Below are 144,179 nucleotides of genomic sequence, written 5' to 3'. Positions count from 1 at the left end.
ACATCAGGATGTTTTGATGTTCCTGAAGAAGGGCTCATGCCCGAAACGTCAATTCTCCTGTTCCTTGGATGCTGCCTGACCTGCTGCGCTTTTCCAGCAACACATTTTCAGCTCTGATCTCCAGCATCTGCAGTCCTCACTTTCTCCTCAAGGATCCATATCTGTCATGCATGATGCCACAAGGACCGAGGATAAAAGATATTTTTTGACACAATGTAAATAAAGTGTCTTGTGTCTTGTGGAAGGGGTGGCACGGTGGCTCAGTGGTTAGCACTGTTGCCTCACAGCGCCAAAGACCTGGGTTCGATTCCAGACTTGGGTGACTGTCTGTGTGGAGTTTGCACATTCTCCCCATGTCTGCGTGGGTTTCCGCCGGGTGCTCTGTTTTCCTGCCACAATCCACAAAGATGTGCAGGCCAGGTAGATTTGTCGTGCTAAATTGCCCATAGTGTTCGGGTGCATTAGTCAGGGGTAAATATCATGTAGGGTAATGGGTGTGGGTGGGTTGCTCTCCAGAGGATTGGTGTGGACTTGTTGGGCCAAATGGGCTGTTTCCATACTGTAGAGAATCTAATGTGTGGTGTCCTTCACTCTGAGGGAGGAGCTTTGGATTCAAGTCCTACTCCAGGAGCTGATGGCCATAGGAAGGTGTCTTCATTGCTATTGTGAGACACTCAAGAGTATGGGCCAAGTGCTGCAAAATGGGATGAGAATAGCTCAGAGCTTGTCTTTTTGACCAGTGCAGACATGATGGGCTGAAGGGCAACTTATTATTTTGGTGCTCTAAACCTCAATAACCAGAGAGTATGGAGTCATAGCATCATACAGTATGGAACAGACCCTTCAGTTCAACCTGTCTGCGCTGACCAGTCATCCCAATCTGACCTAGTCCCATTTGCTAGCCTTTGGCACATATCTCTCTCACCTATTCCTATTAATGTTCACATCTAGACGCCCTTTAAATATTGTCATTGTACCAGCCGCCTCCACCATCTCTTGGTAGCTCATTCCAGGCACACATCACCCACTGCGTGAAAACGTAACCCCTCAGGTCTTTCCCCTCTCACCTTAAACCTATGCTTCTAGTTTTGGACTCCCCCATCCTTGGGAAAAGACCTTTGGCTATACAGCCGACGTGGAAGGAATCAAAATGGGGCAAGAACAGAAAAGGAGGTCAGCTAAACAATTCTGAGCAGCAACAGAAAAGTGCAGCCAAGCATATATGCAAGCTAGCTAGCTTACTGAAACTGGCTCCAGTTAAGTGAGAAGGCAGGAAGACCGAAACAACACTCAACAGGTGTTGTAGAAGTCTAAGATCAATGATCTAATGCTAAACGTCACGTACCTAGATCAGGATCTGATTGATCAGTTGTGTCGCTAAGGCTTGAAATCAAAATGTAATTCATGAAAAGGGAACACTGATTTGTGTGTAAAAGTGTGATTGCAACTGCCTGTTTCAGACTCTCCAGGCAAGGGAGGGCTTTGACCCAGCTAGTTGAGTCTTCTTGCATGTATGTGAAAAAGGAAGCTGTGTGAAGTGTACTATCATCCGGCTGATCATTTCAACATCTATCCATGCTCCTCCTGATTTTATGAACTTCTGTAAGGGTACCCCTCAGCATCCGACACTCCAGGGAAAATAGCCCCAGCCTATTCAACCTTACTGTAGCTCAAACCCTCCAATCTCAGCAACATCCTGGTAAATCTTTTCTGCACCCTCTCAAGTTTAACAACATCCTTTCTTTCGAAGGGCGACCAGAAGTGTATGCAGTATTTTAAAAGTGGCCTCACCAATGTCCTCTACAGACAATAGATCACACTTGGTAATGGCAAAGGCATATCAGAGATAGTCAAAGATACTCCTACTTATAGACAATACGTGCAGGAGTAGGCCATTCGGCCCTTCGAGCCAGCACCACCATTCATTATGATCATGGCTAATCATCCACAATCAGTATCCTGTTCCTGCCTTATCCCCATAACCCTTGATTCCACTATCTTTCAGAGCTCTATCCATCTCTGTTACAGCTGCAACATTACATCCCAACTCCTATATTCAATGCACTGACCAATGAAGGTAAAGGTATCAAATACCTACTTCACCACCCTGTCTATCTGCAATGCAACTTTCAAAAAACTATATCCCTGCACACCATGTCCTTCTCTCTAAGGCAAAAGCTCTGTGTTCAAGTCCCACTCCAGGAGTTGATGACCACAGGAAAGTGTCTCCATTGCACTGGTGAGGCATGAAAGGTGATGTTTCCCAGTGCTGGAAAAATGAGACTGGAGTTCAAGGAGCCTGTTTTGCCAGCGCAGACACGATGGGATGAAGGATTTATTTTTCTAGTGCTCTCAACCTTTATGACCAGAGGGCACAGCTTGAAGAATATTTTTGGAGCCAGATGCACTGGGAGTGTTTGAGGATGAGTTTTATGTTTGCTCAGCGAATGAGCATTGGGAGATGGTTTAGGAGGCTGGGATATGGGGAAATAGGCAGGTGACTGGCAAAGGCATTAGGAGTGAGAAAGGCCTGAGGGGCTGAATGGCCTTGTTCTCCACTGTAAGGTGAGTAACTGAGAGAAGGAGTGTGCATGGATCTTGCTGTAGCTGGGGGCGAGGAGAGTGCAGAGGAGTTGGGAGGGAAAAAGCCATAGGCGAAGTTGAAAAGCTATCATTTCTACTTTCTCGTCTCTCTCACTCTCTTGTGCTTGCCTTTTAGAAACGTTGGCAATACCACCACGATACCCTCGACCAAGTCGTCTTTACGGCGCAACGGAAAGACCAGCCGAACATCAGCACCTCCATCTTCGTGGGCAGTGCCTACTTCTTGGCCTCCAGAGAGTTTGTCGGCCATGTGTTTGACAGTGCCAAGATCCAGGCCTTTCTCAAGTGGTCGGAGGATACCTACAGCCCGGACGAGCATGTGTGGGCTACCCTGCACAGAATGCCCAATGTACCTGACTCCATCCCATACACCCAAGGAGCCACCAGGACACTTGGCCGGGCAGTAAAGTGGTCCTTTGAGGCTGGTGACGTTGCGAGGGGTGCCCTATACCCTCCCTGCACGGGAAGGTATCGCCACTTGGTTTGTGTGTATGGGGCAGGAGATGTACAGTGGGTGGTCTGTCAGAGATTTTTTTTGCAAATAAGTTTGACCCCAACATGGACAACAATGCAGTACAGTGCATGCAGGAATATCTCCGAAACAGGAGACTTGGTAAAACTGGGCCTGGGTTGGAGGTTGGGACAGATTAAACCTCAGTGATAGTTGTAGGGGTGGTGGGTGAGACATCGGAAACACTGAGAGACTGGGCACTGTGAAACTGGGCACTGTGAGACTGTATACTATAACACTGGCTGCTGTGGAGGCCAGGTACAGTGAGACTGCATGCTGTAACATGGCCACTGTAACACTAGACAGTGTGAGGCTGGGCACTATAGTGTTGGGCACAGTGGAGATTGGATACCTTAATATTATCCACTGTAACACTGGGCACTGTGAGACTTAGCACTGTAACATTAGTTACTGTGAGAGTCAAAATGTGTGGTGCTGGAAAATCACGGCAGGTCAGGCAGCATCCGAGGAGCAGGAGAACCGATGTTTCAGGTATAAGCCCTTCATCAGGAATGTGGAGGACTAAGGGGGTTGAGAGATAAATAGAGTGAGGGTGGGGCTTTTGGGGAAGGTAGCTGAAAAGGTGCTCGGTAAATCCAGCTGGGGGGGTGATTGTGATTGGTCGGTGGGGAAGGTCGAACATATAGTTAGGAAGGAAGATGGTCAGGTCAAGAGGGGAGAGCCGAATTGGAGGGTTGGATCTGGGATGAGGTGGGGGGAGAGGAGAGATTTGGAAACTAGTAATGTCAATGTTGATGCCATGTGGTTGAGGGTCCCAAGGCAGAAGATGAGGTGTTCTTCCTCCAGTCATCAGATAGCTTGGATTTGGTGGTGCAGGAAGTGTCATTGTGGAGTGGGAGGGGGAGTTGAAGTGGTTGGCCACAGGTCGATGGGGTTATTTGTGCCCAGTCTCACAGGGACACATCCACCAATAATACTCAACACTGCATGAGTGGGCACTGCATTACTGGAACACTGCACGAGTGGACACTGCATTACTGGAACACTGCACGAGTGGGCACTGCATTACTGGAACACTGCATTACTGGAACACTGCACTAGTGGGCACTGCATTTCTGGAACACTGCACGAGTGAGCACTGCATTACTGGAACACTGCACGAGTGAGCACTGCATTACTGGAACACTGCACGAGTGGACACTGCATTACTGGAACACTGCACGAGTGGGCAATGTACAGCTGGACACTGCAAGATCAGTGTTGTGACCATCACTATTTTTTTATTTTTCTCATTTTGGTTTGGAACTGTGAGTCCAAATTGAGAATTGAAGTTTGAACAGTGCCTAGTTCTTCTTTAAAAAAAAACTAGAGAGACAAAAGACTGATGTTTGCTGTTAGGATCTGGCCAGGAAAGATAATGCAGGTGAATTACTGCTCTCTGAACACAGCAGACTTTTCAGCACCGAGATGTAGTTCTGCTCAGGTACTGACAGCTGGATGGATATTGAATGGGTCAGTCAGTAAGAGGAATGCTGCCAGGCAGGTAACCACAGAGAATGGTGAGAAAGAAAGCAAAAACCATGAGTGACCTTGCTCTGACTGGATTTTGGGCTTGGAGGAAGTGCTTCTTTGGAAGTTGCTGGACTGGTCTGGTCTTCTTTTTGGTTTGACTTTGTCTAGTTATTTCCCCAGTTGTTAACTTGTTAAAAGGTCTGAAATAAGAATGTGAGTCTTCGGGAATGAGTATTAGTCTCCACAGGTCTGCAGAATTTGTTCGCATTGACTGGTGACTTTAAGTTCAAACATGGTGTATAGTTCTTGTGCCTGTAATACAACCCAGCATCAAAGGATTTCATGATGGCCTACTATTTATCATTGAAACTATTATCAACTGGCAAATTAAAATTTTAAACAAGTTTATCTCTTAATTGACTGCTGGTGTGCGAATTGGAGGGGTGCGTGGGTTCATGATCATCTGTGTTCTGCTAAAGTGACATAATCAGAAATTAACAATTTATTAAGTTATAAACTTCATATCCAAGATCTGTTATTTGTAAATTCTGGTAAGGAACAATTGAACGATTTTGAGGGTCATTGAATGGTTGAATGTCACTGTGTTGCAAATCCAGTGATCGGGAGGTTGGTTTTGGTTCAGCTTCATTTTCCTGTGTCACTCCGGACACTGTACCTCCAGGCACAGTAACTCTGGACATTGTCATACAGGGAGTGGCAGTCAGTCCGGACACTCCAACGCTTGACACGGTCACCCTGGTTACAACACTGTCACTCTGGACACTGTCACTAGATACTGTGAGATCAGACTGTGACACTGGACAGTGTAATGCTGGACATTGTGATGTCAGATGTTTTAACTATAGACACGAACACCGGAAATAGTGACATTGGATATCATTTGGATGCAGATAGAAATGAAAACAGTCAAAAAGGAAACAATCAGAACACTGCAATAATGTCCACATCGAAGTGATGGTCTCGGGGTGGTTTGTATAAAGAATACCAGAAATGCAGGAGTGAGTTTCAGACCGGAATCTAATCAAGGGGTTCAGGGTGGTTTCTGTACAAATGACGGAAGCTGACCTATGTGTGTGAATGAGCTGGAAATGTGTTGCTGGAAAAGCGCAGCAGGTCAGGCAACATCCAGGGAACAGGAGAATCGACGTTTCAGGCATAAGCCCTTCTTCATGAAATGTCCTATGTGTGTGAATGTCCCGTGTTAGTTTAACATCCAGGGATTGTTTAATGGAGGTTGCTTCATACTTCAAGGATTCAGACATCTCCATTTTATCCATCTCCCACCAAAATTGACAGGGCAATGACAGCAGAAGCTATACAAAGAGAACTGTTGCCTCTGTAATGCCACATGTAATGCCAACTGTATACATCCAGGGCAGGAACAATCCTGGGATTGATAAGAGTAGATCTCCCTCCACTCCATCCTATTCAAACACTCCCAGGACAGGGACAGAATGGTGTTAGGCACAGAGGAAGTACTCACCTTGACATTGTTCCCATCATTGTTCCTTTGGCCATGGGTTTGAATTGCCATCTCCACACTGTCATTGACTATAGATCTGTCTCTGAATTTTGTTTCATCATTTAGGGATGTATTCAGCCCAGTGAGCCCTCACAGCTCTCTCTCTCCCTCATAGGCATAGACAGTGTGTTTGTCTCTCCTCTTCTGTCTCCCTATTTCTCTCCCTGTGTGTGTCTCTCTCTCACTCTCTCTTTGCCCCTCACTTCCCTGCCTCCCTCCCTCATCTCTGCTTTCTGTGGGTTTTCTGTGGGTTTGTGACACCATTGCGATGTTAAGAGAGACTGTACCATGAATGTCACGGTGTTTGCTGTGTCCTGGAGGGTGGAGGACTAGCTGGTGGGCAGTAAACAAGGTCATTTCCCAGCTTGATGAGCTAGTACCACCCCAGCCTCAAATTTACCTGCACCGTCTCAGACTCCTCCCTCCCCTTCCCAGACCTCTCCATTTCTATCTCGGGCGACCGAATCAACACAGACATTTACTACAAACCGACCGACTCCCACAGCTACCTAGAATACACCTCCTCCCACCATGCCCCCTGTAAAAACGCCTCCCATATTCCCAATTCCTTCGCCTCCGCCGCATCTGCTCCCAGGAGGACCAATTCCACTACCGAACAGCCCAAATGGCCTCCTTCTTCAAAGACCGCAATTTCCCCTCCGATGTGGTCGACGATGCTCTCCACCACATCTCCTCCACTTCCTGCACCTCCGCCCTTGAACCCTGCCCCTCTAATCGCCATCAGGACAGAACCCCACTGGTCCTCACCTTCCACCCCACCAACCTCCAGATACATGTACCATCCTCCGTCATTTCCGCTACCTCCAAACAGACCCCACCACCCCTATCAGCGTTCTGGAGAGACCACTCCCTCCGCAACTCCCTCGTCAGGTCCACACCCTCCATGAGCCCAATCTCCACTCCACTTCCCCTGCAAAGACAAAAAGTGCAAAACTTGCGCCCACACCTCCCCCCTCACCTCCCTCCAAGGCCCCAATGGATCCTTCCATATCCATTGCAAATTCACCTGCACCTCCACACACATCATTTACTGTATCCGCTGCATCCGATGTGGTCTCCTCTACATTGGGGAAACAGGCCGCCTACTGGCGGAACGTTTCAGGGAACACCTCTGGGACACCCGCACCGACCAACCCAACCACCCCGTGAGTGAATACTTTAACTCCCCCTCCTACTCCGCGAAGGACATGCAGGTCCTTGGCCTCCTCCATCGCCAGACCTTGGCCACACGACGCCTGGAGGAAGAGCGCCTCATCTTCTGCCTAGGAACCCTCCAACCACACGGGATGAATGTGATGAATGTAGATTTCTCCAGCTTCCTCATTTCCCTCCCTGCACCTTATCTCAGTCCCAACCCCGGATTCAGCACCGTCCTCTTGACCTGCAATCTTCCCGACCTCTCCGCCCCCACCCCTTCTCCGGCCTATCACCCTCGCCCTCACCTCCTTCCACCTATCGTATTCCCAGCGCCCCTCCCCCAAATTCCCCCCCAACCTTTTATCTCAGCCGACTTGGCAAATTAGCCTCATTCCTGAGGAAGGGCTTATGCCTGAAATGTCGATTCTTCTGCTCCACAGATGCTGCCTGGCGTGCTGCACTTTATCAGCAACACTTTTCAATTCTGGTCTCCAGCATCTGCAGTCCTCACTTTCTTCGAGTTAGTACCCAGTGGGGCTGCCTGAAGGGTCACTGCTAAAGACACAGGCAATTACAATTGATAGCAATGAGTAGCTGAAGGGAACAAATGTAATGTTTCAAGGTTCAATGAAAAGATCTACAGTGAGTGGGAGAGATATGGACCAAAGATATGGGCAACTTTATTGAGTGAGGAAGGAATTAGCAGATGGAATATAATGTGCAGTAGATATTTCCAAGCTAACTTAGTGACTGATTAAAATTCCCATTCCTTGCCCAGTCCAACCTTCTACACCCAAAGGTGATTTGTCGCTGTGGGACAGCTGTGTAGGTCAAACTGCAGGATATGAAGATGGGAACTGTGAAGTGCTCCCAGTCTGAGCCACAACATGAGGAGCACAAGGATTGAGATGATTATTCTGTCGTGAAAGTTGAATGAGTTTTGGAAACAGGGTCCCTGTGATTGACAACACTATAAACCTGGCAGCATCCAGAACCAAAGTAAGGCATCAGAGGAATCACAGATGGAAGTGGGAAGGGACTGGGCAAGGGCAGAAAAAATCGAGTCAATGTTCTGGGGACATGAGTTTGAATCCTACCGTGGCAGATGATGGGAATTGAATTCAATTTCAGTGGAAAAGGAAGGAGTCTTCCCCATTAAAACATTGTTGTGAAAACCTGTCTGATACACTCATGTGCTTTAGGTAAGGAAATTTGCCATTTGACCTGGTCTGGCTTACATGTGACTCCAGACCCACAGCAATGTGCTTGGCCTTTAACTACCCTCTAGGCAATTGGGGAAGGAAAACAATGCCGGCCCAACCAATGATGTTCCCATTTGTGAACAAATTTACATAAAGTTCTCCAGCTCTGGTACCATCCTGGTAATCTTCATGTGCCATCTCTCCAAGATTGATGATTCTTTGGCAATGCAGTTCAGTTCAGTTCCCAGTTCAACGTTTAGCTCAATTAACAGGGTTTATGGAGCTCTAACTTTTAATGTTTGCTTTAATGATTAATTGCATTAGGTACTTATCTGTGATCATCACTCAACTTATCAAGGATCATAGAATCCCTACACTGTAGAAAGAGACCATTTGGCCCATTAAGTTTGTATCGACCCTCCACAACCCAGGTCCTGGTCATGACACGGGCTGCTTCAGGCACAGCCAACTCCATTTTCACCTGTAGCTCCATGGTCAGCTTGTCTTTCTCCCTGCCTCACAATTATTCATCCCTTTGTCTGCCAGACTGCTCTTCTCTCTCTCTCTTTCTAGACTCCATCTATTGGAGGAGTGGGACACAAGTAAGTTGTTCTCTCTTACTGGTTCCCTTCAGGCGAGTTTCAGGTCTAGTCTGGTTGACCATCTCCTCACGAATTGACGAATTTGGTCCCTAGTGTTGCTACTGCGAATCTGATGCTCCCCAGTCAGAATCTGTTCTCCGTCTTTGCCATTTGAAGCACGTCTTTGAGGTGGTGTTTAAAGGGCAATCAACATTTAGGAGTGAAGTGATGTAATAATCAACAAAAACAACCGAGACCATGTCTGTCTTGCTACCAGTTGTTAGGAAGAAGTACTTTACGGTGTTCATTGTGTGTGTTGCCAATTTCAATGTCGAAGCTGAAACCGAATAGCATTCCTGTTTTCATTGCTCACTTGTGTCTGAAACATACAGCTTTAACCATGCATTATATATCAGTCAGAACTATTTAATGTCTTCTGAAAACACTTCTGGGCCAGACCAGGTAAGATTCCCAGATTCCCTTTGGTGAAGAACATGAGTGAAGCAGATGTGTATTTACAGAATTGGTGTTAGGTTCTGCAATGGGACGATGAAACTAACTTTCAATTCCAGATGGATTAATTATTTGAGATTAAATTCTGCCAATTGCGGTATTTGTATCCTGGGTCACTGCATTACAAGTCCAGTGAAGTTCTCCCAGTCCAACTACATCACAATTTAATTATTCCCCAAATATCAACACCTTAGTTTCCTACAGCTCTGTCTGTGTGTGCAGCAGCTCATTTGATTCTGTCTCCCCCACCACTTACACCCATTTGTTACAGTGAAGCTGCTATAGTTTGATTTCAAAATGTGTGCATTTCAGTTGGAAAAAAAGAAATGATTCTGAAATTTTAACTTTATTAATTGGTTGGTTATTAATCATTTATTTCATTCTTAGATTATGGATAATCAGTTCATTTCAGATGGAAAGAAGTAGCTCTGATCACTGAGATAATGCAGGGCTGGTGTCTGAGTATTTGTGTGATCAAAGGATCAAAAAGTTGCCAACTATTTGGACTCGATATTACAGTGTGGTGTATTTCTCTCACCTCTATAAAGGATAAAGCAAAACACATGAGACATTACATTGACTCAAGAAAAGCAATTCCTGGAATTCTGAAATAAAATGGGAGTGATGTGGAGTCTTCCTTGTTTCAACAAGATTCAGTGGAAAACTTCAGTAGCAGCTGGTGAGCATTGGGGTGTGGGTGATAGTCACTGTCAAGCAGAGGGAGATGGAGCTGTGATTGTAAAGGATTTATAGAGTGCTAGAGGTCGACAGCATGGAAACAGGCTTTTTGGCCCAATTTGATAATGCCTCTCAGTTTTCACTGTTAAATAGTCCCATTTGCATGTGTTTGGCCCATATACCCCCCCCCCCAGTTGTCCCTCACTCTCAGAGAATATGGACAAAGGGGACTCAGTAACAGCAGTGCCATTGAATTTCATGATAAAATGGTGAAACTTAACAATAAGTCTCTAAACAGAAAGTAATCCTTCATGTCGAGGAAACAGCAGTAATGAGGTGAGGCGATGTAATGCACATGAGCAGGACAAACAAGACAAGGAAATACACGATGAACAATAGGACCCTGGGAAGCATTGACAATTAGAGAGATTTGGGGTGAATGTACACTAGTCTCTGAAGGTAGATAAAGAATGGAGATAATATACTTGCTTTTATTAGCCTGACATCTTGTTTCTGTCCTTGGGATTTTCACTTGCGATCTCTTCCTCCCTTGAACTCTCTTTCTCTCATTCCCCCTCTCTGACTGTCATTATCTCATTCTCTCTCCCTCTCTCTATCTGTTGGTTCTTCTCTTTTTCTCTCAATGCATTTTCTCTCCCTCTTTCTCCCTGGCCCCTCTGCTCTGTCCCAGTGGCAGGGAAGGGGGATTGGGAAGATTTGGACTTCCCAAATGCAGTTAATGCAGTAGGATACACATTTCCCCTGTCTCTCCCAGGTTTTACCCTCACTGTTGTCCAAACCAGGCCAGGGGGTGGAGGGATGAGTGGAAGGGACATAAAGTACCTTTCTCATTGAATGTGAGATCGATTGGCTGCAGACTAGAATCTTGCTGTGCATTACAGCAGTCAGTCAAAAGACCAGTTAGTCTCTGAACAAACTACCATGTCCTTCAGCCCAGGGGTTGAGAGTCTGTGAGGGGAGGCGGAGTAGCCAGGCCCCTTAGTTCTTGAGCGGAGGAATGGGAAGCAAGGAGGTGGTGAGAGAGAGCCAGGGAGAGGGGGAGAGGGGGAGTGTTTGATGGGGCTTGAGGGGGGGCAGGGGCTTTTGTATGAGAGAGAGAGGTGGAGGGATTAAAGGACAAAGAGGCAGAGTATGAGACAGGGCGGAAGAGCAGTCTCCCCAGGTAGGGGAGTAACAATGCCATTCGGGGCAAGGCCTGAGTAACTGGACAGCACCAGGATTATTTAATGGGGGGTGTAGTGGGAGGATGGGGGGGTGGGGGGGGGGAGGGGTTGTTGGTGGTTGTGGTGGTAGGGAGGCATGATGGGCTGAAAGGATTATCTGTGTGATGTGAAGCTTCCATAATTCTGGGACTGCGATCTTGCTGTGCACGAAAGCAGTCAGCTACAGGCCAGTTAGTCCAAACAAACTCATTAATCTCTACACCAGGGAGTGGGGCTCAGCATGATATGGGGGAACAGCAAAATATTTGTGAGGGTACACATTTGATGAGGAATATATTTGGGAGGGCAAAATAATTGGGGAAGGGCAAACATTTGGGAGGGGAGTAAAATGGGAACAGAATAGGGGGATGCAATATTGTGTGGGCACTTTCAGATCGAAGAGAAAAAGACAGGGTGAAAGAGAGAATGATAGAAAAAGAGACAGAGGGAGTAAGTGATAGAGAGAAGAGAGGAAGAGTGGGGATGAAGAAACAGGAACAGAGAGAGAACAGAGAGATCGAGGAGGAGGAGAGCAAGCGAAGAACAGAGATAGAGAGAGCTAGAGAATCTCAGAGAGGGAGAGGGAGAGAGAGAAGGGCAGAGGGAGAGATAGGGAAGAAAGAGAGAAATAGAAAGATGGAGACAGAGAGAAAGAGAAGGACAGTGAGAGGGAGATAGAAAGAGGTAGGCAGACAAAAGGACACAGAGAGAGAGGAAAAGTCAGACAGGGACAAACAGAAGTTAAAACATGGACAGACTGAAGTGGTGATACTCATATTCCAGTTAGTCCCAGCTCCCTTGATGGTTCCTCACATTCCCTCTCTCCCTGAGGTTTGCTTCAGCCTGGGAATGTATCAGTGTGTTGTATATTTGTGAGTTATCTCTGTGTCTGTGTCTCTGTCCAATGGAGTGTCTTTTGTTTTGGGGGTTAATTCCCTCTTTCTCTTTCTCTCTTGTGTTTAAAATGATACCCTCTGCTGAACACCCCATGCCATTGCACAAGCATCAACAGCATTTTCTTCGAGTGAACATTTTTGGAATTGAAGTAACAGGTCGTTATTCCATCAAAAAGTCTGATCCACTGCATTACTCCCTTGATGTAAAACATGCTGTGCCAGCACCTGCCCTGACATATACAATGTACTGGGGGAATGTTCAGCTCAGTGTTGTTGTTACTGCAAACATTTATAAACTTTCAATTGTTAGCTGGCAATAACAAGTCCTTTCAGTACTACCTTACTCCCACCCTGATATACTTTCCAACCATCAATAACCACAAAGCAATCTGGGGTTATTCAGCACCTAAATGTGATCTTCAATAAATCACACAGTGATTCAAACAACATGAAAAATGACAAATAAAAACTGAAAGAACTGAGGATGTTGTAAATCAAAAACAAAAACAAAAGTTGCTGGAAAAACTCAGCAGGTCTGGCAGCATTGGTGGAGAGAAATCAGAGGTAATGTTTCAATTTAAGTGGCCCTACCTCAGAACTGTCATCCAAACAGGAGCTGAACATACTAAACTGCCCTATGTGAGGTCAGTTCCCTGAATAGCCATCCCCAACCAGCAAAGGGTCTAGTCATGAACAACTACCCATAAAGTGAACACAGGCGAGCAGTCATTCCCACTCACCTCCTTTCCAATCACCCAGAATGCAAGGAAGATGCAATAAAAATTCTAAGAAGCAGATTGGCTAAAATTGCCCAGCAAGATCTTGAACTGACTTGTACTACAGCAATTTTAATGGTTGGAATTTATATATCTATATAAATCTGCCTCTGTGGTGTGAATCACCATCACTGCTTGGACAGACATCCCATGTGACAATCGGTGCAATGATGTCCCACACCATGATGCAAAGAGCATCTTGTAAATCACGGTTGACAGATGATTCATATTCTTTTAGCAGTGTGCTGCTGATGGACTATGAATCAACTGTGATCCATTTACAGTTTCCAACTCACGAGTCTCTCAATGTTGAATTTCAGTTCAACTGGAGGGCACAACAGAGAGAAAGCACTGCAGATGCTGGAGATTAAAATTAAAGAGTGTGGTGCTGGAAAAGCACAGCAGGTCAGGAAGCATCTGAGGAACAGGAGAATCAACATTTTGAGCATAAGCTCTTCATCAGGAATACTCAATAGCAGCACTCACTTTCACTCTGTCGGGCCAAATGTTCTTGATCCTAATTGGAGCCTTGGAGCAGCACAAAAATATCAAATATCCTAAATCACATGTCAGTCACCATAAACTAACTTGGCTTTCACCTGTGAAAAATCCTTTTGGACCAAACAATTTCGACAGTGGTGAGGCCTCTGGATCAGGTCCAATAACAGAGATTTCACAAAGTTGATGGAGTACTGCATCAAGGTGTAAGACTATAGCCTCACAGTGAATTGGTCTAAAAATATATCCGGGCATTTATCTGTAAAATATCAGTACCAACAAAATAATAATAACAATAATAAATAGTTATGCAAATTAATAGCCTAAAATGAAATAACAATCCCAAGGAAATGTACATGGGAGTATCTTCACATAGACCATTATCGTTTGGGGAACATCAAAGGATAATAGCAACAAAGGGCAAGATGGGAAACATCCTGTTTAACAAAGTTGTTTGATCCTCTGTGGGACAGCTGCTACCACAACACTCCAGATCTCAGTGTTTGTCCTGTTAAACTGTGCACCACAGCACTATGCCTCTTTCTACAAATAGCATAACTCACATGTCTTTTTGACAAACAAATAATTCAACAATACACATCATAAATGGAACCCTGTGCTTAACACCGCTCCCAGTGAGCTGTCCTCACAAATACTGTGTCCCCACACATCCACTGATTGTTGAAAACACGTAGATGGTGAGCACAGATGGCATTGACTATCAGTTATCACTCCATAATGACCTGCTCAACTCACCTTTTGCTAATATTGTAGCTGGGCTCCCATTTGGAGCAAGCTGCCTGAGCACGATCCACTAACAATATCTCTTTCCATCAAGTAATGGGAAACACCATGTGTCATTGAGAAGTGGGTCATGACAAAACCCATCTGAGAAATAGCAGGCTTTAAACTACTACAGGGAAAGACTGTCTTGCTGAACACTTTCTTGACCAGATAGGGTCAGTGCTCAGCCAAATTCCATCAATGTGGCCTCTGTGTATACACATTCTGTACAGCATAGAGAAACCCACAATACTGCATATTACTGAGGAGCCTCCTATCTGAAACTATTCACTTTAAACTCAGTTAGTGAGCATACTGTCATCTGGCATATCAGGCGTACAGTGGAAATGTAGAGATTTATATAACTTAAGTTGTTACAAGATTTACTAGGCATACTAACAATGTGAAGGATGATGTAGCATACTTTCAAGATAACTAGCCTTTGAAAGTACATGTTGTTGTTTGTGAAATAACCTCTCCCTTCCTGCTGCTGGCAATGTCTTAGAATTGGAGAATTATTTCAAAATTGAAGGAGAGACAGTTTCAGAGACTATTTTATCTTGTGTGGTATCTCATTATTTTTAAAATCATTGAATGACAGCAGGTTTATTTTAATGATGTGACATCCAAAGACTGGATTAATCTGATCCTATTAGGTCTCACATGCTAATTCCAACTTGTATTCAAACAATAAGACTTACAGATTTCATCCACTATCAGTCCCATCAATATTAAAATATCTTTCAATATTCTTTTCAGCGATGACCTTCATTTTGCTGAGGCTAGTCAGCCAATCAATACGTCATGTTGTAGAACACCCTGAAAGCTGTTTTACTAAGTACTGTTATCCCACTGCTTTTCTTGTTAATTCAGTTTTGCACTAGGAGAAAGTGAGGACTGCAGATGCTGGAGATCAGAGCTTAAAAATGTGTTGCTGGAAAAGCGCAGCAGGTCAGGCAGCATCAAAGGAGAAGGAAAATCGACGTTTCGGGCATAAGCCTTTCTTCAGAAATGAAGAGGGTGTGCCAGGCAGGCTAAGATAAAAGGCAGGGAGGAGGGACTTGGGGAGGGGTGTTGGGAATGCGATAGGTGGAAGGAGGTTAAGGTGAGGGTGATAGGCCGGAGAGGGGGTGGGACTGAGAAAAGGGGGAGGGGAAATGAGGAAGCTGGAGAAACCCTCCAACCACAAGGGATGAATGCAGATTTCTCCAGCTTCCTCATTTCCCCTCCCCCCACCTTTTCTCAGTCCCAACCCTCAGACTCAGCACCACCTTCTTGACCTGCAATCATCTTCCCGATCTCTCCGCCCCCAACCCCTCTCCAACCTATCACCCTCACCTTAGCCTCCTTTCACCTATCGCATTCCCAATGCCTCTCCCCTAAGGCCCTCCTCCCTACCTTTTATCTTAGCCTGCTTGGGCACATCCTCCTCATTCCAGAAGAAGGGCTTATGTCCAAAACGTCAAATCTCCTTCTCCTTTGATGCTGCCTGACCTGCTGCGCTTTTCCAGCAACACATTTTTAAATTCAGTTTTGTAACCCATTTAGGAAATTCTATCTGTGAATAAGCACTCTGGTACAGAACCAAAAGCTGATGCTGACTACAACAACTGCTCGAACTCACACTAGGTAATACTTTCTTAAAACAAATACAAAGAAAAACAGGAACAAATTCAGATCCTTATCCTCAGAATTCTCAAATAACAGAATCACATCGAATAGGAGAGGTCCTTTGGACCATCATTTTTGTCCCACCAAAATGACACTAAATCTACATCAGTCCCATTTTCTACCACTTGGCCCATAGCCTTGAATGTTATGACATTTCAAGTGCTCTTCCAAGTACTTTTCTGAGGTTTCCAATTTCAATTTCAGGTTCCTTACCAACCTCTAGGTGGGAAGAATTTTCCTCATGTCCCCTCTGAACCTCCTGCCTTTCAGCTTAAAATTACACCACCCCGTTACAGGCCCTTTGACGAAGGGGAACAACTGCTTTCTATTCACCCTGTCTATGGTCTTCATAGATACTCCAATCTCTGTTCTTAGTGAAGCAACCCGAGCTTATCCAGCCTCCCTCTTCACAGCTAAATTGCTACAGCCTAAGCAACATTCTGCTGAACCTCCTTTGCACTCCCTCCAATGCAAACACATCCTTCCCATGCTGCGGTGACCAGAACTAAACACAATAGTCCAACTATGGCCTAAACAAAGTCCAACAGCACTTCCCTGCTCTTATAACCTACGTCTTGACTATATCCTCTACGCCTTCTTAACCACCCTATTAGCCAGTCCTGTCACCTTCAGAGATCTGTTAACAAGCACCTTTAGATCTTTTAGTTGCTTTATGCAGCCTGGTGTCCTCCCATTCACTGAGTATTGCCTTGTCTTGCAATTTCTGGCAAAATGTATCACGTCAGGTTTATCAGGATTAAATTTTATCTGCCGTTGATCTGCCTGTTTGACCAATCTACCTATTTTTGTTTGTAGCCTTAGAATATTTTCCTCACTGCCAACCACCCAGTCAATATTTGTGTCATCACAAACTTACTTAATATCCCCAACCACCCCCACCAACACACACATTCACCCACATACATGAACACACACATATGCAGACATAGCTGAAAATGTGTTGCTGGAAAAGCGCAGCAGGTCAGGCAGCATCCAAGGAGCAGGAAAATCGACATTTCGAGCAGAAGCCCTTCTTCAAGAATCCTGAAGAAGGGCTTATGCCCGAAACGTCGATTCTTCTGTTCCTTGGATGCTGCCTGACTTGCTGTGCTTTTCCAGCAACACATTTTCAGCTCTGATCTCCAGCATCTGCAGCCCTCACTTTCTCCTCCCATATGCAGACATACACACACACTTTATTATCATTTATGAATATCACAAACAATAAAAGATCCAAAATTGATCCCAATGGATACCAGTCTCCAATTACACTAACAGCCTTCTTTCAGCTTTGCCTCTGCTTCCTCTGACTGAGTCAATTTGCTAATTTATTCTGAATTCCATGTGTTTTTACTTTAGTTGTTAATCTCCTGTGTGTGGCTTTGGGACAGTTCAGTGACTCAGTGCTTAGCACTGCTGCCTCACAGCACCAGGGCCCTGGGTTCGATTCCAGACTTGGGTGACTGTCTGTGTGGAGTTTACACATTCTCCCTGTATCTGTGCGGGTTTCCTCTGGGTGCTTGATTTCCTCCCACAGTCCAAAGGTGTGCAGGTTAGGTGAATTGGCCATGCTAAATTGCCCATAGAGATAGGTGCATTAGGCAGGGGTAAAGGTCGGGGAATGGGTCTGGGGGGTTAACCTTTGGAGGGTGAGTGTGGACTTGTTGGCCTCCATGGCCTGTTTCTATACATTAGGGAATTGAATATAATCTTGTCAAAGGCTTTGCTAAAATCCATATAAACTACATCAATTGCCCTACTCTCCTCCAAAGACCTGGTCACTTCCTCGAAAAATTTCACCACACTTGTGATGCATTTTGTCCCTCTGACAAAACCACGCTAACAAAAAAGAACAAAGAAAATTACAGCACATAAACAGGTCTTTCAGCCTTCCAAGCTTCTGCTGATCCAGATCCTCAATTAAAATCCGTCACCTATTTTCCAATGATCTGTATCCCTCTGTCCCCTGGCCTTCATGTAGCTGTCTAGATACATCTTAAGCAACGCTATCATTTCCATCTCTACCTCCTCCCTGCATAAAGAACTTTCCACACATATTTCCCTTAACCCTTTCCGATCTCACCTTGAACTTGTGACCCCTAGTAATTAAGTCCCCCACCCTGGTAAAAAAAAGCTTCTTGCTATCCACTCTGTCTATACCTCTCATGGTTTTGTCGACTTCAGTCAGGATCCCCCCTCCAAACTCCATCTTTTTAATGAAAATAATCTTATTCTACTCAACCTCTCTTAATAGCTAGCACCCGCCATACCAGGCAACATCCTGGTGAATCTCCTCTGCACCCTCTCCAAAGCATCCACATCCTTCTGGTAATGTAGCAACCAAAACTGTATGCTGTATTCCAAATGTGCCCAAACCAAAGTCCTATACAACTGTAACATGACCTGACAAACCTTGTACTCAATACCCCATCCGATGTAGGAAAGCATGCCGTATGCCTTCTTGACCACTCTATTGATCTGCATTGCCACCTTCAGGGAAATATGGGCCTGACCACGCAGATCTCTCTGTATGTCAATTTCCTCAGGGCTTAAGTCCAAAGATGTGCAGGTTAGGTGAATTGACCTTGCTAAATTACACATCATGTTTGGGGATATGTAAGTAAGGTGCATTAGATAGGGGAAGTCTAGACTAATTGGTGTAGGGGACTGGGTTGGTGTGGACTTGTTGGGCCAAATGGCCTGTTTCTACACTGTAGGGATTCTAATTTACTGTATAGTTTGCTTGAGAACTGGGTCTTCCACAATGCATCACCTCGCATTTGCCTAGACTGAACTCCATCTGCCATTTCTCTGCCCAACTCTCCAATCTATCCATAATCTGCTGCATTCTCTGACAGTCCCCTTCACTAACTGCTACTCCACCACTAGTCATAGTTCTTCATTTTGAGAAACTCCATTCCACTATTACTCACAGTCTCCTGTTGTCCAGCCAATTCTCTATCCACCTAGCTAGTACACCCTGGATCCCATGCAACTTCACTTTCTCCATCAGCCTGCCTTGGGGAACCTTATCAAACGCCTTATTGAAGTCCACGTATATGACATCTACAGCCCTTCTCTCATCAATCAACTTTGTCACTTCCTCAAATAATTCTGTTAAGTTGGTATTATCTCAGAGAATAGATAAGGGAGATGAAGTGGACGTGGGTATTCAGATTTTCAGAAATCTTTTGACAAAGTCCCACATGAAAAGTTAGTTTGCAATAGCCTTTGTGAGTTTTTTTTCATTCATGCGATGTATATACTGGGTTCTCTAGACTACGCTCATATTTTGTTTATTTATTAATTGGATAATTAATATGACAGGATACTTCATTTCTTTGACTTGCAGTCTGAACTTGAACTGAGTGTTTATGCAGCAATTTAAATTCATCAGTGAAACGCCAACCATTGCAAATATAAATTCCGAACTGTTGTAATGTCTCAGGTATGTTCCCTGAATGTTATAATAAAAGAATTCTATCATTCTTGCACCGACCACAGAATGATGAAAATGTCAGATAACAACAAAACTAAAATCACAGAATTTCTTCTGCTTTCCACCTCTGGGTCACCGGGATTCTCTCCTTTGCTATGGCCCTTCAGTCTCTGATGGGCCCGACTTGTCACAAAAATATGTCTCACTGTCAGTACTGAGCGACAGAATTAAAGTGTATGGAACCAAGGGCATTAAAACCCAATCAAAACAGTCAAATCTCACCCAACCGGCACAGAAAAATAATTCTGCTTTGGATAGCAGAAACAATTGGCAATTACCTCTGTCAGTTCGTATCTATAGTAGAAGGGGATGTTTTTAAAAATAGACCAGAATGCATGTTATTCAGAGGATGACAGCTGCATTTTTCTTGGCGCATTACTGTGTATCCACGTTCTGGAAACAGATGACAATTACATCGATCAAAGGAGGAGGTAACTGTCAACCAGACAGAACAGTTTTTGGCTGAATGCATCAGAGCATTGTGAACACTACACATAGTGGTGAGATCCAGGAAAGACAGGGGAAATTAATACATTGAATCTGCCACAGAATAACCTCTGTGATTATAATAAATAGATCTGCTGTCACCACAGCCATGAGGTAACGGCTAGTGCAGGTTGAGAGGCTGCACTTTCCTTCAGGCAGTATCATAATTCCGAGTAAACAGGTTCTTCTCCTGTTTAAGATAGCCCTTAAAATTCATGTCTTTGAATAAGTTATTGTCATCTTACATAATATAGACAATAGGTGCAGGAGTAAGCCATTCTGCCCATCGAGCCAGCACCACCATTCATTATGATCATGGCTGATTATCCTCAATCACTATCCTGTTCCTGCTTATGCCCAAAACCCTTGATTCCACTATCCTTAAGAGCTCTATCCAACTCTTTCTTGAAAGTATCCAGAGACTTGGCCTCCACAGCCTTCTGGGGCAGAGCATTCCACACACCCACCACTCTCTGGATGAAGACGATTCTCCTCAACTCTTTTCTAAATGGCCTACCCATTATTTTTAAACTGTGTCCTCTGGTTCGGGACTCACCCATCAGCGGAAACATGCTTCCTGCCTCCAGAGTGTTCAATCCTTTAATAATCTTATACGGCTCAATCAGATCCGCTCTCAGCCTTCTAAACTCAAGGGTATACAAGCCCAGTCGCTCCAACCTTTGAAGTAAGATAGTCCCACCATTGTGGAAATTGACCTTGTGAATCCAAGCTGCACTCCCTCAATAGCCAGAATGTCCTTCCTCAAATTTGGAGACCAAAACTGCACACAATATTCCATGTGCGGTCTCACCAGGGCCCTGCACAGCTGCAGAAGAACCTCTTTGCTTCTATACTCAATTCCTCTTGTTATAAAGGCCAGCAAGCTATTAGCTTTCTTCACTGCCTGCTGTATCTGCATGCTTGATGGGTCAAAATTAACTTCATTTAATCTGTCATGATAAAAGTGGGTGACATCAGCATCAGGCCAGGATAAACTGAATGGAAACAGACCAAGTAAAGTATTGCTGAAAATACATTTGCAATCAAAAAACACAAATTTTAAAAAAGTATGTGATTTAATCTTTATAATGGAGCATGTTGTCCTCTAAATTCTTGAATTTACATTCTCACCTGTTTACCTGTATTCAAAATCTTCCATGTTCATCATTAATTTATTTGCTTTCTTGGACAGGTGTGAATCACGTTTTGTAAAATCTCTATGAAAGTGTTAGCTGTTCTGTTGTGATGTAAATGTAACCAGCTGCTGTGATCATGAAAGAAATGACCGATTTCATAAAATTAAGTGAAATGAAATGCCAGAAACAACAGTAAGTTTGACAATTGGGAACAATCCTGTGTCACTGCGCTGTCTAAACTTCTCGATTCCTTCTCTAAGTCCTTCTGATTATCCAACTCCGTCTCCTAAACCTATACCCTCTAGTTTTGCACTCCTCTCCCCTGGGAAAAAGACCTTGGTGATTCAGCCTATCCATGCCCCTCATGATTTTAATAACTTCTATAGAGGTCACCCCTCAGCCTCCAATACTCCAGGAAAAATAGCCTCATCCTATTCAACTTCCCCCTACAGTTCAAACCTTCCAACCCTGGCAACATCCTCGTAAATCTTTCCTGAAACTTTGAGTTTAACAACATCTTTCCTACTACATGGAGACCAGAATTGCACACAGCATTCCAAAAGGTCTAACCAATGTCCTGTATAGCTGCAACATGACTTTCTAACTCTCATACTCAACACGCTGAACAATAAAGGCAAGCACACCAAAAGCCTACTTCACTACCCTGTCTACCTGCGACTTCACTTTCAAGGAACAATGAACCTGCACCCCAAGGTCTCTTTATTTGACAACACTTCCCATTAAGTGTATTGGTCCTTTCTTGATTTGCCATACCAAAATGCAAAACCACATACTTATCTGAATTAAACTCCATCTGCCACTCCTTGGCACATTGGCCCATATGATGACTATTCCATTGTACTCTGACATAACCATCTGTACTGTCCACTACACCACCAATTTTGGTGTGATTTGATTTTGATTATTATTTTATTGGCATGTGCATTTTACATTAAAAAATACAACAAAAAAGTGAAAACATTTCATTTGTCACAATGACACAGCACTATTTTGAATAATTTAAGAATAAAAAAAAAATGGAAAGATATGGCTGAAGATGAGCCGGCTAAACACGGTAATCAATGCCTATGCCATCATCCTCCAGTTCTTCCTCTTATGTAATGTAAACTGTTTTTAAAATATCAATATTTATTTCCCGGAGTTCTCAAGCCCCCATTTCTTTTCAACAGTAAAAATTGATGTGAAATATTCAGTTACCATCTCTCCCACCTCCTGAGGTTCAACACAAAGACAACATTGTTGATCTTTAAAGGATCCTACTCTCGCTCTCTCTCTCTCATTGCTCTCCTGCTGTTGAAGTGTTTATAGAATCTTTTTTGGGTTATCTTAAATCTTACTTGCCAAAGCTATCTAATTTTCCATTTTTGCCTTTCTGATTTCCTTTTTAAGCATGTTCCTACCCTCTTTATACCCTTCCAGCAACAGGACCATATGCTTCTGAATTCTCATTATCACACTTTTAAAGACTCCCACTTGTCAGTCATACTTTTACCTGTAAACGGTCTGCTGTAATCAACTTTTGAAAGTTATTGCATCATTCCCTTAAAATTTGCCTTATTCCAATTAAGAGCTTTAACTTTTTGGGAAGATTTATCCTTTTCCACAGCTATTTTAAAACCAACAGCATTACAATCACTAGTTCCAGTCACTTGCTCTGCCTTATTTTGCAAAAGATATTCAAGTTTTACTCATTCTGTACAGGAACATTTATATATTGATAAAGAAAATTTTCTTGAACACATTTATCAAATTCTTCACGAACAAACACTTTCACACTATGACAGTCCCTCAGAAATATCTATTCTAATTGCAGTAGTAATGTATTCCTTAATTAAATATGCCATTCCCTCTCCTCTCTTACTATCCCTCCTATAACACCTAAAGCCTGGAATGTTGAGCTGCCTCTCTTGTCAATTCCTCAACCAAGCTTCTGTAGTAGCTTTGACATCCCAAACCCACATTCCCATAAATGCGCTGAGCTTATTAGCCTTACCTGAAAGTTAAATCATTCTCTGACCGCTCATGTTTGTCTTTTCGAATTAACTTGCTCTTTTCTGATTCAGAACCATCCTCATATTTCTGTCTATGCACTTTACTTAGAAGCTCCCACCTCACCACTCTAAAAATGTTGGCAGGATCCGAAACTAGAACTAGCAAATCTCCCCAGTCGGATATTGGTCCCTTTCCAGTTCAGGTGAAACCCATCCTTTTTGAACAGATCTTTTATGTCCCAGAAAAGATCCCAACGATCCAAGAAACTGAATCCCTGCACATTGCACCACCTTTTCAGCCATTGATTTATCAATCCTCTCCTTCCCTCAAGCGAAACCCCAAAAACGCAGAAATGCTGTGCCGTCCACATTTCAGAAATAAGCCCTTCATCAGGAATGTGACTTGTTTTCAATAGATTCCAGTATCTGCAGTAATCTGCTCCTACATTTTCCCCTGTATCAGCTTTTATTTCTCCCTGCCTCACAATTATCCATCCCCTTTATCTGCGTCTCTTTCTCTTTCTGAGCTCCATCTTCACCTATTGCAGGAGTGAGAGCCACTAACTGCACTTTTTTCCGAGCTACTTTCAGGACTGATGAAGGGCCACTGAATCTGAAACGTTACCTTTGTTTTAACTCCACAGAAGCTGCCAAACCTGCCGAGTTTCTCCAGCGATTTCTCTTTTCATCCACATTCACTTCCAGATGACGTTCCCAACGCGGGACCGCACTTCTATTGGCTATAAGCACGAGATTGACAGATGTTCTGATCAATCAGAGCTGGATGAGAGTAAAGGTCCGCCCTGAGGGCTCACGCGGGGTCTCGAGGCGCGGCCGTTTAACCGACTCTGCGCGAGCCCGCGGACTGGGGCCTCGCGCTGGAGAGAAATAAGAGTTTATTTTTAAGTCTTTCCAGTGAAGGTGAGAAAACAGCTATGATACTAATCAGTAAACTGTTAATGTGCGGATACACTGAGGAGGAAAGTTTTTCTATCCAATTACCTGTCCAAATGATGTTGGCGCTCGGGGTTAACAGGACACCAGATCAGGATGAGATACATCCAAGGATTCTGATTGAAGTGAGAGGGGCACTGGCCACAACATTACAGTCTCCTCTGGACTGAGAGGAGGTGTCAGGAGACTGGAGGGTTATCAACATTATGACCTTGTTCTGTGAAGATTTGTAAATTAATCCTGGAATTGACAGCCTTGTCAGTTCAACACTGGTGTTGGGAGAGCTTCTGGAAACAACTGTTGTGATAAAACTGGCAATCACGTGTGTGGGATATTGGTAAAGTAGTGTTCCTTCTGCAAGCTTAATTGCTTATGCAAGGTGAATGAACTAACCTACACCAGTGTATAATGGTTTCAGCAAAGAGCTGAGTAAGCTAAAATGTGCATACAAGAATGGAACGTGCCTGCAAACATTGGAAGAGGTTACAGACAAATAGATAAGTTGAAAAAGAACATCAAGATATTCTAAGCTCAGAAAACTTCCCTCATGTCAGCATTGAGGCAAGCCAAGTCACTGATAGGGGGGAGGGTCACCCGGCTTGGAGTAGGGGAGAAGTAAACACAGAGCACAGCTGGGCAGGGCAGGAACACAATAAGGAATATTGATAGGTTTGAAGGCCAATGAGGTAAATGGGGAAGGACTGAGAATTAAACTGTATAAATTGTGGAGTAATTTTTGGATCGGGGTGGCTACTTGCTAGTCACCCCTTCTTGCAAGAATGTTTCAATAAAATTCGCTGCTTCAGAATTTGACTCAGACTGAAATTTATTATATTGTAAGCTCTGTTTCTCACACATCAAAAAAGGTGGGTTGGTTAAAAAATGTCAAGGGGAAATTGTGTAAAACTATCTTGCTGAAGTTTTCTGATGACTTAACAGAAAGGGTCAATGAGGGCAATGTTACTGATGTGATTAACATGGATTTCCAGAAGATAGCATACAACAAATTGTGTGGAAGATTATAAGTCATGGTCCAAGAGGCACGGGCAACATGGATACAACATTAACTGAGTGATAGGAAAGAGATAGTCAATGCTCAGTGGATATTTTTCTGGCTGGAGGAAGATTTGGAGTGGAGTTCCCAACGGGTCAATATTGGGACCGGCATGTTCCAGTAAGGAGAAAGGATAAGGATAGCAAGGTAAGGGAACCTTGGATAAAGAAGGAGGTTGTGAATTAACTCAAAAAGAAAAAAAAACAAATGGAAGGTTTAGGAAGCTAAAATTGGACAAGGACTGTAAAGAATATAAAGAAAGCAGGAAAGAATTCAAGTAGGGAATTAGTAGAGCAAGAAAGGACCATGAAATTGACAAATAGGTTTAAAGAGAATTCCAAGGTATTCTAGGCATACATTAAAAATAAAAACAAGAGGATAATGAGGGAGAAGGTAGGACCATTTGAGAATAAAGGAGGAACTTGTGCTTGGAGGCTTGCAAAATCCTAAATGAGTACTTTGTGTCAGTATTGACCCAGAAGAAGGATTTAGAGGATAGTGAGATTAGTGTGGATCAAGCTAAGATGCAAGGGCATTTTGAGATCAAGAAAGTAGTGGTATTGGGTTTTTTGAAGAGCATTAAGGTTGATAAGTCGCAAGGGCTTGATGCTACCTAAGCCAGGTTTTTGAGTGAGGCAAGAGAGGAGATTACTGGGACTTTGACCAAGACATTTGTATCTTCACTAGCCACTGGAGAGGTATCGGAGGACTGGCAAGTAGCTAATGTTGTTCCTCTGTTCAAGACTGCAATTAGGGATAATCCAGGAAATTATAAACTGGTGAGTCTTTTGTCAGTCGTTGGGAAGCTATTGACAGAATTCTCCAGGATCGGATTTAAGCACATTTGGAAAAGCACTGCCTAATTAGGGCCAGTGAGCATGGCTTTGTGTAGGGCAGGTTGTGTCGTACTAACTTGGTTGAATTTTTTGAGGAGGTGATCGATGAGGGTGGAGCCGGTGGATATTGTCTCCATGGATTTTAGTAAGGCTTTTGACAAGGTCCCTCCTGGTAGGCTCATCCAGAAGAGTATAATGCATGGGATCCACAGTAACTTGGCCGCACGGATTCAGAATTGGTTTGCCTATAGAAGGCAGAGAGTAGTTGTGGAAGGGTGTTTTTCTGGCTGGAGAATGGTGACTAGTGGTGTTCCGCAGGGAATCATACTGGGACCTCTGCTTTTTAACAGATATAAATGACTTGGATGGAGTTGTCGATGGGTGGGTTAGTAAGTTTGTAGATGATGCAAAGATCAGTAGAGTTGTGGATATTGTAGAAGATTGTGAGAGGACGCAGCGGCATATAGATCAGTTGCAGATATGGGTGGAGAAATGGTAGATGGCGTTTAATCTGTCTAAGTATGAGGTGCTACTCTTTAAGAGATCAAATGTTAAGGAAAAGTATACAGTTAAGGGCAGAACCCTGAACATATCGATGTATAGTGGGATATTAGGGTTCAAGTTTGTAGCTCCCTGAAAGTGGCCACGCATGTAGATAGGGTGTTAAGAAGGTGTGTGTCGTACTTCCAGTATTGGTCAGGACATTGAGTCCAAGAGTCAGGATGTCATGTTGCAGCTTTATATTATGTTGGTTAAGCATACTTAGAGTATTGCATTCGGTTCAAAGTTAAAAATCACACAACACCAGGTTATAGTCCAACAGGTTTATTTAGAAGCACTAGCCTTCGCAGCGCTTTCGATGGTCATGGAATATAAGATCGTAAGACACAGAATTTATAGCAAAAGTTTACAGTGCGATGTAACTGAAATGATATATTGAAAAAGATCTGTATCTTATAATCTGATACTCCACAACCACCTGATGAAGGCGCAGCACTCCAAAAGCTAGTGCTTCCAAATAAACCTGTTCGACTATAACCTGGTGTTGTCTGATTTTTAACTTTATCTTCCATCTAGAAATAGACTTGCCTCACCTATGAGATAGTATGCTTTCTCGCATGACTCATGAACTGCCTTATCTGGAGACTGTATTCAAATGCTGATTAGCGACAGAGTATTGACCCAAGTCCTGAGAACAATGCACCATTAATACCCACTCTTGGCAAGGTCACAACTCTGCTGCATGCAAGTGTAAGTCGGCCATCTAGTGGCTAATTGTGGTACTGAGTCTAGTTAAGCAAATTGTCGTTGGGCCATTTATAAATCACTACTGAACTGGAGCTTTTCGATGCAGTCGCGATCCATTTGTTTTATGGACTGGCTGCAACCCATGACATATTATGAGATGTAATAAGCTTGGTCAATTCAAGGTCTGCATCTGAGATTTTCTTCAACACCGTCCGATGAAGGAAAGCATGCCGTACGCCTTCTTGATCACTCGGTGGACCTGCATTGCCACCTTCAGGGCCTGAACACTCTGTATGTCAATTTTCCCAAGGGCATTTCCATTTACCGTGTAGTTCGCTCTCGAATTGGATCTTCCAAAATGCATCATCTCACATTTGCCCGGATTGAACTACATCTGCCATTTCTCTGCCCAACTCTCCAATCTATTTATATTCTGCTGCATTCTCTGACAGTCCCCTTCATCATTTGCTAACCCACCAATGTCAGTGTCATCTGCAAATCAGACCACCTGTACATCACTCCAGATCATTGATGTATATGATAAACAACAGTGGTCTCAACACGGATCCCTGTGGAACACCACTGGTCACAATTCTCCATTTTGAGGAACTCCCTTCATTGCTACTCTCTGTGTCCTGTTGCCCAGCCAGCTCCATCCATCTAGCTAATACACCCTGGAGCCCCCCAGCAACTTCACTTTCTCCATCAGCCTACCATGGGGAACCTTATCAAATGGGAAAAAGTGAGGACTGCAGATGCTGGAGATCAGAGCTGAAAATGTGTTGCTGGAAAAGCGCAGCCAGTCAGGCAGCATCCAAAGAGTGGGAGAATCAACGTTTCGGGCATGAGCCCGAAGATTCCTGAAGAAGGGCTTATGCCCGAAACGTCGATTCTCCTGCTCCTTGGATGCTGCCTGACCTGCGCTTTTCCAGCAACATATTTTCAGCTCGAAACTTATCAAATGCCTTACTGAAGTCCATGAGTATGACATCTACAGCCCTTCCCTCATCAATCAGCTTTGTCACTTTATTTTTAGATAAGATTAGATTTCTCAAAGAATTGTCTTTAGTTTTTTAAAAAAAAGCCAAGCTTTAAAATCCCTGTTACTCTTTCTTTCGTCAAAGTTTCCAATGGAAATATTTCAAAATACGAACTATATTGCACCACTGTTACTTTAACTTGAAGTAGTTAAAACTCTCTTTGCTCAAATTTTTTGAAAAGAAACAAGCATTTGGAAAGGCCTTGGACATAAAGATGCAGGTTAGATGGAGATCTAAATGAAGACGGAATATACTCAAAATGAATTTTCCTTCTGGTGAGAATCCAGAAGTCATTCAGGAAGGGCACTGCAAAACATCATCTTTTTTTTCCCAATCACTGCATAGTCAATTGCTCAAAACAGAAGAGACCTTTGAGATGATATTGTAAAATCAGGCAGTCAGTGGAATGAAGAAGGGCTCATGCCTGAAACGTCGATTCTCCTGCTCCTTGGATGCTGCGCTTTTCCAGCAACACATTTTCAGCATTTTTACATCATCCTCCGCTGCAAAATGCAGTCCAATTACTGAGCATGGGGAGAAGGCAGAAAGGTTTCATATTTAGTATGATTTTTATTGCTTTTGTAGGATGTTTCAGACAAGCTGACCAACCAATTTAGTTTTAAAACCTGTTGCGTCTTATGAAACGTTTTCGGAGTTGTAAGATGTTTACCTGTTTTAAGGACATTCCCAGAACAGCTCCAATTATCATGCTCTGCTCCCAAAGCAAAATGTTTATTTCCCTCTACAGGAACTAAATAGTGCATCTACAGACCGGGTTATAACATAGATTAGACAATCAATCCAAAATTTTTCCTCATAAATCCATAATTTGAAGGTCTCTTATGGTAAAATCCGTGTGTCTTGTCAAGGAGGCCTGGGATCAAATCCCACCTGCTCCAGAGCTGTGCAATAACTTTGAACATAGAACATATCTACAAACAATGCACCTGAAATGGAGCTCCATTTGTGTTGAGAGGTTATGGATACATTATTTTCCAGCAATCTTATTTTTAACTTAACAACAATCTTGTTGTTTAGCAACAGGGCCAACACTAGCAAGGCTTGTCATTCACTTCCATTGAGACAGTGCTGGTGAGTTGCCAACTTGAATAACTGGACTATCTGGTGAAGATGCATCTGTATTGCAGGGATATTAGGCAGGGACTTCCATGACTTTGATTCAGTGACAATGCAGGAATACCAATCTAGTTCCAAATTAAGGTAGGACACGAATGTGAATGCACCTGTCAACTTTGTCTTTTTCAATGATGGAGATTCCAGAATTGGAAGCAACAGCTTGACAAGTGGCTGCAGGATACAGTAAGGACAGGAGCTGCACATGGTGCTTAACATTGTACGGTCATCAGTAAATATTCTCGCCTCTGACATTATGAAGGAGCAAATAGATGCAAAGATTGCAATAAAGCAAAAGATTTTCTCCCGATTTTGAAAAATCATTAGTTAAGTCCCAGTCAGAGAACTCTGCTCAACACTGGGCAACATAATATAGGACGAATGGCAACACACAAAAAGGGGATTCACTGAAATGGTATTTAGGATAAAGGATGATAGCAAGAATAGTTGGAACCAAGAGAAGCTAGGAATATTCTTCTTACAGCAGAGTAGGTGAAGGGAAGATTTGATAGAAGCTATTTATAGAAAAAGTAACAGGCTCCACTGACAGCAGGATGAATGGCCAGTGGATGTATTTGATGGAGGAATGATAGTTGATCAAAGGTGGTTTGGTTCCACATGGGACTTCCCTCCAAGTGTCCCTCTTCTCCACCTCCATTTACCTTTTCCCCAGGCAGAATTCAGCCCCGTTCCCTATTCTCCCCCCATTCACCAATCCTTCCATTTCCCCTGCTTCCTGTAGTTCCTTGACCTCCACATCTCCTCCCAGTCTCCCTCAAGCCCTCCAACTTCCCTTTTGCTCCACCCTCAGTGAATGGAAGTTGGTTTCTCTTGCTCTGTGACTGCATGGATAGAGCGTGTAAAAGCAGATAAGTTAGGAATACCATGCAAGCAACAAGAGGAATTGCTTACCTCTGCAGGGGCTATCACCAATCCGGCCAACCAAGGTGTTGGTTAGGCCTCCAGTGGAGGTGGCACAGGCCACATTCCCAAAACTGTCTAATGCAATAGCACATGGTCACTATGTTAGCTAAAAACGAAGCTTAAGAAATTGGAAATCAAAATTAAAGTATCAGTGCACAGCCCTTCAGTATTAAACTACTTTAACCAATTAAGCACAGCAACTAGGTTAAAATGACCTCTACTTGTCCACTTGAACTGAAGCAAGTGTTAATGCTCCAATAATGACATAATATTGTTCGCAGATAGTCAAACATCAGGACATGAAGTTAGTGCATGGTGTACTGAAGTTATGCTCACGTTTCTGCACAGCCTTAGTCACAAAGATAAAATCTTTTATGAGTGACGGCAGAAATTGAACTCCCCCTCCTACTTTGACAAGGTCATGCAGGTCCTGGGCCTCCCCCACTGCCACTCCCTCACCCCCCAAGCCTGGAGGAAGAATGCCTCATCTTCCGTCTCGGAACACTTCAATCCCCGGGTGTCAATGTGGGCTTCACCATTTCCTTATTTCCCCTCCCCCCAACTTACCCCAGTTCCAACCTTCCAGCTCAGCACCTTCCTCATGATCTGTCCCACCTGCCAATCTTCCTTCCCGCCTATCCACTCCACCCTCCTCTCTGACCTATTGTACACTTAGCTGCCTTCTCCCCATCCCCACACCCCTCCCATTTATCTCTCCACCTTGGAGGCTCCCAGCCTCATTCCTGATGAAGGGCTCCTACCCGAAACATCGATTTTTCCTGCTCTTCGGATGCTGCCTGACCTGCTGTGCTTTTCCAGCACCACTCTAAGCTTGACTCTGATCTCCAGCATCTGCAGTCCTCACTTTCATCTAAAACTTTAACATAGCAGAAGGAAACTGCTGGTTACTGCAAGTATAAGTGATTAACTCTGATATCACATGCCCGGTGCTCTCGTCCAATGTGATAAACACTATTGCGAATGTGACTATTTTAGGCAAATGGAGGGTGAATGAATAACATCCAAGTGTAAAAGTAGCTCTGGCCATAACCCAGGCTCGTGCTTCTTTCTACATTTTGGCTCAGATTCTGCAGATATGGGAATTCAGAAAATCATGCTCAACTGCAGCTCCACATCTAACACTATAGTAAAACAGGGAAGGTAACAGGCAACTTGATTCACACTAGTACCATATTGTAAGAAATGCTAATTATATTAAATAAGCCCACACTAAAACCCCATAACCATAATGATACCGAGGTCAATAAAAATCATTGTACAGGATTCTGTACAAGGTATAGTTTAATGAACAAGATAAGATAGAATTAAATACACTTCCATTTGCGAATCCACTGGGGTGGAAGCTGCTTGGAGGTTTCACTGCCATCAATCCCCTAAACGTTCTGTAATCAAAGCCTCCATTGGGACTTTGGGAAACCCCAGTGTTTCAGCAAATCGCGATGCCCCTCGGTCACTCAGCATCACATGATTGGTCTGGAACAGCAGCAGCTTCCGATCAGCATTTAATTAAACAAATCACAGCATATCACCAACAAAAATAGAATTTGCTGGAAGACTTTAGCAAGTCTGGGTGGCACAGTGGTTAGTACTGTTGCCTCACAGCGCCAGAGACCCAGGTTCAATTCCTGCCTCAGGTGACTCTCTGTGTGGAGTTTGCACATTCTCCCCGTGTCTGCGTGAGTTTCATCCGGGTGCCTCGGTTTCCTCCCACAGTCCAAAATGTGCAGGTTAGGTGAATTGGCCATGTTAAATTGCCCGTAGTGTTAGGTGAAATGGGGGGGGGAATGGGTCCGGGTGGGTTGCGCTTTGGTGTGTCGGTGTGGACTTGTTGGGCCGAAGGGTCCGTTTCCACACTGTAAGTAATCTAATCTAATATCACCAACAAAAACAGAATTTGCTGGAAGACTTTAACAAGTCTGGCAGTGGCTGTGGAGAGAAGTCAAGATTTAACGTTTTGGGTCCAATGACTCTTCCACAGAGCTGCTAGTCACTAGGAAAGCGTTGTTTTTTTATGCAGAAGATAGTGGGTTGGGGGTGGGGGAGGGAAGGAGTAAAGTGGAGATAGAGCCCAGAGAGAGAGATAAACAGAGAAGTGGAGTAGCCTGGGAAATCAAATAGCTATTAGGGGGATAAATTAATGGCTAATAATGGGTTGTATGTAATAGCAGGCCATGCAAGTGCAAGGCTTGGGGTTGGGGCAAGGAATGGGAGGTGTTTTAAGTTCTAAAATTGTTGAACTCAGAGTCTAGAAGGCTCTAGAGCTCTCAAATAGAAAATGAGGCACTGTTCTGGAACAATGCAGCAAGCCTGACACAGTGATGTAGGCCAGAGAGCAAGATGGGATGCTGAAGTTTCAAGCAACTGGAAGCTCAGGGACATTTTTTTACACACAGAACATGGATGTTCTGCAAAGCAGTCACCCAGTCTATGCTGTTTCCCCAGTGTAGTAGAGACCACATTTTGAGCAGGGATTGCAGTAAACTAAATCGAGTGAAGTACAGATTAAGCATGACTTCATCTAGAAGGTGTGTTTAGCCACTGAGATATTGATGATGGAGGAAGTAAATAGGCAGATATTCCACCTTCTGGGGTTGCAGAATGAAGGAGGAGTGCATCAGAGTCTCCCAGAGAGAATGGTCCTTGCAGAAGGCTGACACGGGAGGAGAGGAGATGGGAGGACATATTTGTTGATGACATTTGGAGGTGGCAGAAATGGGGCTTATGGAGTGTAGAGAGACCTAACTCAGTTCTGCTTTTCTTCCTTTGTCCACATACCCCACAAAGAGACAACATAACTGGGCTCTATGTGGGTATCCATGGCCACCTCTCTGACCTGAAGAAGGTGAGTGCCATTAAGAGAAGCTGTTCAGGTGAGGATAAGCTCAGCCAGGTGGAGGAGGGTGGTGGTGGGTAGGGCCCATCAGGCTATTTTTCCAGGAAGAAGCAGAGAGCCCCGAGACCACCCTGATGGGGATGGATGGGGAAAGGATTGCTTGTCCACAATAAAGGGGAGGTGGCTAGAGCCTGCAAACTGAAAATTCTGAAACTGACGTAAAGTATCAGAGAAATTATAGATGTAAGTGGAAAGGGACTGGTCAATGGTAGAAAACCAGAATTGAGTTAGGTATCTCTACACTGCATAAGCCCCATTTCTGCCACCTCCAAACACCATCAACAAACTGGTAACTGTTTGTGTGGAGTTTGCACGTTCTCCTTGTGTCTGTGTGGGTTTCTTCAGGATGCTCCAGTTTCCTCCCACATCCAAAGATGTGCAGGTTCGGTGAACTGGCCAAGCCTCCCATGAGAGGAAACATCCTCCCTGCATTTTCCCTGTCAAAGCCTATGTTTCAATGAGATCACGGCTCATTCTTCTGAATCCCAGTGAGTACAGTCCCAAACTGTTTAATGTTTGTTCATAAGACAATCCATCCATTCTTGGGACCATCCGAGCGAATCTTCACTGAACTGCCTGCAATGGAATGATGCCTTTCCTTAAATAAAGGGACTGAAACTGTTCACAGTGCTCCAGATGTAGTCTCACCAGCACCTTGTACAGTTACAGGAAGACTTCCCTACTTTTATACTCCAACCTCCTTGAAATAAGGGCCAACAATCACAAATGCCTTTTTTTTCCAGAATCCCTACAATGTGGAAACAGACCCTTCGGCCCAACAAGTCCATACTGAGCCTCTGAAGAGTAACCCATTCCCCTACCTTACTACTCTACATTTACCCCAGCCTAATGCACCTAACTTGCATAGCCCTGAACACTATGAGCCATTGGTTTAGGTCAGTTGGCAGGGCAGCTGACTTGTAATACTAACAGCAGAAGTTCAAATGGCACCTTGGCTGAGGTTACCAAGAAGGACTCTCCTACTCAACCTTTCCCTTTGTCTGAGATGTCGTGATCTTCAGGTTAAACCACCATCAGTGACCTCTGTCTAATGAGAGATCAGGACTATGGTCACTTTGCCTTTTCTGTTCTGTATGATTTGAAATGGATTTTAATGGAGTGTATTGCACATATTATTTCATAAAATGCTGCATACTTTTGCAACAAAAAAAATCATTGATTCACATAAATTATCCAATTGTATTATTTAACAATTCAGTATCATCATATTCTACCTCATCAGTGTTCTGACGTGGATAGCTGCCAGAATTTGTTTACCCAAACTGTACACAAAATCTTTGAAAATGCTGCAATCTGAATGTCCCTGTGGAGATTCCCAGAGAATATAGATAATTGGCTTCATTGACTCCAAGTTTAATTCAGTCGGGTTGTTCGAGGCAGAGTAATGCAATCAGAAAATACACGGAATTATTCGCAATGTCAACAAAATATATGACATGATCTTGGCCATCATTGGTATTCCGGGTAAGTGGGTTTGTACAGAAACTGTGTAAATATGCTGGTTTTACTGTGGGACTGATACTGCTGACCGTCTTTCTGCAGATACCAGGTCACTTTTTATCATATATTTTCAAACTGGTCGGTTGGTCTCAATTAACTCTGGAGTTTTGATTTACTGCCTCGGATACAAGTGAGGTTCTGATTGTAGTTGGCATGACTGTTTAGTACAGTGATATCTAAACCAGCGATGCCTGCAAAAGAAAAATTGATATTATCAAATCAGAAACAGAAATTGCTGGAGAAACTCTGCAGGTCTGGCAGCATCTGTGGAGAGAAAGCAAAGTCAACGTTTGAGCCTGGTGACCCTTCTACAGAATTGAATCTGTTCCAAAAGCTTTGGCTTTGTTTCTATTTGCTTCATCGTCCCAGCTCATCTTGCTCTCCTGCTCCCACCCCTACCCAAACGGGGAATCCAGAGCAAACTGAGGTCCAGCTGCATTTGGTCCACTTTGGTGACTGAGGTCACTGCTCATGATATGGTTCTTTGGCAACGTGTTTAAACTTTGGTCAGAAGACAACTCTTCCATACAGGGCTTCATCCTCGTATTTGGACCATCTGTTACTCATCTGCAAGAGGCCACTCAACTCATCATCCAGAGGTGTGATGGGAAATGGGGTAACATGATGGAATCTGGAGTGGAATTCTGGTCCAGGTAATGTCTAAAATTAGGAATGTCTAAAATTCCAGTACGATCTGACGATACAACCGGAATGGGATCCGATCTTCAACATTGTGCAGCTTTAGCTTCTCGTGACTCTAAAATAGGTGAGCTAAGTCAAAGAAAACCATTTCCATTTGTCCAGCCTGATAAGAAGTGTGCCTACATTTTCACTGATTCTGGGTTTACCTCCTTTTAGCTTCCTGAATTCCCACACCAGGCTGGGAAATGCTCAAACTGCAAAGTCAGTTAAATCAAGGTTCAAAAATCTTATTGAAACTTACAAAGATGTCAATCAACTTTCAGGAAGTGGACTAAAGTTTATCCCATAAACTCTCTGTGTATTAAACCTTGGAATAGGCATGTCTGAGATTAAATGAGATCACAGTTGTGATGTTTAACCATTTGCTTAATTCAAAGTCCATGTCTTTTTGTATCAAAATACAGATATGATAACCTGGACTTGGACAGTATGTTTGCTTCAAACTATTTTAGTCTATTTTCTTTTCTCTTCCTAGCAAGTTAATTTAGTGGCACTTAATATTTTGTCTCTGAAAAGTGTAGCCTGTCTTCCTGCACCTCTTGCTACCTGATGGCCATGGCAGCATCTGATCTGATGGTTGTTATCACTGAGGTCATACCTTTATCTTTCTTGGATAAAACTCCTGTGTGAAGCATAAACTATGTCCTGTCAATAACAGCCACTTCTTGCTCTGTTTGGTTCATTGTCACTTTCAGCTTTGATCGTTTTGTCACTATTTGCTTTCAGAAAATGAAAAACTAAATATTGCACAAAAGAAATGCTGTTGTAGTTCTAACAACAACCTACCGTGGTTTTGTATTTCAAAGCCAATCTATTATAGTGAATCCCAGCTGGGTGGGATTTAAATGGTTCCTTACAGTTCTTAATCCATTGTTGCCATTTGATCTAATTCTGCTGCTCAACGCTCTGACAGTCAGACACATTATAGTAGCCAGTCGAGTCCGTAAGGGACTGAGGGGTCAGAACAAAGAAGAGAATCACAGTGATCCAGAGATGGAGAGCAGAAGGAGGTCTATAATTTTACTCTCTACCATTTCTGGCAGCTTTGTTATTTTGTGATCCACATATGTGATAAATTTCATTTGCAATACTATTCCTCGAACTGATCCCATCGAATGAAATCATTCTTTACACGTATTTGAACAAGTCGGAGTTATTTTGATGAATTGAAGTGGTTGCACAAATGCATTTATTTGTGGGGCAACATAGTCCAAATTCAGGCACCAGATCAAGAAAGCAGTGAAGTGTTCTTTTACATAAATCAGCATTGTAATGAACAAATAGAACAGCATAGAGTGACCAAATACAGATCCTAGTGTTTCCAAAGCATGGAAGATTTATTAATATCTTAACTTGACATTTGCATATTTCTAGTGGCTGATTTTGTGGGTGGATGAATGAGGTGTGTAGGGGGATGCAGGTAGTGTTGTAGATGGTACAATAATTGTGATTCTGCACAGAGCTGGTATCCCATTATCAGGTCACCTTTTATCTACATGTGCACAGTACACTGGCTGTGGGTAGCCAGCTCAGAATCAGTCCCTGAAATGAGGAGACTGAATTTCCTATTTTTTTTTCTTTTCTCTTAAACTATTTCAGATGGTGGTAATTCTGTGTGAAATTGTGCTCTGTTATTATCCTTATGCAGCCTGTTTCAGAAGTCAATTGCTCATTCATTCTCTTTGCCCAATCTGTCTAAATCATAGAATCCCTACAATGCAGAAGATGGACCATTGGGTCTGTCCTAACCCTTCAAACAGCATCCCACCTAAACTCAGTGCATCACCTTAACACTGTAACCCCAATTTACCATGGTCAATTCACCTAGCATTGTACACCCCTGGACACAGTGAATCCACCTAACCTCTAAACCTTTGGACTGGAGGAGGAAACCCATATGGACACAGGGAGAACATGCAAACTCTACACAGACAGGGGGTGGAATTGAACCCAGGTCCCTGACACTGTGAAGCAGTGATGCTAATCACTGAGCCACCATGCCAAATTTCCCACAGATGGAAGAAACTGGAACCAAATCAATGAAAACAGAGGAGTAGTTGTGGCTATATCTTCACCCCAATATTGTATAATGTTGCAATACCATTGGCATTACCTCAGTGTCCCTTAGCTTGTTGTCAAGGAAGAGCTGAATCTCATGGTCATTTGTACAATTAACAGACTTGTATAACAGATCTGTGTAATCACTGGATGGCCGTCTGTGAAAAGGATTGATGTTTACCCTCAGAACCTCAATCAAAAAGTAAAACTTGCTGACTTTACAGGTTCATGTCAGTCTCATTCATACCTTGTGTTGATCCCATGGGAATTGTGTGAAATAATTGCTGGAAGAGGGAAGGGTCCAGCAATTCCTTTCCCTCCAGCTCCAGCTCAGTCTGAACAACATCAAGAAGCTGTGACTCTGGGACTGGAACAGATCTGCAGCAATCTCGGCTGGTTCTAACAAGTCAATCTGACAGAGAGAGAGGTTTGTATGTGGATGTGGGGATGGCACGGATTGGGTCCTGGTCACTGGATATCCCACACTTAGTCTTGGTTCAACCCTCCCTGTTCCACTAAGCTGCCATCACCTGACTGGTCGCACTGTATACTGCAAAGGTTGTGCATCCTGACAACCTCAGTCTCTAAAAATTGTCACATGCCTAATAAAGGTGTGCCAGTACAGCTACAGTGCTGGCGTGGAATACAATGTCTACAGTATGAGATAACTGATGTATGGACAGTCCACAGTGTGCAACATATGTACTGTCTACAGTAATACAATATCTACAGTAATGCAACATCTATAATATTTGATAACTAATATACGGACACTCTGTAGTGTGCAAAGTGTGAACTTTCAACAGTGATTGCTGTCTACAGTGTGTGACAATGACATGTGGACAGTTAGCAGAGTGCACGTTTGTATTGTCTACAGTAATACATAGTCAACAGTGTGGGAGACTGATATTTGAATATTTAGCTGAGTGCAGCCTGAATTGAACACATGGGTGCACAATGAGGTGCTGGGTCCTTTCCAGTCTTTACCATTGGACGATGCACCATTTGTTGAACTCTAAGACTGAATGGAGCCTTGTGGAGATCTGTGTTAGAGGCAAACATTTAACAGACAAATCGACAAAATTGCCGTTGGACACTGACAAGTTGACCCGACCCTGCAACCCGACATGAGATAGGGACCAGAGATGGTCAAAGTGCAATTACAGTGAATGTAGTGGGAGCATCAAAAAATGGCCTTTTAGGGACTGGGAGGGAGATTACTTAATTAATCTTCCCTTACAAATGTGATTTCTTTCAGAGTTTTGTTAGCGGGATCTCTGCCAGTGTCGGGGTCTCCAGTGTATTTGATGAGAGTGGGACAGGCACACATTGTGCAGATGGTCACTGGTTCCAAACTACGACCTTATCCTGACTGATTTTACACACACTGTTGATGCGGACCCTGTCATTCCCATAGGGGAACAACTACAGCACTGACCAATCTCTGACCCAGTATCAAACACAGACTGTCGCTAAAGTCTAACGCTGGGAATAATTACACACTTGAACATATGTTTATTATACAAACAACCTTATGTTTATTACAAATTGAATATAGCTTTATGTACAACTGAAGACAGATAATAATAAGAAATAATTAATAACTAACAGGTTTATTGTACAATCGAACAAATTGCAGAGCATGGAGTACAGGAGTTGGAATGCCTTGTTGCAGGTGTACAAGAGTTCTTTGAAGAAGTAACAAAGGGGATTGATGAGGACAGAGCAGTAGATGTGATCTATATGGACTTCAGTAAGGCTTTGACAAGGTTCCCCATGGGAGACTGATTAGCAAGGTTAGATCTCATGGAATACAGGAAGAACTAGCCATTCGGATACAGAACTGGCTCAAAGGTAGAAGACAGAGAGTGGTGGAGGAGAGTTGTTTTTCAGACTGGAGGCCTGTGACCAATGGAGTGCCACAAGGATTCTCTACTTTTTGTCATTTACATTAATGATTTGGATGTGAGCATAAGAGGTACAGTTAGTAAACTTGCAAATGACACCAAAATTGAAGATGCAGTGGACAGCGAAGAGGGTTACCTCAGATTACAACAGGATCTGGACCAGATGGGCTAATGGGCTGAGAAGTGGCAGATTGAATTTAATTCAGACAAATGCGAGGTGCTACATTTTGGGAAAGCAAATCTTAGCAGGACTTATATACTTAATGGTAAGGTCCCAGGGAGTGTTGCTGAACCAGGAGACCTTGGAGTGCAGGTTCATAGCTCCTTGAAAGTGGAGTCGCAGGTAGATAGGATAGTGAAGGCAGCGTTTGGTATGCTTTCCTTTATTGGTCAGAGTATTGACTATAGGAGTTGGGAAGTCATGTTGCAGCTGTGCAGGACATTGATTAGGCCACTGTTGGAATATTGCATGCAATTCTAGTCTCCTTCCTATTGGAAAGATGTTGTGAAACTTGAGAGGATTAAGAAAAGATTTACAAGGACGTTGACTGGGTTGGAGGATTTGAGCTATAGGGAGAGACTGAATAGGCTCGGGCTGTTTTCCTTGGAGCGTCGGAGGCTGAGGGGTGACCTTATAGAGGTTTACAAAATTAGGAGGGGCATGGATAGGGTAAATAGGCAAAGTCTTTTCCCTGGGGTCGGGGAGTCCAGAACTAGAGGTCATAGATTTAGGATGAGAGGGGAAAGATATAAAAGAGACCTAAGGGGCAACTATTTCACGCAGAGGGTGGTACGTGTATGGAATGAGCTGCCAGAGGAAGTGGTGGAGGATAGTACAATTGCAACATTTAAGAGACATTTGGATAAATATATGAATAGGAAGGGTTTGAAGGGATATGGGCCGGATGCTGGCAGGTGGGACTAGATTGGGTTGGGATATCTGCTCGGCATGGACGGGTTGGACTGAAGGGTCTGTTTCCATGCTGTACACCTCTATGATTCTATGGCATGAGTGAGGTCCCATTTGGAATACTGTACACAATTCTAGTCGCTCTACTATAGAAAGTAACTATTAAACTAGAAAGAGGGCAGAAAGGATTTACTAGGATGTTACCTGGACTGGAAGGTTTGAGCTACAAGAAGAAATAAGATAGGATGGGACATTTTTCCCTGGAGTTTAGGAGATTCAGGGGTGACCTTATACAGAACTATAAAATCATGAGAGGCGTAGATAAGGTAGGTAGCCAGCAGCTTTTCCCCAAGGGAGTCTAAAACTCGAGGGCATATGTTTAAGGTGAGAGGGGAGAGATACAAAAGGGCATAGAAAGGCAGTTTTCTTCACACTGAGGATGGTGAGTGTCTGGAATGGGCTGCCAGAGGTGGTGGAAGTGAGTACAATTTTATCATTTAAGAAACATTTAGACAGGTGTATGGATGGGTTAGATATGGGGGTACATGGACCAAACACAGGCAAAAGGGACTAGTTTAACGGTGAAAACTGGAAAGCATAGGCTCGCTGGCCGAAAGGCCTGTTTCTATGATGGCGATCTCTCGGACTCGTTTATAAAAGTTTCATAATCACAGCTCCATCTCCCTGTGCTCGACGGTGAATATCACCCACACACCGACATTCACCAGCTGCTACTGAAAGTTTCTATTGAATACTCCACATCGTTCCCATTCTATTTCGGAATTCCAGGAATTGTTTTACTTGAGCCAATGTAATATCTCACCTCACTTGGTGGAGGTGAGAGATTTATACCTCTCAGTAATATCAAGTCCAAATAGTTGGCAATTTCTTGATCCTTTGATCACACAAATACTCGGATACCAGCCCTGCATTCTCTCAGTGATCGGAGCTGCTTCTTTCCATCTGAACTGAACTGATTCCTCCATAATCTAAGAAAGAAATTAATGATTAATAACCAACCAATTAATAAAGTTAAAATAACAGAATCATTCATAATTTTCCAATTGAAACACACATTTTGAAATCAAACTGTGAGCAGCTACACAGTAACAAATGGGTGTAAGTGGTGGGGGAAAGAGAATCTATGAGCTGCTGCACAGACAGACAGTGCTGTAAGAAACTAAGGTGTTGATATTTGGGGAATGATGTAAATTGAGGATGTAGTTGGAGGGGGAAATTTCATTGTACTTGTAATGCAGTGACCTACAGTACAAATGCCAGCAACTGGCTGAATTTTATCTCAAATAATTAAACCATCTGGAATTGAAAGTTAGTTTCATAGTCACCATTTTCATAGAATCTAATCAGTGATTGCTGTAAATACACATCTGCTTCACTCATGTCCATCACCAAAGGGAATCTGGGAATCTTACCTGGTCTGGCCCAGCGGTATTTTCAGAAGACATTAAATACTGATATACAATGTGTGGTTAAAGATGTATGTTTCAGATATGAATATGAAATGAAAATGGGATGGATATCTGGTTTCAACTTTGGCACTGAAGCTTACAACACACGTAATTAACATGGTAATGACTCCTTCCTAACGACTGGTATCAAGACAGATATGGGCAAGGATTTTTATTTTGCTGATTTTACATCATTTCACACTGAAATGTTGATTGCACTTTGAACACCATCTCAAAGAAGTGCTTCAAATGGCAAGGACGGAGAATAGATTCCGACTGGGGAGCATCAGATTCTCAGTAGCAACACAAGGGACCAAATTCGTTAATTCGTGAGGACACTGTCAACCAGACTAGACCTGAAACTCGCATAAAGGGAACCAATAAGAGATAACAACTTGTTTCAACTTAATGAGATGGGAATCGCGGAGGCCATGGGGCTCAGCAGGAGAAAGAGCATCCACCAGAGGGTGGTAGTGAGAAGTGACTGAGGAAAATTCTGGGAGTTGAATCACTAGAACAGGGAAGGAGATTGCTGAATATTCAGTGTCAAAGAACAGCTGGATTAACTCCTGGAAAGGGAGGGTGAACAGCAGTGTGTGTGATTCAGATGGGAACTAACAATCAATAACTTTAAGGCAGAGCAAAGAGTGTCTTTCAGCAAGGTGATGGTCCTCCAGGAGCAGTTGATGTTTGTCTCGTTGTGCATCCCGGGGAACAGACTCTATAGCACAGAGTCTTGTGTCGTGGAACTGCTCAGGACGAACCTTGACAAAGGCCACTGCATCTTTCTCCACACTTCCTTTGCAAAGACAAATTCCAGAAGAAGATGTGTGACAGTCTCTCTCCCCCCCACAACCCCTTAGAGAGTAGCATGCTGAGGCAAAGAGAGTCTAGGTTCGAGAGAGGCAGAGAGAGAGAGAGAGAGACAGACAGACAGACAGACAGACAGACAGAGAGACAGAAAAAGAGAAAAACAAAAGAGAGAAGAGGATTCAACGACAGGAGCAGGGCTGTCTAGTTGCCTACATGCAGTGCCTTGGTGAGACCATACCTGAAGTCATGTGTATAGTTTTTGTCCCTTATCTAAGGAAGGACATTCATGCATAGAAGGAATACAACAAAGGTTTTCAAGACTGACTCGTGGGATAGCAGGACTGATGAATGAAGAGAGACTGGATCAGTTAGGACTATTTTCACTGTAGGTTAGAATAATATGGGGCACCTTTTAGAAACCTACCAAAATTCTAACAGGAAAGGTCAGGGTAAACACAGGAAGGATGTTCCCAAGGTCCAGAACCAAGGGTCAATGTCTAAGGATCTGGGGTAGGCTATTTCGAGCTGAGCTGAGGATAAATTTCTTCACGCAGGTTGAGGTGAGTCTGTGAAATTCCCTGTCAGAGAGAGTGCTTGTTGGCTAAAACACTGAATGGTTGGAAAGAAAAAGTTAAATATTGTTCTCAAAAAGAACAGAAATTTCTGGTGAAACTCAGCAGGTTTACAGAGAGAGAAAAACAGAGTCAGCTAAGAAGAAGGATCACTGGACTCGAAACATTAACTTTACTTTCTCTTCACAGATGCTGTCAGACCCGTTGAGTTTCTTCAGCAATTTTGGCTTTTGTTTCAGGTTTCTACTATCTGTATTTCTTTGCTTTAGTCCGTCATGTTGTGGCTGTGCAGGCCATTGCTTTGGCCACTTTTGAAATGCTGCATGCAGCTCTGGGCTTCTTGCTATAGGAAGGATGTTGTGAAAGTTGAAATGGTTCAGAAAGGATTTACAAGGATGTTGTTGGGGTTGGAGGGTTTGATCTAGAGGGAGAGGCTGAATAGGCTGGGGCTGTTACCCTTGAAGCGTGGGAGGCTGAGGGGTGACCTTATTGAGGTTTATAAAACAATGAGGGGCATGGGTAGGGCAAATAGACAAGATGTTTTCCCCAGGGTTGGGGGAGACCAAAACTAGGGGCATAGGGTTAAGTTGAGGGGGCATGATTTAAAAGGGTCCTAAGGGGCAACTTTTTCACACAGAGGGATGGTATGAGATTGGAGTGAGCTGCCAGAGGAAGTGGTGGAGGCTGGTACAATTACAGCATATAAAAGGCATCTGGATGGGTTTATGAATTTTTAAAAGAATTTGTGCAATGAAAGGGGAATGGTCACTTCTGCCAGCTCAGCTTTTCTCTGGTTTGATTTGGTTTTTGGACGTCTGGCTATTCACTGAAAGCAGGCAGGTAGTGTTTTGAGGCTGCTGATCCAAGAAACAGTTACGTGAAGCAGGTTCGTGCTGATCCTCTCTGTCTGACATCTCTCTCCAGTAAGACCCTGTGTTTGATGCTACCTTTTGCGCCACGAGGTGTTTATGGGGATTGTTGCAAGTATAGGGAACAACAGGTAAAGTCTGTTTGGTTTTTGGATAGGTGAGGTTATTTAGTGGGTGGCACAGTGGTTAGCACTGCTGCCTCACAGCGCCTGAAACCCGGGTTCAATTCCGGCCTCAGGCGACTGACTGTGTGGAGTTTGCACATTTTCCCCTTGTCTGCGTGGGTTTCCTCTGGGTGCTCCCACAATCCAAAAGATGTGCAGGTCAGGTGAATTGGCCATGCTAAATTGCCCGTAGTGTTAGGTAAGGGGGTAAATGTAGGGGTATGGGTGGGATGCGCTTCGGCGGGTCGGTGTGGACTTGTTGGGCCGAAGGGCCTGTTTCCACACTGTAATCTAATCTGTAATCTAATCTAATTCTGCATTCGGTTCTCTTTTGCTTCTATTTCATTGACTAATCTTGTAAATAAATTTGATTTTGTTTAAAATGAAGTGGTTTGACCAATGGCACCTCTCCTGGAATATCCACTTCACACCTTCTTAAAACAACGAGCAATGTTAGGGTCTGGGCTACTTTCTTGAAATGTTTTGAGGGGGTCTGGTCTGGTCCATAACAAGTCAGAGACATGTACAGCACAGAAACAGATCCTTCAGTCCAACTCATCCATGCTGACCAGATATCCGAACCTAATCCAAAAATCATTCAACACCAGGTTATAGTCCAACAGGTTTAATTGGAAGCACTAGCTTTCGGAGCACTGCTCCTTCATCAGGTGTTGTCCGGAACAGTGCTCCGAAACCTAGTGCTCCCAATTAAACCTGTTGGACTACAACATAGCGTTGAGTGATTTTTAACTCTGTATACCCCAGTCCAACACTGGCAGCTCCACATCCTAACCTAATCTAGTTCCATTTGCCAGCGCTTGTCCCATTTCCTTCCTATTCTTGTGCCCACCCAGATGCCTTTTAAACATCATAATTGTACCAGCCTCCACCATTTCTCTGGCAGCTCATTCCATACACGCACCACCCTCTGCATGAAGAGGTTGCCCCTGAGGTCCCTTTTCAATGTTTCCCCTCTCACCCTAAACCTACGCCCTCTAGTTCTGGACTCCACCATCCTAGAGAAAGAACTTGTCTATTTACCCTAACCATGGGACTCATTATTTTATAAACCTCTATAAGGTCACCCCTCAACCTCCGACGCTCCAGAGAAAACAGAGTTTATTCAGCCTCTCCGTACAGCTCAAAGCCTCCAACACTGACAACTTTGTAAATCTTTTCTGAACCCTTCCAAGTTTCACAACATCCTCCCTCTAGGAGAGAGAGCAGAATTGCACAGAATATTCCAAAAGTTGCCTAACCAATGTCATGTACAGCTTCAAAATGACCTCCCAACTCCTATACTCAGTCCTCTGACTAATAAAGGAAAGCATACCAAATGCCTTCTTCACTATCCTATCTACCTGTGACTCCACTTGCAAGGAACTATGAACCTGCACTTCAAGGTCTCTTTGTTCAGCACAGTCCCCAGGACCTTCCCATTAAGTGTATAAGTCATGCCCTGATTTGCCTTTCCAAAATGTAGCACCTCACATTTATCTAAATTAAACTCCATCTGAACTAGATTAATTTGAGGTATCTGTTCGACTTGGACAGTTAGACAAAAGAGCCTGTTTCTGTGCTGAACATCTCTATAACGCCAGGCAGATAAAGTTCTTAAGGGTTAAAGGGGTCAAAGATATCAGGGAGAAAACAGGAACAGGGTTCAAGTTGGATAATCATCCATGGTATATATAATGATAGATCACGGTCTATGGGCTGAATGGCCTGCTGCTGCTCTGATTTTCTATGTTCTGGTGAATTAATATGTTAAGCACCCCTGAAGAATTTGCTGTGGACATGACTTAAGGAAATTATTGTTTACAATACAATGGAAATGTTTAATGTTTTAACATATGCACTCACTGAATCAGCTCCAAATTCTTGCAGATGATGATGAAGTTTCTCATTTTCGGAATGCAATCATCTGTGAATTTATTTCCATCCAGGTATAGCATTGACAATGATTCGCTCTGACTAAATGCCATCCTCAGGTCTTCAATGCAAGCAAATGTCAGATTGTTATCCTGCAAACTAAAGATTGATAATTACAAATCAGTTTTCAATACAGCTCGAAAAGATAAAAGAAATTCCACTGAGAAGGAAAAGCAATAATTGGATCAGCATAACAAAGTGAGAAAGCTTTTGAGCCATCAGCCTCCTTTTCATTTTATTTGACTCAGTAATGACGAACTAATAATCAATTAACTTTAATGCTTTTAGTCTTTAACACTATTATTCCTTATTTGAAAGACATTATTCTTAATTTTGAAAAGAATATGCGTACCTACAACCTCACAGAATCAAACTGGGTACAGTGCAGGAGGAGGTGATTCGAGGCTCCGAATGAGCAATTCACTTCCTGCCACTCTGTATCCCGTATCCCTGTGCACAGGACCTTTCCAGACCAAAGTTTAATTCCTTTTTGAACACTTCAGTTGAACCGGCCTCTGCCATGATGTCAGTCAGGCACAACATTCCAACCTTAACCAGTCACTGTGCAGAAAAGATTATCTCACATTGTTCTTGCTTCTTTTGGCAATTTCTTGAATTTTTGTGCTGATATTCTTGATCATTTCATGGCAGTGAACAGTTTATTGTTACCGACTCTTTCCGCTGTCATTATCATTTTTAATACTTCATTCAAATTACATCACAGCTTCCTTTCCTTAATGGAGATGGATCCAATGTTTGCAATCTATCTTCAGACCTTATGTTCAGGATCCATGAAATCCTTTTAATGAGACATTTCTTCCTTTCTCCGATGCCCTGCATCTCTCCTCAAGCATTGTAACAACGTGGGATGTAAATACATCAGCTTAGACCAAATTTTATTAATTGAACAAAAAAATTAACTTTTTTACTTTCGTCTCTGAATCTTAACAACTCTTTTTGTTGAGAATCTGAAAATTGTGCTTCTCTAGTTGGAAGAAGTGTGGTTTGAACTGGCTCCTGAATGAATGGCTTAACTGTACCTTTAAAATAATGCTCTTTCCTTGATCTTTTTGTTAACAATCCTGTTCCATCATTCAGCATTTTAAACATCTCCATTGGTTACCATGTGACCATAATTTCCACAAAAAGATTCTGATTCAATTTCTCCCTAATATCTTCCTGTTGAAATTTGATTGCAGTCTAATATATACTTGTTGTGCAGAACAGAACAGAATACTCCAGGTGCAGTCTAGCAAGATCGAAGAATGTGGTGCTGGAAAAGCATAGCCGGTCAGGCAGCATCCGAGGAGCAGGAAAATCGACATTTCGAACATAAACCCTTCATCAGGAGTCCTAATGAAGGGTTTATGTTCAAAGCATCGCTTCTCCCGCTCTTCAGATGCTGCCTGACTGGCTGTGCTTTTCCAGCACCACACTCTTGACTCTGATCTCCAGCATCTGCAGTCCTCACCTTCCCCTATATATTCAACAGTGGTCATGCCAAAGATACAGCAAATTCCTGACTTGCCACAAATCATTGCACATAAAATTTGGGGTTAATGTTGGGAAGAATACCTACTCCAATCGCTTTGTTTTGCATTCCGAATGCGCCAATGATGCAGACAAAATGTTGACTCCTGTATCTCCAATGTTATTGTCATTCAGCCTAACAGCCAAGAAAAAAAACAGTCAAGGAATGGGAAATCTCTCCGATTAACATAACATAAACTTCACCTTACAGAAACTCCATCCAATTGTTTCTCATTGACACACTGAGGCATGGGCAGATAGAACAGTGTTGTGCAGTATTAGAAAACAGATTGAAATCTTGCATAACTATTCTCACTGAATTAGTTGGTGACCAGTGAACACATATTTCAAACAATAGATTAATTGTTTGGTGAAAAATGAGAGGTGTACAGTTCTTATCATATATTTTACTCAGTAAATTGCTGTTACTCATTCACTGACTGAAAGGCTATTGACAGTACAACCCAGTACAACTCTGAAAAGAGGAATTTGATATATACCTGAAGGAGAAAACATGTGATAGCTTTGAGGGAAGAGGAGGGGAATAGGATGAAGTGTGTAGGCCATTTAAGGAGCCAGTGCAGACATAATTGGCCAGATGGCCTTATTATTCACTACCCATTTTATGACCTGGAAATAGAATATATAATTTAACCCAAAACTGGACACATGGGATTCAGGGAGAGCTTGCCAATTGGATACAAAATTGGCTTATCAGCAGGAGACAATGCGGAGGGTTGTTTTTCAGACTTGGAGGCCTGTCACCACTGATGTTCCACGGGGATCGTTCTGGCTTGTGTTTTGTTTGTCACTTATAGAAATGATTTGGATGAAAATACAGAAGGCATGGTTAGTAAGTTTGCAAATGATATCAAAATTGGTGGCAAGAAGAAGATTTTCTAAGGGATTTTGACAAAATGGGTCAATGGGTTGAGAAATGGCAGATGGAGTTCAATCTAGATAAATGCATTTTGATACAACAAACTTGGGGAGAGGTTAATCAGTTAATGGGAGGGCTTTGGGCAGTGTTGTACAACAGAGGGAGCTAAGGATTCAGGTACATAATTCTTTGAAGTTTGCATTGGTGAGGCCTCTTCTGGAATACTGTGTCCAGTTATAGTCACTTAGGTAAAAGAAGAATATTGTTAAGGTGGAGGAGGTTCAGAAAAGGTTTACCGGGAAGCTTTGATCTGGAAAGTTTGAGTTATAAGGAGAGGCTGGATAGACTGGGATTTTTTCCCACTGGAGCATAAGAGGTTGAGAGGTGACCTCAGAGGGTTATAAAATCATCAGTGGTATAAAAAGGCTTAATGGTAGGTGTCTTTTCCCGAGGATGGGGGATTTCAAGACTAGGGGCACATTTTTAAGGTGAGAGGACACAGAGTTAAAAAAGTCACAAGAAGAAATTATTTTAAACTCAGAGGGTAGTTCCGGAGGAAGTGGTTGATATGGGTGCAATTAGTGGCAGATGGAGTTCAATTCAGATAAATGCGAGTTGCTGCATTTTGGGAAAGCAAATCTTAGCAGGACTTATACACTTAATGGTAAGGTCCTAGAGAATGTTGCTGAACAAAGAGACCTTGGAGTGCAGGTTCATAGCTCCTTGAAAATTGAGTCGCAGGTAGATAGGATAGTAAAGAAGGCGTTTGGTATGCTTTCCTTTATTGGTCAGAGTATTGAGTACAGGAGTTGGGAGAGTCATGTTGCAGCTGTACCAGACATTGGTTAGGCCACTGTTGGAATAGTGTGTGCAATTCTGGTCTCCTTCCTATTGGAAAGATGTTGTGAAACTTGAAAGGGTTCAGAAAAGATTTACAAAGATGTTGGCAGGGCTGGAGGATTTGAGCTATATGGAGAAGCTGAACAGGCTGGGGCTGTTTTCCCTGGAGCATCGGAGGCTGTGGGGTGACCTTATAGAGGTTTACAAAATTATGAGGGGCATGGATAGGATAAATAGACAAAGTCTTTTCCCTGGGGTTGAGTAGTCCAGAACTAGAGGGCATAGGTTTAGGGTGAGAGGGGAAAGATATAAAAGAGACCTAAGGGGCAACTTTTTCACACAGAAGGTGGTATGTGTATGGAATGAGCTGCCAGAGGATGTTGTGGAGGCTGGTACAATTGCAACATTTAAGAGGCATTTGGATGGGTATATGAATAGGAAGGGTTTGGAGGGATATGGGCTGGGTGCTGGCAGGTGGGACTAGGTTGGGTTGGGATATCTGGTTGGCGTGGACAGGTTGGACCGAAGGGTCTGTTTCCATGCTGTACATCTCTATGACTCTAAAAGATATTTCGATAAATACATGAGAAGGAAAGGTTCGGAGGGATATGGGCCTGGAGCAGGCAGGTGGGACTAGTTTAGTTGGGATTACGTTCAGTATGGACTGGTTGGACCAAAGGGTCTGTTTCCATGTTATTTGACTCTATGACAAGTTGAACGCAAGACAAAAAATTGATTGTCTTATATTCAATTTTTAAAACATTTGTGCAATTATATTCCATTGAACTCATCCATATGTAATCCAGCAAAGAGTAAAAGCAATGGTTAATTGTGAGGCATTATTGCCCAGCTTGGATAACACAACAAAGAAAAAGACTTATAGACATCAATCAATCAATAAATTCCTGCTTCTCTGATGCATTTAACAATACACAAGCCATGTTTTCAGTTCCAAGCAGAATGGATAATTGTTCATCCCAACAGTCATGTAAAATATGTGGTGATGAGCTGCCCAATCTCCCTGCTGCTGAGGTGAATGGTGAATTTGGTGCTACCACAAAGGGCAGATCATGCCTCCTGTAAATCACAGACTGTTGAACCTCTATTTCAAACCCACCCTGACCTCACCCGTAACAGTTTCAGATACATGAATGGCAGCCTTGCTGTGTTAGCAACGTATTCTGCATTGAACTAGGTACAGCATTCACTTACTATTTATCTAGTGAATGGTTGGGTCAAATACAATATCAGATTAGCTTTGGTTTGTAAAAACAAACTACAAAGGATGATATTCATCTCTGCAATGGCACACAATTGGTGACAGAGGTTGGGTTCAACAGTTTGATTTGCCACCTGATCTCCATTGCTATTCTCTGTCAGTGAACTGTGTTCAGTCACACACCAGGTCTGTTCATTTAATTGAGGGCCTCTTAGGATTAGTGTTCAAACCTTCGCCAACTTTTCGTTTAATTTATTATTTTATCAATTTTGATTTGTAGCTGTGAACTGCATGAGCTGGAAATGATCTTTGGATTGTGAACAGCAACTTGTGTTTCAACAAAACAAACAAACAAGCTGCTGTTTGTTCGCGAGGTGGGGCCTCACAGGTAATGGCAGGTTAGCTCTTGATCAATAGGATCCTGTAGATGTTTCAGCACAGTGGGAGAGCAGCACATTGAACCAGATAAGAAATGTTTGGGAATTGATCAGGCCAGTACCTGGGAATTGTTGTGTACAAGCCTGGGATAGAACATAAAATCGAAAGAACTGTGGATACTGGACATAAGAAACAAAAACAAAAATTGAGGGAAAAGCGCAGCAGGTCTGGCAGCATCTACGGATAGACATATTTCAGTCCAATGAGCTTTCCTCAGAACAGCAATTTCCATTTGTTTCTGGGAGAGAACGAGATGGTCAAACATAGGCCATAGTTCACGGTTTAAGTTGGTTTTTGGGACTGTGTGCTTTTGAGAGAATGAACTTAGCTATTGACATTACAGCATGAAGATTTAAATGCTCCCTGCCTAACCTTCCACTTTATTTCAGAATTTCAGTCCTCAGAGTGAATTCAAAGGTGGCACAGATCGATATCTTCAGAAAATTAACAAATAAACTATTAAATAAACATTGAGAGTAAGATATGAAAACCACTTAATCTGGCCAGTTTTGTTACTTTATTTTAATTATCCCTTCACTGTGTTTATTTGTCTGTCTGTCTGTCTTTTGTGTGAATTGCCCTGAAAACAAGGTTATTGGTTTCAAACTTTGTTGTTTAAGTTTGCTCTGCTAAAGTTCCTATATTGGTAATAAATTGCTTTTTTGTTGCTGTTTCAGTTATTAACCGACCGTCTTGGTTTCATTATCAACAGAGACTGCGATTGGTTATAAAGTCTGGTTAGGAATTGTTGAGGTTAAAATCTTTGAAGGTTTTAATTTTACTCTGTTGTGAACACTGAGGTACGATGATTTGGCTCGGTTCTTTGTTTCCTTGTCATAGCACTAGTTAAAGACTCTGCCAGACTCCTTGTGGCTTTGAATGTCTCACAGTGTAAGATCAACCAAGTTAGCCTGGTGCTTTTTTTTGTTATAGTTAGAGCACTCAGTATCAAGGTCAATGCAATAGTAGCGTTAAAAATAAATAAAAAGCATGGAAAACTCCTTGACTCTCAGAAAAAAAATGAATAGTAATTGTGATTCAGCTACTTTCGTGACAAGTGGCTCAACAGTTAGCACTGTTTCCTGACAGCACCAGGGATGTGGGTTTGATTCCATCCCTGGGTGACTGTTTGTTTGTGTGGAGTTTGCACATTCGCCCAGTGTCTGCGTGGGTTGCCTCTGGGTACTCCGGTTTCCTCCCACAGTCAACTATGTGCAGGTTAGATGGACTGATCATGTTAAATTGCCCATAGTTTCTAGGGATGTGCAGACTAGATGGGTTGTAGAGTCATAGAGATGTACAGCAAGGAAACAGACCCTTTGGTCCAACTCGTCCATGCCAACCAGATATCCTTAATTAATCTAATCACATTTGCCAGCATTTGGCCCATATCCCTCTAAATGATTCCTATTCATAAACCCTCCAGATGCCTTTTAAATGTTGTAATTGCACCAGCCTCCACCACTTCCTCAGGCAGCTTATTCCATACCCACACCATCCTTTGTGTGAAGAAGTTGCCCCTTAAGTACCTTTTAAATCTTTCCCCTCTCACTCCCAGATCCCAAGGAAAAGATCTTGCCTATTTACCCTAAACATGTTCCTCATGACTTTATAAACTCTATATATAAGGTCACCCTTAGCCTTCAATGCTCCAGGGAAAACAGTCCCAGTCCATTCAGCCTCTCCCTATAGGTCAAACGCTCCAACCCTGGCAACATCCTTCTAAATCTTTTCTGTAGCCTTTCATGTCCCTTTGAAATGCAGGGATAGGGGAGGGGTCTGGATGGGATGCACTTCAGAGGGTTGATGCAGACTAGATGGTCCAAATGACCGTTTTCTGCTCTGTAGAGATTCTATGATCCTATGAAATTCATATCAGGTGGAATTTACAAGAGAAAATCGATGGGTCGTTGCAGACATGTTATCTAATTTCACCCGAATCAATACATACCTTAGAACTTTGCACTTGTGGATTGCAGGGGCCAATCGTTTGATCCCCTCCTCCTGAATATAACATTTCTCCAAATTCAACTCCATCACTGATTCACAAAGTTGTACAACATGGGACATTACAAAACAGTCCATTGGGTTCAATCTTAGTGCATTCTTTGGATTGGAGTCCCCAAAGTTCAAACGCTCCACAGATCCAATGGTCTTCTGAACTAAAGCTCTATTCTGAGACTCCGACAAATAATGGAATATGTTCAGCAGTTTCCGCTTTCCAGTGACTCTGTCCATGTTTTTGATTTCTGCCTGAACATTGGCCTGCAGCCAGTCTATCACCTGACAGGTCGTGTGATGAGACAGCGGACCCAGGAATGGTTCCAGATTTCGGGATGAAGTGGGTGTTGAAAGACCAACTAAAAATCGAATAAAAATCTCAAACCGACCATCATCCTTCTTAAAAGCACAGTGAAGCATTTCCACCACGTTCTGATGCTTTGGACTCAAATACTGAGCCAGGGCGGCCAAGAATTCCTGGATGGTAAGGTGGAGAAATGTGTACACAATGTTTTTAGCTGTGTCATCCCTTTCCAAGATCTCCATCATGAATCCTGAAATGAATTTGCTGGACTCCAGATGGTGCTGAATGAAGTGATTCTCATTAAAAACAACTCTCCTTTTCGAAACTCCCTGGTAAGCCAACTCCCCGAGTCGCTGTAAAATAATCCGCTGGTCCTCAACATCTCGCTTGTGGTTGTCCAAGAGATTGGAAAGGTAGATGGAGAAAAGTTGAGTGATGGTTTTGGGAAGAGGTTGCTTGCACTTCAGCTGTGTAAAGAGTGGGTCAAAGGTTGAGCAAATGATCCAGCAATATGAAGGGTTGTAGCACATGGTGTACAGGATCTCATTCTCCTCGATGTGTTTGAAGACATTGGTAGCAAGTTGCTCACTGCCAAAAAACTTTCTGAAAAATTCTTTTCTTTCATCAGCAAGAAAGCCCAGGATCTCAGCCCAAAGGTTGACATTGGCCTTTTCCAATGAGTCAAGGGCAGTCGGCCGGCTGGTAACCAGCACAGAACAACCTCTGAGCAGCTGTTGCTGTACCAGGGAGTGCACCATTTCAAAAACTTCACATCTGCAGTCAGGCGCAACACAGTGATTCGCAGAGACATCACCAGCCACGCGGCCAGTGAAATCAATCTGGTGTTTGTACTCATCTAATCCATCAAAAACCAAGAGAAGATATTCAGGTTTCATCCAGATATCTTCAATTATCTTTTCTAAATAAGGGTACTGATCCAATACCATTTCAGTCAGAGAAATGGCTCTGTTGATGGCATTAAGATTTCGAAATGTGAAATGTAGAACAAATTAGAACTGAGGATAGATGTTTCCTGCTGCCCATTCATGGACCATCCTCTGCACCATTGTTGTCTTACCAATGCCAGCCACTCCGCTAACCACCGTGGTGCCAGACAGGCTGGAGTGGCCAAAACTGCTCCTGAATAATTGATCAATCCGGATTTTTTCAAGTTCGCTGGTGACGTACTTCCGCTGCTATTCTTCATGTTCCCTGCCTCTGGAAAGGAGCTCATGTTCCACAAGTCTCCGTTCACGCAGAGTGGAAATAATGATAAGCTCTGTATATTGATCAGTGAGGGAAACGGTCGTTATTTTGCTGTCTCCTTTGATGGTGTGTTTGAACACATGTTCGGTTTGGTGTAGGAGGTGTTGCTTGTGTTGATCTTGTATACCTTTCATGACAATGATCAAAATTATGTTGGCATTGTTCTTATTTGTTAATTAACTACATTAAAACAATTAACGAGAAGCTAGGAGGAGTTTCCAAATTTTACTACGCTGTGCTAGAAATTAATCTTATCGAATAAATATTGAATTAAATTAAATATAAATCAGGGAGAATCAGATGGATTATAGTAGATTTTACATTATAACAGACAAGCCCCTCCACTCTATCGTCATCTCCATTTGAGGAGAATTTAACATTGGAACATGTGAGAAGCCAAATATTATCACGTTGTTCACTTATTATTACTTACTGTATTCATTTTTGTTTTGTCTGTTGTCCCCAGTGGAGATAGTATCAGAGTGTTTATAAAATTGATGTCTGCTTCAATCTCAGACAATTTATACCTAATTAGATTAGATTACTTACAGTGTGGAAACAGGGCCTTCGGCCCAACAAGTCCACACCGACCCACCGAAGCGCAACCCACCCATACCCCTGCATTTACCCTTTACCTAACACTACGGGCAATTTAGCATGGCCAATTCACCTGACCCTGCACATCTTTGGACTGTGGGAGGAAACCGGAGCACCCGGAGGAAACCCACGCAGACACGGGGAGAATGTGCAAACTCCACACAGTCAGTCGCCTGAGTCGGGAATTGAACCCGGGTCTCTGGCGCTGTGAGGCAGCAGTGCTAACCACTGTGCCACCATGCCGCCCATTGTGCCACCTAATGTAAACATATGGCCCACTGGCTGAATAGGGACTGTGTATAATACTCACTTTTTCAATGCTTAATGTTGAGAACAGGATGACAAACCAGTGATACAATTAAATGTGCTATGTGAACCATAATTATAAAATAACACTGTCGATGTATAAGGATCACATTGGGATCTTCCACCAATTTTATCAACTCATTGTCCATTTCAGTGCGAAAACTGAAGCCTCTCATTGTACAGTCTAAGATTGTATGTGAATGGACTCCCTATCTATTCTGAATGTTCATGTGAATCTACCTATATCCAGCTTGACCCCATATTTGATTTCATGTTTTAACAAGTCCGAGACATAGACAAAGCAAATCTTATCTCGATATGAGCCTAAATATGTTTCCAAGTCAACTAATTGCCTGGCCAGACAATTGAGTACAGTCTTTGACACAGCCACTCTACGTCAGTAAGATTTCAGTCCAAAGATGTGCAGGTCAGGTGAATTGGCCATGCTAAATTGCCCGTAGTGTTAGGTAAAAGGAGTAAATGTAGGGGTATGGGTGGGTTGCGCTTCGGCGGGGTGGTGTGTACTTGTTGGGCAGAAGGGCCTGTTTCCACACTGTAAGTAATCTAATCTAATCTAATCTAATTTCAGCAAATATGGGCTCTTCACAAATCCAATGTTTCAGCACTGTGTGTAGAAATGTGTTTCTGGGATATATGACTTATTGAAAAACAATTCCTTATCTCGTCCTGGTTGATCAATTAGGTCAAGCTAATATCATTGTATCCCTATTTGTGCCTTCATTCAATGCCCAAACAACATGTGTGCAATCTGATACATGTTGAACTCTAGTACATATGCAGTCGGTAGAAATATGACACTTGGATGTTTAAAGATTCTGTTTCTATACGTGACCCATATCCTCACCTTCTTTAGGTCAATGTGCGTTTCAAGTCATTGCCCAGGGTGGAGCCGACATATGAATCAAGACCTTCTTCAACCAATACATACATATCAGTTCAGTCTATCCACACTATGGGACCACACTCTAACTTCTGTATTCATCAGATCTGACTTCATCAGTAACTAGTCTGGAACCAATTGTGATCCTATAAATGACATCATCTTTACTCAGTCTGTCATGTATTTGATTTAAGCTTTAACTAGGTCTGGAGCTCTATGTGACTCCAGCCCAATACAGACTTTGTAGACTCCGAGACTCTGGCGATATTGAGGTTTACATTTGCATAAAGGCACCCGACGGCCTTGTATTGACGGTAAAAGCAAGACTTTTTTTCAGACCCTGATGTGACTGAAGGGAAAAGAAATAATGGCCTGACAAAGTTCCAGGGAAGATTTTGAAACCAACTGACTTGCAAAACTGAATGTGACTTTGTGGTTCAGCATCTAAAACTGGAAGGTTGGGCTCAGTCTGCTCCAGAACAGCTGGGAAAATCAAAATGAGCATTCAGCAATTTCCAACAAAGCTCAATATCACACATGTGGCATATAATTTGTGGCAGATGGAACACTGTCCATGCCCAAGTTCCAGTTCATTTGCTTTGTGTTGTAACTTGAATTGCATTTTATAGAAACAGTTCATGGTAATAATTTGGAGAGTTTGTTTCCTTTCAGTGATGAAATGTGAGACACAAATAAAATGTTAGAACTTAATTAATGCGGTACATTTTTATGATTAACGATTACTTTTATTTTGATTTACCTTTGAGGTGATCTGATAGCTCTCCTTCCATCTCTCTGATGCGTGCATTATAAAGCAAGTCAAAACCTGGGAAAGATGTTTCATTTCATTAGTAGTGTGTGGCAGCCTCACCCATTAAAGAGGCAACCATGTTTGATTGCTAGAAATACTTGGACTGTACAATATCTCTGCTCTGAATTTCTTTCAGAATGAGTTTCAGTTTTGGCTTTGATTCTTGCATTTTCACCAATGTTTCCCAAAATATTCGTTCTCTGCAGCTATTGGTTTTGGTCACTGTGTTCAGAAGATGTTTTGTTGCTTCCTTTCTCTGTTGATGCTCTGAAAGATTATGGATATACTGGAATATAAAGAGAAGAACAGGTAAAATAGAAAGGGAAATGGGAAAAGGGAAACAATAGATGAAGGAACGGAATGGAAGAATGAATTGATGGAGGAAATGAGGGAAAAAGAAAGATGGGAAAGAAACAAACAAAGGAAGAACAATGGAATAAACCAGAAAGATACAAGACAAAGAAGAAATAGAAAGGAAAACAATGAAAGAGAGAAAATGATAAACAGCAGTGTTGTAATTGTGAAAAGCTGTTACATTAATGATGTTCGATTGGTGAAGAATATTCATCTCAGCACACTGATGAGACGTTGCCTCTACTTGTGAAGAAGAACTATGAGGGAGACATTAGTAGTAGGCAAAAACAAGGGCTTCAGATGCTGGAAACCAGATTCTAGATTAGAATGGTGCTGGAAAAGCACAGCAGTTCAGGCAGCATCCAAGAAGCAGGGAAATCGATGTTTTGGGCAAAAGCCCTTCATCAGGAATCGAGGAATCTATTGGATATGACATGAAACTTGCAGTTAACAAGTCATGTGATAAACAAAACTGGACTCTTCAATATTGGAAGTGGAAGTTTTGGGGTTTGGGTTTGAGTCCATTACTGAGCTGAAAATGTGTTGCTGGAACAGCGCAGCAGGTCAGGCAGCATCCAGGGAACAACAGAATCGATGTTTCGGGCATAAGCCCTTCTTCAGGAATCCATAACAGGAATCCTGTTTCAATCCATAACACTTGAACTATGAAGCGAACATGAGATCCATGTTGTCACTTTAACAGTTTGTTGTGCATTACCTTTGATGCTAGAACCACAACACCTTCAATGAATTCCTACATTAAAAGTGGACTAGTTTCACTGCTATATCCAAAGAAACAGAAAGGAAATCCAAAACAATAGATTAGAAATTTTGTAGGAAACATTGAAAAGTTTGTAATTGCCAGGATTTTATTGCAGTAAGAATTGAAAGGATATCAACGGTCATTATGGTATTTGGGGCAATTTGGGTAACTAGTTCTGATAACATCATGAAACTCCAATAATTGAAGTCATAAATATTCTTCAGCTCACCAACAGACACAATATTAACATCACTGCAACTGCATGAAGTGTTGCCTTTTCAACGTGTGTGCTTCCAAAGAACAAAGAGAATTTACAGTCCAGGAACAGGCCCATCAGCCCTCCAAGCCTAAGCCGATCCAAATGTACTGTCTAAACCTGTCACCCAATTCCTAGCATCTGTATCCCTCTGCTCCCCACCTACTCATGCATCTGTCTAGATGCATCTTAAATAAATCTACTGTGCCTGCCTCTACCACCTCTGCTGGCAACGAGCTCCAGACACTCACCACCCTCTGTGTGAAGTACTTGCCACGTGTATCCCCCTTAACCTTTCCACCTCTCACCTTGAAAGCGTGACCTCTTGTTATTGAATCCTTCACCCTGGGTAAAAGCTTATCTCTATCCACCCTGTCTATATCCTTTATGATTTTTTAAACCTCAATCAGGCCCCCCCTCAATCTCCTTTTTTCTAATGAAAATAAACCTAACCTACTCAATCTCCCTTCATAGCTAGCACCTTTCAGACCAGACAACACCCTCGTAAACTTTCTCTGCAACCTCTCCAAAGTGTCCACATCCTTTTGATAATGTGGCAACAGAACTGTACACAGTATTCTAAATGTGGCCGAACCAATGTCTTGTACAATTTTAACATGACTTGCCAGCTCTTATATTCAATACCCCTTCCAATGAAGGCAAGTATACTGTATGTCTTCTTGACCACTCTATCCACTTGTGCAGCAACTTTCAGGGTACAATGGACCTGCATTCCCAGATCTCTCTGCTCATCAACTTTTCCCAAGGCTCTTCCATTCATTGTATAATTCACTCTTGAATTAGTCTCACCTAAATGCATCACCTCACATTCGTCTGGATTGAAAACCATCTGCCACTTTTCCGCCCAACTCTCCAGTCTATCTATACCCTCCTGTATTCTCTCACAGTCCCTTATGCTTTCTGCTACTCCACCAATCTTCGTGTCATCTGCAAACTTGCTGATCATACCAACAGTGCCCTCTTCCAGATCATTACAAACAACAGTGGCCCCAACACTGACCCCTGTGGACCACCACTGTCACCTTTCTCCATTTCGAGAAACTCCCTTCAACTACTACTCTCTGTCTCCTGTTGCTCAACCAGTTCTTTATCCACCTCGCTAGAACACCTTGCACACCATGTGACTTCACTTTCTCCATAAGTCTACAATGGGGAATCTTATCAACTGCCTTACTAAAGTCCATGCATACGACATCAACAGTCCTTCCTTCATCTATCAACTTGGTCACTTCCTCGAAGAACTCTAATAAGTTGGTAAGGCACGATCGCCCCGCACAAAACCATGTTGTCTATCACTGATAAGCCCATTATTTTCCAAATATAAATAGATCCTATCCCTCAGTACCTTCTCCAGCAACTTTCCCACCACCGATGCCAGGCTCACTGGTCTGTAGTTACCCGCAATATCCCTACTACTCTTCTTGTAAACGGGGACAACATGGGCAACCTTCCAGTCCGGCACCTCACCTGTATTTAGGGATACTACAAAGATATTTGTCAGGCCCCAGCTATTTCCTCTCTCGCCTCCCTCAGCAACCTGGGATAGATCCCATCTGATCCTGGGGATTTGTCCACCTTAATAACCTCTAGCCTACCCAACACATCCTCCCTACTTGTGTCAGAGTGATCCACTCCACCAAGGATATGCAAGTCCTGGGCCTCCTCCACCACCAAATCCTAACCATCTGATATCTAGAGGAAGAATGTGTCATCTTCTGCCTTGGGACCCCCCAACCACCCAGAATCAATATGGGTTTCACCATTTTCCTCATTTCCCCTTCCCCCACCTTCTCCTAGATCCAACCGTCCAACTCAGCACTGCCCTCTTGAACTGTCCTACCTGTCCATTTACCTCCCACCAATCTGCTCAACCCTCCTCTCCACCTATCACCTTCACCTTTATCTACCTATTGCATTCCCAGCTACCTTCCCCCCCCCCTCCCCCCCATGCCCCCCTCACCCCCCAGCCCAACCCTATCTCTCAGTCCCCTTGGGCCACCCTCCCATTCCTGATGAAGAGCTTGTGCCCGAAACGTCGACTCTCCTGCTCCTTGGATGCTGCCTGACCTGCTGTGCTTTTCCAGCACCAGAGATTCTGATCTCCAGCATCTGCACTCTCACTTTCTCATACTTAAAAGTAATTTGGGCGATTTTTCTTTTTCAATTTCTTTCTGGTTAGTGCAGACATGCTGCACTGAATTGCTTTATTCTGTATCTTTATATTCCTATCGTACCAAACCCACAACCCTGATATTCAATCTACAAACAATCTGGACTTGGAAATATTCTACCTTTCATTCACTGAAGGTGTTTAATAATCCTGGATCCCAATCCTATCGAGAATTCAGCTAGATTACATCAAATCGAGTGCAATGCTTCATGAAAGCATGTCATTCCCAACTTGGCAAGAACAATTAATGACGCAATGCAAATACTCACCGAGCCACTGGGGAGGAAACTTAATGAAATGATAAATTTGCATGTTATTATACTTCACTTCGATGTCATAATCATTATCTGACTTAGCTTGATGGTTCATGTTTCTAAGGAAGTCTTTCTTCCACCAAGGAATAATTTGTTTTTGGAATCATTAAATGTTTCCTTCACAGCTCTGGTCTTAATTTGTAAACATTTTCCCGAAGGTTTTTTTTTACTGTGGAATAGCTGGCATGATATACTTTTATAAATGTATGTCATCTGTCCAAACATGAAAGGCTCTTCCCTTCAATATGAATTGATAAATTTTCAAGCTGTGGTCATTCTTGGTGACAGGCATATTCACTATGGCAAAACTCTTTACTGTATTCATTACATGTAACTTGTTTTTGTTTTGTTTAAAAATATTTTGTAGTTGTAAGAAACCATTTTGAATGAACTCTGCATGTTAATTTCAAGTCACATTTACCAGTTTGTTTTGTACGTTTTACAATGTGACACATGAGCACGTGGAAAATCTACATTATGATTTGACTAGAGACCAATTACCTTCACCTAAAAAGTAGACACAGTGAGTTCAAGGAACTTAGTCAGTGAAAAAAGCTGAATAATTCTCCAGCAACAAACAGCAACAGATTTTACTTAATTATATTTATGACAGTGGGCCAGAATTTATGCACCGTTTATATTCAACATCCAGAATTAACAAGAGGGAAATATGGGAACAGACTTTGATAGAGCACACTATGGAGCATATTGATTAGCAAAAGTAATTAGAACAGTGTCCAGAGATTTCTCAGCTAAACTCACTGGGCATGAATAACATGGAACACGACCAAGCCAAGAAAACTTCACAAGGGGTTGTAATTCCTCACTTTCAATGATCTGGACAGGACACTTCTTCAAGAGTCCCTCAACATTACCTGCCTCAGTGACATGAGTGGCACCTTACTGGTACTTGAACTTGAACTTCATAAGGTGACCTGTTTAAAACTTGACAGCATATTCCTTATTTTTTTTTAGATTCCCTACAGTGTGGAAACAGGCCCTTCGAAGAGTAACCTACCCAGACCCATTTCCCTCTGACTAACGCACTTAACCTATGGACAATTTAACATGCTCTCTGCTACGATCTTGTTGCTTGCAGAGCACACACAAGCTATTCTTCTCAGTGAAATATTCATCATGGCATTTCTTCCATTTCGCTAAAACTGATCTGGTATCCTGATATTCTCTGACATGCGGTTTTCATCATCACATGATTTCATCCACTAACTACTAAGCCACCTCACTAATTTCTATTTTGCTCTCAGTTCGTTATCACTCCTTCAAGTAAACAACTTTTCATTATTTATTTTTCTTTGAAAAAAATATTGTTTCACTATTTTCTATTTTCTGGTGCGTTTTTATTTGTGTACCCCTGACCCTTACTTTTATTGTTTTTCATATCATTAATGAGATGCACAACTTGTTACTTTTCCTTAAATTTCCAAAGGTTCCTTCAATTACATGCCCACTTCAATCATTTTACTGATTAATAATAGAATAATGGAAAAATTCTATCATATAACTTACAGCGTAATTTCCATTGCTCAATGAACCAGTTGCTGTTAATGTCAGGGCAATGCTCTCCACCAAGTCTAATATTGCATCCTCCAATCTCTCACAGTAGAATCAGGTAATCAGGGTTAACTCCCTGTCGCTGTAACTATTCAGTAATTGACTAATTCCTTTTCCATCATCGTCTGTCGGAAGAAAGTGAACAAAACATGCAATTAAAATATCTGATATAAAAAGTTAAAGAAATTTCACACCGAAGACCTTCTATTTTCAACCATTGATACAAAATATTAATTTGCAATAAATAATTGTGCGATTTTACTTGCAGACTCTTCCTGTCTCTATGTAGCAATTTCACAAGGATTAATGGTCTCTTTCTCCTCCTACATGACAGAGTCAAAAACCTAAATTGTTTCAGTTCTCATTAGTTATTTCTAATCACTCTGCCCATAGATATTACACATTTAGGGTAGCAGGCTGAACTTGAACACACTTAAGAATTCTAACCCTGCATCATTGCTGTGTTTTATTAGCATATGTTTCTACCCGGAAGTGTTATCACATAAAAATGAGTTCTTTCCCACTGCAACTTCTTTTGTTGTTTTTTTTGTATAACGAGCAGCCACCACCAGTAAAAACTCATGTGCATCCAATTGATGATTTACAAGCACAGGCTTTTTTGAGCAATGCAATACCAAATATAAACATGGCAGGGGACGTAGTAGGAAGAGAGGGAAGGGATAAAATTGAAATTGAGTTGGACGGGAAATAAAGCACTGTATGCCTCTGTGGTGTTCCATCCCTCTAAAGGCATTGAGATGGACATTCTGCGCCCCATCTCCAAGGACACCCGGGATTGAATGGAACCACAGAAGGACAGATTGTTACCTCCCTCCACAGCCACACTGCCAAGACCTGTTTACAACCAGCCTGACCATCCAATTGATGTTACGAGCTGGTTCAGTAAACTGAATTTTGTGTTTCCATGTAGCAGGATCGTGGGCCTAGATGATCTCTCCTGCTGCCACAGATCAAGTATGAGGGGATAAAACAACTGTTTTTGTTCATAGGTGGTCTGCCCAGTGGCCAAGCACCAAATACCATTCATCTGCAAGTTGTGCTCAGGCTATCCAGTCTCCTGAGATGCCTGTCATGTTGTTTACCATTCTGATAGCCACAGTCACTTCTCAGCCTTTCCTGAAATTGTAACATTCTATCCTGGAGTGTCTGATACTCATCAGGGAATATTGCCAGTAACACAGCTGATCTTTGAACTTTACCTTTTCCATTTCTTCCTTTCATTGAAGTACATTGTATTTGTCCCACATTTACTCCGTCCGTCATAATTTTGCATTTGTTCACCAGCTAAACAAAAGAATATGTACCATTATTAGACTGATCAAAATGCTGGCGGAATTTTGTTGCTGCTGCTATTCAACAAATGTAAGCAAACTACATTCTAATAACAGCAAAATGATCGTGTTGATATCAAAATGCAATGACACTAAAAATATTTAACTGTATTGATTAAGATGAAGAGTCATCTAGACTCGGAACGTTAGCTTGTTCTCCCTCTGTGAATGCTATCTGACCCGCTGTGATCTCCAGCATTTGTTGTTTTCAGTTCCGATCCCAGTATCTGCAGTCATTTGTTCCCGCACCTTGATTAAGATCTCAGTGTGTTACCTTCTGGTTATATGATTGTCGTAGAGATCGACAGCACAGAAGAAGGTGATTCCGATTTATCCCCTTTTTCACACCTCTCCCTCAGTGACAGGTTGAGCAGATTAATATTTAACCGACACTGTCAACACCCAGCACAGTCAAGGCTTCCTGTGACCCGGCATGAAACGGTCTCACTCAGTGGGAGCTTCCACATCAATCCCGAAGGAGCGGGCTCGGGTTTGAGGACACACCTTGAGAGGCTGAGGCAGCGGAAGGAGCTTCCGGGGCCAGACCTGGAGGGGAGTGACGTCACAATGCCAGACAGAAGGGCTGCTGATTGGTTAGTAACGGTCAGATGACTCTCTGTTCTTACCTGAAACCTCCATTCACCTTTCCCTCCCCATCAGGTTTAGGGGCAATGGGAGTCAGGCTGGTGGGGGAGCAATACAGTCCTGGGATCTAGACTGTTATTTCTAGAATTAATTGCACATTTCATGTTCTTTAATGAGATTCTAACTCTCGGGCCATCTAGTTTACTGTAAGTTAATTTTAATAGACATTAATTTTCAATGGAATAGTTGTGAGAAGATTAAAATGGCAATACACTGGGTAGTTTGCTTATCATATCGAATGTGGGAAATAAGAGACAGTTCGAACAGTCATGCCAACCAAACCTGTGGGAACTGTCCAATTGTAGCTTCTGTCAGATTACATGGGTCAGAGTGGGGACACACTTCGGGGCATTCAGGAAAGTGGGTGGAAAGCATCACAGACAGGAGTTTTAGAGTCGTGGACACTACCAAGGTTCAGGTAGGTAGCTGGAAGGGATAGGCAGTTGGAGACTGGGACACCCCTGTGGCTAAACCATCTCCAACATGTATACCGTTTTGGATATTGAGAGGAGAGGAGTGGAGTGGTGGGTAGGGTCCGATCAGGGGATAACAACAGCAGCTGCCAGAACAGTGCTACCACAGCTGGCATGTTGTTCAACAGGCAGGATCAAAGTGCAGAAAACCAGTACTAATAGCGGTCTCCATAGGCATTTCTGTGGCTGCAAAAGGGACCAGGATGGTGCATGGCCTCCCTTGTTCCAGGGTCAAGGATGTCTGTGAGTGGGCATATATCATTGTCAAAAGGAACAATGAGTTGAAGCTGTACAGGACATTGGTTAGACCACTTTTGGAATATTGTGTGCAATTCTGGTCTCCCTCCTGTATGAAGGATTTGTGAAACTTGAAACATTTCAGAAATGATTTGCAGGAATGTTGCCAGGGTTGGAGGATTTGAGCTATAGGGAGAGGCTAACAGGCTGGGGCTGTTTTCACTGGAGTGTTGGAGGCTGAGGGGTGATCTTATAGAAGTTTATAAAATCATTAAGGGGCATGGATGGGATCAATCAACAAAGTATTTTCCCTGGGGTGGGGGAACCCGGAACTAGAAGGCATAGGTTTTGGGTGAGAGAGGAAAGATAAAAAAAAAGGGACCTAAGGGGTAGCGTTTTCACACAGAGGGTGGTGCTTGTATGGAATGAGCTACCAGAGGAAGTGGTGGAGTCTGGTACAACTACAGCATTTAAAATGCATTTGGAATGGGTACATGAATAAGAAGGGTTCAGAGGGATATGGACCAAGGTGCTGGCAAGTGGGACTAGCTTAGGTTAGGATATCTGGTTGGCATAGATGAGTTGGACCAAAGGATCTGTTTCCATGCTGTACATCTCTATGACTCTGAGTAGCCAAAGAGTGTGGTACAGGTTGGTATGAATAACATAGGCAACCCCTCTGGGGTTCACATCTTGGGATTACTCCATGTGCCAGTGAGGCGAGGAACAGGAAGATTGTGCAGTGAAAAACATTGCTAAAAGGCTTCCAATATGTGGATTGTTGAAATGTCCTCCAGGGCGATTGGGACCTCAACAAGAAGGAAGGATTTAACGCAAATTGGAGAGGCACCAATATCCTGGCAGGGAGGTTTGCTGATGTCACTCGGTAGGTGTTTAAAGCAGGGTGGGAGAAAGGGAAGGCTGCAGATGCTGGAGATCAGAGTCGACTGTGGTGTTGGAAAAGCACAGCAGGTCAGGTAGCATCTGAGGAGTAAGAAAGTCAACATTTCAGTCATAAGCTCTTTATCAGGAATGGGGCTTGTGGGTCAGGGGTTTGCGAGATCAATGGGAGAAGACTGGGGCTGGGGGGGAAATGTAACTGGAAATTTGTTAGGTAGGTGAAAGTGGCAGGGAAAGGTGAGAGGGTGGAGTGGATAGGTGGGAAGGAAAATGGACAGGTCAAGAGGGTGGTGCTGAGTTGGAGGCATGGGACTGGGATAAGGTGGAGGGAGAGGAAATGAGGAAACTGGTGAAATCCAAATTGCTCCTGTGTGGTTGCAGGGTCCCAAAGTGGAAGATGAGGTGTTCTTCCTCCAGTGTCGGGTGGTTTGGGTTTGGTGATGGAGGAGGCCCAGGACCTGCTTGTCCTTGGTGGAGTGAGAGGGGGAGTTAAAGTGTTCAGGGGGATGGGGTTAGTTGGCGCTGGTGTCCCAGAGATATTCTCTGAAACAATCCGCAAGTTGGCGTCTTGTCTCCCCAATGTCAAGGAGATGACATCAGGTGCAACGGATACAGTCGATGACGTGTGTGGAAGTACAAGTAAGTCTCTGTCAGATGTGAAGAATCCTTTGAGGCCTTGGATAGAGGTGGGGGAGAGGTGTACGTGGGATCAATGTGGACTTCACCAGTTTCCTCATTTCCCCTCCCCTGCACATTATCACAGTCTCAACCCTCCAACTCGGCACCGCCCTCCTGATCTGTCCATCTTCCTTTTCACCTATCCGCTCCATCCTCCTCTCAGACTATCACCTTCCCCCATACCTCCCCACGTTCACCTACTTATCATATTCCCCCACTCCCCCAGCCCGACAACCCTCCCATTTATCTCTCAGCCCCCCTGAACTACAAGCCTGATTCTTGATGGAGGGCTTTTGCCTGAAACATCGAGTCTCCTGCTCTTCGGATGCTGCCTGACCTGCTGTTCTTTTCCAGCAGCGCACTCTCAATGAAGTAGAAGAACAAACAGGAAGAGGTTACTGAACACTGAGGACTGGCGATCTGAAGTGAATATGTTCTAATGCAAGGATTATGACACATTAAACAGATGACCTTAGGGCTTGGATTCATGCATATAACTATGATATTGTAGCTATTACTTGGTTCAAAGAAGGAAAAGAATGGTAGCATAATGTTCTATATTTTATCATGCAAAATAGAGAGGGCTGTAAAAGATGTTGAAGATTATTGATTAGAGAGAATATCACAGGTTTATTGAGGGAGGACATCTTGGAGGGCTTATCCAGTGAGGTCATATGGGTGGAGCTCAGGAATAAGAGGTCTGCAAACCTTTCAATGGGTTTGTATTTCAGGCTTCCCAACAGCCAATGGGAGACAGAGGATCATATCCATGGAGAGTCAATGGAAAAATGTGAAAACACCAGGTTTGTGGTGATGTGTGATTTTAACATTCTAGAAATTGACAAGGACTCTCTTAAGGAAAGGGGCTTTTGTGTGGGTGGGGGTAGAATGTGTTAATTGAGTCCAAGAGGATTTTTTGAAGCAATATGTCTCTAGTCCAATTGAGGAAGGGAATACTTGATCCGGTATTAAGGAATGAGCCTAGTCACGTGATCAAAGTTTCAGTGAAAGACATTTTGGGAACACTGACCATAATTCTGCAAGTTATACATAACTTATGATGAGAATAAAAGTGGTTCCTGGCAAAATTGGGAGAAGCTAGCGATGGCAATATTAGTCACAAACTGGAGCATATAGATGGGGGTAGCTGTTTGCGGATAATATGAGACTCTTTTAAAGGCTGGTGAATTCCAGGCCAGCGTTTCCTGTGAAAGTGAAGGATAATGATGGCTAGATTCAAGCGCTTTGGATGACAATTGGTTAAGCTCCTTTTGGAATACTGTGTGCAATTCTGGTCTCTCAATATGTTGTGAAACTTCAAGGGGTGCATTAAAGATTTACAAGGGTGTTGTTAGGGTTGGCGGCTTTGAGCTACAGGGAGAAGCTGAATAAACCGAAGCTATTTTCCCTCTAGCATTGGAGGCTGAGGGGTGACTTTATAGAGTTTTATGAAATCATAAGGTACATGTATAGGGTGAATCGTCAATGTCTTTTTCCCAGGGTATGAGAGTCCAATGTCAGAAGGCATAGGTTTAAGATGAGAGAGGAAAGGTATAAAAGGGACCTAAGGGGCAATGCTTTCACACAGAGGGTGGTGCATGTCTGGAATGAACTGCCATTGGAAAGGATGGAGGCTGGGACAATTACAACATTTAAAAGGCATCTGGATAGGTACGTGTATAGGAAGGGTTTAGAGGGATATTGGCCAAAGCTGAAAAGTGTGTTGCTGGAAAAGCGCAGCAAGTCAGGCAGCATCCAAGGAGCATGAGAATCGACGTTTCAGGCATAGGCCCTTCTTCAGGAATGAGGAGGGTGTGCCAAGCAGGCTAAGATAAAAGGTAGGGAGGAGGGACTTGGGGGAGGGAGGAGGGAATGTGATAGGTGGAAGGAGGTTAAGGTGAGGGTGATAGGCCGGAGAGGGGGTGGGGGCGGAGAGGTCGGGAAGAAGATTGCAGGTTAAGAAGACAGTGCTGAGGCCGAGGGTTGGGACTGAGATAAGGTGGGGGAGGGGAAATGAAAGCTGGAGAAATCTGCATTCATCCCTTGTGGTTGGAGGGCTCCTAGGTGAAAGATGAGGTGCTCTTCCTCCAGGCATCGTGTTGCCATGGTCTGGCGATGGAGGAGGCCAAGGACCTGCATGGCCTTGGCGGAGTGGGAGAGGGAGTTAAGGTGTTCAGCCACGGGGCGGTTGGGTTGGTTGGTTGGTGCGGGTGAGGGAAAAGCCAGGTCCAGTTGAGGACAAAGAAGGAAATTTCTGCATGAAGCCAGAGGATGTGGGTGAGGAGCTTAGTGAATAATTGGCATGTGTATTCAAAAGAAATGGACATGGTGAATGTAGACAAGGGTATGTTGATAATTCTAGGGCATGTCTATATAAAAAAAGAAGGAAGTGTTGGGCTTTTCAAAAATCCATGAGGTTACAAGTTCCCAGGAGCTGATGGTGGCTCTTCTGGGGAGGAAATTTCTGGGTCCTTGTACAAAATCTTTAAATCCTCTTTAGTTACAGGAGAGATCCAAGAGGACTGGAGAATAGCCAGTGTTGTTCCCTTGTTTCAGAAGGGCAACACGGATAATATGGGAAATGCAGTGAACCTTATGTCAGTAGTAATTTAACATACCTGGTCAGTATGGATGGGTTGGACCGAAGGGCCTGTTTCCTTGCTGTACAACTCCATGACTCTATACCGCCAAGCCAAGAGATCTTGGAGAAGATTCTTAGGGCCAGGATTTACTCACATTTGAAAAAAAAGGACTAATTAGTGACAGGCAGCAAGGCTTTGTGTGGAGAAGGTCATGTCTCACAAACTTGATTGAGATTTTTGAGGAAGTGGCAAAGATCCCTGAAGAGAGCAGAGTGGCAGATATTGTCTCACTGGATGTTAGCAAGGCCTTTGTCAAGGTCTGTCATGGTAAGCAGATACTGGGGGTGAAGTCATATGGCCATATGACCAGTATTGTTGCACAGGGATCAGTATTGAGACCCCTCATTTGTTTATAAATAATTTGGAGGAGAATGTCCATCGTCTGATCAGTAAGTTTGCCGATAACACAAACATTGAGGGAGCTGTGGATAATGTGGAGGATTGCCAGAGGATACAGCAGGATTATAGATAATCTGGAGATTTGGGTGAAGAAATGGCAGATAGACTTTAATCTGGAAAAAATATGAGCTGATACATTTGGAAGTCCAATGCATAAGGGAGGTTACACAGTAATTGGCAGAACCCTTAGAAGCATTAAAGTACAGGGGCTTGAAGCATACAGGTCCACAGTTCCCAGAAAGGGGCAATGTCAGTGGATGAGGTAGTCTGGAAGGCATATGGCACGCTTGCCTTCATTGTTTAGGACACAGAGTATAAAAATTGGCAAGCCCTGTTGCAGAGCGTTAGCAAGGTCGCATTTGGAATACTGTGTACAGTTCTGGTCATTGCATCATGACCAGAAACATGTGAGAGCATTGGAGAGGGTACAGAAAATGTTCTCCAGGATTTTGTCTGGTTTGGGAGGTATTATCTGTGAAGGAGATTGGACAAGATTGGTTTTTACTTGAACACCAGAGGCTGAAAGGTGGCCTGATAGAGATTTACAAAATTATGAAAGGCATGGATAGAATGCAGTTTTTTTTCCCCCAGGATAGAAATCTCAATTATTAGCGGACATCAATTTAAGGGTAAAGGGGGAATGATTACAGGAGGTGGGAGGGGCAATTTCTTTTTCCACAGAGGGAACTTCCCGAGGAAATGGTGGATGTGGGTGTAATTACAATGTTTAGAAAGAGATGAGAGAAGTACATGAATAGGAAAGGTTTGGAGAGTTGTAGGCCAGGAGCAGGCAGGTGGGACTAGTTTAGTTTGAGATTAAGCTCGGCATGGATGGGTTGGACTGAAGGGTCTGTTTCTGTGCTGTATGACAATATGACTGATTCAATGTGCCTGGAATGCGCTTTCAAAGGAAGTGGTCGAAGCAGACATCACAGCAATTGGCATTTTGACAGACATGATTGGCAGGAAATAAAAGGATACAGGCAATACAATATACAATACTGTTCACCTCCATCAACATCGACCTGGCAAAGGAAACACTTACCACACTTTTAGAAGAGACTATCTCACACACCCCAACCACCATCCAATCACATTACCAACGAAAACATCATGAAGCTAGTGGACGAGTGCCTCACCACCCACTTCACCTTCAACAACATAATCTACAAACAAACCAACGGCACACCCATGGGATCTCCGCTATCAAGATTCATAGCGGAAGCGGTAATGCAAAGACTACAACCAACAGCCCTACCAACCATCAAACCAAAAATCTGGGTCAGCTACACAGATGACACCTTTGTCATCATAAAATGAAACAAGATAGAAGAGACATTTAACATCAACAACACCCTCACAGGAATAAAGTTCACCAAGGAGGAAGAAACCAACAACAAACTCGCATTCCTGGACATCACAGTCGAAAGAAAGGACAACAGAGAACTACAAACCTGCGTATACAGAAAACCGACAAACACTGACCAAATACTTAACTACACCAGCAACCATCCCAACACACACAAACGAAACTGCATCAGAACACTATTCCAACGAGCCGCCACAAACTGCAGCACAGACGAACTTCGGAAAACAGAGGAGAACTACCTATACAACATATTCAAGAAGAACAGATACTCAAAAAATACAGTCCGCAGATTCCTCAAGAACAAACCACGACAAGCAGACCAAACACAACCAGAAACCCTAACCACCTTACTAAACTTCAAAGAAGTTTCAAAAATGACAGCCTGACTACTAAGACCCCTCGGAATCCCAGTAGCACACAAACCCACCAATACTCTCAAACAAAAACTAACAAACTTAAAAGACCCAGTACAACCCATGGACAAAACCAACGTCATCTACAAAATTCCATGCAAGGACTGCCACAAACACTACGTAGGACAAACATGAAGAAAGTTAGCCACCAGGATACACGAACACCAGCTAGTCACAAAAAGACACGACCCTCTCTCCCTCGTAGCCCTACACATGGATGAAAAAAACCACCAATTCAACTGGGACAACACATCCATCCTGCGACAGGCAAAGCAAAGACATGTCAGAGAATTCCTAGAAGCCTGGCACTCCAACCACAACGCCATAAACAAACGCATAGATCTAGATACCATCTATCAACCCCTCAGAAAAAGAACAGGAAATGACATCACCACAAATGCCAGGAACCCCATCCAGGACAAACATATAAATAGAAAGCAGGAGATAACAGCTTCGCTTCACTTGGAGGTCACCACTGATGATGTTACCGAGCCAGGTAATGCAACGTTTGGATATCAAACCTACAGCTCAGCGAGCAAACCTACACCCTAAACCTCATCCTGAGCTACAAACCTTCACAAACCTTGCACATATAATACTAGTCCGATTAAAACACCCCTGATTAAGATTTACAAAAAAAAACTTCTTATCTCAAAATCAGACAGCTTTTGTTCTTCTCTGTATTTCAGTCTTCTTTCAGTCTCCCTGGGGATATTGCGTCACAGGTTACTGATTGATAAAGGGACCTTTGAAGAGAGCTATTTTGCTGGGCAGTGTGCAGATGCTGTTGCAGTTGAGAAGATGCTCCTCCCAACTGTTCAAATTTCCCTGGTCTTATACCCCTAAAGCAGTGGATTGTATCATTTTAAGATTGTCGATATACCAAATTCAAACTGGATTGGAGTTTGGTATTTTTTGGGGTATAATTTAAACTGTTTGGCCTAATTCGATTCTATTTTGGCGTTTCCTGGTAACCAGCTACCCGAGCTACACCAGTAGCTGGGGCACGTTACATTATCTTTTCTTTTTTCTGTCAGGTCGTTCTGTAGCTTTTAACTCTCTTAAAGGTACAGTACACCCCACATCTTCACAACACTCACCCAAAATTAACTTGTCGGATAAATTAATTTTGTACTTATGGATGCTTCTTAAACTCGCATTCAGATGCGTTGTAGCACAGCTCTGAAGTAGGTGGGTTTTAAACAGAGGCCTCTGGGCTAGGGGAAGCAATGGCCTAGTGGTATTGTCACTAAACTGTTAACCAGGGATGCTGGTAATGAGCCTGGTCCCCAAGTTCAAATTCCACCGTGGCAGCTGGTGGAGTTTGCATTCTATACAACATCAGGAATGAAGAGTCTCACAATGACCGTGAATCTATTGTTGACTTTTGGGAAAAGCCCTCCTGGTTCATTGATGTTCTTTAGGGAAGGAAACTGTCATCCTTACCTGGTTTGGCCTACATGTGACTCCAGACCACCTAGCTAATGTAACTCAATCACAACCGGCCTCTGGGCAATTAGGGAGGTGAATTAAATGCTTCCTGAGCCAGCAAAGCCTTTCTCCTGTGAAGGAATACAAAAACCCAGCCAAAAGAGTCTCTAAATATTTCAATCAATCTGTTCAGACCCATCTTTAGAGAAGCTGGGTCTTGAACCCAGGGCTCCTGGGCCAGAGGTAGAAGTATCGCAAGAGCCCAATTTTGCTCCCGTGTTGAATATTGGGAGTAGCAATCTAAATTATTCACAAGTACTTAAAGGGTGAGGTGCAATGTTACTAAGCGTAATGTGCCTTCAGAGGCATATTGTGCAGTGGTAATGTCCCCATCTCTGAGTCAGGTGGGCAGAGTCTGAGTCTTGCCTGCTCCAGAGGTGCGCAATAATATTTCTGAACAAGTTGCTTTGTGGAAAGTAAAATGAAAAGAATGGTTACTTTTCAACCATCATTTATTGGTGCCCTGTTGCTCAGAATTTGAAATGCCCATTTTTAGGATGGTGCTTTTGTCTCCAAGGCAGAAACATATGGGATCCTGCTCCCAAGACCTGCTCCAGGTGGATGCTTGTTGCATAATAATAATGGAAAGTCACTCATCATCTGCGACATTCTCTGGTGTAAATTTAAAACTCCATTACAGGAGCCAGAAAACATCACACCACTGCTAGTTCAGTTTGGGAAAGCTGGGCGGCATGGACTAGTTGAACCCAAAGGTCTGTTTCTGTGCTGTATAATTCTATGACTGCAAGATTAGAAGAATTTTGAGCTGAGTTCTGTTCCTCAACTAACAACCCAGAGGTCGCAGACATTTCAAGTGATGTCTCTTTATAAATTTAGAAGTTTAAGGGGCAATCTGATCAAACTCTTTGGGATATTAACAGGAAAAGACAGGGGAGGTAGGGATGAACTCTTTCTACTGATTCGAGAACTAGGTGATATAGTCTGTGTATAGGACGAAAAGTGTTAGGAAGCACATCTATGCATAAAGCAGGTAGATATTTAACATCCTCTTCCACAAATAGCTGGGATGCTGTATCCGTTCTAATTTCAAATCTGAGGTTGATAACTTTTTGTTAAGCAGAGATATTAAGGGATCTGCGTCAAAAGCAAGTAAATGAGGTTAGGCCACAGATCAGCCAGGATCGCATTGAATGGCAGAAGAGTCTTGAGGGGTTGATCGGCCTATTCCTGTTCCTATGTTTCCTTTCATTTTAGTGTTTATTAGGTTGTCAGTGAAACTGTTGTCAATTTACCCACCTCTTGACCTCAGCTGGCTTGCGAAGCATGGCAGAGAGTATTTACCAGTCAATCACACCGTGGGTCTGCGAAAAAAAAAATGGGATGGCAGATTTTCTTCCCAAATGTAAGTTGCTGAAAAAATAATCAGCTTTGATGAAAATAGCTGTTACATTCACTGCCGCTATATTCCACGTGATTTCATAGATTTCAAATTCAATCAGCCAACACAGCAGAATTGGTACACTGTCTGGAGCTTTCATCCATACACGATACAATACTGCCACTGTGCAAAATAAATGTTCTTTACTTCTATTCGTTACAATAATATGAAAGGATTTCAAAGTCTGTGAGAAGATTTATAGCTCGGATGCTCGTTGTTGTGGTTGTGTTCGTCGAGCTGGGAATTTGTGTTGCAGATGTTTCGTCCCCTGTCTAGGTGACATCCTCCGTGCTTGGGAGCCTCCTGTGAAGCGCTTCTGTAATCTTTCCTCCGTGTCCACTGCAGTGGTCGGTATATTGGGTTCAGGTCGATGTGCTTATTGATTGAATCTGTGGATGAGTGCCATGTCTCTAGGAATTCCCTGGCTGTTCTCTGTTTGGCTTGTCCTATAATAGTAGTGTTGTCCCAGTCGAACTCATGTTGCTTGTCATCTGCGTGTGTGGCTACTAAGGATAGCTGGTCGTGTCGTTTCGTGGCTAGTTGGTGTTCATGGATGCGGATCGTTAGCTGTCTTTCTGTTTGTCCTATGTAGTATTTTGTGCAGTCCTTGCATGGGATTTTGTACACCACATAGACAGCTAATGATCCGCATCCATGAACACCAACTAGCCACGAAATGACACGACCAGCTATCCTTAGTAGCCAAACGCAGATGACAAGCAACATGAGTTTTACTGGGACAACACTACTATTATAGGACAAGCCAAACAGAGAACAGCCAGGGAATTCCTAGAGACATGGCACTCATCCACAGATTCAATCAACATGCACATTGACCTGGACCCAATATACCGACCACTGCAGTGAACAGCTGGAACTGACAATCGGAAGCGGCAGATTCAAACCACTACAAATGCCAGAGGAAAGATCACAGAAGCGCTTCACAGGAGGCTCCCAAGCACTGTCCCCTAGACAGGGGATGAAATGTCTGCAACACAAATTCCCAGCTCGGCAAACACAACCACAACAATGTGAGAGGATACTCATACAGGGTTGTGTTTATGGATGACAAAAGATTAGGTATAGCAGCTTAGGAATTGGGTTTTGTTTGGCTTAATGGCAAATAGAAGTGCCGTGGCAATGTATGCTCCAAGTGCAGTCATGTTTATAGTTGTTTGAAGTAGTCACTATCAAATAAAAATTGAAAGAACTAGGGATGCTGGAAATCAGAAACAAAAACAGAAATTGCTGGCAAAGCTCAGCAGGCCTGGTCATATCTGTGGAGCGAAATCAGACAATGTTTGGGATTCAGTGACCTGTCCTCAGAACTATTCTCTACTTCTCTTTGTTACAATAATTTCAAAAGGATCCCTTATACAGTGTAAAACATTCTGAGGGAGGATCACTAGACCCGAACCGTTAACTCTGATTTCTCTGCACAGTTGTTGCCAGACCTGCTGAGCTTTTCTAGCAATTTCTGTTTGTTTCAGTCACTATCAAGTATCCTTCCATTTAACACTGAGACTCTGGTAATAGCTGCAGATTCAACCACATCAATATCTGGCTTGGGAAATTAATGTGATCAATTTTCCATCTTCTCTGCTGAGCTTTTTCTGACAACTTGCTTAGGAAGGAGGCTGCAAAGAGCAGAGGACAAGTCTGACCGTCTGTGAAAATACCCGAAATAGATAACACTCACATTTATTCTTATTTCGAAACAAAGTGACGCAGTAATCAGACTGATGCCTCAGGCTGTTGTTTTTTACTCAAATTAGTGGGACAAGTAGAGTTTTACTGGAATGGTGGTGTTTAGAGCCATGCTTCATTGATTTTGTTCCTACCTCATAACGAGCACTGTGCAAAGTGACACAATTGGATGTATACAGTATCATGTTAACCACACAGCCTAACCAAAGGCCACTGATTGAGAGTCTTCTTCCTGTCCTTATAGTCAATTTGTCCCACTCTCTGGTCAAATTTGAGACTCCGATTACAATTACCAAGGGTGACTCAATCTGATAAGCACTAGTTTTTATTGATTTGTAATTATACTTGTTGATAGGAAGCCATCAGTTTACGATCTATCATTGCAAGTCCCGAACAAAGGTTACACAAACGGGCTTCAATCTTTCAACTTTGAGGGCAGGTTACATTCAAAGGAAAAAGTTTAATGATTGATCAGGTCACGTGAGAAGGCTGTGGTGACAACTATTTTTCCTCAGTCAAGAATTATTTCTAGATGCCTGTAACGGTTACGGACAGTTAACAACAAATGTTTCTGTGGCAGCAATCGGGACACCCAAGTGGTGTGTTGCCTTCCTGGTGCCAGGGTCAGGGACATCCCTGAGTGGTTGCATGAAATTCTTAAGGGGAGTGTGAGCAGTCATTGTACATATTGGTACCAACTGCATGGGTAGGAAAAGTGATTAGGTCCTGAACAGTGATAGTAGGGAGTTAGGCAGAAGGTTAAAATGTGGGACCTCGAGGGCAGTAATTTCTAGACTACTTTTGGTGCCATGTGGAAGCGGGAGTAGGAATAGGAGGATTTGGCTGATGAGTGCGTGGCTTGAGAGATGGGGCAGGTATTCAGGTACTTGGATCATTGGGATCTCTCCTGGCGTAGAGATAATCGGAACTGGAGGTTGGGAGACCTGCTAGAGCCACAAGAGATGGATGAGATCCTAAATGAATATGTCTTGTCAGTATTTACTGTTGAGAAAGGCATGGATGCGAGGGAATTTGGGGGAATAAATTGTGATGTCTTAAAGACAGTCCAAAGTACAGAAGAGTAGGTGCTTGAAGTCTTAACGTGAATTAAGGTTCAATCCCCAGGACCTGATGAAATGTCTTCCTGGACTGTGAGAGGCTAGGGAGGATACTGAGAGGTCCCTGGTGGGGATATTTGTATCATCGACTGCCAGGGATGGAATGGCCGAAGATTGAAGAGTGACTAATGTTGTACTATTATTTAAGAAAGGCTGCAGGGAAATGCGTGGGAACTTTCCACCATTGAGCTTACCATCTGTGTAAGTTGCTAGAGGGGATTCTGAGAGACAGGATTGAAGGCATTCGGAAAGGCAACGATAGTCTGGGATAGTCAGCATAGCTTTTTGCATAGGAAATCGTGTCTCATGAATTTGACCCAGTTTTCGAAGAGGTGATCAAGAAAGTAGATGAGGGCAATGTAGGAGATGTTGTCTATGTGGACTTTAGTGAGGCTTTTGACAAGGTACCACCTGGTAGATTGTTGAGTAAGGTTAAAGCTCCTGCGATTCAGGAGCTAGCCAACTGGATCCAAAATTGGATGTCCAGCTGCAGCTCTTGTTTGACCGTACAACAGCTCTGGAGCTGTGGATAGACTCACTGTGGAGCATCCGCGATGCTGGGGAGGTCGTGGATAGCACGTTTAGTGAACTGGTCACACGCAGGTTAGGATTGCTGAGGGAGACAGTGAATGGGTGACCAAAAGGCAGAGAAAGAGTAGGAAGACAGTGCAGGTATCCCCTGAGCTCATCTCCCTCCAAAACAGGTATATCATTTTGGATACTGTTGGGGGAGATGGCCAACCAGCAGTTGCCAGGTTCACGGCACCGTGGTGGGCACTGCTGTTCAGAATGGCGGGAAAAAGACTCATAGGGCCATAGTCATTGGGGATTCTATTGTGAGGGGAGTAGATCTGCGGTTCTGTGGCCGAAAATGGGACTCCCTGATGGTATGTTCCCTCCCAGGTGCTCGCGTCAGGGATGTTACCGATCGGCTGCAGAGCATTCTAAAAGGGGAGGGTGAACAACCAGTTGTCTTGGTGCAAACAAGCACCAATGATATAAGTAAAAAATAAGATGAGGTCCTGAAAGCAGAATTCAGGGAGCTAGGAGAGAAGTTAAAGAGGAGGACCTCAAAGGTAGTGATCTCGGGATTACTACCAGTGCCACGTGCTAGCCAGCGTAGAAATGAAAAAATAGGCAGGATGAACATGTGGCTAGAGGGATGGTGTAGGAGGGAGGGGTTCAGATTTGTTGGACATTGGGACCGGTTCTGGGGAAGGTGGGACTATTACAAAATGGACGGTCTACATTTGAACCAGACTGGAACCAATGTCCTTGGGGGAGGTTTTGCTACCGCTGTTGGGGAGGTTTTAAACTAATGTGGCAAGGGACTGGGAACCAGAAGAGAAAACAAGGAGGCAGTGAGGTGGAGACTGGAGATGGTAAGAATAATGAATATAGCATTAGTAAAGGGAAGAGTAGGCAGAGACCAGATGAATACAAAAGAACTGGTGGCCTGAAATGCATCTACTTTAATACAAGGTGCATAGTGTATAAGGCAGATGAACTTAAGGGCTTGGATTGGAGCCTGGGAGGATGACATTATTGTGATCACAGAGACTTGGTTGAAGAAAGGGCATGATTGGCATGTTCCAGGATATAGATGCTTCAGACAGGACAGGGAGGGAAGTCAAAGTGGGGGTGGGGTGGAGTTGCATTGTTGGTCAGGGATGATACCAGGCTGTGCTAAAGGAGGTCACTATGGAGGGCTTGGGTCGTGAGGCAAGATGGGTGGAGCTGAGAAATAAGAAGGGTGCAGTTACATTGTTGGGGCTGTGTTACAGGCCTCCCAACAGTGAGCGTGAGGTAGAAAACAAATAGGTAAACAGATTATGGAAAGATGTAGAGGCAATAGGGTCGTGGTGATGGGAGATTTTAATTTTCCAAACATTGACTGGGATACACTTAGTGTCAGAGGTCTAGATGGAGTAGAATTTGTACAAAGCGTCCAGGAAAGTTTTCTAGAGCAGTATGTCAATAGTCCGATGATGGAAGGGGCCATATTGGATCTGGTACTGGGCAACAAGCCAGGACAGGTGGTAGAAGTTATGGTGGGGGATTTCTTTGGGAACAATGACTACAATTCTGTAAGTTTTAGAATAATCATAGATAAAGATGAGAGTGATCCTAATGGATGAGTACTAAACTGGGCCAAGGCCAATTATATCAAAATTAGGCAGGAGCTGGAAAATGTGGATTGGACACAGCTATTTGAAGAGAAGTCCACATTTGAGGTGTGGAAGGCTTTTAAAGAGAGCTTAAAGATAGTGCAGGGTAGGCATGTCCCATTGAAGACAAAGGATAGGAAGGGCAAGATTGGTGAACCATGGATGACAGAAGAAATTGTATAACTAGCCAAGAGGAAAAGGGAAGTGTACATAAAGTCTAGGCAGCTAAGAACAGAACAGGCCCTGGAAGAATATCGGAAGAGTAAGACCAGTCTTAAGCAAGGAATCAAATGGGCTAAAAGGGGTCATGAAATAGCTTTAGCGAGCAGAATTAAGGAGAATCCCAAAGCATTTTATTCTTATATAAGAAGCAAGCAGGTAACTAGAGAAAGGATTCGTCCACTAAAGGATAATGAAGAAAGGCTGTGTGTCAAACCTGAGAGAGTGAGTTAGATTCTGAATGATTACTTTACATCAGTGTTCACTGAGGAGAGGGACATGATGAATGTTGAGATTAGAGATAGAAGTTTGATTAGTCTGGATCACGTTGACATAAGTAGGGAAGATGTGTTGGGTAGGCTAGAGGTTAGTAAGGTGGACAAATCCCCAGGACCAGATGGGATTTATCTCATGTTGCTGAGGGAGGTGAGAGAGGAAATAGCTGGGGCCCTGACAGATATCTTTTTGGCATCCTTCAACACAGGTGAGGTGCTGGAGGACGGGAGGGTTGCTCATGTTGTCCCCCTGTGCAAGAAGGGTAGAAGGGATATTCCAGGTAATTACAGACCAGTGAGCCTGATGTCAATTTTGGGAACGTTGCTGGAGAAGGTGCTGAGGGATAGGATCTATTTATATTTAGAAAAGAATAGGCTTATCAGTGATAGACAACATGGTATTGGGAAGGGATGTCGTGCCTTACCAACTTAATAGACTTCTTTGAGGAAGTGACCAAGTTGATAAATGAAGGAAGGGCTGTTGATGTCATAAGGTGTTTGATAAGGTTCCCCATGGAAAAACTAAGAGAAAGTGAAGTCACATGGTGTGCAGGGTGTTCTAGCTTGGTGGATAAAGAACTGGTTGAGCAACAGGAAACAGAGAGTAGTAGAAGGGAGTTTCTCGAAATGGAGAAAGGTGACAGTGGTGGTCCACAGGGGTCAGTGTTGGGGCCACTGTTATTTGTAATATACATAAATGATCTGGAAGAGGGCACTGTTGGTATGATCAGCAAGTTTACAGATGACACAAAGATTGGTGGAGTAGCAGAAAGCATTAGGGATTGTCAAAGAATACAGGAGAATATAAATAGACTGGAGAGTTGGACGGGAAGTGGCAGATGGTTTTCAATCCAGACAAATGTGAGTTGATGCATTTAGGTGAGACTAATTCTCGAGCGAATTATACAATGAATGGAAGATCTTTAGGAAAAGTTGATGGGCAGAGAGATCTGGGAGTGCAGATCCTTTGTATCCTGAAGTTTGCTGCACAGGTGGATAGAGTGGACTAGAAGGCATACAGTATTCTTGCCTTCATTGGACGGGGCATTGAGTATAAGAGCTGGCCAGTCATGTTAAAATTGTACAAGACATTGGTTCAGCTGCATTTAGAATACTGTGTACAGTTCTGGGCGCCACATTACCAAAATATGTGGACACTTTCGAGAAGTTGCAGAGAAGGTTTACGAGGGTGTTGTCTGGTCTGGAAGGTGTTAGCTATGAAGGGAGATTGAGTAGGTTAGGTTTGTTTTCATTAGAAAAAAGGAGATTGAGTGGGGACCTGATTGAGGTTTACAAAATCATAAAGGATATAGACAGGGTGGATAGAGACAAGCTTTTACCCAGGGTGAAGGATTCAATAACAAGAGGTCGTGCTTTGAAGGTGAGAGGTGAAAAGTTTAATGGGGATACACACAACAAGTACTTCGCACAGAGGGTGATGGGTGTCTGGAGCGCGTTGCCAGCAGAGGTGGTAGAGACAGGCACGATAGATTCATTTAAGATGCATCTGGACAGATGCATGAGTAGGTGGAGAGCAGAGGGATACAGATGCTTATCAATTGGGCGACAGGTTTAGACAGTAGATTTGTATCAGCTCAGGCTTGGAGGGCTGAAGGGCCTGGTCCTGGGCTGTAAATTTTCTTTGTTTTTCGTTTTTTGACTATGAAATGTGTCTGCAAGAAGTTAAAAATCACACTACACCAGGTTATAGTCCAACAGAATTGTTTGGAAGCACGAGCTTTTGAAGTGCTGCTCCTTTATCACAACCACCTGATCAGGAACAGTGCTTCGAAAGCTCATGCTTCCAAATAAACCTATTGGACTATAAACTGGTGTTATGTGATTTATAATTTTGTCCACCCCACCCCAGTCCAACACCGGTACTACAAATTATGTCTGCAGGATGAGATTCAAGAGAGAGTGCAGATTTTCAAATCCATGGCGACTTCCATCCAACTAAATCACAAATCTCAAGATTAAGATCAAACATCTTTTTTAAAGCTAATGAGGAGTATTGGGCACCATGGCCACATGCTGAGAATTGTTCACATCTCTGCAAGCTCTTGAGATTGGCACCCTTAGCAATGTTGGTGGAATTGAGGGCAATGATGATGTGAAGCAGGGCATCATCTCTCCACAATGCCTTCCCCTCTAATCCTCACCATCAGACTCCTCTCCTGCCCTACTCCCTCACAGGGAGCTCCACTTCAATCAATCTCTCTCCAACTCAATTTCTGACCCGTCTTCCTCCCAGTCACATGCATTGTCTCTGGGCTCTCCTCAAACTGTTGGCACATCAGTTCTCTACTGAACAAGTTTTACCACCCTTAGTGCTTTTCAAAAGGATGAACAGAGGGATTGGCCTAGGTCCGAGGAGAAGGGTGGCATTTGGGACAGTTTCTGTCCCTCATTAAGAATCAGTTCTGTGTATCTCACCGGTTTCAATAAGCCTGAAACTTTCTCAGAATAAATCTCTAGAGCATTACTCCCCAGTTACCCCCAAATCCTCAGTCAGTGCAAGAGGAAGAATTTTACACGAACCTTTTTTAGGGCAGCACGGTGACTCAGTGGTCAGCACTGCTGCCTCACAGCACCAGGTCCCAGGTTTAATTTCAGCCTCAGGTGACTGTCTGTGTGGAGTTTGCACATTCTCCCAGTGTCTGGATGGGTTTCCTTCGGGTCCTGCAGTTTCCTCCCACAGTCCAGGTGAATTGGCCACGCTAAATTGCCTGTAGTGTTAGGTGCATTAGTCAAAGGGAAATGAGACTGGGTGGGTTACTCTCCGGAGGGTCGGTGTGGACTTGTTGGGCCGAAGGGCCTGTTTCCACACTGTAGGGAATCTAATCTAATATCTAAAAAAACCTTTCAAACCTCCCCAGCTTCTGCCTGATCAGATTGCTGATGGTGTTTTCAAAGCTTTGTTTTCTCTTTGTAAAGTCCAGATGTTTGATGATCTCTCTGATCATATTCACTCCCAGACAGATCAGCCCGAGACACGGTCAGTGCAGTGACCTAGCCTTCCCTGTGTTTCCTGACACAGCCTCGTGTCTCAGTTGAAGCCAGTTCACAAACCAGTTGTGATGTCAGAACTCTCTCTGTGATGTACACGGTGAGGTCACACTTATTCTGTGAGGTCACACTTTGACCTGTCCAGTTCAAGTGGCCTCACTGCGATCAAACAGGGAGTAAGCCGGGGAGGACCGAAACCCTCACCTTTCTCAGGTTACAATGTGTTCATATTCCAGAATATACAAAGCAGTTCTAGACATAGACATTAGGGTGTACGGGTGATGCTCAATGACACGGAATCAGAGACACACAGATAGAGATTCAGACTGCCCTGGAGATGTTTCAGAGCTGACTCTGAGACACACACGATCTGTACGGCAGCAAATGGGGGTGAATCTCATTCTTTGTTCCCTGCAGTGTACTGGGCATGCTCAGTGTAGAAACCCAAAACAGCTGACTGATGATAGAGCAGTTTGAAGGGGGATGGAGGGGTGAGGCCAGGGAGGGTATGGGTCTGGGCCCACTATACAGAGGGATGTGGGTTTCACTCCCTGTCTGTCATATCCTCTTGCTTCACTGTCTACATCAGTCTGCAGCCTTGTCCACTGTGGCATTTCAAAATATCATTCATATAATTCTGAATTGTCTTCAGGGTTCACACCTCTACCACTCATTTAGGCTGCGCTTTCCAGCTCTTTCTCTTATCCCCCAGCCATTTAGTTGTTGACACGTTACTCCTCCCTCAACTAAAGGGTTCAGTTTCCTTCACTTAAATCTATGCCCCGGTCCTTAATCCCTCCATCCATAGGAAATGTTCCCTTCCTGTATACCCTACGCCCATCATAGTTTAATACATCTCAGTCCTGTCTCCTCTCCATCGCCTCTGCTTTAATGAAAACAATCCCAGTCTGTCCAAACTCTCTTCAGAACTAAAACTCTCCAAGCCCAAGGAACGTCCTGGTCAATCTCCTCTACACCCTCTCCAATGCACTCACATCCCTTCTACAATGTACAGAACTCTGTTGGCCAATATTTCAAGTGAGTTTGAGAACGATCATGTCGAACCTTAGAATCGCTGGTAGCATCATGGACAGTTCTAGAGTGTTCTGTTCTGGATGGAATTCGATTGGTCAGAATGTTGAGCTTTACACAAAACACACTTAATTCTTACACCACAATTAAAATGCAAACAATGAAAAAAAAACATAACTTGAACCTGTTGGAATACAGAACAAAATAATATATTATTTAATTCTACCAATCAACTGTTCTAATTCTGCCACACCCTATAAACAGACCCATAGTAAAGGCAAATTCAGCAAAACAGATTTCCCTCAATCCTCCAATCCAAAAGACGGGAACACCAAAACAAACAAGCAATCTCACAACAGAGAGAGTTCAAGCTTTTTTCCTACAGCAGAGAGAGGTGACAGCTGTGACTAATAGCTTCAACACCAAATAATGCAACTTCAGTATCTGAAAGCAGCACTGAGCCCCTGGATCAGTGAGAGCCAGACTCCACTTCCTCGTGCTGCTTTGGTCGTAATTTAAGAAAACCCAAAGTTATTTACTCTGCTTTCCATGGAACATACACCTTGGTACCAGGTTGATAACATCCCTCATGAAGAGAAACAGAACACATCCTCCTTAAAGGGACAAGGTATCAGTCTGCTCTCCTTGGAGTCAGTGACACAGACACAGTGGGGTCAGCCTTCCCTCCCTGGGGTCAGTATCAGAGACACAGTGGGGTCAGCCTTCCCTCCCTGGGGTCAGTGATACAGACACAGTGGGGTCAGCCTTCCCTCTCTGGGGTCAGTGACACAGATGCAATGGGGTCAGTATTCTCTCCCCTGGGTCAGTGACACAAATACAATGGAGGTCAGTCTGCTTTCCCCTGGGTCAGTGACACAGACACACTGGGATCAGTCTGCTTTCCCCTGCGTCAGTGACACAGATACAATGGAGGTCAGTCTGCTCTCCCCTGGGTCAGTGACACAGATACAATGGGGTCAGTCTGCTCTCCCCTGGGTAAGTGACACAGATACAATGGAGGTCAGTCTGCTCTCCCCTGGGTCAGTGACACAGATACAATGGAGGTCAGTCTGCTCTCCCCTGGATCAGTGACACAGATACAATGGGGTCAGTCTGCTCTCCTCTGGGTCAGTGACACAGATACAATGGGGTCAGTTTGCTCTCCCCTGGGTCAGTGACACAGACACAGTGTGGTCAGTCTGCTCTCCCCTGGGTCAGTGACACAGACACATTGGGGTCAGTCTGCTCTACCCAGGGTTAGTGACACAGATACAATGGGGTCAGTCTGCTCTCCCCCTGGGTCAGTGACAGGGACACAGTGTGGTCAGTCTGCTCTCCCCTGGGTCTGTGACAGACGCACAGTGGGGTCAGTCCTCTCCCCCCTTGGGTCAGTGACACAGACACACTGGGGTCAGTCTGCTCTCCCTGGGTCAGTGACACAGACACACTGGCGTCAGTCTGCTCTCCCTGGGTCAGTGACACAGATACAATGGGGTCAGTCTGCTCTCCCCTGGGTAAGTGACACAGATACAATGGAGGTCAGTCTGCTCTCCCCTGGGTCAATGACACAGATACAATGGAAGTCAGTCTGCTCTCCCCTGGGTCAGTGACACAGATACAATGGAGGTCAGTCTGCTCTCCCCTGGATCAGTGACACAGATACAATGGGGTCAGTCTGCTCTCCTCTGGGTCAGTGACACAGATACAATGGGGTCAGTTTGCTCTCCCCTGGGTCAGTGACACAGACACACTGGGGTCAGTCTGCTCTCCCCTGGGTCAGTGACACAGACACATTGGGGTCAGTCTGCTCTACCCAGGGTTAGTGACACAGATACAATGGGGTCAGTCTGCTCTCCCCCTGGGTCAGTGACAGGGACACAGTGTGGTCAGTCTGCTCTCCCCTGGGTCTGTGACAGACGCACAGTGGGGTCAGTCCTCTCCCCCCTTGGGTCAGTGACACAGACACACTGGGGTCAGTCTGCTCTCCCTGGGTCAGTGACACAGACACACTGGCGTCAGTCTGCTCTCCCTGGGTCAGTGACACAGGCACACTGGGGTCAGTCTGCTCCCCCCTGGATTAATGACAGATACAATGGGGTCAGTCTGCTCTCCCCTAGGTCAGTGACACAGACACACTGGGGTCAGTCTGCTCTCCCTGGGTCAGTGACACAGACACACTGGGGTCAATCTGCTCCCCCTGGATTAGTGACAGATACAATGGGGTCAGTCGGCTCTCCCCTGGGCCAGTGACACAGACACACTGGGGTCAGTCTGCTCTCCTCTGGGTCAGTGACACAGACACACTGGGGTCAGTCTGCGCTCCCCTGGGTCAGTGACACAGATACAATGGGGTCATTCTGCTCTCCCCTGGGTCAGTGACACAGACACAATAGGGTCAGTCTGCTCTCCCATGGTTCAGTGACAGGGACACAATGGGGTCAGTCTGCTATCCCTGGGTCAGTGACAGAGGCACAGTGGGGTCAGTCTGCTCTCCCCTGGGTCAGTGACACAGACACACTGGGGTCGGTTTGCTCCCCCTACATCAGTGACCCAGACACAATAGAGTCAGTCTGCTCTCCCCTGGGTCAGTGACACAGACACACTGGAGTCAGTCTGCTCTCCCCTGGGTCAGTGACACAGACACACTGGGGTCAGTCTGCTCTCCCCTGGGTCAGTGACACAGATACAATGGAGGTCAGTCTGCTCTCCCCTGGGTCAGTGACACAGACACACTGGGGTCGGTCTGCTCCCCCTACATCAGTGACCCAGATACAATAGGGTCATTCTGCTCTCCCCTGGGTCAGTGACACAGACACACTGGGGTCAGTCTGCTTTCTCCTGGGTCAGTGACACAGACACGCTGGGGCCGGTCTGCTCCCCCTACATCAGTGACCCAGATACAATAGGGTCATTCTGCTCTCCCCTGGGTCAGTGACACAGACACACTGAGGTCAGTCTGCTCTCCCCTGGGTCAGTGACACAGATACAATGGGGTCAGTCTGCTCTCCCCTGGGTCAGTGACACAAATACAATGGGGTCAGTCTGCTCTCCCCTGGGTCAGTGACACAGACACAGTGGGGTCAGTCTGCTCTCCCCTGGGTCAGTGATCGAGACACAGTGGGGTCAGTCTGCTCTCTCCTGGGTCAGTGACACAGACACACTGGGGTCAGTCTGCTCTGCCCCTGGGTCAGTGACAGGGACACAGTGTGGTCAGTCTGCTCTCCCCTGGGTCAGTGACAGAGGCACAGTGGAGTCCGTCTGCTCTCCCCTGGGTCAGTGACACAGACACACTGGGGTCGGTCTGCTCCCCCTACATCAGTGACCCAGACACAATAGGGTCAGTCTGCTCTCCCCTGGGTCAGTGACACAGACACACTGGGGTCAGTCTGCTCTCCCATGGTTCAGTGACACAGACACACTGGGGTCAGTCTGCTTTCCCATGGGTCAGTGACACAGATACAATGGAGGTCAGTCTGCTCTCCCCTGGGTCAGTGACACAGATACATTGGAGGTCAGTCTGCTTTCCCCTGGGTCAGTGACAGAGATACAATGGAGGTCAATCTGCTTTCCCCTGGGTCAGTGACACAGATACAATGGAGGTCAGTCTGCTTTCCCCTGGGTCAGTGACACAGATACAATGGAGGTCAGTCTGCTCTCCCCTGGATCAGTGACACAGATACAATGGAGTCAGTCTGTTCTCCCCTGGGTCAGTGACACAGATTAAATTGGATCAGTCTGCTCTCCCCTGGGTCAGTGACACAGACACAGTGGGGTCAGTCTGCTCTCCCCTGGGTCAGTGACACAGATACAATAGGATCAGTCTGTTCCCTGCCTGGGTCAGTGACAGGGACACAGTGTGGTCAGTCTGCTCTCCCCTGGGTCAGTGACACAAATACAATGGAGGTCAGTCTGCTTTCCCCTGGTTCAGTGACACAGATACAATGGAGGTCAGTCTGCTCTCCCCTGGGTCAGTGACACAAATATAATGGGGTCAGTCTGCTCTGCCCTGGGTCAGTGACACAGATACAATGGAGGTCAGTCTGCTCTCCTCTGGGTCAGTGACACAGATACAATGGGGTCAGTTTGCTCTCCCCTGGGTCAGTGGCACAGACACACTGGGGTCAGTCTGCTCTCCCCTGGGTCAGTGACACAGACACATTGGGGTCAGTCTGCTCTTCCCAGGGTTAGTGACACAGATACAATGGGGTCAGTCTGCTCTCCCCCTGGGTCAGTGACAGGGACACAGTGTGGTCAGTCTGCTCTCCCCTGGGTCTGTGACAGACGCACAGTGGGGTCAGTCCTCTCCCCCCTTGGGTCAGTGACACAGACACACTGGGGTCAGTCTGCTCTCCCTGGGTCAGTGACACAGACACACTGGCGTCAGTCTACTCTCCCTGGGTCAGTGACACAGACACACTGGGGTCAGTCTGCTCCCCCCTGGATTAATGACAGATACAATGGGGTCAGTCTGCTCTCCCCTAGGTCAGTGACACAGACTCACTGGGGTCAGTCTGCTCTCCCTGGGTCAGTGACACAGACACACTGGGGTCAGTCTGCTCCCCCTGGATTAGTGACAGATACAATGGGGTCAGTCGGCTCTCCCCTGGGCCAGTGACACAGACACACTGGGGTCAGTCACCTCTCCTCTGGGTCAGTGACACAGACACACTGGGGTCAGTCTGCGCTCCCCTGGGTCAGTGACACAGATACAATGGGGTCAGTCTGCTCTCCCCTGGGTCAGTGACACAGACACAATAGGGTCAGTCTGCTCTCCCATGGTTCAGTGACAGGGACACAATGGGGTCAGTCTGCTCTCCCCTGGGTCAGTGACAGAGGCACAGTGGGGTCAGTCTGCTCTCCCCTGGGTCAGTGACAGAGACACACTGGGGTCAGTCTGCTCTCTCCTGGGTCAGTGACACAGATACAATGGAGGTCAGTCTGCTCTCCCCTGGGTCAGTGACACAGACACACTGGGGTCGGTCTGCTCCCCCTACATCATTGACCCAGATACAATAGGGTCATTCTGCTCTCCCCTGGGTCTGTGACACAGACACACTGGGGTCAGTCTGCTTTCCCCTGGGTCAGTGACACAGACACGCTGGGGCCGGTCTGCTCCCCCGACATCAGTGACCCAGATACAATAGGGTCATTCTGCTCTCCCCTGGGTCAGTGACACAGACACACTGGGGTCAGTCTGCTCTCCCCTGGGTCAGTGACACAGATACAATGGGGTCAGTCTGCTCTCCCCTGGGTCAGTGACACAAATACAATGGGGTCAGTCTGCTCTCCCCTGGGTCAGTGACACAGAAACAGTGGGGTCAGTCTGCTCTCCCCTGGGTCAGTGATCGAGACACAGTGGGGTCAGTCTGCTCTCCCCTGGGTCAGTGACACGGACACACTGGGGTCAGTCTGCTCTGCCCCTGGGTCAGTGACAGGGACACAGTGTGGTCAGTCTGCTCTCCCCTGGGTCAGTGACAGAGGCACAGTGGAGTCAGTCTGCTCTCCCCTGGGTCAGTGACACAGACACACTGGGGTCGGTCTGCTCCCCCTACATCAGTGACCCAGACACAATAGGGTCAGTCTGCTCTCCCCTGGGTCAGTGACACAGACACACTGGGGTCAGTCTGCTCTCCCATGGTTCAGTGACACAGACACACTGGGGTCAGTCTGCTTTCCCATGGGTCAGTGACACAGATACAATGGAGGTCAGTCTGCTCTCCCCTGGGTCAGTGACACAGATACATTGGAGGTCAGTCTGCTTTCCCCTGGGTCAGTGACAGAGATACAATGGGGTCAATCTGCTTTCCCTGGGTCAGTGACACAGATACAATGGAGGTCAGTCTGCTTTCCCCTGGGTCAGTGACACAGATACAATGGAGGTCAGTCTGCTCTCCCCTGGATCAGTGACACAGATACAATGGAGTCAGTCTGCTCTCCCCTGGGTCAGTGACACAGATTAAATGGGATCAGTCTGCTCTCCCCTGGGTCAGTGACACAGACACAGTGGGGTCAGTCTGCTCTCCCCTGGGTCAGTGACACAGATACAATAGGGTCAGTCTGCTCTCCGCCTGGGTCAGTGACAGGGACACAGTGTGGTCAGTCTGCTCTCCCCTGGGTCAGTGACAGAGGCACAGTGGAGTCAGTCTGCTCTCCCCTGAGTCAGTGACACAAATACAATGGAGGTCAGTCTGCTTTCCCCTGGTTCAGTGACACAGATACAATGGACGTCAGTCTGCTCTCCCCTGGGTCAGTGACACAAATATAATGGGGTCAGTCTGCTCTGCCCTGGGTCAGTGACACAGATACAATGGAGGTCAGTCTGCTCTCCTCTGGGTCAGTGACACAGATACAATGGGGTCAGTTTGCTCTCCCCTGGGTCAGTGACACAGACACACTGGGGTCAGTCTGCTCTCCCCTGGGTCAGTGACACAGACACATTGGGGTCAGTCTGCTCTTCCCAGGGTTAGTGACACAGATACAATGGGGTCAGTCTGCTCTCCCCCTGGGTCAGTGACAGGGACACAGTGTGGTCAGTCTGCTCTCCCCTGGGTCTGTGGCAGACGCACAGTGGGGTCAGTCCTCTCCCCCCTTGGGTCAGTGACACAGACACACTGGCGTCAGTCTGCTCTCCCTGGGTCAGTGACACAGACACACTGGGGTCAGTCTGCTCCCCCCTGGATTAATGACAGATACAATGGGGTCAGTCTGCTCTCCCCTAGGTCAGTGACACAGACACACTGGGGTCAGTCTGCTCTCCCTGGGTCAGTGACACAGACACACTGGGGTCAGTCTGCTCCCCCTGGATTAGTGACAGATACAATGGGGTCAGTCGGCTCTCCCCTGGGCCAGTGACACAGACACACTGGGGTCAGTCACCTCTCCTCTGGGTCAGTGACACAGACACACTGGGGTCAGTCTGCGCTCCCCTGGGTCAGTGACACAGATACAATGGGGTCAGTCTGCTCTCCCCTGGGTCAGTGACACAGACACAATAGGGTCAGTCTGCTCTCCCATGGTTCAGTGACAGGGACACAATGGGGTCAGTCTGCTCTCCCCTGGGTCAGTGACAGAGGCACAGTGGGGTCAGTCTGCTCTCCCCTGGGTCAGTGACAGAGACACACTGGGGTCAGTCTGCTCTCCCCTGGGTCAGTGACACAGATACAATGGAGGTCAGTCTGCTCTCCCCTGGGTCAGTGACACAGACACACTGGGGTCGGTCTGCTCCCCCTACATCAGTGACCCAGATACAATAGGGTCATTCTGCTCTCCCCTGGGTCAGTGACACAGACACACTGGGGTCAGTCTGCTTTCCCCTGGGTCAGTGACACAGACACGCCCCGGCCGGTCTGCTCCCCCTACATCAGTGACCCAGATACAATAGGGTCATTCTGCTCTCCCCTGGGTCAGTGACACAGACACACTGGGTTCAGTCTGCTCTCCCCTGGGTCAGTGACACAGATACAATGGGGTCAGTCTGCTCTCCCCTGGGTCAGTGACACAGACACAGTGGGGTCAGTCTGCTCTCCCCTGGGTCAGTGATCGAGACACAGTGGGGTCAGTCTGCTCTCCCCTGGGTCAGTGACACAGACACACTGGGGTCAGTCTGCTCTCCCCTGGGTCAGTGACACAGACACACTGGGGTCAGTCTGCTCTGCCCCTGGGTCAGTGACAGGGACACAGTGTGGTCAGTCTGCTCTCCCCTGGGTCAGTGACAGAGGCACAGTGGAGTCAGTCTGCTCTCCCCTGGGTCAGTGACACAGACACACTGGGGTCGGTCTGCTCCCCCTACATCAGTGACCCAGACACAATAGGGTCAGTCTGCTCTCCCCTGGGTCAGTGACACAGACACACTGGGGTCAGTCTGCTCTCCCATGGTTCAGTGACACAGACACACTGGGGTCAGTCTGCTTTCCCATGGGTCAGTGACACAGATACAATGGAGGTCAGTCTGCTCTCCCCTGGGTCAGTGACACAGATACATTGGAGGTCAGTCTGCTTTCCCCTGGGTCAGTGACAGAGATACAATGGAGGTCAATCTGCTTTCCCCTGGGTCAGTGACACAGATACAATGGAGGTCAGTCTGCTTTCCCCTGGGTCAGTGACACAGATACAATGGAGGTCAGTCTGCTCTCCCCTGGATCAGTGACACAGATACAATGGAGTCAGTCTGCTCTCCCCTGGGTCAGTGACACAGATTAAATGGGATCAGTCTGCTCTCCCCTGGGTCAGTGACACAGACACAGTGGGGTCAGTCTGCTCTCCCCTGGGTCAGTGACACAGATACAATAGGGTCAGTCTGCTCTCCGCCTGGGTCAGTGACAGGGACACAGTGTGGTCAGTCTGCTCTCCCCTGGGTCAGTGACAGAGACACAGTGGGGTCAGTCTGCTCTCCCCTGGGTCAGTGACACAGACACACTGGGGTCAGTCTGCTCTTCCTGGGTCAGTGACACAGACACACTGGGGTCAGTCTGCTCTCCCTGGGTCAGTGACACAGACACACTGGGGTCAGTCTGCTCTCCCTGGGTCAGTGACACAGACACACTGGGGTCAGTCTGCTCCCCCTGGATTAGTGACAGATACAATGGGGTCAGTCGGCTCTCCCCTGGGCCAGTGACACAGACACACTGGGGTCAGTCTGCTCTCCTCTGGGTCAGTGACACAGACACACTGGGGTCAGTCTGCGCTCCCCTGGGTCAGTGACACAGATACAATGGGGTCAGTCTGCTCTCCCCTGGGTCAGTGACACAGACACAATAGGGTCAGTCTGCTCTCCCATGGTTCAGTGACAGGGACACAATGGGGTCAGTCTGCTCTCCCCTGGGTCAGTGACAGAGGCACAGTGGGGTCAGTCTGCTCTCCCCTGGGTCAGTGACAGAGACACACTGGGGTCAGTCTGCTCTCCCCTGGGTCAGTGACACAGATACAATGGAGGTCAGTCTGCTCTCCCCTGGGTCAGTGACACAGACACACTGGGGTCGGTCTGCTCCCCCTACATCATTGACCCAGATACAATAGGGTCATTCTGCTCTCCCCTGGGTCTGTGACACAGACACACTGGGGTCAGTCTGCTTTCCCCTGGGTCAGTGACACAGACACGCTGGGGCCGGTCTGCTCCCCCTACATCAGTGACCCAGATACAATAGGGTCATTCTGCTCTCCCCTGGGTCAGTGACACAGACACACTGGGGTCAGTCTGCTCTCCCCTGGGTCAGTGACACAGATACAATGGGGTCAGTCTGCTCTCCCCTGGGTCAGTGACACAAATACAATGGGGTCAGTCTGCTCTCCCCTGGGTCAGTGACACAGACACAGTGGGGTCAGTCTGCTCTCCCCTGGGTCAGTGATCGAGACACAGTGGGGTCAGTCTGCTCTCCCCTGGGTCAGTGACACAGACACACTGGGGTCAGTCTGCTCTGCCCCTGGGTCAGTGACAGGGACACAGTGTGGTCAGTCTGCTCTCCCCTGGGTCAGTGACAGAGGCACGGTGGAGTCAGTCTGCTCTCCCCTGGGTCAGTGACACAGACACACTGGGGTCGGTCTGCTCCCCCTACATCAGTGACCCAGACACAATAGGGTCAGTCTGCTCTCCCCTGGGTCAGTGACACAGACACACTGGGGTCAGTCTGCTCTCCCATGGTTCAGTGACACAGACACACTGGGGTCAGTCTGCTTTCCCATGGGTCAGTGACACAGATACAATGGAGGTCAGTCTGCTCTCCCCTGGGTCAGTGACACAGATACATTGGAGGTCAGTCTGCTTTCCCCTGGGTCAGTGACAGAGATACAATGGAGGTCAATCTGCTTTCCCCTGGGTCAGTGACACAGATACAATGGAGGTCAGTCTGCTTTCCCCTGGGTCAGTGACACAGATACAATGGAGGTCAGTCTGCTCTCCCCTGGATCAGTGACACAGATACAATGGAGTCAGTCTGTTCTCCCCTGGGTCAGTGACACAGATTAAATGGGATCAGTCTGCTCTCCCCTGGGTCAGTGACACAGACACAGTGGGGTCAGTCTGCTCTCCCCTGGGTCAGTGACACAGATACAATAGGGTCAGTCTGCTCTCCGCCTGGGTTAGTGACAGGGACACAGTGTGGTCAGTCTGCTCTCCCCTGGGTCAGTGACAGAGACACAGTGGGGTCAGTCTGCTCTCCCCTGGGTCAGTGACACAGACACACTGGGGTCAGTCTGCTCTTCCTGGGTCAGTGACACAGACACACTGGGGTCAGTCTGCTCCCCCTAGGTCAGTGACACAGACACAGTGGGGTCAGTCTGCTCTCCCCTGGGTCAGTGACACAGACACACTGGGGTCAGTCTGCTCTCCCCTACATCAGTGACACAGACACACTGGAGTCAGTCTGCTCCACCCCGGGTCAGTGACACAGACACACTGGGGTCAGTCTGCTCTCCTGGGTCAGTGACACAGACACACTGGGGTCGGTCTGCTCCCCCTGGGTCAGTGACACAGACACACTGGGGTCAGTCTGCTCTCCTGGGTCAGTGACACAGACACACTGGGGTCAGTCTGCTCCCCCTGGGTCAGTGACACAGACACACTGGGGTCAGTCTGCTCTCCATTGGATCACTTCCATCTAGAAGGACAAGGGCAGCAGATACATGGGAACACCACCCCATGCAAGTTCCCCTCCAAACCACTCACAATCCTGACTTGGAAACATATCGCTGTTCCTTTGGTGTCAATGGGTCAAAGTCCTGGAATTCCCTCCCTAAGGGGCACATTGTGGGTCTACCTACATCACATGGAATGCAGTGAGTTCGAGAAGACAGCTCACCATCACCTTCTCAAGGGGCAACTAGAGACGGGCAAATAACACTGGCCCAGCCAGTGCTGCCCATATCCCACGGGTCAATGAAAAATATCATTCCACAGTCTGGGAACAATGGGACCATCCCTTTGGCTTCAATGAAGAGTTTTATTTATTCAGAACATAATGAATTTGTGTAGCCAGAGGTTTTACTGTGATACCGATCTTCCCTCTGAACGTAGACAGCGTTGCTGCATAAATAAATCTGTTTGTACAACAACGTAACCTCTGCAGCATGTAACCAACAACACTGTACACTAACAGAAACGGTGGGTAATCATCAGGATTGATGCCTCGAATGACATAATCTCAGAAATCTACAACAATGATGAACCACGGGAGGGTGAAGCTCCCAGAGATGGTGAAGAGCAGAATCACAGCCTTCCTTCTGCTCTCCATCTCTGGGTCTCTGCGGGTCTCTCCTTTGCTCTCACCCTTCAGCCTTTTAGTGATCAACTGATCACTAAAATAGAACATCACACATTACAGCACAGTACAGGCCCTTCGGCCCTCGATGTTACACCGACCTGTGGAACAATCTGAAGCCCATCGATCCGACACTATTCCATTTTCATCTATATGTTTATCCAATCACCATTCAAATGCCCTTAAAGTTGACTAGTCTTTAACTTTTGTAGACAGGGTATTCCATACCCCAACTACTCTGACATCTGTCCTGTATCTATCACCCCTCAATTTAAAGCTATGTCCCCTCATGCAAGCCATCACCATCCGAGGAAAAAGGCTCTCACTGTCCACCCTATCGAACCCCCTGATTATCTTGTATGTCTCAATTAAGTCACCTCTCAGCCTTCTCTCCAGGATTGTGACAGAGGGATACCGAAGGAATTGCACAATTCAAAAGGCTGTTCTGTCTTGGAGAGAGGGAGAGAGACAACTGATGGTGAGTTTAACCAAAGTACCACCTCACCTCTCTATATCTCACACCAGCCATCCAGCCAACTGTGCTAACTGAGCCCCTGCAGCACTGGGGGCTGGACGGCTGGTTTGTGATTTGGAGTGACACCAACATCTAATATTGGATTTGGTGCTTGGCAACGAACCTGGCCAGATGTCAGATCTCTCAGTGGGAAAGCATTTTGGTGATAATGATCATAACTCCATGACCTTCACTGTACTCATGATTAGATTACTTACATACTGTGTGGAAACAGGCCCTTCTGCCCAACAAGTCCACACCGCCCCGCCGAAGCACAACCCACCCATACCCCTACATTTACACCTTACCTAACAGTACGGGCAATTTAGCATGGCCAATTCACCTGACCTGCACATCTTTGGAGAGGGGTAGGAGCAGATGGTCTGGGAAAGTATTTAATTGGGGGAGGGGGAATTACAATGCTATCAGGCAGGAACTGGGGCATCTAAATTGGAACAGATGTTCTCAGGGAAATGCTGAAAAGAAATATGGAGGTTGTTTAGGAAACACTTGCTGATAGTCCTGGACAGGTTTGTCCCACTGAGGTAGGGAAGGGATGGGAGGTTGAAAGAACCTTGGGTGACAAGGGATGTGGAACATCTAGTCAAGAGGAAGAAGGAAGCTTACTTAAGGTTGAGGAGGCAAGCATCAGACAGGGCTCTGGAGGATTATAAGGTAGCCAGGAAGGAACTGAAGAATAGGCTTAGGAGATCTAGGAGGGTGCATCTAAAGGCTTTAGGAGGCAGGATGAAGGAAAACCCCAAGGCGTTCTACACTGATGTGAGGAACAAGAGGATGGTCAGAGTGAGGGTCGGGCCAATCAGGGACAGTGGAGGGAACTTGTGCCTGGAGTCGGAGGAGGAGGTAGTGTTGGTCCTCAATGAATACTTTGCTTCATTATTCACTACTGAGAGGGAACTTGATGTTTGTGAGGACAGAATAAAACAGGCTGACATGCTCAAACAGGTTGGTGTTAAAAAGGAGGGTGCGCTGAAAGTTTTAAGGATAGCTAAATCCCCCGGCAGGAAGGAATATATGCAAGGTTACTCCAGGAAGCGAGGGAAGAGATTGCTGTGCCTTTGACGATGATCTTTGTGTCCTCATTGTCCACTGGAGTAGTGCCAAATAATTGGAGGGTGGCAAATATTATTCCCTTATTCACGATAGGGAATAGGGTCATCTTAGGAATTACAGACCAGTCAGTTTTACTTCTGTGTTGGGCAAATTATTGGAGAGGATTCTGAGACACAGGATTTATGATTAATTGAAAAACCATAGCTTGGTTAGAGATAGTCAGCATGGCTTTGTGAGGGGCAGGTCATGTGTCACAAACCTTATTGACTCCTTTGAAGATGTGACAAAATGCACTGAGGAAGGTAGAGCAGTGGATATGGTGCACATGGATTTTAGCAAGGCATTTGATAAGGTTCCCCATGGGATGGTCATTCAGAAAGTAAGGAGGCATGGGATACTGGGAAATTTGGCTGTCTGGACACAGAGTAGGCTCATCCATAGAAGACAGAGGCTGGTAGTAGATGGGAAGTATTCAGCCTGGAGCTTGGTGACCAGTGATGTTCTGCAGGGATGGATCTGGGACCTCTGCTCTCTGTGTATTTTTATAAATGACCTGCATGAGGAAGTGGAAGGTTGGGTTAGTAAGATTGCCAATGACATGAAGGTTGGTGGAGTGGTGGATAGTGTGGAGGACTACTCCAGGTTGCAACAGAACATTGACAGGATGCAGAACTGGGCTGATAAGTGTCAGGTGGAGTTTAACCTCGAAAAGCATGAAGTGATTCATTTTGGAAGTTCAAACTGAAATGCAGAATGCAGGGTTGAAGGCAGCATTCTTGGCTGTGTGGAGGAACAGAGGGATCTTGTGGTCCATGCCTATTGATCCCTCAAAGTCACACAGCGCCCTCCCCCCCTCCCCAAATTTGTTGAGGCAACGTATACCGTGTTTGCTTTCATTAGCAGAGGGATGGAGTCTTAGAGCTGTGAGGTTATGCTGCAGCTCTGTAGAACCCTGCTTAGACCACACTTGGAATATTGTGTTCAGTTCTGGTTGCCTCATTATAGAAAGGATGTGGGAGCTTTAGAGAGGGTGCTGTCTGGACTGGAGGGCATGTCTTATGAAGAAAGGTTGAGGGAACGAGGGTATTTCTCACTGGAGTGAAGAAGGATGAGAGCTGACATGATGGAGGTGTACAAGGTGATGAGAGACACAGACAGATGGAATAGACAGAGACTTTTTCCCTGGGCGGAAATGGTCATCATGGGGGGGGAGGGGGAATCATTTTAAAGTGATTAGAGGAACCTTTAGGGGAGATGTCAGATGTAGGTTCTTAACACAGACAGTGGTGGGTGTGTGGAATACACTACCAGCAGTGGTAGCAAAGTCAGATAGATTAGGAACAATTAGAACATAGAACATAAACATGACAGCGCAGTACTGCCTTTGGCCCTTATTGTTGTGCCGACCTGTGTAGTTAATCTGAAACCCATTTATCCTCCACTATTCCATTTTTATCCATATGATTATCCAATGACCATTTAAATGCCCTGAAAGTCGGTGTCTACTACAGTTGCAGGCACTGCGTTCCATGCCCCGACTACACTCTGTGTAAAGAAACTACCTCTGACATCAGACCTATATCTATCATCCCTCAAATTAAAGCTATGTCCCCTCATGCTAGCCATCACCATCCGAGGAAAAAGCTCTCACTGTCCACCCCATCTAACTCAGTGATTATCTGTATCTCACAATTACGTCATCTTCTTCCCTCGAACGAAAAGAGCCTCAACCTTATCAAACTGGGTGGCAACTTTCAGGGATCTATGGACCTGGACACTGAGATCTCTCTGCTTATCTACACTACCAAGAATCTTACCATTAGCCCAGTACTCTGTATTCTTGTTCCTCCTTCCAAAGTGAATCACCTCACGCTTTTCCACATTAAGTTCCATTTGCCACCTCTCAGCCCAGCTCTGCAGCTTATCTATATCCCTCTGTAGACTGCAACATCCTACAATACTATCCACAACTCCACCGACCTTATTGTTATCCACAAATGTACTAACCCATCCTTCTACACCCTCATCTAGGTCACTTATAAAAATGACAAACAGCAGTGGACCCAAAACAAATCCTTGTGATACACTACCAGTAACAAACTCCAGGGTGAATATTTCCTACCAGCCACCAACCTCTGTCTTCTTTCAACGAGCCACCTTCTGATCCAAACTGCTGAAACACCCTCAATCCCATACCTCCGTATTTTGTGCAATTTAAGCGACTCTTGGATAGGCACATAGAGAAGAGAACAATAGAGTCAGATAAATGGTCGGCACAACATCGAGGGCTGAAGGGCCTGTACTGTGCTGTATTATAGTATGTTCTATGTTAACAGCACAGGTTCAATCCCCACACTGGCTGAGATCATCATGAAGGTCCTACCTTCCCAACCTCACCGTTCCCCTGAGGCACGGTGACCCTCAGGTTAAACTCACGGCCAGTTGTTTCTCACTAATGAGAGAGCAGTCCTATGGTCCACTGGGACTTCAGGGACTTTACTGAAGGAATACATACCCAAGTCAGGATGGTGAGTGGCTTGGAAGGGAACATGCAGGTCATGGTGTTCTCATACATCTACTGCCTTTATCTTTAGGAAGGTAGCGGTCATAGATTTTGAAGATGATGTCTACAGAGCATTGGTGAGTCTCTGCAGTGTGTGTTGTCAATGATACTCAGTGCTGCTACTGAACACCGGTGGTGGATGGACTGAAGGTTTGTAGATGTGGTGCCGATCAAACTGGTTACTTCATCATAAAAGAGAAAATGTTGGAGAAACTCAGCAGGCCTAGTGTAACTATGAAGAGAGAAAGAGAATGAATGTTTCTAGTCCGACATGACACCCTGTCAGCACTGTTGTAAAGGAGGGTGATATTGGACTCAAAAGTTTAACTTTATGTATCTCTCCAAAGGTGTTGCCAGATTTGCTGAATTTCTCCAGCACTTTCTGATTTCATTTCGGATTTTGAGTGTCTGCAACATTGTGCTTTTATATGGCTGCTTGGTCATGCTGGGATCCCATTTCTTGAGGGATCTTGGAGATATTTCCATCCAGGCAAGTGGGGAGTATTCCATCACACTCCTGACGTGTGCCTTGGAGATGGTGGAGAGGCTTTTGGAGCCATGAGGTACATCCCTCACTGCAGTGTTCCTGCCCCCTGAGCTGCTCTTGTAGCCACAGTACTTACATTGTAAATCCATTTCATTTTCAGCTCAATGGGAACTCCCAGCTTGTTGATTGTAGGGGATTCAGCAACAGCAAAGAAGCCTTGAATGTCACACGGCGTTATCAGTGTGATCTCTTCTTGGAGGTGATAATTGTTTTGTGTTTGTGTGGCACACATGTTAATTGACATTTGTCAGCCCAGGCCTGGAACATAGAACATTGAACATTACAGCACAGTACAGGCCCTTCAGCCCTCGATGTTGTGCCAATCTGCGAAACCAATCTCAAGCCCATCTAACCTACACCATTCCATTATCATCCATATGTTTATCCAATGACCATTTAAATGTTCTTAAAGTTGGCAAGTCTGCTACAGTTGCAGGCAGTGTGTTCCATGCCCTGACTACTCTCTGAGTAAGGAAACTACCTCTGACAGTAAAGCTCTGTCCCTTCGTACCAGCCATCTCCATCCAAGGAAAAAGGCTCTCACTGTCCACTCTATCTAATCCTCTGATCATCTTGTATGTCTCTTTGAAGTCATTTCTCAACCTTCTTCCCTCTAACAAAAACAGCCTCAAGTCCCTGAGCCTTCCCTCATAAGACCATCTCTCCATACCAGGCAACATCCTGATAAATCTTCTCTGCATCCTTTCCAATGTTTCCACATCCTACTTTTAATACGGTGACCAGAACTGTACACAATACGACAAGTGCGGCCACACCAGAGTTTTGTACAGCTGCAACATGACCTCATGGCTCTGAAACTCAATCCCTCTACTAATAAAAGCTAATACACTATGCGCTTTCTTAACAACCCTATTAACCTGGGTGGCAACTTTCAGGGATCTATGTCCATGGACACCGAGATCTCTATGCTCACCACACCACCAAGAATCTTGCCTTTAACCCAGTATTCCGTATTCCTGTTCCTCCTCCCAAAGTGAATCACCACACACTTTTCTGCATTAAACTCCATTTGCCACTTCTCAGCCCAGCTCTGCAGCTTATCTTTGTCCCTTTGTAACCTGCAGCATCTTTCTGCATTGTCCACAACTCCATTGACCTAGTGTCATCTGTAAATTTAATGAACCCATCCTTCTACATCCTCATCCAAGTCATTTATAAAAATGACAATCACCAGTGAACGAAAAACAGATCCTTGCGGTACACCACTAGTAACTGAACTCCAGGATAAACATTTCCCATCAACCACCACCCTTACAGCTCACCAATTTCTGAAGCAAAAAGCTAAATCACCCTCAATCCCATGTTTCTGTGCCTCCGTATTTTGTGCAATAGCCTATCATGGAGACCCTTATCAAAAGCCTGACTGAAACCAATATACACCACATTGACCACCTAATCTGCTGCTTGGTCATCTTCTCAAAGAACTGAATAAGGTTTGTGAGGCACGATCTACCCTTCACAAAACCATGTTGACTAACCCTAATCAACTTCATCCTTTCTGGATGATTGAAGGATGATTATAAATCTGAACTCTTTTAACTTTCTCCAATATTTATCCACAATCAAAGTAAGGCACACTGGTCTATAATTACCAGGGTTGTCTCTACTCTCCTTCTTGAACAAGGGGACAACATTTACTGTCCTCCAGTCTTCTGGCACTATTCCTGTAGATAATGATGATATAAAGATCAAAACCAAAGTCTCTGCAATCTCCTCCCTGGCTTCCCAGAGAATCCTAGGATAAATCCCATTCAACCCAGGGGACTTTTCTATTTTCACACTTTCCAGAATTGCTAACACTTCCTCTTATGAACCTCAATCCCGTCTTGTCTAATAATCTGGATCTCAGTATTCTCCTCGACAACATTGTTTTTTTCCAGTGTGAATATGAATGAGAAATATTCATTTAGCGCCTCTCCTATCTCCTCAGACTTCACACACAACTTCCCATTGTTGTCCTTGACTGGTCCTAATCTTATTTTAGTCATTTGTTTTTCCTGATATACTGATAGAAAGCTTTAAGGTTTTCCTTGATGTGACCTGCCAAAGACTTGATGAGATGAGATGAGATTCCCTACAGTGTGGAAACAGGCCCTTCGGTCCAGCAAGTTCACACCGACCCTCCGAAGAGCAAGCCATCCAGACCCATTCTGCTACATTTACCCCTGACTAATGCACCTAACACTACGGGCAATTTAGCATGGCCAATTCACCTAACCTGTGCATCTTTGGACTGTGGGAGGAAACCGGAGCTGTGAGGCAACAGTGCTAACCACTCAGCCACCGTGCCACCCAATTTGATACATTTCAATCTGATCCCCTCTCATCCTTTTCAACTCCATTGAATACAGGCTCAGTCTCTCCTCATGGGATGGTTCTACTATCATCAAGATCAACCTAGTGGCCCTGTGCTACATTCACTCTATGGCAACTATATTTTTTCTTTGATAGGGAGACCAAAGCCATTTGCAGATACAATGCCTTGAATAACTGCAGTAAAAACTTTCCTACTTCTGAACTCAAATCCTCTGCCCCTCCTGGCCCTTCTTTGCTTTCTCTTTTGGTCCTTCCTGGCTAATTGATAATTCTCAAGCACCTAACTGAACCTTCATGTCTCATCTTTACATAAGCCTCCTTCTTCCTCTTAACAACAGATACAACTTCATTACTAAACCATGGTTCCCTTGTTCCACCACCTCCTCGCTGCCTGACAGGTACATACTTATCAAGGACATGCAGTACTGATCCTTGAAAAAGCTCCACATTTCAATTGTGTCCATCCTCTGCAGTTTCCTTCCCATCCTATGCATCCTAAATCTTGCCAAATCACAGCATAATTGCCTTCCTCCCAACTATATCACTTGACCTGTGATATATTGCTGTCCCTTTCCATCACTAAAGTAAATGTAACCTAATTGTGGTCACCATCACCAAAGTGCTCACCTACCTCCAAATCAAACACCTGCCTGGGTTTATGACCCAGTACCAAATCCAATGTGGCCTCGCCCCTTGTTGGCCTGTCTATATACTGTGTCAGGAAATGCTCCTGCACACATTGGACAAAAACTGACCCATCTAAAGTACTCGAACTACAGTGTTTCCAGTCAATATTTGGAAAGTTAAAGGCCCCCAGAACAATGACCCTGTTACTTTCTCTCCTATCAAGAATCATCTTTGCAATCCTTTCCTCTATATCTCTGGAAGGCTACAGAAAACTCCCAACAGGTTGACCTCTGCTTTCCTGTTTCTAACCTCAGGCCATTCTACCTCAGTGGATCAGTCCTCATCAAATGTCCTTTCTGCCACCATAATACTGTCCTTGACTAACATAGCCCCACCTCCCCCTCTTTTACCACCTTCTCTGTTCTTACTGAAACATCTAAAGCCCGGAACTTGTAATAACCATTCCTGTCCCTGCTCGATCCAGGTCTCTGAAATGGCCACAACATCGAAGTCCCAGCCCATGCTGCAAGGTCACCCACCTTGTTCTGGATGCTCCTGGCGTTGAAGTAGACACACTTGAAACCAATTTGCTGCCTGCCGCTGTATTCCTGCAACCTTGAAACCCTGTTCAGGACCTCATTGCTCTCAACCTCCTGTGCACTGATGCTACAATTCAGGTTCCCATCTCCTGCTAAATTAGTTTAAACCCTCCCAAAGAGCATTAGCAAACCTGCCCCCAAGTTAGTGTACCTCTCTGGTTCAGGTGTAGACCATCCTGTTTGTAGAAGACCCACCTACCCCAGAATAAGCCCCAATTATCCAGGCATCTAAATCCCTCCCTCGTGCATCATCCATGTAGCCACATGTTCAACTCTTCTCTCTCCCTATTCCTTGCTAGCATGTGGCATAGGTAACAAACCAGAGTTGACATCTGTGTTTGTTCCAGCTCAAAACTTCCACACTAACTCCCTGAATATCTGTTTTAAAACCCCATCCCTTTTCCTACCCATGTCATTGGTGCCTATGTGGACCATGAGTTGGGGCTGATCCCCCTCCACCTCAAGGATCCCGAAAATACGACCTGAGACGTCATGAAACCTGGCACTTGGTAGGCAGCACATCAACCCTGATTCTCTCTCATTCCTACAGAATCTCCTATCTGTCCCCTGACTGTGAAGTCCCCAATGACTAATGCTCTCCTCCTCTTTCACTTCAAACAGCAAAGAGCCAAGAACATTTACAGCCCCAGAACAGGCCCTTCGGCCCTCCAAGCCTGAGCCAACTCAAATCTACTGTCTAAACCTGTCCCCCAATTCCTAAGCATCTGTATCCCTCTGCTCCCCACCTACTCGTACATCTGTCCAGTTGCATCTTAAATGAATCTAACATACCTGCCTGTACTACCTCTGCTGGCAATGCATTCCAGACACCTACCATCTTCCGTGTGAAGTACTTGCCGTGTGTATCCCCCCCTTAAACTTTTCACCTTTCACCTTGAAAGCGTGACCTCTCATTACTGAATCCTTCACCCTGGGCCCTGTCTGTACCCTTCATACCCTCAATCAGGTCTCCCCTCAATCTCCTTTTTTCTAATCCTACCTTTCTGAACCACAGGGACAGACTCTGTGCCAGAGACCTGTGCCCCATGGCTTACCCCTGGTATGTTGTCCCTCCCCAAAGCAGTATGCTTATTAGTGAGGAGAACGGCCACAGGGGGTCCCTGCACTGTCTGCCTGTTCCTTTCTGTCTCCTGACTGTCTCAATTCCTTCATCTCCACCGCAAAAATGCCATCCCATATTCCCAATTCCTTCGTCTCTGCCGCATCTGCTCCCAGGAGGACCAGTTCCAAAACCGTACAACCCAGATGGCCTCCTTCTTCAAGGACCGCAATTTCCCCCCAGACGTGGTCGACGATGCCCACCACCACATCTCCTCCACTTCCCGCTCCTCCGCCCTTGAGCCCCGCCCCTCCAACCGGCCCAGGACAGAACCCCACTGGTCCTCACCTACCACCCCACCAACCTCCATATACAGCATATCATCCGCCGTCATTTCCGCCACCTCCAAATGGACCCTACAACCAGGGATATATTTCCCTCCCCTCCCCTATCAGCGTTCCGAAAAGACCTGTCCCTCCGTGACTCCCTCGTCAGGTCCACATCCCCCACCAACCCAACCTCCAATCCTGGCACCTTGCCCTGCAACCACAAGAAATGCAAAACTTGCGCCCACACCTCCCCCCGTTCTTCCCTCCAAGGCCCCAAGGGATACTTCCATATCCGCCACAAATGCACCTGCACCTCCATTTACTGCACCCGATGTGGCCTCCTCTATAGGGGGGAAACAGGCCGCCTATTTGCGAAACATTTCAGAGAACACCTCTGGGACACCCGGACCAACCAACCCAACCACCCCGTGGCTCAACACTCCAACTCCCTCTCCCACTCCTCCATCTCCAGACCATAGTAACACGACGATTGGAGGAAGAGCGCCTCATCTTCTGCCTAGGAACCCTCTAAACTCAAGGGATGAACTCGGATTTCACCAATTTCCTCATTTCCCCTCCCCCCACCTTAACTCAGTCAAATCCCTCGAACTCAGCACCGCCTTCCTAACCTGCAATCTTCTTCCTGACCTCTCTGCCCCCACCCCACTCCGGCCTATCACCCTCACCTTAACCTCCTTCCACCTATCGCATTTCCAACACCCATCCCCCAAGTCCCTCCTCCCTACCTTTTATCTTAGCCTGCTGGGCACACTTTCCTCATTCCTGAAGAAGGGCTTATGCCCGAAACGTCGATTCTCCTGTTCCTTGGATGCTGCCTGACCTGCTGTGCTTTTCCAGCAACACATTTTCAGCTCTGTCTCCTGACTGTAATCTACCTTTCCCCTCTACCTGAGGTATGACTACCTCCCTGTCACTCCTCTCAATTACTCCCTCAGCCTCCCGAATGATCCGAAGTTCATCCAGCTCCGGCTCCACTTCCCTAACGCCGTTTCCAAGGAGCTGAAGTTGCCAGGATCTTGCTGCAGAGCCACATGGAGTGCTTCAGTATCTGAGGAGGGAAGAATGCTGCTGAACATTGAGTGAGTATTAGCGAACCCTCTGACCCATGACATTCTGCCTGAGGGAAGGTCAGTGATACAGTCACTAAAGATAGTTAGGGCTAGGATACAATCTTGAGGATCTCCTGCTGTGAGGCCCTGGAGCTTAGATGGCTGACCTCCACCAACCGCACCAATTGTTGTGGGTCTGGAGTCACATGTAGCCCAGACAAGACAAGGACAGCCCTAATCCGTAAAGGGCCTTAGAGAACCAGATGGGTTTTAACAACAATTGACAAGGGTTTTGTGGAGAGATAAATGAGAGGAGGGTGGGAGTGGGGAGAAAGTTGCATAGAGTACAATAGGTGATTGGGGGAGGGGATGAAGATGATAGGTCAGGAGCCGGGGGAGGGTGGAGTGGATAGGTGGAAAAGAAGATAGGCAGGTTGGACAAGTCATGGGGACAGTGCTGAGCTGGAAGTTCAGAACTAGGGTGAGGTGGGGGAAGGGGAAATGAGGAAGCTGTTGAAGTCCACATTGATGCCCTGGGGTTGAAGTGTTCCGAGGCGGAAGATGAGGCATTCTTCCTCCAGATGTCTGGTGGTGAGGGAGCGGCGGTGAAGGAGGCCCAGGACCTCAATGAGGGGGAGTTGAAATGTTGGGCCACAGGGTGGTGTGGTTGATTGGTGCAGGTGTCCCGGAGATGTTCCCGAAAGTACTCTGCTAGGAGGTGTCCAGTCTCCCCAATGTAGAGGAGACCGCATCGGGAGCAACGGATACAATAAATGATATTGGTGGATGTGCAGGTAAAACTTTGATAGATGTGGAAGGCTCCTTTAGGGCCTTGGAAGGAGGTTCAGCAACAAACTCATTAGTGTATAACTCCTGCTCTGATTTGTCTTTTCAAAATATGGCACCTCACATTTATCTAAATTAAACTCCATCTGCCACTCCTTGGCCTATTGACCCATCTGAACAAGATCCTGTGTACTCTGAGGTAACGTCCAATTTTGGTGTCATCTGCAAACTTACGAATGATACCTGCTATTTTCACATCCAAATTATTTATGGAAATGATGAAAAGCAAAAGACCCAGCACTGATCCTTGTGGCACACCATAGATCACAGGCCTCCAGTCTGAAAAGCAACCCTCCATCACCAACCTCAGTCTTCTACCTTTGAGCCCCTTCTGCATCCAAATGGCTAGTTCTCCCTGAATTCCATGAGATCTAACCTTGCTAACTAGTCCACCATGAAGACCCTTGTTGAATGCATTACCGAAGTTCATGTAGATCATGGCCACTGCTCTGCCCTCATCAATCCTCTTCACACGCACAGAGTCCTGCCGACTATCCCTAAACTGTCCTTGCCTTTCCAAATATATATAAACCCTATCCCATCAATTTTTCCACCATCAATCAGGCTCACTGGTCTATAGATTCCTGGCTTTTCCTTACCACCTTTCTTTTTTTTTAAGTGCACAAATTTTTTATTCAATTTCCACCACCAGGAAGATAGGAAAACACCCGGATGGCCAGTGACAAACACTGCCCTTCACATCAAAGGACAGTGCTGTCTGATCAAAACAGTGAAGGGGAGGGTAGGGACTAAATCAAAATAGAGTTGGAGGGAGAAATGATGCACTCCACTCCCTGCGGCGCCCACCTCTCCCTGAACAACTCCAGGGTGTTGGTGGACACCACGTGCTCCTTCTCCAAAGACACCCGGGCTCTAAAGTAACCGCGGAAGAGGGGCAGGCAGTCGGCCCTAACCACCCCCTCCACGGCCCGATGCCTGGACCTGTTGATGGCCAGTTTGGCCAGGCCCAGGAGCAGATTACCACCTTTCTTAAATAGTGGCACCCCGTTAGGCAACATTCAGCCATCCAGCGCCTCATCTATGACTATCAATGATACAAATATCTCAGCAAGAGACCCAGCAATCACTCTACTTGCTTCTCACTGATTTCTAGGGTACACCTGATCAGGTCCTGGGATTTATCCATCTTTATGCATTTTGAGATGTCCACTGTAACATCTACATTTTTTAAGATGTCGCCATCTTTTTCCCCACATTCTATATCTTACATGACCTTCGCCACAGTAAACACTGATGCAAAATATTTGTTTAGTATCTTCCCATCTCCTGTGGATCCACACATAGGCTGCCTTGCTGATCTTTGAGCGGCTCTGTTCTCTCCCTAGTTAATCTTTTATCCTGAATGTATTTATTGAATCTGTTTGGATTCTCCTTAACCCGATTTGCCAGCGCTATCTCATGTTCCGTTTTTGCCCTCGTGATTTCCCTCTTAAGTATATTCCTACTGCATTTATACTCCAATCAGGATTCACTTGTTCTCTGCTGCCTATACCTGACATATGCTTCCTTCTTTTTCTCAAATGAAACCTCAATTTCTCCCGCCATCCAGTATTCCCTGCACCTACCAGCCTTGCCTTTCACCCGAACAGGAACATACTGTCTCTGGACTCTCGTTATCTCATGTTTGAAGGCTTCCCATTGTCCAGCCCTGAGTAGCTTTGAGTGTGAGTTTAGAGATACAGACTCGATGGAGCGAAGGGCCATCTCTGTCCTGCATGATGTCATCATTCTCGATTTTGAACTGAAGGGTCTGATTATTTTTGTGTTTGTTTTGAGAAAATGTGACTGAGTGGAAGTTCCAGCTATAGGTGTGGTCAGTATCAGCTTCATGTTCAGTATTAGAGTGCTCATTCACAGAGAGAGTTTCCCAAATCAGTTGTATTAACAAGGAAAGCAGTGGGATAACATTGGGCAGGAGAACAGCTCTCAAAAACGTCAACAGCATGAGGCATTGAATGACTGAATAACCTCAGCAGAGCGAAGAATATGAAAAAGTATTTAGATATCGATAGGATTGATAGTGAGTGAAATATTGCAAGTATTGTTACTTGAAAACATGAATGTTTGAGACTGAACAGGATCAGATCAATCCAGCCTTTGGGGTATTCAAATATAGCTGTAAATCTCAATGCTGTCACATCATTAAAATAAACCTACTGTCGTAACTTGTTTGTTCAAAATGCGTTAAAAAATTTGAAGATGTAATCACAGTTTCCCAGTATAGATACCATACAATATAAAACAAAGTATCTGGAATTGTGTCAGCTCCATCTCCGAGAGAATTCTCCAATTCCAACAGATTCCCAGCAGCAGGAAGGGAAAGGTTGTGTCACAAACAATGAAATGCATCTTCTCAGGGAAAGGATCGGTAGAGTGTATGAGACCATTCTGGCTGTCGTTGGTGTTCCTGGTAAGTGTTGGAACAACTTATATAAACCATTGCATTGAATCATCCTTATTTCTACAGATAACTGATAAATTATTATATTTCCACTTAGCAAGGCAAATCCTGATGTCTGACAATAATGTCCTCACTTATTTAGTTTAAATTGAATAGTTTGTCCGTTCGGAGGTTCCTCAGTAATGAACAGCATTGTGTTTTTCCCTATACTGTGCAGAATGGGTTTACACTGAGGCCACATTGATGGAGTTTGGCTGAGCACTGGCCCTGGCCACATTGATGGAGTTTGGCTGAACACTTCCAGGTTTCGGAAGACCACCCTCTCTCTGTGGTAGTTCACAGCCTGCTATCGGTCAGATGGGTTTTGTAACAACCCACCTCTCAGTGACACCTGGTGTTTCCCATTCCTTGATGGAAAGGGATTGTGTTGGTGGATCTTGTTCAGGCAGCTCGCTCCAAATGGGAGCCCAGATACAGCAGGGCAATGGGTGGGTTCAGCCGGTCATTAGGAAATAATGGGGACTGCTGATAAGGCGATGTGCTGGAAAAGGCACAGCAGGCAAGGTAGCATCTGAGGAGCAGGCGAAATCGACTGCTGCTAACTCAAAAACATCCTGAGTATATGATCATGTTTTTGTGAGTAATCTGCTGCTCATGTTCTTCCCTATGTCCTTTAAAAGAGCAAATGATTCATTGAGTGAGATTCTTTAAACTTCATATAACATGGAACAACAATTATCTTTGTGTCATTACTTACAGTCTGGGCTCATGCACAGAGAACGTTTCATTAATAACTTCAAATCTATTTTTTCTTACAGTTAGTCTCGTGGTGATTTTAATCTTAGCTCGGGGCAAATGTGGTCTTTCTGTGTGCAGCACTCGCTACCTGGTGGCCATGACAACGTCAGATCTACTGTTCATTGTTTTTCATCTCATCTTTCACCAATTTCGACAGTATTATTATCCACTGTGTTTCCTGCACATCACTCCTGTTTGTGGTGTTATCAATGTCCTCAAACACTTGAGCATTGATTGTTCTGTGTGGTTCACCATTGCTTTTTCCTTTGATCGATTTGTTACCATTTGTTTACATGAGATGAAAACTAAGTATTGCACAGGGAAAACTGCAACCAGGGTTCTAGCAACAATCTGCATCTTCTTTTGTTTAAAGAACATTCCCAACTCCTTTGTGTATAAACCTTGAAAGATGATCAACAGTATTCCAAGGTACTGTTATATCAGGTTTGGTTATTATGAAGACCCTCGGTGGATAGGTTTTAGATATTTTGAGACTTTTTTGACACCAATGTTCCCATTCACTTTTATTCTCTTTATCAACATTCTGACTGTCAGACATATCTTCGAGGCCATTAAGGTGCGGAAGGAACTGAGAGGTCAGAGAAAAACACAGGATGATCCAGAGGTAGAGAGCAGGAAGAATTCTGTGATTTTACTCTTTGCCATATCTGCCAGTTTCATACTTCTCTGGTTGTTGCATATTTTATATTTCTTTAATGCTGGTTATTCCTTGGATAATGTTTCTTTTGATCTCTTTGTTCAGATTGGATTCATGCTGAGGAACTTAAGTTGCTGCACAAATGCCCTTATTTATGTGGTGACACAGAAACATTTCCGAGACCAGTTAAAGTACGCCATGACATATCCAGTTAGAACAATAATTCAATTGGTGAATCAATCCAAGTAACTCAGAGCCAACATTAGGTGCAGCAGAGAACGGAACGAGGAGTCCACGGGAGGAATGGACTGAAAGGAGAAGGAGGAGCAGCAACATGATAACACTCCTTTCCTCATGGGCAAGGAATGACTCCATCTGAGGGGCAAAATGACAGAGACTGGAGGTGTAAAGCCAGTGTAAAGTGCTGTTAGTAATGGAGTGGAGGAACAAAAGCAAATCCAAAAGAGGTATTCATCCCAAGTAATCTGTTCTCAGTGAGTGAATTGGGTAGAAAAATAAATGATGTGGAGGAAGGTGTAATCGTTCACTGCAGGCCAGAGAGGGAAATGCAACGACAGGCCCCTGTCCACTCTTCCTCACTGAATACTCTGAGCCACACATCTGGACAATTTTTTAAAAAATGAGAAGTTTCCTGTTAAGAAAGGAAATAAAATATTGAAAAGATTCTGTGTCTTTTGATTGCACCTTTATTTTCACAATAATTTACTTTGTTTCCATTCAATTCCTCGTGTTGGTTCCTGGCAATCGCACTTTTAGATTTTCACATTGATCAGTAGGAAACCCCAAAGAGAAAAGGAATTTGATCAGTTTGTGAATACATGTGGCTTTCATTCTAAAACAATAAAATGCAAAGCAGGAGGAGACTAAGGCAGTCTGGACTAAGCTATTTCGCTGATATCATTCCGTTGCTTTATTTGTTCCTTTCCATGAACCAGCTGAGGCATTGCTGGGGGACTCCAAGCCCAACCAGAGGGATTTCTGGACTCCCTCCTGCACCTGCCCAATGACCCAGCTCCCTCCCCGATTTCAGATGCTCCTTCAAATCTGCCTCTTCATATAAGCTATCGTCACCTGACCGAATATCACTTTCAGTGAATCAATATGAACTCTGTTTGATTTGTCATGATAAAGGTCTTTTTAACTGTGTTTGGGGACTGTGTTGTGGTAAAGTGCACATTGATGGTGCTATCATGGTTAGTGTAGCTGTCCTCCAAACAGGTGACCTGGGTTAGATTCCTGACAATTGCAAGTTGAGATTTGTCACATTGATCAATAGGAAACCCCAAAGACAAAAGGAATTTGATCAGTTTGAAAATACATTTGTTTTTTGTTCCAAGACAATAAAATGCAAAGTAGGAGTAGACAAAGGCAGACTGGATGAAACTGTTTGCCTGCTGCATTCTCTCACACCTCCTCACTCCCTCCCCCCTCTAATCCCACTAAGGTGACTCTGGCTGTGCTCCATCCCTGGGGGAGGTATGCCCTGGGTAGAGGGGAGCTGGGAGCTGACTGGATGAGCTGGGACTTGGGCAGAGAAGGGATTTTCAGTGAGAGACTTGGGGATATTTCAAACAGGTTCTGGCAGCCATTTTCCCTTCAAAGAACAAAAGCATTTATAGCCCAGAAACAGGCCCCACGGCCCTCCAAGCCTGAGCCGATCCAAAGCCTCTGTCGAAACCTATCGCCCATTTCCTAAACATCTGTCTCCCTCTACTCTACTCATGCATCTGTTCAGACGTATCTTCAATGAAACTACCGTGCCTGCCTCTACTACCTCTGCTGGCAACGTGTTCCAGACACCCACCACTCTCTGTGTGAAGTCCTTGCTGTGTGTATCCCCATTTAACTTTTCATTTCTCACCTTGAAAGCGTGACTTCTCATTATTGAATCCTTCACTCTGGGAAAAAGCTTATCTCTGTCTACCCTGTCTATATCCTTCATAATTTTGTAGACCTCAATCAGATCCCCCCCAATCTCCTTTTTTCAAATGAAAACTATCCTCACCTACTCAACTTTCACCGTGTGCACTGAGCAGGGGGTGAGTTTCTGTGGGTTTCTGCCTGTCTCTGTGTGTGAGAGTGTAGGGAATGGTTCAATCTCAAAAGCAAGCTCCTGGAGCAGAGTCTGTCCTGAATGGGAGAGAAAGAGTGTGAGAGACCATCGCGAGAGCTTAGACCAACCGGAATGGTGAATATCAATTGTTAAATCTCACTATATCTTTCCTTAGCACGTGCTTATGTCTGTCTGGTTTTTCCTCTTTTCTCTCTCTGTCCCTCTCTTTGCCTCTGTCTCTCACCCTCTGTCTGTATCACTCTACATCTCTCTCTCTCTCCCTCTCAATCTTTTGCTCTCTCTCTCTCTCTCTCTTTTACGGACAGCCTTTTCTTTTGCATTTTTCTCTCCTGTCTCTCCTTCCCACCTTTACTGTGTTCGTTCCCACTCTCTTGCTCTTTCTTCTTCTCTCATTTTTCTCTCTCTTCCCTTCTCTTCCTTTCCTTCCCTGTTTCTCTTGTTCAATCCTGAGATTGAATCTGCATTCCCCCCTTCAATATTGGACAACCTCCCACCCACTGCAAATTTAACCCCCGTCCCCCTCCATGGCTCCTGTCCCCCTCCATTACCCCTGTCCCCTCCATGGCTCCTGTCCCCCTCCATTACCCCTGTCCCCTGCATGGCTCCTGTCCCCCTCCATTACCCCTGTCCCCTCCATTACCCCTGTCCCCTCCATGGCTCCTGTCCCCCTCCATTACCCCTGTCCCCCTCCATGGCTCCTGTCCCCCTCTATTACCCCTGTCCCCTGCATGGCTCCTGTCCCCCTCCATTACCCCTGTCCCCTCCATTACCCCTGTCCCCTCCATGGCTCCTGTCCCCCTCCATTACCCCTGTCCCCTCCATTACCCCTGTCCCCTCCATGGTTCCTGTCCCCCTCCATTACCCCTGTCCCCTCCATGGCTCCTGTCCCCCTCCATGGCCCCTGTCCCCTCCATTACCCCTGTCCCCTCCATGGTTCCTGTCCCCCTCCATTACCCCTGTCCCCTCCATGGCTCCTGTCCCCCTCCATGGCCCCTGTCCCCCTCCATTACCCCTGTCCCCTCCATGGCCCCTGTCCCCTCCATTACCCCTGTCCCCTCCATGGCTCCTGTCCCCCTCCATTACCCCTGTCCCCTCCATGGCTCCTGTCCCCCTCCATGGCCCCTGTCCCCCTCCATTACCCCTGTCCCCTCCATGGCTCCTGTCCCCCTCCATTACCCCTGTCCCCCTCCATGGCCCCTGTCCCCCTCCATTACCCCTGTCCCCTCCATGGTTCCTGTCCCCCTCCATTACCCCTGTCCCCTCCATGGCTCCTGTCCCCCTCCATGGCCCCTGTCCCCCTCCATTACCCCTGTCCCCTCCATGGCTCCTGTCCCCCTCCATTACCCCTGTCCCCTCCATGGCTCCTGTCCCCCTCCATGGCCCCTCTCCCATTCCATTACCCCTGTCTCCTCCATTACCCCTGTCCCCTCCATGGCCCCTGTCCCCTCCATTACCCCTGTCCCCTCCATGGCTCCTGTCCCCCTCCATTACCCCTGTCCCCTCCATTACCCCTGTCCCCTCCATAGCCCCTGTTCCCCTCCATTACTCCTGTCCCCTCCATGGCCCCTGTCCCCCTCCATTACCCCTGTCCCCTCCATGGCTCCTGTCCCCCTCCATTACCCCTGTCCCCTCCATGGCCCCTGTCCCCTCCATTACCCCTGTCCCCTCCATGGCTCCTGTCCCCTCCATGGTTCCTGTCCCCCTCCATTATCCCTGTCCCCTCCATGGCTCCTGTCCCCCTCCATGGCCCCTGTCCCCCTCCATTACCCCTGTCCCCTCCATGGCCCCTGTCCCCCTCCATTACCCCTGTCCCCTCCATGGCTCCTGTCCCCCTCCATTACCCCTGTCCCCTCCATGGTCCCTGTTCCCCTCCATTACTCCTGTCCCCTCCATGGCCCCTGTCCCCCTCCATTACCCCTGTCCCCTCCATGGCTCCTGTCTAATTGCCTCCCTTGTGCAGCTTCATCAATCCTGATCTGTCTCTCTGTAGTCCCTCCATTAAGCACTCCCTGCATATAAAAGCTCTTCGGTATCTCCATCCATCAACAATACCCTTCCCCCTGCTGTGTCCCAGCCCCTGGGCTGGAGGGTAAAGGGCAGAGACTAACATGTCTTTTGACTGCGTACAGTAATGTCATGGAGTCATAGAGTCATACAGCATGGAGACAGACCCTTCAGACCAACCCGGCCACACCGACCATGTTCCAAAACTAAACTATTCCCACCTGCTTGCGCTTGGCCCATGTCCCTCCAAACCTTTCCTATTCATGAACTTGTCCAAATGTATTTTAAACACTGTTAATGTACCTGCATCCACCATTTCCCCTGATAGTTCATTACACATCCAACATTCTAAAACCATTGCCCCTCATGTCCTTTTTCAATCTTTCTCCTCTCACCTTAAAAATATACCCCCAGGTTTGAACTCCCCACCCGAGGGAAAAGACCCTTATCATTCATCTTATCTGTGCCCCACATGATTGTTTAAACATCAATAAGGTCACCCCCTCACCCTCCAGTGCAACAGCCCATGTTTATATCTCAAACCCTCCATTCCTGACAACATCTTGGTAAATCTTTCCTGATCCCTCTCCAGTTTAATAATATCCTTCCTATAACAGGGCGATGAGAATTGCACACATTAATCCAGAAGAGGCCTCATCACTGTCTGTACAAGTTCTAGATGATGTTAGAACTCCTACACACAAAGGTCTGAGCGATGAAGGCAAGCATGCTAAACACCTTCTTAACTACCCTGTCTAACTGTTAAGCAAATTTCAAAGGACTATGTACCTGAACCCTGAGGTTTCTCTGCTCTCCCACACTACCCAGGGCCTACCGTTAAGTCCTGACCTTGTTTGTATTACCACAATGCAATACCTCACGTTTATCCAAATTAAACTCCATCTGCTACTCCTCAGCCCATTGACCCAATTGATCAAGATCACTTTGTAATCTTGGGTCACCTTCTTCACTGTCTATTTTACCATTTTGGTGTCATCCACAAACTTACTAACCATTGCCTCCTACATTCCCACCCAAATCCTTTGTATAAATGACTAACAGAAGTGGAGCCAGTACCGCTCCCTGTGGGACACCGCTGGTCACAGGCCTCCAGTCTGAAAAACAATGATCCACCATCTTCTGCCAAAAGCCAGTTCTGTATTCAGTTGGCAAGTCCACCCTGAATCCTATGTGATCTAACTATACCAATTAGTCGATCATGCAGAGCCTCATCAAAGGCTTTACTAAAGGCCAAGCAAACACCATCTAACACTCTGCCCTCATCAATCATTTTGGTTACTTCCAAAAACAAACCCAATCAAATGGGAGATATGATTTTGCTCACACAAAATCAGACTGACCATCTCTAATCAATCCTTTCCTCTCTAACCTCTGTAAATCCTATCTTTCAGGATCATCTCTAAAAACCTACCCACCATCGAGGACAGACTCACGGTTCGATCGTTCCCAGGCTTTTCCTCACATCCCTTCTTAAACAATGACACATTAGCCACACTCCAGTCCTCCAGTTCTTCACCTGTGTTTATTGATGATACAAATATTTCTGCTCGGGGCTCTGCAATCTTCTCTCTAACTTCCCACAGTGTCCTGGGACACATTTGATCAGGTTTATCTATCTTTATGTTTTTTAAGATCTCCAGCACTTCCTCTTCTGTTTTCTGTGAACTGTTTCCAAAACATCAATATTTATATCCCTGATTTCTCCAGCCTCCATTTCTTTCCCAACAATAAAAATGGATGCAAAATATTTTTTATATCCCTCCCATCTCTTGAGGTTCAACACAAAGACAACCTTGTTGGTCTTTAAGGGGTCCTACTCTCTCTCCAGTTGCTCCCCCACTCAATGTATTATGGAACCTCATTGGATAATTTTTACCCTATCTGCCAAGGCTGTCTCCTGTCCCCTCTTTGCTTTCCTCATTTCCTTCTAAAGAATGTCCCTATACTCTTTACACTCTTCAAGACATTCAGTTGATCCTAACTGTCTCTCTAATAGTTGTATATTTTTTATTCTTGACTTGAACTTCGACATCTTTATTCATCCATTGTTCCCTAACCTTACCAGCCTTGCCTTTCACTCTAACAGGAACAGAATGTTTCTGAACTCTTGTTATCTCACTTTGGAAGGCCTCCCTTGTCAGTCCTCCTTTTCCCTGCGATCATTCTGCTCCAATCAACTTTTGAAAGTTCTTGTTTCATACCCTTTCATAACCATTTGCCTCACTCCAATTAAGAACTTTAACTTTTATCATTTTACACAACTATTTTAAAGTTACTGGCATTATGATCACTGGTCCAAAACTGTTCCCTGATTCACACTTCAGTCACTTGCCCTGCCTTATTTCCCAAGAGAAGGTCAAGTTTTGATCCATCTCTCGTAGGAAGATTTATATATCTATTGCAAAAATTTTCTTGCAATTGGACAAGTTCTTCACCATCAAAAACTTTCACACCATGGCAGTCTGAGTCAATGTTTGGAAAATTAAAATCCCCTACTATTACAAACTTATTATTCTTACATATATTTGAGATCTCTCGACATATTTGCTTCTCATTTGCCTTCTGACTATTGGGGAGCCGATATAAAACCCCACCAAGGTGATCATCCCTTTCTTATTTCTAACTTCAACCTATATATTTTCACTAAATGATCCCTCAGAAATACCTTCTCTAATTACAGGAGTAATATTTTCCTTAATCAGAAATGCCAGCCTTCCCCCTGCCTTGCCTCTTTCTATCCCTTCTGCACCATCTCAAACCCAGAACACTGAGCTGCCAGTCTTTTCCATTCGGCAGAAATGGGTACTGCAGATACTGGAGTTTAGAGTCAAAAGCAGAGTGGTGCTAGAAAAGAACAGCAGGTTAGGCACAACCAAGGAGCAGGAAAATCAATTTCGGATGAGGGAGAGAGAGAGTGGGAGCGGGCATTATGAGGGAGAGAGAGAGTGGGAGCGGGCAGTGTGAGGGAGAGAGAGAGTGGGAGCGGGCAGTGTGAGGGAGAGAGAGTCTGAGCGGGCAGTGTGAGGGAGAGAGAGAGCGGGAGCGGGCAGTGTGAGGGAGAGAGAGTGGGAGCGGGCAGTGTGAGGGAGAGAGAGAGAGAGTGGGAGCAGGCAGTGTGAGGGAGAGAGAGAGTGGGAGTGGGCCGAGTGAGAGAGAGAGTGGGATTGGGCAGTATGAGGGAGAGAGAGAGTGGGATTGGGCAGTGTGAGGGAGAGAGAGAGTGGGAGCGAGCAGTGTGAGGGAGAGAGAGAGAGAGAGTGGGAGCCGGCAGTATGAGGGAGAGAGAGAGTGGGAGCGGGCAGTGTGAGGGAGAGAGAGAGTGGGAGTGGGCCAAGTGAGAGAGAGAGTGGGATTGGGCAGTGTGAGGGAGAGAGAGAGTGGGAGCGAGCAGTGTGAGGGAGAGAGAGAGAGAGTGGGAGCAGGCAGTGTGAGGGAGAGAGAGAGTGGGAGCAGGCAGTGTGAGGGAGAGAGAGAGTGGGAGCAGGCAGTGTGAGGGAGAGAGAGAGTGGGAGCGGGCAGAGTGAGGGAGAGAGTGGGAGCGGGCAGTGTGAGTGGGAGATTGGGCAAGTTATCCAAGATTGTGGAAGAGGCACATTCGGCCCATCTGCTCCAGGCTGGCCATATTTCCTTTCCCTCTCTCTCCTTCTAGTATATATTTTCCTTCATTTCTGGAGTTCTGTCGAGAGGCAGCACTGGTGATGCATTGTGGACAGTGTGGCAACAGCCGTGTGTCTTGAGTGCTGTCAGATGACCATCTGGGGTGTGACCACAAGACACAGGACATAGGAGTGGAAAAAGGCCATTCGGCCCATCGAGTCGTGGATGTGGCTGTGGGCCCGAGCCTAACATGGTCAGAGCAAGCCCAAAGTGTCAATGAGGGAGATACATAAATGATGAAAAGCAGTGGACCCAGCACCAATCAATGTGTCACATCGCTGGTCACAGGTCTGACAGGTTTCCATCGCCACCCTCTGTCTCCTACCTTCTGTATCTAAATGGCTAGTATTCTACTTGTATTCCACGTGACCTCATGTTTCTAAACATTTGACCATTCAGAACTTTGTTTTATGCCTCACATTCACCACCCTGCTTTCATCAATCCTCTTCATTACTTCTTTAAAAAACTCAATTCAGTTAATGAAACATGATTTCCCAGCATGTTGACTGTCCTTGTCTTTCCAAATTTATGTAAATCCTCAGGATCCCTCAGGATCTCCCCTCAACATATAGCCCACCACCGATGTCAGGCTCACCGATCTATAGTTCCCTGGCTTCTCCTTCCCACATTTCTTGAACAATGACACCATGTTCGCCAACCCCCAGCCTTCAGTGACTATTGATAATATAAATATCTCAGCAAGGGGCCCGGTAATCATTTCCTGAGCTTCTCACAGAGCTCTCAGGTACACCTGGATAGGTCCTGGGGATATATCAACCTTTATATGTTTAAAGATGTCCATCACCTCTTCCTCTGTTATATGGGCATTTTGATGATGTCCTTATTACAGTTTTCCCAAGTTCTCTAGCTTCCATCTCCTTCTTCACAATAAACACTGATGCAGGATGGGCTTGTTGATCCACAGGTGGGCTTGTTAATCTTTCAGGGACCCTATTCTCTCCATAATCACCCTTTTGTCTTTAATGTATTTATAAAATCCTTTTGGATTCTCCTTAATCTTATTTGCCAAAGCTATCTCATGTCCCATTTTAACCTTCCTGATTTCCCCCTTATGTATACTTCTCCTGCCTTTATACTCTTCTTGAGATTCTCCCAATCCCTGCTGTCCATATGCTTCCTTCTTCTTCTTGAACAAAACCTCATTTCTCTAGTCATCTGTCTTTCTTTACGCCTACCAGCCTTGCCCTTCAACCTAACAGGAATGTACAATCTCTCATTATCTCATTGTTGAAGGCTTCCAACTTTCCAGCCGTCCTTTACCTGTGAATACCCACATCCAATCAACTTTTGTAAGTTCTTGCCTAATATCATCAAAATTGGCCTTCCTCTAAATTACTATCTTTAACTTTTAGACCTGCTCTGTCTTTTTCCATCACTATTGTAAATCTAATAGGATTGGGGTCACTGGCCGTGAAGCGCTCCCTGACTGATAGCTCAGTCACCTGTCCTGCTTTATTTCCCAAGAGTGGGTCAAGTTTTGCTTCTTCTTTCGTAAGTACATCCAAATACTGAATCAGAGTATTTGCTTGTGCACACTTCACAAATTCCTCTCTATCCAAACCCTTAACGCTATGGCAGTCCCAAGTCTCTGCTTTGGAAGAGATTCCAATGATCCAAAAATATGAATCCTTCTCCCCAATACCAGCTCCTCAGCTACACATTCATCTGCTCTACCCTCCTGTTCCTACTCCCACTGGGACACGGCACTGGGAGTAATCCAGATATTACTGTTGGAGGAGTGACCGCTGTCTCTGAGGCAAGAAGACTCTGCAGGCCTGGGCAATTCAGCAGGAACAGCAGTTTATTCCAGCGGGAATCGATTACAGCCAGGAGAGGAACTGCAGAACATCACACAGGACAATCCAGCTCTCTCTGTCAAACACCCGCACAATACCAATCTTACACTTTCTGACATCAAAGTTATGTCAGTCTACAAACTAACTGTTCGTGTGCAGTTGGTCATATCAAGTCCACAAGTCAACCAACTGGGCGATGATTCCATTAGGTCTGTAAATCAGTTGGCCAGGCAGTTAATTACACCAGGTCTGTAAATTAATTACATCCAATTAATAATCCAATTAACTCGGCATTTTGATGACATCAGGTCACTGTCTATTACATATCTCCCGGTCAGATTCAAACACACGGTGCCTGTTCGCTGATGTGGTCACTTGTTTATCTTGTAACCTTTGTCTCTGAATATCCTGTGATCTGCTGAGGTTCTGCCCTGCTCACCCATATCAGTTAATCATTCCCAATGTCTCCGTGGGCGAGCTGGCGGGTCCTTACTGATGCAGAGAGTCAATCACCTTCAAACATCTTATTCTATGGTTGTGTGAGATATTGTACTATGTGTTTCTTTATTTTTATATTAAGGTCCCTTTATTTGCCAACCCACTCACAATCGCTCGGTATTTACTCCTTCCGCATTTCATTCAGTCATTCATCAAACTGTGGTCTCCCCACTCCCCAGCGCACTATCTCACCCGAAACTATGAAAACATGAGAATACCCATCCCCCTCAGAACCATCTACCGGGACTTGAACAGCTTGCAGGACATCAAACAAGTTGTCTCCATCAGCACGGATCTGTTAGATACAAATTGAATGGGGTCCCTGCCCCCTTTAAGAAAGTTACTGTCAAACAGCGCCTCCGTGAAATGGAATGAATGAGGGAGGAGACCGGCAATAGGGAGTGAAATCTCAAAACCCAGCCGCGGGAATCCGTTTACTGAGCCCTCTGCTTTTATTAAGTACATTATAATTTCTGATTTGGTTAAATCATATAAGCCTGGTATTCTTTCCCGGACTCTCTACCCTAAAAGGACTCACACCCTCATCCCCTCCTACAACTACCCTCCGGGATCGACTTTTTAAGTTCCTGCCTAAATTCCTATTTTCTCTCCTCAGAACCTCATCCTTTTCCCATCCTGTATCATGGGTTCCAATGTGTACAGCAACACCCTGCTGGTCCCTCTCCCCTTTGGGAATATTCTGCACCCTCTCTGAGATAGTTCTGAATTGTCTGTAGTGAGGGGATATTTGAATAACTGCCTGGACCCAGTTTGGAAGCTCTCTGGACAGATTTCAGATCCCATCATTGACTCACTCTTTATTGGAGGGACAGTGAGGTGCAGCAGCACTATATTTGAATTCAGGCCTTTCCGAAGCCGTTTTCAATGTATTTGGTTGGGCAGTGTGATGGGAAGGTGACCCAGCTGGTTACTGCAGTTACTGAATTGAGAAATAATCGGGTGTGTACTCTGATTATTGAAGCAAACGAAAACTAAATTTAGTTCAGCTTGATTTTACAGTTCAAGGAAAAAAGGTGTTAACTCTTTCTTGTATAACATTTAAAACTGACCTGCAGTATTTTCCTCACAGACGAATCGAGCAACAATCGAACATGGTCACACTCACGGAATCCCACTTTACAGACAGTGTCCCAGACAACACAATGACCATCTCAGGGCAGGTCCTGTCCCACTGGCAGGACAGATCCAGCAGAGGGAACAGCTCCGTGGGATACAGTCAAGAGGGCTGTGCTCTGGAAGTGCTCAGCATTGATGTCCCAGACCCCATGAAGCCTCATGACATCAGGTTAAACATGGACACGGAAACATTCTGTGTGTCTTAAAAAGTATTAAGGTAAATAAGTCCCTGGGTCCTGATGGGATTGATCCCAGAATATTGAGGGAGACAAGAGAACAAATTGCTGCAGCATTGACAGACATCTTTGTATTCTCTCTGGCCACAGGTGAGGTCCCAGAGGCCTGGAGAATAGCTGATGTTTTCCCATTGTTGAAGAAGGGTAGCAGGGATAATCCTGGGAATTACAGAGCTGTGAGCCTTATGTCAGTGTAGGGAAACGATTGGAAAATATTCACTCGGAGAAGATCTATTTGCATTGAGAAGAAAATGGATTTATTAGTGACAGACAGCATGGTTTTGTGAGGGAGAGGTCGTGCCTTCCTAAGTGGACCACGTTTTTTAAGGAGATGATGAAGATGATTTATGAGGGAAAATCAGTTGATGCTGTCTCCATGGACTTCAGTAAAACCTTTGACAAGGTCCCTCATGGCAGACTGGTACAAAAGGTGAAGTCACATGGTATCGGGGTGAGCTGGCAAGATGGATTTTCCTATTTAGAACTGACTCAATCATAGGAGACAGAGGGGATGATGGAGGATGCTTTTCAGAATGGAGGGCTATGACTAGAGGTGTTCACAGGGTTCAGAGCTGGGACCTCTACTGTTCATGGCCTTTATAAATAATTTGGAGGAAAATGTGACGAGTCGAATTAGTATGTTTGTGGAAGATACAAAGATTGGGACGATACAAAGATTGGTGGATTTGCGGATAATGAGGAGGATTGTCAGAGGATACAACAGAACATAGATCAGTTGGAGGCATGGGCAGAAAAATGGCAGATGGAGTTTAATCTCAACAAATGCGAGGTAATGCATTTTGAAAGGTTAAATATATTATATAGTGAATGGCAGAACCCTTCGGAGCATTAACATGCAGAGGGATCTGGGTGTACACATCCACAGATCACTAAAGGTGGCAGTGTCACAGTGTCATAGAATCATAGAGATGCGCAGCATGGAAACAGACCCTTTCATCCAACTCATCCATGCCATCCCAAAACAATCTAGTCCCACCTGCCAGCACCTGGCACATATCCCTCCAAACCCTTCCTATTCACATACCCATCCAGATGCCGTTTCAATGTTGCAATTGTACTAGCCACCACCACTTCCTCTGGCAGCTCATTCCATTTACGTAAAACTCTCTGAATGAAAAAGTTGCTCCCTAGGTCTCTTTTATATCTTTCCTCTCTCACCCTAAACCTATGCCCTCCTATGTTCTGTACTCCCACACCCCAGGGAAAAGACTTTATTTATCCTATCCATGCCCCTCATGATTTTATAAACCTCCATAAGATCACCCCTCAGCCTTCGACGCTCCAGGGAAAGAAGTCCCAGCCTATTCAACCTTTCCTTATAGCTCAAATTCTCCAACCCTGGCAACATCCCTTCAAATCTTTACTAAACCCTTCCAAGTTTCACAACATCTTTCCAATAGGAAGGAGACTGGAATTGTACATAATATTCCAGCAGTGCCTTAACCAATGTCCTAGAACATAGAAACATAGAAGAAATACAGCGCAGTACAAGCCCTTTGGCCCTCGATGTTACGCCGATCCAAGCCCACCTAACCAAAACTAGCCCACTATCCTCCATATGCCTATCCAATGCCTGTTTAAATGCCCATAAAAAGGGAGAGTCCACCACTGCTACTGGCAGGGCATTCCATGAACTCACGACTCGCTGAGTAAAGAATCTACCCCTAACATCTGTTCTATACCTACTACCCCTTAATTTAAAGCTATGCCCCCTCATAATAGCTGACTCCATACGTGGAAAAAGGTTCTCATGGTCAACCCTATCTAAACCCCTAATCATCTTGTGCACCTCTATCAAGTCACCCCTAAACCTTCTTTTCTCTAATGAAAACAGCCCCAAGTGCCTCAGCCTTTCCTCATATGATCTTTCTACCATACCAGGCAACATCCTGGTAAACCTCCTCTGCACCCGTTCCAGTGCCTCCACATCCTTCCTATAGTATGGCGACCAAAACTGCACACAATACTCCAGATGCGGCTGCACCAGAATCTTATACAACTGCAACATGACCTCAGGACTCCGAAACTCAATTCCTCTACCAATAAAAGCCAGTATGCCATATGCCTTCTTCACCGCACTATTTACCTGGGTGGCAACTTTCATAGATCTGTGGACATGGACACCAAGATCCCTCTGCTCATCCACACTACCAAGTATCCGACCATTAGCCCAGTACCCCATCTTTTTGTTACTCTTACCAAAGTGAATCATCTCACACTTACCTACATCGAACTCCATTTGCCACCTTTCTGTCCAGCTCTGCAGCTTATCTATATCCTACTATAACCTGACACATCCTTCCTCACTGTCAACAACTCCACCATATTTCGTATCATCTGCAAACTTGCTCATCCAACCTTCTAGCCCCTCCTCCAGGTCATTTATCAAAATGACAAACAGCAATGGTCCCAAAACAGATCCTTGCAGAACACCGCTAGTAACTGCACTCCAAGATGAACCTTTTTACCATCAACTACTACCCTCTGTCTTCTTCCAGCCAGCCAATTCCTAATCCAAACCTCCAACTCACCCTCAATGCCATACCTCCGTATTGTTTGCAGTAGCCTACCATGGGGAACCTTATCAAATGCCTTATTAAAATCCATATACACCACATCTACCGCTTTACCCTCGTCCACCTCCTGAGTCACCTTCTCAAAGAATTCAATAAGGTTTGTGAGGCACGACCTGCCCTTCACAAAACCATGCTGACTATTGTTGATCACATTATTCCTATCCAGACGTTCATAAATCCTATTCCTTACAATTCTCTCTAAATCTTTGCCCACAACAGAAGTGAGACTCACCGGCCTATAGTTACTAGGGTTATCCCTACTCCCCTTCTTGAACAAGGGAACCACATTTGCTATCCTCCAGTCTTCTGGCACTATTCCTGTAGACAACGAGGACATAAAAATCAAGGCCAATGGCTCTGCAAACTCCTCCCTTGCTTCCCAGAGAATCCTAGGATAAATGCCATCAGGCCTAGGGGACTTATCTATTTTCACCCTTTCCAGAATTTCCAACACCCCTTCCCTACATACCTCAAAGCCATCCATTCTAATTAATTATGACTCAGTATTCACATCGGCAACAATTTCCTGTTCCTGGGTGAATACTGACGAAAAGTATTCATTCAGTGTCTCCCCAATCTCTTCAGCCTCCACACGCAACTTCCCACTACTATCCTTGACTGGACCTATTCCTACCCTAGTCATTCTTTTATTTCTGATATACCTGTAGAAAGCCTTTGGGTTTTCCCTAATCCTACCAACTAAGGACTTTTCATGTCCCCTCCTTGCTGCTCTTAGCTCTCTCTTCAGATCCTTCCTGGCTACCTTATAACTCTCAATCGCCCCAATTGAACCTTCACGCCTCATCTTTACATAGGCTGCCCTCTTCCCTTTAACAAGGGATTATAATTCCTTATTAAACCACGGCTCCCTCACACGACCCTTTCCTCCCTGCCTGACAGGTACATACTTATCAAGGACACTCAATAGTTGCTCCTTGAACAAGCTCCACATATCAATTGCGCCCTTCCCTTGAAGCCTACTTTTCTAAGCCATGCATCCTAAGTCGTGCCTAACCGCATCATAATTTCCCTGCCCCCAGCTATAACTCTTGCCCTGCAGTGCACACTTATCCCTCTCCATCACTAGAGTAAAAGTTGCCGAATTGTGGTCACTGTCCCCAAAGTGGGAGAGGTTTGAAGGGGTGTGGGCCAGATGCTGGCAAATGGGACTTGATTGATTTCATCTAATACAATTATTCTCTCTCATTTAGTCTGAAAATCCCCTTTTCAAATGAAGGAATACTCACAGAGCTCCCATCGGCAGCATATGAGACAATACTGAAGCAAACCAATATTCTGTTCCTCCTTCATTCAGCTTGAATAGTATGTACTACTTTGATATTCAAGTAATTCTCCTCTTTTGAACAAGGCTGAACTAATCCCACTAATTATCCCTCTAATCTTCAAAGGCACATGGCGATGCTGCAGTTGGGAATTTGCCACACAGGGATTGACATTCTTAAGAGACCATAAAGTGCATTAGGCCTGTATTCTATAGGTCAAGAACTCATGGGAAAGCTACATAAAAATAAATTTTCAGGGAGTTTGTGCAAAAGTTTATCAACTGTAAAGTAGTGATGGTAGGAGCCATTTTGGGAAAGCAAATATTAGCGGGAATTATACATATAATGGTAAGGTCCTAGGGAGTGTTGCTGAACAAAGAGACCTTGGAGTGCAGGCTCTTGCATCTTGAACGTAGAGTTGCAGGTAGGATATGATAGTGAAGAAGGCGTTTGGTATGCTTTCCTTTATTAGTCACAGTATTGAACACAGGAGTTAGTTGCAGCTGTACAGGACATTGGTTAGGCCACTTTTGGAATATTGTGTGCAGTTCTACTCTCCTTCCTTTTAAAAAGATGTTGTGAGACTTGAAAGGGTTCAGAAAAGATTCACAAGAATATTGCCAGGGTTGGAGGATTTGAGCTGCAGGAGAGGTTGAACAGGCTGGGGCTATTTTCCCTGGAGCGTCGGAGGCTGAGGGGTGACTGTATAGAGGTTTATAAAGTCATGAGGGGCATGGGTAGGATAAACAGATAAATGGGGTGGGGGAGTCCAGAATTAGATGGCATAGGTTTAGGGTAAGAGGGGAAAGATATAAAAGAGACCTAAGGGGCAACGTTTTCACACAGAGGGTGGTACGTGTATGCAATGAGCTGCCAGAGGATGTGGTGGAGTCTGGTACAATTGCAACATTTGAAAAGGCATCTGAATGGGTATATGAATAGGAAGGGTTTGGAGGAAGATGAGCCGAGTGCTGGCAGGTGGGGCTAGATTGGGTTGGAATATCTGGATGAGTTGGACCGAAGGGTCTGTTTCTGTGCTGTACATCTCTATGACCCGATGACTCTAAATGGGCGGAGTGGACTAACTCGATCTCAGGTGTCCTGTTTCACCTCCATCTTGGAATTGTCGCTGTTTTAAAATCACTATTTTAACTGCAGTGTAAGAATAAAGTGTGCTTTGCTTCAAGCCTATCAATTTGTCCAATTGAATTGCCTCTGGAACACAATGACTGACACTTGCCTTTAGAAAATAAGAAATAACTATTCTTTTGCTAGTTATTCTTACTCCTTTTTACTTAAAGAACCTCTTTGGACGCATCCTAACCTTCTCAGCCAAGGCCATCCCATGCCCCCCTTTTTGCTTTCCTGATTTCTTCTTCAGTAAAACCCTGCATCCCCTGTATACATCCAGGGATTCCCTTGGTCCCAGCTGCCAGTACCTCAGCCTTACCTCATTCATTTTCTGGTCAAAGCCTCAATATCTCTTGTCATTCAGGGTTCCCTATTCCTGTCAACCTTGCCTTTCACCTTCATAGGAACATATCGACCTTGAACTCCAGCGATCTCACTTTTAAAGGCCTCCCACTTGCTGGAGGTCCCTTTACCTGCAAACAAATTACTCCAATCAACCCCTGCAAGCTCCTGTCTAATTCCATCAAAATTCACCTTTCTCCATTTTAGAACTTGAACCTGTGGACCAGTTCCTCTCCATAACTACTTTAAAATTAATAGGACTGGTCCCAAAATGCTCCCCCACTATTACCTCCATCACCTGTCCTGCCCTATTTCCCATGAGTAGGTCGAGTTTTGTCCCTTCCTGAGTAGGATCCTCTATATACTGCTTGAGGAAACTTTCATGAATGCATTTAACAAATTCATTTGCTCGCTTGAACCTATTCCACTCTTTCATAAGTTTATGGCTGATAAGTCTATGTTTTGCATTCCCATCTACGCAGTGTAATCTTAGATTCTTGTTATGTAAGGGAATAAATCTACCTGTGACTTAAAAATATCCATTGTCCTCACCTCTTCCACTTTCTGGGACAGACAATTCCAAAGTTACACACCTGAAAAAAGAATTATCTTCATCTCTGTCCAAAAAGTATGACCCCTCACGAATTTTATAAACATGGTCCCTAATTCTGAACTCATTCACAAGAAGAAACATCCATTCCAAGATCATTAAGAGCCTTTATACAGTTTGATCAGATCACTCTTAACCCGTCTAAACTCCAGCAGAAACAAACTCAGTCTGAGCACCTAACCCGATTGCACAAGCCACTCATTCAAAGTATTCATCGAGTAAACCTCCTCTGAACTGTCTTTAATGCATTTACATCCTCTTTCAAAATAAGGGACTGTTGAAATGAATTATACGGTCAGGGTTAAATAGACATTATTATACTGTAGTAATAGAAAAACAGCAGGTTTCAATTAATGAACCTTGTACCAAGTGAACCTTATGCATCCTCGAGGTTAGTGTCAGCAAGAGTCTCCAAACAGCAGTTAGTGCCATCAAGTCATTCCAGATAGGCCTTGGGGCCAGAAGAAGTTTAGAGGCAGGGAGGCAATGGTCACTGACAAGGGATGAGGCAAAACATTGACAGACTAAATGATCTCTGACTGAGTGAAGTCTAATGAATCTTGGGAAATTCAAAGAATTTGCATCAATGCATCTACAACCAAATTAACAACCTCTTTTAAGACTCTGAGATGAAGACAGAAGGTGATGAGACCTATTATCGGTTTGCTGAGTCCAGCCTCCTTAGTGACTGTAATTACATTGTGTTCATCCCTCACTCCTACTTCCTGACTTACAGTTGGGTTGACACTGAGCAGTAAATGCAGTATTGTCTAGGGAGATGCTTGCTCATGCATGGGTGAATGCGATTGGTTGAAGTGTTTCAATCATGCATCTTCTTTCCATGTCTGCTCAGTTTCACTGGATGTTGAGATTTGGAGGGATAGAGTGGGGGTGGGAGAGAAAGTCTGAGGGTGAGAGAGAGATTGTGACCTGGAGAAGAGAGAGATTGATATGCAGTCTGATGGTGGTTGGGGCTGGTAGAGGTGGTGCAGAGAATGGTGGTGATGTTCAGATTCAGAGAGGAGGGGAGAAGGTGAGGGAGATTGGAATGATGATGCAGACAATTTGGAACTGTGCATGTGCTCAGTTCTGAGTCAGCATGCAGACACAGTTGGCCTGAAGTTTCAATGTCAGCAAAACAGTGTCTTACCACGATTACTGAAATGCTTTTTGTATCTTCTATAGTGAAGATAGAAGCAAAGTACTTATTCATTTAATTTGCCATTCCTTAACATCTATGGATGAAGGGTTTATGCCAGAAACATCGATTCTCCTGCTCCTTGGATGCTGTCTGACCTGATGTGCTTTTCCAGCTCTGCACTTTTTGCCCCCGAACATCTACCAATAACTCCCATATTCTCACTCCCTAGAGGATTAGATTAGATTAGATTACTTAGAGTGGAAGCAGGCCCTACGGCCCAACAAATCCACACCGACCCGCCGAAGCGCATCCACCCAGACCCATTCCCCTACATTTACCCCTGCACCTAACACTACGGGCAATTTTAGCGTGGCCAATTCACCTAACCTGCATATTTTTGGACTGTGGGAGGAAACGGAAGCAGCCGGAGGAACCCACGTAGACACGGGGAGAATGTGTAAACTCCACACAGTCAGTCTGAGGTGGGAAATGAACCCAGGTCTCTGGCACTGTGAGGCAGCAGTGCTAACCACTGTGCCACCGAGCCGCCCAAACATGGCACTCACATTGCATACATGGTTTGTTTTTAAATACGTTGAAACTTTATTGCTGGAACAGCACAGCAGGTCAGGCAGCATCCAGGGAACAGGAGATTCGACGTTTCGGGCACAGGCCCTTCCTCGGGCCTGTGCCCGAAACGTCGAATCTCCTGTTCCCTGGATGCTGCCTGACCTGCTGTGCTGTTCCAGCAATAAAGTTTCAACTTTGATCTCCAGCATCTGCAGACCTCACTTTCTCCTTGTTTTTAAATACCCATGGAAACTCTTCCTTTGTTGTTTTTAACATTTTCAGTTGGGTTCTGAGATTCTAATTTCCTCCTAATTAACCTTTTTCTCTGCCATACTTTATTTTCTAATCAATCATCTGACCTGCCACCCATGTTTGCAATATCCTCAGGTTGGACGGTTTCTTCAACTTTTCAGTCAACCACAGAAAGCGAGTCCTCCCTTTAAAGTCTCTTGTTTCAATCAGAATATACTTCTTCTGAGGTATCCTCTTAAATCTCTGCCATCACTGTCTCTACTGATCTCTCTCCGAGCCAGTTACACCATTCACTTCAGCTGGTTTAATTTACATGCCTTCAGAGTGGATCTTGTTTAAGTTTGAAATACTTACCTCAGAGTCAATCTTCTTCCATTCAAATTGGATGTAAAATTGAATTATATTGTGATGGCTGCTACGTAGGAGAGTCTTTACACTGAGATTGCTTCATAAATCCTGTCACATTACACAGTATCAATAAGATGATAAGAACATAGCCTTCTGTCTGGTTGCTTCAGAACACGCAGCTCTAAGATACTTTCTCGAAGGTCATCAATAACCTCTCATCCACGTTACTGCTGCCAACCTGATTTACACAGTCTTTGTGTAGATTCAAATCAGCAATGCTGATTGCCATCTCACTATCACAAGCAGCCAATATCTCTTCATGTCTAACATCAGAGGGCCTATCGATCAGCCCCTTGAGTGGCTGCTTTCCCCGAACTTTCCCCTCATGCTGTATTTATTTACATCAATGTGTGCTATGGATTGATTTAAGTTGACACAAAAGCTGCCCACGTTCAGATACAGAGCTATTATTTTGATTTGTTTAAATACAAACATATTGGACAGGCTCATATGAACAGAAACAATTTATATTTGTATCTTGGGAAAACAGTCTGTCTTTATGTTGCCCATCAAAAGAAGCCAAAGCCTTTTTAACAGGACAAATGAGAGGGATTTAAATTGCATGCACATTTCCAAAATACAAACTTTCATGTCTGGAAACTGAGCTGTCTGAGTTGATGTTACTCAGCAAATGAAGATTAAAATATCTGCTCCAAAATGGGGGTGGCAGAGCTGCTTATTGAAGCCAGTGGAGAGAAAGTAGAGTTAACATTTCAAGTCCAATTCTGCAAAAGGGTCAAAATGTTAACTCCGCGGGTCTGGCAGCATTGGTAGAGAGAATGCAGAGAGAAATATCCAGTAACTTCTATTTGTGTTTCAGATTTCCAACATCCACAGTTCTTTCTTTATAGTATTGAAAATAGTGACTGTCCATTTGATTATCTCCTGTTTGCAATATCTAATTTATCCAGACTGCATCATAATCCAAACTTTTAGCACCAAATGCCAATGAGCATTCAATGGGTATTCAATATTGTCTCACATGCCACCTGATTTACTGTCTGGCCTGTTGCATTAGCCCTTGAGTAAGTCAGTTACGCAACACAGCAACAAAGAGAGTCAGTATTTCACAAGTTTACAGGTGGGCAACAGACTTATTAACTGTTAGTCTCTGAGTCATAGTGATTGGCTATTTGAACATTTTATATTGGACAAATGCTGAGCATTCAGGTCATTGATAATCAAATAAAATGGAAGGAACTGCAGATACTGTAAATCAGAAACAAAAACAGAAATTGCTGGAAAAGCTCAGCGGTCTGGCAGCATCTGTGAAGAGAAATCAGAGTTAACATTTTGAATCCAGTGACCAGAAACCAAACTTTGGTCTTAAGAATTCTGTTTGGAAATCCATCAAATGTGACAATTCTGTCCCCAACCCAGAGTTCGGATCTCTGAAACTCTCCAGAGCAACTTGATCAAATGTGATTGTGACAGATTCATCGCACATAATCATGAAATTCTGTCACTTAGCTGATACAGAGCTGCAATCTTCACAGAAGATTTTTGTCAAATCTATGTGTTTCCTGAGTCTCATCCTTCCTTCACATTTCAGAGGATGGCTTTGAAATGGTTGAATAAACAAAGATTGGATAATGCAGATTGCTAAACTGGTACAAGGATGAGCTGGTCATTCTGCCTTGAGTGTATCCGGATAGTTGGGAAAAGGGGCAGTATAATCGGGCCTGACTCTATTGTGTCAATGCATTTCAATGGGGGTAATTGTATCTGTTTGGGGGCAAAAGCTGGATGGTTGAGGTTGAATTGCAGAGTCCAGTTGGTGGAAGTAATTAGAATGTGTGGGTGGTGGTGTTTTCTGGTCAGTTCTGGTTTGGAGGATGGTTCTAACAGTCAAGGTGTTTGACAGGTCAGATAAGGGGAGGGTAAGGGGTGGGGCTGAAATCGGATGATCCATGATGTATGTTTGTAGTTTCAGAGGGTTCAGAGGGTCTGGAGGTTTGTGGGACTGGATCTGGAGGTTAGCTTACTCACTCGGTCACTGGGTATTCAGAAGGTAATGTGTGGGTTTGGATAGTAATCACATGGACAATGGAACAGAATGATAGATGGGAAAGGAGATTCAGTGTGTGTGAGTTTAGTTACCCAAGAGGTGGTTGAAGCCTAGATTTAGCAAACAGCTACCAGGAAACGAACGAGGACTTTGCAATGTCTGTGACTGAAACTCACTGCCGAAGGCAGAGGATTTCTTTGAAATGTCTAAATAAACCAAGGTAAGATATCACAGGCTGGGGAGCTGGTACACAGGGGAGCTGGGAGCTAAGCCTTGGATGTCCTTGATGGTCAGGGAGAGGGGTCGACAGAAGGTCATGGGAATTTGAAACGTGCAAGTCATATCATCAGGATTTCCGTATTTATCTTACTCACATATCTAATGTTTAGTGATCCAGGGACAATGATAGTTCCAAAATATCCCATATCACTTCCATCTGTGTTTCACTGTCCTGTGTCCTCAGCAAGACTTTATTGCTCACTGTACAAAGTATTTATTGTTGAAATAAAACAAATTCTAGAAACAGGTGCATTGTTCGTTGCAGTTTTATTGTGTTCAGAGGGAAGGGCAGACTAACCTCAATGATCAAACATTCTTGCAATCAATTTATTTTGTTTGTTTGCCTTGTTCTGAGCCAATGGAAGTGCATTATTTTCAATTGTAGCTTGGTTTGGCTTGGTAGCTGGGCTTTAACCCTTGACCTTGTCCAACAGGTATGAGATTCTTGCTCCCTGTACGGATGAGGAAAAGGGCTCTGGACAGGATGAGCCAGCTGACCACAGCACCATGGTGCAGAAGGTCATTCAAGAGGGGGGAGCAAAAAGATAAGTAGTTGTTATAGGGGATTCTATAATTAGGGGGACAGATAGTATCCTATGCAAGCTGGATCAGGAGTCTCGCATGGTGTGTTGCCTACCCGGTGCCAGGGTTTGGGACATCTCTGACCGGCTTGAAAGGATATTGGAGCGGGAGGGGGAGGATCCAGTTGTGTGGTGCACGTTGGGACCAACAACATAGGCAAAGCTAGGGTGGAGGACCTGTTTGGGGATTATCGAGCACTAGGAAGGAAATGGAAATACAGGTCCTCAAGGGTCATAATCTCCAGATTACTGCCCAAGCCACGTGCCAATTGGCATAGGGATAAGAAAATTAGGGAAGTAAATACGTGGCTAAGAGATTGGTGTGGGAAAGAGGGATTCCACTTCATGGGGCCTTGGCATCAGTTTTGGAACAGGGGGGATCTGTACCATTGGGACGGTCTCCACCTGAACCGATCAGGTACCAATGTTCTAGTGAGGAGGATAAATAGGGTGGTCAGTAGGACTTTAAACTTCTGAGTTGGGGGGGGAGGGAAAGTGAAAGCGACAGGGAGTATGAAGTTAAATGGAAAGATAAGCGGCAAGATAGCATATGTGCAGGCAGATTTAAACTTGAAATAGACTGGGAATGCAGCAAAAAGGAAGGATAACTTAGGACATCTTATGACTTCCAATATCTCTGATGATAAGAAAGTTAACATTAAGGCACTTTACCTGAATGCTCGTAGCATTCATAACAAAGCAGACAAACTAATGGCACAGATCATCGTGAATGATTATGATGTGGTAGGCATCACAGAGACGTGGTTACAGGGGGGACATCCAAGGGTTGTCAACTTATTGAAAAGACAGGGAGGTGGGCAGAGGGTGAGGGGTTGCTTTGTTAGTTAAGAACAAAATTAAATCTATGGTGCTGAATGACATAGTATCGGATGATGTGGAGTCTGTGTGAGTGGAATTGAGGAACCACAAAGGCAAAAAAACCATAATGGGAGTTATGTACAGACCTCCTAACAGTGGTCAGGACCAGGGACGCAACATGTACCGGGAAATAGAGAAGCCATATCAGAAAGGCAAGGTCACAGTGATCATGGGAGACTTCAATATGCAGGTGGACTAGGTAAATAATTTTGCAAGTGGATCCAAAGAAAGGGAATTCATGGAATGTTTACAGGATGGCTTTTTGGAACAGCTTGTCATGGAGCCCATAAGGGAGCAGGCTATTCTGGACCTAGTGCTATGTAATGAAACAGACTTTATAAAAAATCTTAAAGTAAAGGAACACTTAGGAAGCAGCGATCATAATATGGTAGAGTTCAGTCTGCAGTTTGAAAGAGAGAAGGCAAAATCGGATGTAATGGTGTTACAGTTTAATAAAGGTAATTATGAGGGCATGAGAGAGGAACTGACGAAAATAAACTGGAAGCAGAGCCTAGCAGTGAAGACAGTAGAGCAAAAATGGCAGGAGTTTGTGGGTAAAATTGAGGACACTGTACAGAGGTTCATCCCCAAGAAGAGAAAGATTATTTGGGGAGGGATTAGACAGCCATGTCTGACAAAGGAAGTCCGGAAATCTATCAAAGAAAAAGAGAGAGCCTATAAAGTGGCCAAAAGCACTGGGAAATCAGAAGATTGGGAAGGCTAAAAAAACAAACAGAGGAATGAACTTCCTGAGAAAAGGGAGGATGTGGGTACTATTATAAGGTTTAAAAGACATTTGGATAAGTACTTGAGTGGGAAAGGGTTGGAGCGCTATAGGCCAGGAGCAGGCAGGTGGAACTAGTTTAGTTTGGGATAATGTTCGGCAAGGCTTTGTTGGAATGGACGGTCTGTTTCCATGTTGTATGATTCTATGTGGTCTCACCAGTACCTTTGTCAGTTGCAGTAAGTCTTCGCTACTCTTACACTCCAATCTCCTTGAAATAAGGGCCTATGAATGCTATCAAGGGGGTAGTGCATCCCTGAGGCAACGGGAAAATGAAGATACAACACTGCCCATGCTTCCACCAGGGCCATAGTTGAACAATCATAACTCAACCACTTCAAGCTGAGTTGGAAGCTCCAGTGGGGCATTGCAGTATAGATCAGAAATGGTGCACTATGCCTTTCTCAAGTGCAGTTGACAAACAGAGTGTGGACTGTCAGCAGAGGAAATAGGGGATCAGCAGTAATCTTCTGAGAGTGAAGATGAAGATAAAAGCAAGGACATTGAACAGGGTGAACATACATGAGAGCAGACATACCGACATTATAGGGTAATGCACTGTCAAAGACAAGAAAACAGAAAGCACTTAATTGCAACACACGTCTTGGATGAATAAACTGGGTTTAGACTTCCTCATGTATAATTGTTTTTGGTTATATGGTAGCAACCATGGTTCAGGCAAAATATATGTGGACCAAGTTATTTTTGTAATCATCCAACATTTCTGTTGTTGAGTAAATGTTTTCTTAATCATATTAACATATGCTTGGTGAAGGTAAAGGTAAAGTCCACATAATCTGAGTAGAACATGGTTGTTCTCATTGCAGAGAGATGTGTCCGCTCAGTTTGTACTGTCGTGTATCTACATATCATAGACCCTTCAAACTGCTGAGGAGATAGCAGCAGTCAGTGAGAAAGGGACACTAACATAGCTTGCTGCTAAAGTTCGGTGGTTTTATAGCCTGCAGTCAAAATATGTAATTCAGTGTAATGTCATCTCTCACAATAGTAAGTTAAGAGCATTCCTGAGGCATTTTATAAGAATGATCCCAGGAATGAAAGATTTGTCACATGAGGAGTGGCTGAGGACTCTGGGTCTGGACTCAATTGAGTTCAGAAGAGTGAGGGAGATCTGATTGAAACTTACAGAATACTGAGGCCCCGTGGTAGACTGGATATGGAAAGGTGTTTCCACGAGTAGGAGAGACTAGAACCAGAGGACATAGCTTCAGAATGAAAAGGTGATGCTTTAAAGCTGAGAGATGCTATAGACCAGGAAGCCTGACATTGGTGGCGGGCAAGGTGTTAGGGGGAATCCTGACGGACAGGATTTATATGTATTTGGAAAGGCAAGTACTGATTAGGAATAGTCAACATGGCTTTGTGTGTGGGAAATCATGTCTCACTAACTTGACTGAGTTTGTTCAGAGAAGTAACAAAGAGGATTGATGAGGGCAGAGCGGTAGACGCAATCTATGTGGACATCAGTAAGGCGCTCGAAAAGGATTCCCATTGTAGACTGGTTAGCAAGGTTAGATCTCATTGAGTACAAGCAGAACTAGCCATTTGGATACAGAACTGACTTTGAGGTAAAAGACGGGCGGTGGCCGAGAGTTGCTTTTCAGACTCGAGGCCTGTGACAGTGGTGTGCCACAAGGATCGGTGCTGGGTCCACTGCTTTTCATCATTTATACAATGATTTGGATGTGAACATAGGGCATACAGTTAGTAAGTTTGCAGATGACACCAAAACTAGAGGTGTAGTGGATGGCAAAGAAGGTTACCTCAGAGTACAACAGGATCTTGATGAGATGGGCCAATGGGCTGAGGAGTGGTGCATGTATGGAATGAGCTGCCAGAGGAAGTGGTGGAGGCTGGTACAATTACAGCATTTAAAGGGCATCTGGATTGGTATATGACGAGGAAAGGTGCAGAGGGATATGGGCCAAGTGCGGGCAATTGAGTCAAGATTAGGTTAGGAGAACTGGTAGGCATGGACAAGTTGGATTGATGGGACTGTTTCTGCATTGTACATCTCTATAACCTCCTCCACCCAGTGCACTCCTCCCTATCTCTGTCACCTCATTCAGCCCTGACACCTTCTCTATCTCTAGAACCTCCTCCACCCCCTATACCCCACCCTATCTCTGAAACCTCCTCCAGTCTCAATAATCTTCTCTTGGCTGTAACATCAATGCTCATTATCACTCCATGATGTTAGCCCTCCTGCGATTCCAGCCTCTTGACCATTCCCTAATTCCATCACTCCACCGGCCTTCAGCTGCTTGGGCCCTCCATGTTATCATCTCAGAAGACTTTGAGCAATTTGCATTTCCCTTCTCTGATGAAGTCTGTCCATTTTTTCCTGGAAACAATGTTATACCTGTTGTGGATTTACTAGAGTAATTCAGGAAGGGTCCCTCAACCACACCTTGTAAACCCAACATCAATATCACCTTGAAGACAAGGCCAGCAATATGATTCAACACTACTTCTTCTGCAGTTACTCTCCACTTCACCCTTAATCCCAACTTTGAAATTAATCATCCTTCCTTCAGTTTTTCTGGGACAGAATCATGGAACTCTCTCCCATGTGACTTTGCATTTGTGATCAGGGTTCTTAAAACACAAGGACAGTGAGTTTAAAGAGGAGAGTTCCTCATCATTTATGCCGTAGAGATTAGGGGGATGGCTAACAAGGCTGTCCCAGTCAGTGATGCCCGTTTCATGTGAATCCACAAACAAGTATGTCATCGTGATGTTGCCATGGGAATGCACATTACATTCCTGTTCTGAGGGATACACAGGAACAGTAGGAAATGAGACTTGGTCGAATCAGTCAAAGAGCCAAGATGTTTCACATCAGTGTCCCAGCGAGATGTGGACAGTTACAAGGGGAGTCAGGGTGAAACAATGCCTGCTGGAGAGTGATGACATTCATTGTTCAGGTCTCTGAATATTGGAGTTGGGATGGTGTGCTGAGGTTGGACAGGAAGTTGGTAAGACCAGTTCTGGAAGATTGTGTCCTGTTCTGCTCACGCTGCAGTAGGAAGGATATTATTAAACTAGAGACGGTTCAGAAAAGATTCACCAGGATGTTGCCAGGAGTGCAGGGTTTGAGATATAAAAATAGACTGGAGAATCTGGGGACATTTTACAAAGAACATTACAGCACAGGAACAGGCCCTTCAACTCTCCAAGCCTACACTGACACATTTTGCCTTCCATATTTAAACTGTCTTCGCTTACAGGATCCGTATTCCCTTGTTCCCTTCCTATTCATGCCTGCTGCTGGATGCTTCTTGAAAGTACAATTGTGTCTGTTTCCATTGTCTGTTCTGGCAGTGTGTTCCATGAACTCACCACCCTTTCCATGATAAACATGCCTCGCATATCTCTTTTAAACACCCCCCTGACCCCTCCACCTTGAACTTGTGTCCCCGAGTAACTGACTCTTCCACCCTGAGAAAAGGCCTCATACTTTCCACGGTATCTATGCCATTCACAATCTTATAAACTTCTATAAGGTCGCCCCCTCAACCTCCTGCATTTTAGTGGAAACAAGCCCAATTTTTTCCAATCTTTCTTCACAGGTAAAATCCCCCATTCCAGGCAATGTCCTGGTAAACATTTTCTGTCCCCTCTCTAAAGGATCCACATCCTTCTGGTTGGGTGGTGATCAGCACTGTACGTGTTTTCACTGCAGCATAGGAAATTGAGGGGTGACCTTGTTGAGGTTTATAAAATCATGACAGTGATTGATAAGGTGAATGAGAAGGGTCTTTTCCCTAGTGTGGGGGAGTTCAGACTCAGGGCCACGTTTGTAAGGTCAGAGGAAAAAGATTTAAAGATTGAGGAGCAACTCTTTATTCCCCAGAGTGGTTTGTGATGGAATGAACTTCCAGATGAAGTAATGTATGTGGGCACAGTTACAATGTTTAAAAGATGCCAGCTCTTGAGCCAGTCGTTTGTTTTTCTCCATTCTGTGCTACTGAATGCCCAAATTTCTGCGACGTGCATTTCCAGAGGACTAACATGGCAAGGGAATACATGTTAAATAGGAGGACCCTGGCAAGCACAGAAGATTAGACGGATCCTGATTTGTGTGTCCAGCCATCCATGAAGGCGGCAGGATAGACAGGTAAGGGAATTAAGAAGGGTCAAAGCCACTGAATACATGAGCAGGGAGGTGTCATGTTGGAGCTTTACAGGATTTTGGTGAGACTACAGCTGGAATATTGTGTGCAGTTCTGGGCACCACATTATAGGAAGGATGTGATTGTACTGGAGGGGGGGCAAAGAAGATCCACCAGGATGTTGCATTAGATTGAGCATTGCCTAAACCTGCAGGAGTGTGTGTGTGTGGCTATGGTAACCCACACCGCCTGCACATCCCTGGACATTATGGGCAATTCAGCATGGCCAATCCACCTAACTTGAACATCTTTGAAATCAGAGCACCCAAAGGTTACCCAAGCAGACAACATGCAAAACTCCACACAGCCACCCAAGGCTGGAATCAAACTCTGGTTCCCTGGCACTGTGCTCCAGCAATGCTAACCTCTGAGTCACTCTCGGCTGGGGAATTTTTTTTGATTCATATCAACTTGCTGTGCTCAGAATCACAGCTTTATTATGAACGGTCAAATCAGCATAATTCCAATTTCGCATCAGAGAGAGAGAGAGATGACGAGTGGTGAAGTTTGATTTAATTTGACTTACTATTGTCACTTTTTTTTCCAATAAATTCATGGGATGGGGGCACCGTTGGCCAGGCCAGTGTTTATTGGCCATCCCTAATAGCCCAGAGGGCAGTTAAGAGTCACAATACAAACAGGTAACCACCTTCCCGTCTCCTGGTCCTCTCTTCATGCAAGGGTTACCCCTCCCACATTGTTGAAAGAGCATCTCAGCTCAGGCTGGGACGTGGGTTATTGGGCTTGGCTGGCTCTGTGTTCTCTCTGGTAATAGGTTCTCTGATCCAGACTGCACACCATCGCGATCCTCTCGTTTACTCCACCCGGCAACATCGGTCCAGGAACGGCCGGAGAGAAGCAGAGACCGGGGAAGGAAACGCCTGTAGCCAGGCAGGCAGACAGGAGCGAGAGGAGCCCGGACTCCGAGAGAGGAACAACGGAACATTGACAGGGTTTCATCCAGAGGAGGGCGGGAGGAGTTACTGAGAGAGACAGAGAGAGGGAGAGGAGTTACCGAGAGAGAGAGTTACCGAGAGAGGGAGGAGAGGAGTTACTGAGGGACAGAGAAAGAGAGAGAGACGATAGTGTGTGTGTGAGAGAGAGTGAGAGAGAAGTTACAGAGAGAGAAGTTACAGAGAGAGAGAAGTTACAGAGGGAGAGAGGAGTTACTGACGGAGAGGGATGAGTTAGTGGAGGAGAGGGATTACAAAGGGATAGGGATTATTAGAGGGAGAGGGGTTACAAAGGGGTCACAGAGAGAGGGAGGGGTGTTAAAGTGGGAGAGGAATTCCAGAGGGAGAGCAGTTCCGAGGGGAGAGGGAGTGAAAGTCGAGTCATTGTTGAATCTTGGGGAAAAGGAAGACAAGAGTCTAACAAGGAGGGGACTGACTGCTGCGACCTCTCCAGCAAATTGCAGTCACTCCTTCCCCACGGCCTGGTGGAGGCAGTGCTGCCCAGCACAGAGAGCATCCATTCTGCATTTGCCTATCGCCTATAGGCTGGGGACACTGCCCCCTGGAAAGTGCTATGCCCAAGCTGAGCCAGCGTTGTGCCCACTGGTCGCGCGTCAGATCAACGCTGTGTGTGCTCAGTGTGGTCTTGTTGTGCCAATGGCTGCTGGTCCAGAAAGGAGGGGGCTGGCTGACCCTTAGGCTGGTGAAACCAGGTGCCAGTCCAATGCAGGAACATCTCCTCCTGGTCGAGGAGAACTCCACCTGCTGGCAGATCATCCAGGGTGACAGGCAGGAGGTGGAAAGGGCCCTCCTCAACTCCATTACTGTCTCCCTCAAGCACCAAGCCGTCACTGAGGGAGATTATCTGAACATGACCCGAAATTGCAGATCGTTTCTGAGGGCCCGCAAGTATATCACTGTCCCCCTGAGCCCTGAGGAGGAACACTTCCCCTTGGCTTACTCCATGGTCATCCACCAGAGCATTGAGATGTTCAAGAGGCTTCTACGGAGCATTTACACCCCACAGAACGTCTACTGTATCCACGTGGACCGCAAATCCCCGAGTCAATTTCATGCGGCCGTTTGGGCCATCGCTTCGTGTTTCCACAATGTCTTTGTCGCAGCCAAGCTGGAGTGGGTCACCTATGCTGGCTGGAGCAGAGTTCAGGCGGATCTCAACTGCATGAAGGAGCTGCTGGAGAGCCCTGTCCCCTGGAGGTACTTCATCAATGTGTGTGGCCAAGACATCCCCCTGAAGACCAACCGGGAGAGAGTCCGCAGCCTCAGAGCTCTGAATGGCTCCAACATGATTGAGTCGGATCCTGCACCAGGGTTCAAAAAGGTAACCGCCTTCCTGTCTGCTGGGCCTCTCTTCATCCAAGTGTTTTCCATCCTCCCTCCATCATCTCTCTCTCTCTTCCAGTCCTTCACTCCTGCCTGTACAAAGAGAGACAGGGTTGTTAAAACAGTTCAATTGCATGGAGGGAGGTTCAGAATGTACAAAGGAATATAGAGGAGTTGGAGAGTTGAGCTGCAAACAGAATAGAAGAGCAATTGACGTTTCAGGTCGGAAACTTTCATCAGAATCCGGGAGAGGAAGGGGCTGCAGAATAAATGGGGGTGTGGTGCTGGGGAAAGGTGGGTGGGATGGCGATTGGTGGATGCAGGGCGAAGGTGGCTGTGATTAGACAGTGGGTGGGGTGGAGCAGATGAGCGAAAGGGAAGATGGGCAGGTGAAAGGGATGGGTTAGAAAGAGAGGGCTGGGCCTGGGATAAGGAGGGATATAAACTGATTACGAGAGTATACAGGAATGTCGGTAGGTTAAGAGTGCAGGAGAAAGTGAGGACTACAGATGCTGGAGATCAGAGTCAAGAGTGTGGCACTGGAAAAGCACAGCGGGTCAGGCAGCATCTGAAGAATCAATGTTTCGTACATAAGCCCTTCATCAGGAATGAGGCTTGTGGACCAGGGGGCTGAGATAAGTGGGATGGGGGTGTGGGGCTGGGGGTGGAAGGTAGATGGGAATGTGATAGATGAAGGTATGCGGAAGGGGTGTGCGTGGGGTGTGAAAGGTCAAGTGGACAGGTGGGAAGGAAGATGGACCAGTCAGGAGGGTGGTGCTGAGTTGGAGGCTGGGGACTGCGATAAGTTGGGTTGGGGAAATGATGAAACTAGTGAAATCGACATTGATCCGCTTGATTGTAGGGTTCCAAGGTGGAATATCCAGGCATCAGCTGGTAAGGGTTTGGTGATGGAGGAGGCCCTGGACCTGCATTCCCTTGGTGGGAGGGGGAGTTAAAGTGTTCAGCCACGGGGTGGTGAGGTTGGTTGGTGTTCTCTGAAACAATCCGCAAGTAAGAGTTCTGTCTCCCCGATGTAGAGGACACCACCTTGGGTGCAATGGATGCAGTAGATGACATTGGTGGAGGTACAAGTATATTTGTCAGATGTGGAAGGATCCTTTGGAGCCTTGGAGGGAGGTGTGGGTGCAAGTTTTGCACTTTTCAGAGGCCAGGGAAGGTGCCAGAAGGGGAGGGTGGGTTGGTGGGGGGTGTGGATCTGACAAGGGAGTTGCAGAGGGAATAGTCTTTGAAATGCAGGTGGAGTGCAGAGGGAAATATGTCCCTAATGGTGCGGTCTGTTTGTAAGTGACAGAAGTTGTGGAGGATAATGCAATGTATCCAGATGTTGGTGGGGTAGAAGGTGAGGACAAAGGGGTTCTGTCCCCGTTGCATTGGGAGGGGTGTGGTTCAAGGGTCAAGGTAGAGGAAATGGAGCAGATGCACTGGAGGGCATTGTCAACCATGTGAGAGAGGAAATTGTAGTTTTTATGCTAGGACACCAGGTGGGATGTTCTGTGGTGGAATTGATCCTCCTGGGAATAGATGCAACAGTGGCAGAGAAATTGGGAATAAGGGATAGTGTTTTGACAGGGGCAGGGTGGGAGGAGGTGTATTCCAGGTAGCTGTGGGAGTTGGTGGGTTTGTAGTAGATGTCCACGATTAGTCGGTTTGGATGCGAGCAAAAGAGGTACAGTTAGTAAGTTGACAGATGACATCAAAATTAAAGGTGCAGTGGACAGCGAAGAGGGTTACCCCAGATTACAACAAGATCTGGACCAGATGGGCCAATGGGCTGCGAAGTGGCAGATGGAGTTTAATTCAGATAAATGCGAGGTGCTGCATTTTGGGAAAGCAAATCGTAGCAGGACTTATACACTTAATGGTAAGGTCCTCGGGAGTGTTGCTGAACAAAGAGACCTTGGAGTGCAGGTTCATACATCCTTGAAAGCGGAGTCGCAGGTAAATAGAATAGTGAAGGCAGTGTTTGGTATATGCTCCTTTATTGATCAGACTATGGATTACAGGAGTTGGGAGGTCATGTTGCGACTGTACAGGACATTGGTTAGGCCATTGTTGTAATATTGCGTGCAATTCTGGTCTCCTTTCTATTGGAAACATGTTGTGAAACTTGAAAGGATTCCAAAATGATTTACAAGGATGTTGCCAGGGTTGGAGGATTTGAGCGATAGGGAGAGGCTGAACAGGCTGAGGCTATTTTCCCTGGAGTGTCGGAGGCTGAGGGGTGACCTTATAGTGGTTTACAAAATTATGAGGGGTGTGGATAGGATAAATCGACAAAGTCTTTTCCCTCGGGTCAGGGAGTCCA

The 144,179-nt window shown here is 45.1% G+C and overlaps 3 protein-coding genes and 1 long non-coding RNA gene across 4 annotated transcripts in view; 2 read left to right on the top strand and 2 right to left on the bottom strand.

Moving 5' to 3' along the window:
• Positions 1-3,255, top strand: part of LOC148136056 (beta-1,3-galactosyl-O-glycosyl-glycoprotein beta-1,6-N-acetylglucosaminyltransferase 3-like) — a 13,950-nt gene extending 10,695 nt beyond the window's left edge. The window contains 2 exon segments of the mRNA XM_087983936.1: positions 2,720-3,122; positions 3,125-3,255. Coding sequence (XP_087840062.1) covers positions 2,720-3,122; positions 3,125-3,255 — 534 coding nt within the window.
• Positions 3,256-24,017: 20,762 nt separating this feature from the next.
• LOC148136055 (NACHT, LRR and PYD domains-containing protein 3-like) lies at positions 24,018-54,682 on the bottom strand. Its single transcript, XM_087983935.1, has 8 exons — positions 53,123-54,682; positions 47,844-47,930; positions 46,196-46,363; positions 37,684-37,786; positions 35,568-35,625; positions 34,985-35,059; positions 30,422-30,508; positions 24,018-24,121 (listed from the first exon to the last, which is right to left on the bottom strand). The coding sequence occupies exons 1-8, from the start codon at positions 54,421-54,423 to the stop codon at positions 24,018-24,020; spliced, it is 1,983 nt and encodes a 660-aa protein (XP_087840061.1). The 5' UTR covers positions 54,424-54,682.
• A 2,840-nt stretch (positions 54,683-57,522) lies between these two features.
• On the bottom strand, positions 57,523-64,512 carry LOC148136054 (uncharacterized). The gene is made up of 4 exons (XR_015754738.1): positions 64,434-64,512; positions 64,028-64,112; positions 62,763-62,932; positions 57,523-57,643 (listed from the first exon to the last, which is right to left on the bottom strand). It is a non-coding gene; the product is annotated as an uncharacterized LOC148136054 (long non-coding RNA).
• Positions 64,513-141,263: 76,751 nt separating this feature from the next.
• Positions 141,264-144,179, top strand: part of LOC148136053 (beta-1,3-galactosyl-O-glycosyl-glycoprotein beta-1,6-N-acetylglucosaminyltransferase 3-like) — a 14,893-nt gene continuing 11,977 nt past the window's right edge. The window contains exon 1 of the mRNA XM_087983934.1: positions 141,264-141,851. Coding sequence (XP_087840060.1) covers positions 141,381-141,851 — 471 coding nt within the window. The 5' untranslated portion in view covers positions 141,264-141,380. The remainder of the gene's footprint in view (positions 141,852-144,179) is intronic.

Source organism: Chiloscyllium plagiosum, unplaced genomic scaffold (genome assembly GCF_037043375.1).
Source record: "Chiloscyllium plagiosum isolate Xiang-an unplaced genomic scaffold, Cpla_swu_hap1 HiC_scaffold_47, whole genome shotgun sequence".
Classification (NCBI taxonomy): domain Eukaryota; kingdom Metazoa; phylum Chordata; class Chondrichthyes; order Orectolobiformes; family Hemiscylliidae; genus Chiloscyllium; species Chiloscyllium plagiosum.
Note: the sequence above shows the minus strand (reverse complement) of the source record. Positions and strands in the feature narration are given on the sequence as shown.

Excerpts from the sequence above, each read along its gene's own strand:
- LOC148136055 (XM_087983935.1), bottom strand. The coding sequence starts at position 54,423 with ATGGTATTGGATCAGTACCCTTATTTAGAAAAGATAATTGAAGATATC. Across the intron at positions 35,626-37,683 it reads ACAAGCTAAGGGACACTGAG|AGTCACGAGAAGCTAAAGCT; the intron begins GTAATGCCAATG and ends CACCTATTTTAG. Across the intron at positions 24,122-30,421 it reads TGGTGATAGCCCCTGCAGAG|CGCGAGGCCCCAGTCCGCGG; the intron begins GTAAGCAATTCC and ends ATTTCTCTCCAG.